General features: G+C 44.5%; 2 protein-coding genes across 10 annotated transcripts; one reads left to right on the top strand and one right to left on the bottom strand.

Annotated features, from left to right (window-relative positions):
* The first annotated feature begins 20,618 nt into the window (after nt 1-20,618).
* SLC41A3 (solute carrier family 41 member 3) lies at nt 20,619-60,855 on the top strand. 9 transcript variants are annotated; one of them, XM_053378012.1, is made up of 11 exons: nt 20,619-20,925; nt 26,579-26,893; nt 37,770-37,877; nt 40,748-40,819; nt 42,733-42,877; nt 45,175-45,321; nt 50,826-50,970; nt 53,553-53,632; nt 57,088-57,222; nt 57,480-57,628; nt 59,121-60,855. In XM_053378012.1, the coding sequence occupies exons 2-11, from the start codon at nt 26,603-26,605 to the stop codon at nt 59,304-59,306; spliced, it is 1,458 nt and encodes a 485-aa protein (XP_053233987.1). In that variant the 5' UTR covers nt 20,619-20,925; nt 26,579-26,602; the 3' UTR covers nt 59,307-60,855. The 9 variants fall into 9 exon arrangements, with proteins under 9 accessions (XP_053233987.1, XP_053233988.1, XP_053233986.1 ...); XM_053378013.1 differs by lacking the exon at nt 20,619-20,925 and adding an exon at nt 24,258-24,409; XM_053378011.1 differs by lacking the exon at nt 20,619-20,925 and adding an exon at nt 24,259-24,521.
* Nucleotides 60,856-75,368: 14,513 nt separating this feature from the next.
* Nucleotides 75,369-133,944, bottom strand: CHST13 (carbohydrate sulfotransferase 13). The gene is made up of 3 exons (XM_053378021.1): nt 133,359-133,944; nt 80,807-80,889; nt 75,369-76,535 (listed from the first exon to the last, which is right to left on the bottom strand). The coding sequence occupies exons 1-3, from the start codon at nt 133,450-133,452 to the stop codon at nt 75,690-75,692; spliced, it is 1,023 nt and encodes a 340-aa protein (XP_053233996.1). The 5' UTR covers nt 133,453-133,944; the 3' UTR covers nt 75,369-75,689.
* Between the last annotated feature and the right edge of the window lie 10,235 nt (nt 133,945-144,179).

Raw genomic sequence — 144,179 nt, 5'->3', positions numbered from 1 at the left:
GATCTACCCATTGTCATTGCTAGGAGTTGTTGAGCTTTTTTGTAGGGGAGAGTGGGCACCAAATGTCACCCCCCTCCCCGAGATGACACCTGGGGCGGTCCACACCCACCTTGCTACGCCCCTGATGAGAGTTACAGTTTGGCAACATTGGGAAGAGCTCCTGTTCGCCACCTCAGCGGAAGCTCTTGGCAAAGCTTAGAACTCTGCCTAATCAGGGTTCTAAATTGCACAATGAGCCTACGCAAGCTTGGCGGGTTCTCTGCTGCAAAAGTTCATTTTGCACAAAGCCAGGAAGGCCTCAGACCTGTGTAAGGAGATGCAGCAGAGGGGCTGGGATTAATGGGTTCATCCGCCGCCGCTCCCTCCACTCACGAAATCTCTTACTTGCCTTTAAATGCCTGAACAGGGTGAGGATTGCAAAAATACCAGAAGCTTATCAAAGATACACTCATATGAGAGTTCTGCTAAGATGCAAGTTTTTTGTCAGGTACAAAACTGGGAAGATTAGTGCTTGCTTCCTGTTCCATCAACTCAGCTTTTAGCGGAATATTTTGTAACCCGGTACAGGACGGGATTGGGGATTATCGGTTTGTGTTTGTTTCATATTTTTAATATGTATGTTGTGGTTTTTCATACTGTGTTTTTATGTTGTAACCCACCCTGAGATCTACAGATGAAGGGCGGTATACAAATTTAATAAATACAAATAAATAAAATAAATAAATTTGCATGAAGCACTGTTCCATTTTCCAGATGAAACCCAACATGTTGCCTCAAGTGGAACCAAATTTATGACATTTATTGCCCAGGATTGATTACCAGGCTGCATTTTTATCAGACGCAGCAAATTCCAAATGGCCTTGACAGCTGTTTCTTGTAGGGAAAAGCATCTGGGGGGGGGGTTATTTTTTTTTTAGCACAGTAGCAGCTGGTGTGAGGGGAGTGTTTAACTCAGCCTTCCCAACCTGGTGCCTTCCACCTGTTTTGGACTACAACTCCCATAATTCCTCACCATTGGCTACACCAGATGGGAACCGCAGTGCAAAACCATGTTGGGAAAGGCTAACTTCCCCCTTCCCCCTGCTTGCTACTTTTCTGTTGAAAATTAAATTTAACACCCCCTGGACCTCACCTGGCTGCTTTCCCCTTGCAAGGCTCCATAGAGAGCTTTACAATAGGTACTGAACTTCACAGGCAAAGGAACGGCAGGTAGGGGCCAAATCACTTCCTTCCAAAACATTTAGTGTCAAAATGCACAATCCTTGCCCTTTAGGCTCAGTATTTCACTCCTTTGCCCTTCGATTTCCTTCTATAGAAATCACTGGGGGGGGGGTTTCTGCACAGGATAATTCAGGTGACAGGGAGTGCTACTGTAATGTCAAGCAAGACCAAATATAGATTGAGAAGATGCAGAAAACAGTAAGGTAAATCACTTCCCTTGCTTTCCTGATGAGTGGTAATCGCAGCCCCCCTCTGGCGTCAAACGCTTAGGAACAGATCTCCAGGACTTTGGGGACTAGGGCACATGACAGATTATTTACAGATTGGCCCACCTTCCCGGGGCAGCTTGTTCCTGAATTTCCATTGCCAGCTTTGGAAATGTCGCTGGCCTCGTGCAACGCTTTCTGGTCCTGTTCTGCAAACAGAATGGTCATATATGTATGTGAAAACAGCAAGCGCAGAATTTTTAAGATGACAAAATCACAGGGCATATGGTTTTAAATCCAATTCTTCCCAGATAATCTAAAACTAAATAACATGTGAAAAGGCACACACACACACACACACACACACACACACACACACACATGGTGGTACAAATGCTGTAATAGATCCTCTGATGCTGTTTACACCAAGATGACATTTTGGTTCCCGGCCAGGAAAACATCGCTGCATTAGTGACAGCATGGAGATAGAGTTTCCTTACCTTTGTGTCACTATGCAGAACAAGCAAGGCATCTCCATGTGATGCTTCGCTTGGAGCAAACTGGCGTCATCTTGATATTTCTCCCACTGTAATTACAGATAAGGGCTAACAAAAACACATCCGGAGCCTAGTGTGGAGAAAGACATCTGGGAATATCCATCCCATAGGCTAGCAAAGCCATCCCCCCCACAGCATGAGCAGCCCATACAGAGGAGACAGAAGTGGAGAATGCAGCCTGAGTTCTGTCTCTCTTGAAGGGATCTGTCAGATCAGAACTTTGAATAGTGGTTCAGCAATCTGAGTAACTGCATTTGCCAAAATCTTACTTCAACAAGAACCATGCATGCCACAGACGTATTCCTTTTTCCAGCATTTCAATGTCATTTCCAGTGGTTAACTGGCAAAAGAAGAGCTCTTCTGGACCAAGACAATGATCCATCATGCTGTTCTCAAAGTGGCCAACTTTGCAAGATCACTTCCCCCACTTGTGATTCCTAGCAGCTGGAATTGAGATTTATGCATGTAAAGCAGAGAACAGATTAGCACTGGAAGTCTGGTTGTTATCTACAGTGCTAATAATTCCCCCCACTGTTTGTCTCAGTGAATTCATCTCAGAGTATTTGAGAAATGATGAGTCACCTTTGAGAACCAGCGCTTTCCCCCTAAAATGAAGATGCTCCGTAATCAGCTGCCCCCAGGGTCGGATTTAGGTTTGATGAGACCCTAAGCTACTGAAGGTAATGGGGCCCTTTATATGCCTAGCTGTTCTTTGTCAACAACAAATTGTCACTGGTTTTTTGTGTTGAATATATGCTATATTGTTAAGTTGTGGGCGAACATATCAGACAACACAGCGATTCTTCAAACAGCTCTTGTTTATTCAGAGGCCAGAACTGAACTGAACTGAAGAGCTCAGTCAGCCTGCTTATATAGAGCTCCAGAACAACGTAACTGTAGCAACTTTCTAAAACTATCCAATCACTGAACGTCACTTTCGATCCTTCATTTGCATACAAACTATCCAATCACTGAACGCCACTTTCGATCCTTCATTTGCATAACTATCTACAGTATCTCCCTGCTGGCCCAGGGTGAGAACTTCAGTACATAACATATATGGTAATTTATGGACCTAATAGGAGCCTACACAACACAAAACACTGTTGCCGTATGTAGGTTTTATTTTATTTCTTTTTTATCTTATACAGTGGTACCTTGGGTTACATACGCTTCAGGTTACATATGCTTCAGGTTACAGACTCCGCTAACCCAGAAATAGTGCTTCAGGTTAAGAACTTTACTTCAGGATGATTACAGAAATCGTGCTCCGGCGGCGTAGCAGCAGCAGGAGGCCCCATTAGCTAAAGTGGTGCTTCAGGTTAAGAACAGTTTCAGGTTAAGTTCGGACCTCCGGAACGAATTAAGTACTTAACCCGAGGTACCACTGTATTTTGGAAATGTACATCCAGATCCCCCCCCCCCAAACTACAGATTGTTTAGCTTATACATAAATCTGGAACTAGCTGCCCCTTACTACTTGTCCTGATTCTCAAGTGAAGTGTGGCGCTGTTTCCTTGCCACATGGTTTTGCAAAGGCCTCTGTCAGAGGATGCAGCACGGCAAGCACTGATTCCATTAGCAGAAGGAATAACTGTGTTATGTAACTTGCAGTATTAAACCATTTCACAGATTGAGTCTAAACATTGTTCCCAGGAGGAAAGTACCGGCTGGCATAGTTTACATTTTTTAGCTTGATGGAAAGTCAAAGCACACAAGATTTAGTGATTATTAGCTGAAAGCTTTTCAGCAAAGTGTGACGTCTCTGTTTTTCACTAAGGCCCTTTTCAGATTCAGGGCTCCCATGACCCTGTTAGAGATTTTCCAAGATGCCAAAATAAGGGATTTTATCTACTCAAGAATCTCAGGATTTGGCTGGACCGAGTTTGTTCTGAAGTCCTAGTGACTGAGGAGGAAAGTAGAGAATTATTACATCATATAACTTTGAGATGCTCAATAAGCCATTAGATGTAGGAATTCGCCCCTTCTGGATGATATGAGCCTAAGTGAGTGGAAATGCATAAAGCATAGTGGACTGGGACATAAGAGGAGCCCTGCTGGATCGGACAACTCCCATCATCCATTGGCCATTCTGGCAGGGGCTGATCAGAGTTGAAATCAATAGGTTTCTGTTCTAGATGCTCTTTGGTTAGGGCTGTACCTGAATGTGAGAATGCAGCTCCTATGATGCTACTGGGGTGATGGTAGCAGAATTCCTTTTTCAGCACAAGACAAAAGCTGCAACTTCTAGAAATGGAAAGTTCTCAGGTGTACAGAATAACATTTGAGTACCAATTTCCACATGACTATAATAAACAGCCTATTTATGATCAGCTAAGGGCTGTTTTGGGACTACAATTCCCATCATCCCTGACCACTGGTCCTGTTAGCTAGGGCTGATGGGAGTTGTAGTCCAAAAAAACAGCTGGAGGGCCAACTTTGGCGACCACTGAGCCAAACACTTGAAGGCTAGATCCACATGACCTTGGCTTATTCCGCCAATCATTCAATCTCACTGTGAGTTACTTCAGGACAAACTAAAGGAAACACTTCCTCATGCAATACACAATCAATTCATGGGAATTCACTACCACAAGATGTTGCAGTGGCCAAAAGGCTACATGCTTGCTTTTTGTCACATTTGTTAACTCCACTCAAAGGCCTTAGGCCTGTGCATGTGGTTCTCTCACCTCCTCATTTCATCCTCAAAACAACTTTCTCAGGTATATTAAGCTGAGAGGCCACCTAGCTGTGTGGAGATTTGAACCTGGGACTCTGGCTTTGTGGTGTCAATGGTTATCAGCCACATGCCTTTAGATACCAGTTGCTAGGGATCAACCACAAGAGAGAACTGCTGCCTTCATGTCCAGCTTGTGGGCTTCCCAAAAACATCTTGTTGGCCACTGTGGGAAATAGAATGTTGGATTAGAAAGGACATTTATTAGGTTCTTCCTTTCTTATAGTCATCTTTTGGCAGAACTCTTCACAGAACCTGTTCTTGCAAATCAGCCATCCACAATCTGGTGCCTTCCAGATGTTGTCAGACTACAAGTTCCATCTTCTCTGATCATCTGCTATGCTGGCTTGGGCTGATGAGAGTTGGAGTCCAGGAACATATGCAGGGCCATCCCATTGGGGAAGGTGGTTTTAAATGGCTCTACCTATCACACAGAGTGGACTATCATTTAGTGAAGCTGTTTACTAAATTCCATACACCCTCACAAGACACTTCATGGTGGAAGAATAAAGCCTGTGGATTGTCCTTCTAGTTTTTTTTCAGACAGCCTGGGATATTTTGTTGCGCCACTCTTCAATCCTAGAAAGACTGCACTGTGTTGTAGCTTGAGCTCTCCTGGCACTCCAGTTTTCACCGCAAATAGTCTGTAATTATCCAAGTAACAATGATTAATCATTCTTTTTTACTCTCCCCAAGGCTTTGCTTATGATCTCGGTCGTAAATGACATTCTAGCACCCCTGCCATGCTGAATTCACCAACTTAATGCGCATTCCGATTCCTGCTGGTGTTGCCAAGCACAGCATGTTCCTTTGAGTATCACAGTGCAAACCCAAACAGTAGCTCTGTTAACTGTTCAGTTATCAGCGTAATGATCTGAGAGCTTTATGAATCGGCTGAAAAGCAGCTGCTGCTGCAGCAGCAGCAGCCCAGAGGCACTTTCACACTCCAGCTGCAGAGCTGTACATCCTGTTGCTGTGCAGTGAGGTTTATGGTGACCACAGCTATGGACTCTGAATTCTAGCACTTCTCCCTTGAGTGGCTGCTGAACAGACACATACACCCCAGTTATACTGGTACAAGTCAACATCCTTTCTCCCGCCAGCTTCTTCACCCTGAATCATTCCATCTTTTTTTTTTACATTGGCATGTCCACACATTACTGAGCACAGGCAAAAGCTGTCTCTATGCATGAAGAAGTGTTTGTGTGAAAGAGTGCACACTTGTTGCTTTGTAATAGCTCGACTGTTGTACGCTCAGGTACACAGACTGTTCACTTGTTGAATGCCACAATGAATAACTGTATGAGTGTACTGCTCAACTATTGTTGTGCACAGGTACACAGACTTTACACTTGTTGAATGTAATGTGTGAACATATCTAGTATGTATATGGGGAGTAAACTTGCTATTCTGGGCAAGGGATGGAGCTCATCACTTAACACACAGTACCATGCAACAGCTTCCCCAACTTAAAGGTAAAGCAAAGGGACTCCTGACTGTTAGGTCCAGTCGCGGACAACTCTGGGATTGCGTGCTCATCTCGCTCTATAGGCCGAGGGAGCCAGCGTTTGTCCGCAGACAGCTTCCGGGTCATGTGACCAGCATGACTAAGCCACTTCTGGTGAATCAGAGCAGCGCACGGAAATGCCGTTTACCTTCCTTTCGGAGCAGTACCTATTTATCTACTTGCACTTTGACATGCTTTTGAACTGCTAGGTGGGCAGGAGCTGGGACTGAGCAACAGGAGCTCATCCTGTCGCAGGGTTTTGAACCACCAACCTTCTGATCGGCAAGCCCTAGGCTCTGTGGTTTAGACCACAGCGCCACCCGCATCCGCAACTTGGCAACCCCAAAATATTTTAAGCTGCAGGGCTTTTTTTCAGCTGGATCTCACCAGAACTCAGTTCCAGCACCTCTCAGGTAGGCACCATTGCCGTTGTAAGAGAACAAGGTTCATAGAGAGTTCTGGCACCTCTTTTTCTAGAGAAATAGCACTGATCCCTATTAAAGGAGCATGGTGGCTGGGGCTGATGAGAGGCAGTTCGAAACATCTGGAAGGCACCTGGTTACTAGATTGATTTAATTTAGGATATATATATATATATATATATATATATATATATATATATATACATACATACACACACAGAGAGAGAGAGAGACCTGTTCCAGAGTGGGCTGTGCCCGAAGTGGGTTACAACAAACATCCAAAATACAAAATGTTGTCCATTCATCCTTCCTGCCACTGAGTTCCACACAGGGCAACATAAACATTATCGGAGTAGGAGGGTGTTTGGTGCTGGGTTAGCATAATTGCAGTTGCCTGGGGTTCCTTCAAGCCCATATGTAGGAGCTTTTAAATAACTCACGCTGATTAAAGTGAAGAAATATTTACTCCCTCTCAGAAATAAAAGATGGGCACGAAGTCCTGTAAACAGAGAGTCACACCCAGCGTTTCTGAACAAGGCTCTTGACGGATTTCCTCCACGATTCCCCTTTCTGCAGGACGGCCTCCAAAAGAGTATTATTAGAGAGCTGATCACAAGATGTAACATGCTACTGCTAATCCAGATGCCTGAGGCTCCAAACAGCCAGGGCGAGCAACATGCCACAAATATGGGAAGCAGAAGAGCTGCATGCCTATTATGGTTCTTGTTACTCCCGAATGCCGGATGCCAGGGCAGCTCCCAGCAGGAAAAGTCGCTTCCATTCACAGACATTTCATTCATTTGGGGTCGAGCGTGGTGGCATTCCCTTTGCGCCTTGCATTATTCTCCCTGCTTCGGCTCATCCATCCAATGTCCAAATGTGGAAGTGTGACTCTGCTGTCATCTTGACTCAGCGCAGGAATGCGTGCACAGATTTTTCATTTGCAAAAGCTATCTTCCATTACATTTTTTCCAGCCGAAAGCTAACACCAAAGGAGAAATTCGCACAACTTCTGCAATGGTGTTTTAGACACCCTCTGAAAAGTTTTATTTCAGCAAGCCTACCCAGACATATAATTTCATTTTAAAAGTTTTTGCTGATTTCTTCCCGCTTGGTAACTATTTTATGCATATTGGATTTCTAATAGTTGTGCTTTGCCCACAATTTTATTTTGCACGCCACTTAGAGAGCTCTTAAGTTAGATGATTTACACAAACAAGTAAATGTGATATATACTAACTGATACATTACATCAGTGCTATTTTTCTACATTCCTGAAATGTTGCCCATGTCAGGGATTCTAGGTGCTTTATCTCTAATAGAAATTACTTCAGGAAAGCTGCCTGGTTTGTATGTTTGCTCCCTTTTAGAGGGAAACCGAAGAATGAGAATGGAAACAACCACCACCGGGTCTCTGTTTGCAATTGCATAGTGGGGGTAAGGAATCGATTGAGCAAGACCCAAAAGTCACTCTTAGAGCTGAATTAGAGTCACAGAGCTTTCTTTTCATTGGCTAGCATATTGGCAGGAAGGCGAACTGTGTGATGATGTCACAGTGTGCACTGTTTGTGTCAGAAGTATCAAAGATGAGTTAGAGAAAAGAGGGACAGAGAAGAAGATTGCTATATCTTATGATATAACAAAACATAATCATATTTGAAAAGAGTAGTAGCTGGCTGAGGATGACATTTGGTTCAATCTGCATTTTAATGTGAACCTGTCTAATTTGCTATTGCTGAAACAATAAGAAAACCAAAACACAGTTTTCTTTTACGATTTGTACCTCTGGAATGCACAGTGTAGCTCTCCAACTGAAGCAAAAAGTGTACAAAAATTAGGAGAAATGTATAGATGCATATTTTATTTTTTAGTGGCAATAAAACGCAAAAATGCACTACATTAGAGGAAGTGGCTTGCAAGAAGAATATGCAGATTAGGAAGAAATTTAATGCAAAATGTGTCTATTAGGAAAAAATGTGCACTGAAATGCTGGCACATAATTATGATGTCTTAAAAAAATCAGGAACTGATTATTCATCATTGATTTGAATTGTGTTTTCTTTGCATTGAAATTAATGGGGCGGAATATGTAATTTCACCATAGCAGGTAGCTTGAGACAAATAGCATAAATTTTGGCAGAAGATGAACTGCAGTGGAACAGAAACAGAGGTGCTTATGATATGTGACAAATACAGGGTGGGATGGAAAAATGATGCCTTCTTATATCCCAATCAGCATAAGAAAAATGGGGTGTTTGGGAGATTGGTGGAATCTGTTTTTTTGTGTTGATACTGACCTAAGCTAGAGAGGATTTGTGGAGGGGGAGTGCTTGCATCTCCTTTGAGGCGAACTTCTGAGAGTCCTGGTTTGGGTTTCATATCCAAATCAGGTTCACTCATACTCCCATGACACCCCTCTAACAGATATATTGGGTCCAAGTAAGGTTTAAACTAGAGGCCTAGTGAATAGACTAGATGGGTGACCACAAATTCAAAATTGTAGCCGTGTACAATGTCATGGAACTTCTGTGTTCCAGACTGCTTCTGTTCCCAAGGAAAGAGAGCATAGCAATCTGCACAACTGTGATAAATGTAGAATTTATCGCAGCCAGCAGATTCCCTTAAAACTCATTAAGAACTAACAAGAAATCCTCCACGAGTTTCAAGTTTCTACCCCTCAATGGCAAGTTAAGAAAACCTTTAAATCCCAGATATGGGCTTTTATGGCCAAACAACATACCTCTTTTAAAAAGTGACACAAATATTGTCCTCAGACAATACATTAGAGATTTTCTTTATTTCTGAAATTCTAAATTACCCAGTTGTTCTATACTGGACTCATCCCGCCATCACTTTTTCATTAACAAGCTCTATAGGCAAGCTGGTCTGTTTAAAACAAACGTAGTAGTACGGTAAGTCTTCTTTCACCCACCACAATGAAGCCTGAGAGAGACAAACCCACATTTGTTATGAAGTGCCTTTTGCTGGAGGGGGCAGGGAAGCAACCACCAAGCATTCGCAGCAAACAAACAAATATAACTGCAAATGAATTATAAGTGCAATGGCGCACAATTATATATACCAGCCAAATGGAGAAGAAAATAGTTGCCTGGGGGGGATGGGGAAGAAGAAGATTCTTTTGGAATTCTCACTTTGTGAGTCATTTAATGAAAACACTTTAATACTATTGCGCTCAAGGGAATAAACGGTCTAGATTTGATTCTTTTTAAGTAGGAGCCTTTTAATGTGTCAGGAAATGTTGGATGCCAACTTTATTCCTCTCGTTTGAAGGAAACAGATGCATTCCTAAATGTGTTTAGGTACTCAACATGTCAAAGTAAAATATACTATTAAAGACCAAACTAGAAACATATGAATAGTCTCCCAATCTTGTTTTATAACTGGGGAAAAAAGGGGATTGGACCCTGCCAGTTTAAGCAGGGTGGGGCTGTTTAACCCCTTCCTTTCCCACCAATTTTCCTGCATAAATTCACCCTCCCCAAGTTGCTTTTCTCTTACAGTTGGGACAGGGGGTTAACTTTCAGCAGACAAAGGCATCAATTGAAAGGCTGAAGCAGCCCCTTCCTGCCATCTGCTCCTGATCCAGCCTCTGAAGCTGCTTTTGGGGAACGATCAGAACTAACCATCAGGAGACTGGTTACATGTCATCCTGTTCACATGTCCACTTTGGCCCCAGTGAATCTGAAAAATAGTGGCAAAGGAACTTCCTGCAATAGGAGGAGCTGAGCCATTGCCTGGTTCATTCATGGTGGGTCAATCAAATAGGCATCTCCCTCTTCTTCCTACTCTCACACCTGATACCACGCCTTGTGGACTTGATACGTTTACTTCTCCTTATCCTCTTAACTCTCAAATTACTGGGAGAGGTCCCATTCCGCAAATTCATTTCTTTATTTTTATTTCATATACTTCGTAACTGATCAGAGCAGTTTACAAAAATAATAATAATAAATCATTTAAAAACGATTATATAAAACATTCAAAATATAATTAAAATAAGCATTGCAAATTGACATGTTTGGGTAGGCCTGCTTAAACAAAATTTGTTTTAAAGCGGGTGCTTGCCTGATGCCAATAGGCATAGACTTCCAAAGGGTGGGTGCAGCTTTCTTCATTAGGGGTGTGGAGAGATGCGAGCCTACCTAATCTGCACTTCCTGAAACAATAGGGGAATGGAAACACAGCTATTCTTTGAAATTTGCACTTTTTCAAGCAAAGAATGCGTATGAAAAAGTCTATATTAGGGGAAACGTGCATGAAAATCCATTTATTGGGGGAAATGATATACAAAAATGCACCCCTCCATCCCTGCTTTGCTCAAACTTCTTTTTTCCCCTTTCAGCATCACTCCTTTCTCACTGTACTCAAACTTATTCCATTCCTCAGCTGCCTTGTGTGAAAGAGATGGAGCCCTCAAACATTCCACAGTAACTTCACTCAGCTTATTTCACTCCTGGCTGTTTTCAACATGAAGTTCCAAATTCAACATTGTGATTTAGAAGATATACTTTATTAGTAAGCAAAAGCCCATATATGTACAACATCCATCAACATCAATGTGATTGCTGTGTACTGTATGCAATGGTTTGCAGCTGGGCAAATTTTAAAGAAATTGTCATGATTTTTGGTTAATACAATAAATTATTTGATCATCATCATCAAATGAACTTGAGTTTCTCTAACTGAATAGAGCTAACTACAAGCTCTGGACAATTCATTCAGACAGACAACAAGAAAGAGAATGTCCAGGTTTCTGAATATAAGCAGAGTTTGTTTGTGAAAAATAGGTCTATTACCTGCACTTAGTAAAACTGTGTATCCCCGTTCAGAAGTAGGAGGATCATGTCACTTTCCAAGCTTGTTTTGCAAGCTTGCCTGAAATACGTAGTAAACCATTGTTTAGATGGAGAATGCAGGAGCTGGTCTGCTCAGGCAAGGCTCTTCTTATGGTCTTCATTTTTTATATACATAGAGAAAAAAATCTAGGCCTGGCTGATACAGTGGTGTGTGTGTGTGTGTGTGTGTGTGTGTGTGAAAATGCTGGCACCATAAAATGTCAGCTCTCGAAATGAAAATGTTCTCATGTTCTTTGGGACAGTTTCCTGGAAGTTCCTGTCAAGATACAGGCACCCTTGCGCCTGTGCCCCTCCCTCGGCAAATACGAGCGGGCAAAGGCAGAGCATCTCAAACAGGGGTCATTGTTATGTGCGGAGAGCACCCTGTTCCTTAAGCACTTGGTTTCCAAGTAAACAAGCTGGGGAGGTAACTTTGCAAAAGAGGCTGATTCATTAGCAGCAAGGCAAACCAATGGGCTGGAGGGCTGCCCAAGCGCCTGGAGGGATTTGCGTAGCTCGTTGAGCTGCATGCTTTTCACTTCTTTGAACAGAGGGAGCTGTGTGACAAACACAATCTTGAACTGTACCAGAGTCATATGCTTTCTGGGCACATTGCTTATCTCATGGGTTCGCTGGGCTTCTTTTTTCTTTCTTTTCCCCTTCCCTTCCCCTTTCTGTTTATTTGTATTACTGTTGTTATTCTTGGCAGGCCGCCTTTGGTGTTCAGCGAGACATCTGCATTTCTTATGGCCTTCGTAGTAACAATAAACTGGGAATGTAAATCACCTCATTAGCAAGAGCCCTTTAAAAAACAGAAGAAGTTCTCAGAACAGTTAAACAAAAAACACAGGGGGGAGAAAATAGACCCAGACACATACCACACGATCCCAATGCAATTTTCACTTTGTTTTCTTATTTTCACACAGCACCGTCTATTTGCAGGACTTCCCATAAGATCAGAGTGTTTGGGGTTTTCCTGTTTTGCCTCTCTGAAAACTCTAGTGAGTGAGCATCAAGAATTAGCACCAGGGGCTTGTTCTAGAACCACCAGGCCCATCTGTGGGCTGGAGCCCCCCGTGAATGAGATGGAGAGACACCTGCAAAGAGGGGAGGATTATGGGTGGCAGGGCTCTGAAAGCAGTTCCACTGCTGCTGGAGGAAGACAACCAGTGGGTGAGGACCGGGGCTGGCCCACTCATGAGGCAGACTGAAGCAGCTGCCTCAGGTGGTGGAATTCCAATGGGGCGGTGCCCCCATAGATGCCCCATCTGCCCTCCCCCACCACTGGAGAAGCGAGGCAAAATGGCAGTGGGTTCCAGCAAGATTCTGCGAGAACTCTGCAAAATCTCCCAGAACTCTTGCGAGCTCTTGAGGGGCTCCGCCCAAGATCTCGCCGCCGCCGCCGCCGCTTCTCATTTTGCCATTTTGCCTCAGTCAGTGAAATTGGATGGGCCACCCCTGGTGAGGACCGTTCTTTCCCATGAGCACTCTGTCTTCCCTACTGAGTGGGCAATCTGCAGCTGGAGCAGCTGGAGGAAGTGGCTGCTCAGCTCTGTCCTTCTGGTCAATGCCTAGAACAATACATTTGAGACCCTCTTGTGCACACACTGTAAAGCAGAGGTGGAGAACCTGTGGTGCTTTCAGATGCTCTTGGAATTCAACTTCTATCAGCCCCAGCCAGCATAACCAGGGCTCAAGGATGATGGGGAGCTGTGGTCTGGCCATATCTGGAGGACTGCAGGTTCCCCATCCCTGCTTGTGAGTGTAAAAAAACAACGCACTTATATAATTTATAAGCATTATATAAGGTTGTGTTCAATTCATACAAATCACATTGACCGCCTTCATGCTTTACTGATCAAGATTACATTGTTCACCTTCATCATTGTTGTCTTGTTCATTTGTTTTTCTTCCTTTGTACTGTTTGGTGAGGAGAGTTGACCTGTGAAAGCAGCAGCAGCAGCAGAAAAGACTTCTGTAGACTTTCTTAGAAGCCACCATCTCTCTCTCTCTCTCTCTCTCTCTCGCTCGCTCGCTCGCTCGCTAACGCACACATGCACAATGTCAACTGTCCTGGTTGTTTTATCATTCCAGGGCACAATGGGTAAGGGGTAGAAGCTGCTGCTGAGAGGAGAAAAGGTAGAGAAAGGGGGGGATGAGGGAAGAGGTATGGACACAGGGATATGACATGCACCTGCTGAAGCAGGTAGGCCACTTCCACCATTCCTGCTCCCTTGAAGGCAGTGGGCGCAAGTCTCCTTGGCTTCAACAACTTTAGCCTTATCCAGTTGGGTGCACTTCGATTCTCATAACCTCCAACTATTGGCCATGCAGACTGGGATGGATGGGAGCTGGAGTCAATGGGGAAAGAACTGAAAAATAATAGATGCAGGCTGGGGGGGGGGGAGTGGGTGGGATCATGCAAGCCCGTCTGTAAGTAAATGATACAGCTGAACCATGGCTGAGTGCAACTCCTCTATGAGGAAAGCTTGCCGCATTTGGGGCTTTTTAGTTTAGAGAAGAAGAGAACAAGAGGAGGCATGATTGACATGTATAAAGGTATGCATGGCACAGAGCAGGCATGTCCAAAGTCTGTTTCGGGTGCCTAATCTGGCCCTCTGGTCGATTTAATCTGGCCCCCGCAGAAGTTTATTTCCTGGGGAAATGCATGTTTACTTCATCAAATCTGGCCCTTTTTGAAAAAAGTTTGGGCACCCCTGGCATAGAGGAAGTGAATAGAGAAAAGGTTCACCCCCTCCCTCATAGTACTAGAATGCATGGTTATCCAACAATGCTGGCTGTCAGGGGATTCAGGCACATAGCTAAACACACCAGGCAGTGATGGCCTGAAATTTGGATTGTTTTGAAGATTAGACAAATTCAAGGCTTCCCACAGGCATTCGGTTGTCCACCATAAGAACAGGATTCTGAACCAGACGAGCCATTGGCCTGACCTGACGGGCTCTTCTTGTGTCCTTGGTCATCCCAACCCAGCAGGGGTAAAGTCAGTATATGAAAGTATTGAACTCAGATATGTGAAGGAATGAAGTCAATACACACCAAGAATGTGGCAGAGGTTTCTTAGGTAAGCAATTCACCCAGCATGCCCCAGTAAATTGAAAGGGAACTGCACAGGAAATACTTCCTGGTGGGTTTTTAACTTCTTATGTGGGACTCAACTACACTGTTGCATGTGCAGAATGAGGGCTGCTGGTGCAACAGGACCTTCTCTCTCTTCCCTCATCTTCCATTGCAACCCCTAAATCTGCTCTGAAGGGTTGGGGGAAACCCCAGAACAGGTTTGGGATGTACAGAGGGGAAGAGAGAGGAGAAGTTCCATGGAGCAAGCAGCCTACATTTATAAAGCAGAGATGGGGAGGCAGGTGTTGCTAGATTACATCTCTCATCATCCCTGGCCATGGGCTATGCTGGCTGGGGCTGATGGGAGTTGGAGTCCAACAATATGTGAAGGCCCATAGGTTACCCATCCCTTCTAAGTCCAGACATTGCAGGCAGTTTGCTGGGCTTCCCTTCCCTTTACGACCGGCTTTCATGAGCTTATGCTGCCACCTACAGCTAGAATGGGGCTCTCTACATCTCTTACTGGTTGAACATCAGTGAATAAAATCATGGCATTCTAAAGCAAGAACATGTGGAGAAAATCTGGTGCTTTGGGGATACATTTGGTACGCATTGTGGCATTGGATGAAATTCGTGCTGCTCATTAAAATAAATTGCTCATTGATGTCACTGTTTCTCAAAACACCAGGTGCTGCCCTTTTGGGATTTAAAAAGAGTTTCTGGAGAAGCTGGTGTCACAGAGAAATGTTCCAGTCGAGGTGTGAGAGGAGTTACCAGCTTCTCTCTAGGGAGTTGGGAGCTTCTGCTAGAGCCCTCTCCACTGTCTGTCCCCATGGAGTCAGGAGAACATTCCAGCACCCCTCCTTCCAAAAAATAACAATATGCGGCTGGCCCACGTAACTCCCTGTCCTTGACAAAGGCACCCAGCAACCCATTACCACCTGAATTTCCTGAATCCAGACTTCAGGTTCCTCTTCCTCTTGCCATTCCCACCCCTTCCCAGCTTGTACCCTGAGGGGGGAGGGCATGACAGGGAGGGAACCTTAGGTACCCCCTCAGTAGGGACAGGTGCAGCCTTCCAGGCCTCTCTATCTGGCTCTTCCCAGGCTGTGGCTCTCTCCAGCCCTTTCCATACCCTCCTCAGGTGTTTTGCCTGCCTAGAATGTGTCCTCAAACTGTGATTTTGCTTTCTCCTTGCCTGGGCAGACAATGGAGGATGTTTGTTGGCGGGGGTAGTGAACCTCTGGCTTCTGCAGACAATGAGTCACACCCATTGTTCTGCCCACTTTTGCCTCTGGCCCTGCCCACTTCTCCTCTGGCCCTGCCCACCACTGACATGTGGCATCTGGACAGTTCTCCACAAGGGAATGCAGTCCTTGTGTTGGAAAAGGTTCCCCATCCCTGTTCAAGGACCTCTCGGAGGATGGACAAGTTCATTCTATAGGCTGGATGCTGCCTGCAAGTGGCTGAACTCATCTTTGTGTCCCACAGTGGAGTATCCCAGTTCTGGGGAGCTCATCCAGTCCCTGCAGATGAACAGTCCCCATTAAGAAGTGACAACAGGAGCTGCTCGTATTTTATTAGCTAAAAAGTGGAAAACCCAAGAATTACCAACGATAGAAGAATGGCAGATGAAGATGATGGATTTTTTGGAGCTAGCCGACTTAACAGGAAGACTCCGTGACCAGAAGGAGGAGGAGTACCAGGAAGAATGGAAAAAAATTAATGCTTATTTAATTAAATATGTTAAGTTAAATTAGTTGGAAATAACTTGCAGATAACTAATTGGCTTAGAATTTTATATAATTTAAGTGATGAATCAATTTGTATAATTTCAAACTGAAAAGACTGAAAGATGTTAAAGCTAAAGGTAAATTTTATAAGAACTGTGATTTGGAAAACCGTTAAATGGATTTGCATGGAAATTCAACCAAGGGGAAGCGAGGAAGTCACTTAACAATGTTAATAAGTATAATTTTTAAACTAAAGCACTGCCATTCTTTGAAATTTGTACTACTCTGGATTTTGCGATGTGGTTCTCCAGTCCACTGATGCGCACACGAATGCACATACCACATTATAGTGTGGATATAAATCTGTGTCTTAGGGAAACAGGTATACAAAAACACATTAAATCAGGGAACACTGTTTTGCAAGGATGTATATGTTAGGCAGAATGGCAAATAAAATATGTGCATATTTAGGAGAAATTTGCACAACAATGCTGATTAATTTTCACGAGGACTTAAAAAAGAATCACAATCTGATGCTGAAATGTGGAGAATGGGATTTAAGATTAGAAAGATGAGAAACCGAGAGAAACCAAAACAGACAGATTGCTTCAGCTGTAGGGCACACTTTTATTTTTTATTTTATTTTTAAAGGCCTGCAAAAAAACCAAGCAAGAGCTGGGACAGAGCAGGTTCACATTAATCAGAACTACATGCTACTTCATGCTGTTTGTTTATTTGTTTATTTGTTTACAGGTATCAGGTGCTGATCCAGTGTGCTGTAATTGTGCTGTTCTCTAATATGCTATTACTTGGAGATTGGGTGCTTTTGCTTGGCCAACCTTTTCCATGGTGATGAAGAGCACGCTGGACCCATCAGTCTCACTTTATCCTGCTTTCCTCTCCCCACGTAATGCAGTGTAAGGGATCCCCCTACATGAACAGGAAAGAATCCAAGAGGCAGCAGATTCCATTTTGTGCGGACAGGGCTTAACGTGCAATCGGGTATCTTACTGAAGAAAACGTATCTCTTTCAGAGGCATTTTCCCATCAGCTTTTTTTGAGACCAGGGAGGCCTTGCCCTGATTGAGCTCACCGTCATATGCCTTCTTGCATGAGCAGAAAATTTGTAAAACTATGTGAATCGCTGAGGAGTCAAGAGGCCTATAGAAGGAACCAGTGAGTGTCCTGAGAGGAGGGTTATACTTTTTAACTCCACCAAGCAAGTCGGACTCCATTTGGTTTGGGGTTTTCTTAACACCAACAATAACATGTAGACATTATAATACATGAAAGCTTCCACACATGGGATCAGTTTGTGATCCTAGGAGCTTGATTCTGGAAGCAAGTAATTGGGGAGCAGCAAATTAGGTAAGGTGACTTTTAAATGTGAACCAAATCAAATCTGTCCCTCCCCGCTGGTCCTTAGAGTGTCCGTATTGGCTGGCAGGTCTATGGGACTGAAGTCTCTGTGCACTAATGGGGCACCTCTACAGTTGTTTCACAGTGCTTACAATGAGCCACAGTACACACATCTTCACAGACACAGCACCCATCCTATTTATGAGCAGCTGTGCTTGCTCTTGGTAGGCAGATCCTTGACAGCTCAGAGATCAAAGAAACATGTGCCCCTCATTGTGGCAGTGATGTGACCAAGGGGCAACTGCAAGGGAACAGATGTGTCTCTAGCATGGGAGATAGCTCTGTGGGAGGGCTGCAGAGGAGCATATGCAAGCAAAAGCGTCACTCAGGGAGAAAGAACACAAGGGTCTAGATTCATGATGGCCAACATCTTTGGCCTTAACATGGAAGTTGGATGTAGTCCATACACCACCAACTAGCCACAGGATCATCAGATTTTATTGTGAAAGGTGAATTTGGAAGCCCCTGCTCAAGAAAAGTATAGTTACAGGTAGGTAGCCATGTTGGTCTGCCGTAGTCAAAACAAAATAAAAAAATTCCTTCCAGTAGCACCTTAGAGACCAACTAAGTTTGTTATTGGTATGAGCTTTCGTGTGCATGCACACAATAACAAACTTAGTTGGTCTCTAAGGTGCTACTGGAAGGAATTTTTCTATTTTGTTTCAAGAAAAGTATGTATGGTATCATAGACAGCTGGCTGTTCAGCCCCTGCTTGCTTAAATACATTAAAAGTAATTTCGTTGTCCCCGAGAGGGGGCAATGACAATAAAGATATTATTATTATTATTATTATTATTATTATTATTATTATTATTATTATTATTATTAAAAGAATGAGAGCTCATCACTTCTTGGGATGTTCCACTGTCAAAACAGCTCTGACTGTTAGGAAGTTTCTCCTAAAGTTAAGTAAAAAATTATATTTTTTTTTGCAATTTTCACCCTACGGTTCTAATCCTGCCTGCTGGAGCAACAGAGAGCAAATCTGCTCCATCTGCCAGGTGACAGCCCATCAGATATGTGAAGGCAGCTTGACCTCGTTTCCAGGGTAAACATTCGTAGTTCTTTCAACCGTTCCTCCGAGAACTTGACTTCCAAAGCCTCTTACCAACCTGGCCACCCTCCTCTGGACACATTTGATTGTCCACACTGTTCTTTACATGTGGTGCCAAGAGCTGGGCACATTACTCCAGATGTGGTCTAACCATCACTGGCATTAAACCACATCTGCACTGAAGCATCAAAACACACCTCCTCCAAACCATCCATCCATTTGGTGTGAGCCGAATATTTTTCCAACACTTGTCAACATTGAAAAGCATCCCTCTTTTTCGTGATTTTTCAGGATGCCCACTGTTTTTTAACCTGTTCTTCTGCCTTGGTCTCTCTCGTCACTCTCAATTGTTGTCTCACCTTCCTAACCTTGACTGGTTATGTAATGTTGCAATGTTATTCTGTTGACTACATGTTCCTTGATTAGCTGAGATCACCCACAGCCTTAATTTAATCAGAGCTGAGGCCTCTGATTAATCCAATCTGAGGCCAAAGTATTTCAGACAAAAGTATTATAAACAACCAAAAGCATCCGGCCAGCCAATGTGAGAATAGGATGCTTGACCAGATGAGTCACTGTTCTGATCCAGCAGGCTGCTATTTTGTTCTTATGTTCAATTTTGTCTCTTCATTCCTGTGCCTACATGCATATGGACTGCACATTTGGCACACTGTACACACCAGCTAATTTGTCATTGTGACAGTAACATAAATATCAAAACAGTACATAAATTGTTTCTATGAAGCCAGATTGTGAAAGAGCAACCTTATTCATCTGTGGTAGCATGTTTACAAAAACTGTTGTTGGCGCCTTGGAAATCAAGTAAATATTTTGTATGAGACTGGGATGGAACAGTTAAATAATTTTAGACGCTGGGCGTTAATTTGTCTTACTTTAAATGGTCTCGTGGAGGGACCCACTCTTTAAATGATCATATGGGGCCTTGGACTTCTGCCCCAAAATTTGACCTTGAATGCATCACTTAGCCTGAGCTAGGCCTCATCTGCTCCATACATTTAAAGCAGCATCATACCACTTTAAACACCCATGGCTTCCACCAAAGAATTATTGGATGTGTAGTTTGTTACAGGTGCGGAGAGTTGTAAAGAGAGACTCTCCCTCAATGGAAGTCTTCAAGAAGAGGCTGGGCAGCCATCTTTGGGGAATGTTCTAGCTCTGGAGTTCCTCTGCCACAGCAGGTTGAACTGGATGACAGGAGTGGCTGGTCCCTATTGAGCAGAAGGCTGGGAGGCCAACAGTAGGTGGCGGCAGAGCTAGAAAGAGCCAACAAATTCTAGTTTTGTTCCCATCCGCCTCCCTGCCAAATTCTACAGAGGTAAAATTGAGGCAAAGGAGGAGGTTGACAAGCAGTGCCACCCCCTGCATGGATCAGAAGGCAGCCACGTGGGCACTGGCTAAGAGCAGACTGGGGTCCTAACAGAATAGCCACCACTGCTACTCACCTGCGAGGCCATCTCCAACCCTTATGATTTTATGACTAATAACATATCATTGTTAAACTGAGGATGCATCAAATTAGTGATGTACTTGCACAGTCAGTTTCAAGTGTCCCCCCCCCCCGCATTTCTCAAGGCACTTCTCATTTGCTTTTTGAAGCTCAGTTGAAAACTGATAGCGTAAGTCATAACAAGTCTAAAAGCATCTTGGCGAGGCCACTATTTTTAACAAAGCCAACACGTTCCTCTCTTCCATCTAAGCTTGCTCTCATAATCACTCACGTAAGCAAGGTGGAGCAACACACCACCACTGTGGTCCAGTGATTCCTCTGATGGAAAACTAAAGCTTTCCTTGCCGCAGATCACGCAGTAGGGAGCACCACTTGTGAAGATGCGAAGACACACAATTTTGCAAAGCGAGCTGAAATTTAAGCCCGGCTGGTTTCAAAACGACACCCTGAAACGATGCACAGCTCTGGGACACAGCAGCTGCAGGGTTCAGTTACTGCCACTTGCAAAATCTTGCAACTCTTTTGTAGCTGTGGAGTTGAAGCCTTAGCCTTACAGGACCATGTGAAGCACCGTTTCTGGAATTAAGAAGCTTCTTGCCTAACCACCTTATTTCCTGAACTGAGCTTCTGTGGAACAGGCAGTTGTTCCAGCTGTGACCTGGAGGTAAGGGTTCTAAATCCTGAAAACTTTAAAGAACATGGTTCCAATCAATTTAACATGAGAATGGCTGACAGAATGTTCCTTTCTTAGCTGTTGTGATTACTAATTTTAATGCCAAACAGGCAATAATAAAAGGGGATAAGTATATGCACTTCCTTCTAATCAAAGGAGATACAAATGAGTTAGTATCAGATAGATCAATCATTTCCCTTTCTTGTGCAAACGATGCATGCGTTTACTGGTTTGAAATATAATTTCCCATTCACTCAGACTACTGCAAAAGGTTTTCCTTGTGTACAAATGCAACAGGGTTTAGAATTCGGGGTTTTGAAATAGCTATTACATAGTTCCTATTTAGACCATATTCTAGGGCCAAATAGATCAAAATGTTTCTTTGAGAATACTTTCTAGGTAGCACAATTGTAATTTATGAAATATTATCTCATCTTTTTAACATGCTTCCAATATATGCCATACTAGGAATACAGTAACAACCAACATTACTATTAAATACGATACTCTCACCAGAAGGGGGGAAATGCACAAAGCTGACAAAGTACAATTATAATAATTCCTGGTGTAGTTGGTCTGCCTTACTGAGGAGTTAGGCACAGAATTGCATCTCCTTCCAATACACCATAGCGTTCCATTTTCCTGTCAGTTCCTTGGCCACCTACGGCAATCTCTTCCTGATTCTTGCTATCCTGGGCAGGCAGCAAAAGTTTGTTAAAGTTCCTTTTATAATCTGCTATACATGAGTGGTGGACTGCATTTAGTCAGATGGGTCACAGGCTCATAGTCAGCATTCAGTATCCTTGGGCAGCTGCCAGAGCCTCAGAATCCCACAAGGGCCACACAACACTGATGCTGCTCTTGAGCAGTTTATGCCGGGTGGCAGACAGCTAGGCTATGAGCCGCCATTTTGAATTTCCCAGGGCACTGTGGGAAATAAAAATGGTGGCTTGTAGCCACTCATGACTGCTGGGCTCCAATGCAGAGTGGGGCACTTAGGGCTATTTCCCAAATGCCCCTTTGAACTTAGGAATTGGCCTGCTTTTTTGCTATGTCATCTTTAATAAGAGTTTGTGTGTGTGTTTTAAATCCTATGAAATAAAACAGCAGCAAAAAAGTTGATTCTGTGATGCTAGGGTGACAATGTTTGCTGACTCTCTGCCTTGGAAGGGAAGACCTAAAATTAATTAAAAGAGCCACAGAGGAAGCAGCACACACACAAACTGCTGTGGAAAATAAATGGGCCACCAGGCAAAACCCAGTATTTATAATGGTTCATTAAAAACAAAAGTTACAGGACAGCACACGTTATTAATGAAGTGGGAATTAAGTGTGTGTGGTCAAATACTTTTTCTTTTTTTAAAAAAAATCCACCTATCCTTTCAGACTTTCTTCTTAGTACATTTCCTTTTCTTTCTTTCTTTTTTAAAAAGAAGCCTTGAGTTTAAACCTTGTGCTAGCACATATGGAACACAATGTTAATGATGCAGAAGAGACCATTTTTCACTGTTTCAGACTTTTACATCCATTACTCTCCTGTTTATTAAGCCCATGAGGTTCACAGTACAGAATTTATTTGCAAATCCCACCCCCCTACAACTTTTAAGCCAAAGGCATTAGGAAATAAATGGACAAAAGAAAAGAAAAGAAAAACAGGAAAGGTTATTGTTTCAAAAATCTGTATATCATTTCAGCAAAGACAAACCACAAGCCAATGCTGCTGTCAGGATTTTAAAAAAATAATATTTATTTAATTTTCCTTTGCAGAACATACATTTGCTATGTGAGCAATAAATCTTGTATCTGGCAGATCGTTCTGTGTGGGCTACCAACCAGTATTTCAAAATCTCAATGTATTGTAAATGTAGCTCCCAACTGTGTGCTATTCAATTTAGCTGAAACACACAAATACCATGGATTTGCCCAGAAGTACCTGTAAACATCTGAGGTGGTGTTCCGCGAACAAAGGCAAATCATTTGGGGAAATTTCTACGCAAATCTAATTTATTTTTCTTTATAAAGATGCATTTGTAGAACACCACCTCAGATAAATGATTAAGGTGGTGTACAGGGGGAAAGCAGGTGCAATAAAGCACAATAAACCTTAAAACAATGCAAAATAATTATTAAAAATGACTATCTCTTCTTGAAAAGGCCTGTTGGCATTAAAATATATCCAAGAGAGACCTGGAAGTTAGCAGCAAGGATGCCTGAATCTCTGCTGGACAAGCGTTCCACAGCATGGTCTGGTAGGATAGCAAAGATGTCACTTGCTGTTGCTAATCTGCCCCTATTGGCAGTTTAGTGGCTGCATTCTGCACTAGCTAGTGCAAATAGACAGGCCCCAAGCGCAGCCCCGCACAGAGCGCATTCCAGTGATCCAGTCTTAAGGCTAGCAATGCATGGACTAGAGTGGTCAGGCTGTGCAGATACAGCTGTAGCGGTGGCACCAGATGAAGCTAGCAAAAGACGCTCCTTTCAATAGCTCTGAGGTGGGTGCAAGCGTCTTTGCTCACATTAAGAAGGCCATTGCAGGCACAAATAACCTATTTTCTCAGCATCAGTGCTGAAACACATAATCCGCCCCACTACATGTCACAATATGTGGTGCTGTGGTTGAAACCACTGAGCCTCTTGGGCTTGCCAATCAGGTCGGCGGTTCGAATCCCTGTGACGGGGCGAGCTCCTGTTGCTCTGTCCCAGCTCCTGCCAACCTAGCAGTTCGAAAGCACACCAGTGCAAGTAAATAAATAGGTACTGCTGCGGTGGGAAGGTAAATGGCATTTGCCTGCGCTCTGGCTTCCGTCATGGTGTTCTGTTGCGCCAGAAGCAGTTTAGTCATGCTGGCCACATAACTCCAGAAAGCTGTCTGTGGACAAACGCTGGCAAAGTAGAGATGAGCGCCGCACCCCACAGTCGCCTTTGATTGGACTTAACCGTCATGGGGCCCTTTACCGTTTTTACATGTCCATTGACTGGCAGCACCCACCATTTTTACTTGTCATTCTCCAGCTGGACACTGGCGTTCTCAGAGCCTCTCTGCACTGCAGTAACGTCCCCTTGAGCATGTGCAGAGTGCTCCAAGCAATTAACCGGGGGGGGGGCCGAAATAAGCCTCCACAGACAACCCTGGAAACCGACACCCCCTCTCTCTTTTAAAACACGCCAGCATATAAAACCCGCTGCGCTGCAAGCAGAGGTGCGTTGGCAACCACGGCTGGCGGCTTCAGGCCAGGGCGAGAGTCCAGAGGCGGTATGTGGTGAAGGGGCGGCACTCTCCGCCCGTGGCCGCGCGCCCCTCCGAGGAGGCCCGCCCCTCGCCTTCGCTGCGCGGGCTTTCCGCTTCCCCCTTCCGCGGGCCGCTTCCTTTTCCGCCGCGGAGCCGCCTGGCCAAAGCTCCGCTGCCAACTGCTGCCTCCCAGCGGAGCGAGCGATGCCCGGGGCCGCGCGCTAGGAAGCCCTGGGCCCACTCCAGGTGAGGGTGGAGCGGCGCGCCCTGCTTCGCATGCGCTCCCGATGCGCGCGATGCCCCTGTCGGGTCCCAGGGGGCGATAGACTCCGGCGGGGAAGGACAAAGGCGGCCGCCGGTAAGTTGCTGGCGAGGGGCGTGACTCTCCGCGCCTTATGTGGACGGGCGGCGGAGGGAGCGTTGCTTTATAGACCTTTGCATTCTCGCATCTTTTCAACACACACACCCTTAAATAAAAAATAAAATCGTAGTGAGTGAGTTGGCATCCGTTTGTCTCGGGGAAACAATTGTTTACCAAATCGTAGGATTTGGAATGATGTTCCCCCGCCCCCAATGTATTATAATCTAGTGTTTTCTGTGATCCAAGCTTTTTGTTGCTGGGGAAACTGAGGCTGGTCGCTAGCGACTTGCTCCAGAAGAGGAAAGTCCTGCTGCATTAACATGATAGATGTGGATCAGTCACGGTCTTGAGCCCAGGACAGAGTTCAGCATTGGCCTCTGGCTCACCTGGGGTCCACCACTGTCAGTTGAAGGTGCAGGAATGGCATTAATGTTACTTGGTTTTGGTCATGAAAGCACCCCCGTTGGTGTGTCCAGCAGCAGAAATAACACCAGAGCGCTTTATTTATTAGGGTTGTCAGAGATTCTGTAAGGTAAGGTACATCCTGTACTTCAGAACGCTTACGTTCCACAGGAATTTGTTTGCTTTGAAAATTTATTCCACACCTAGCTTTCAAAAAGAAACTCAATTTGGCTAACGGGTCACAGCAGCAGTTCCCGTTAAGATCAAAATGTTAACACCAGAAACTTAAACAATAATACAGATTCCAAATCAGCCCAGGGAAATTAAAATATTGGATATAAACCAACTGAAGGAGAAACCACCAGCCTTTTCAAACAGTTGTGCTTAATAGATCCCCCCATTTCTCAAGAGTCCCATTGAGAACTTAAGTGTAGAAATAATATTGCAAAAATGCCGTGTGTCCCCTCAAGTTTTCATGGGCATGGCAGCAAGCAAGCCAACAAAAAACTGTTGATGGCCCTTTAATTGGACTGAGTATGACATGTCACTGGGTAAGGGTTGCGCCCCTTCTGTGATGCCCCTATTTTGATTTCTCACTTCTGGCATTAATACCAGGAGAGTGTGGAGACCAGGAGCTGCCATAGCCAACAACTGGGTTTTCTCTAATGCTCTGGGCAGGAGGAAGTGAAGATAAGGTGGCTATATGGAAGAGAGGAAAAACAGCAGGAACTGTGACTGGACCAGAGTAGCCAACTACTGTACTGGGAAAAATGTTATCAAAGCTGTCTCCTTAAACCATAAACGAATGCCCTTAGATAAATAGAGGAGCTGTCCTAATGGAGAGAAGGCACATGGAGCAACGTGTTTTTGCATATACTTTGCTGTGCCAGCTCCATGGATTGGGCTCTTTTTTAGGAACTGGACCAGCTTTGGATCCAGTGGGCCCATCCCTGCCCTCCAGTCCTGAAATGCATCATTTGGGGGCCTTACACTAGCTGCTGCTGGTGAGACCACTACTGCTAGTAGCAGGCGCTGTGCTTTCAGCAGGTGCCTCCACAGCAGCAGAGCCCATTGGAGGGACATCTCTGCCAAATCCTAACCCACACTAGCACCACGGATTGCGGATTAGGATAGTTCTGTAAATGAATTGCGTCTGGTTGATAAGTAGGTGTTTTGCACCCAAGGGGCAGCACGTGGATTGATTCTCACAGACGTGCTCATATCTCTGGTGTTAGCCAGTTATGGAAATGGTTTAGAGATCAGCTTACAAACCAGGGTTCCTGGATATCTGCAGGCTATGCATTTTATTTAATTAGTACACTTATATGCTTCCTTTTGGGGGGGGGAGTTCTGTGCAGCTTCCAGGCTTCCCATTCAGGCAGTGTCCCATCCAGCCAATGAGCAGGCTGAGAGAGCTACAGCGTAACAGCATTATGTACCCTGAGTCCATTCTCTAAAGGCCACCTGTGCACAAAGTTGGGTGAATCTGGTGAAATGTGTTGCCACCCTTTGGATACACAGAGAAATGAAAGAGTGCCAATTGACTTTTCTTCTCAAAGGCATCGTGGAATGGCTCCCTCTTATTGCCTTTGACTCTTTCTCTCTCGTTTCTTTTTCTCTCGTCTGGTCTCCATCTCACCCTTGCTGGAAAGGACTCCTGAGCTGGAAAAGCCAACATGAAAGGTGAAGAAACTCGGCAGCGGAGAAAGGAAGGCAGAACTCGCAATGGAGAGCGGTCCAGGCACAAAGCAAAGGGCAAGGGTAAACACAAAGAGAGCAAACTTGGCAGCCAGGGGACAGAGGATGGCTCTTTGCTGCTGCCTCAGAAGCAGCCTGCTGAAGCAAAAGTGGCAATGGCAAAGCTTCAGGAGGAGTCTGCCATCGTGATTGGCCTGCAGGTGCTCCTGCCATACATGATGGCGGGCATGGGCATGGTTCTTGCAGGGATGGTCTTGGATTACGTTCAGGTAGGAAGAACAGAACGTTCTGTGCATTTGCTTCTTTGTGTTCTGTGACTAGAGGGCAGGATCTGTGATGATTCTTTGCTAGCTGTCAACAGCCCAGGGGAGTTAAAACGCAAGATCTCATATTGTTTGGGGTAGCTAATTCACACCCACCTCGTTGTCCATAGTTGCAAAATCCCTTTGCCTGTATTTACTTCAAGACTAAGGCTGAATTTCTGCAAACACTTTATATGGGATGTTATGTAAGTCCTGCAAGTCTGTTGAACTTAGTAAATATGCATGGAGTAGGGGTGTACTGGTATTTTTCTTGGGTGCCTAAGTTCCTTAGTTGATTCAAGAATTAGAACACTGTGTCACTGTGTCCCTTCCTGGCCTAGGGCTGTTTAGAGAGGGCTTCTATATATAACATCTACAGATTCTGCTGTTCTCTATTCCTATCTCTGCTAGCTGCTAATGTTACGTATTTATTGCTTTAATCTTGCTTTGTGTACTGTCTTAAGTGCAATAGCTGTAGATAATGTCTGAAATAAATAGTCTTAAACACAAACTCTTATTTATTTATTTCATAAATTTATGCACTGCTTGATTGTAAACAACAATAAAGCGTTTTGCAAAAGGATGAAACAATAAAACCAAGAAAAAAACTACAGTCCTAAACTCAGAGGTTTATCCTATTGCTATCAATTAGATGTGTCTACATTGGATTAAAGTCTTAAACAAACAAGGTTTTAAAAGTATTAAATCAAGTGTTGATTTTTTTTTTTACTAGAGACAGGTGACTCAACCCTCTGCTTTATTTTTATATTAACGTTTTCTGTATATTCTATAAGTTAAAACTAGAATTTGAATAAGTACTTCCTAATGGGTGCTTTTTAAAGGACTGCAATCCTTTTCTCTCACTACCTGATTTATTTAACTAGCAAGGCAACAGGTCATGCTGCCCCTTATCTATCAGATAGGAGGATTACACTGAAACAACAGGGGGCGGGGCGGAGAACCTTTCCTGCATGTCCTGACCATTTTAACAGAGCTGAAGTTAATATTTCTCCTGGATATTTAGCAAATCAGTTAGGTCCCATAAGGTTAGAGGTCCCACCTATTTCAAATTGACACTGTGTTCCATAACTCATTTTATTGTACTAGGTAATAAAGGACATACTGTACACGCTATTAAGAATCCCTGTATAAGCAGACACCATATTATTGTTTTTAATATGTACCCTTTTAAGATGGTTAAATCACTACAGTCAAACCTTGGCTGTCAAACGTAATCTGTTCCGGAAGCCCTTTTGGCGTCCGAAGTGTTCGACAACCGTAGCACGGATTGTGATTGGTTGCAGGAGCTTCCTGCACTGTTCAGCTTTTGAAAAACATTCAAAAACCTGAGCATTTACTTCCAGGTTTTCAGTGTCCGGGAGCCAAAACGTTCCAAAATGGAGGCGTTCGGTAGCCGAGGTTTGACTGTATTAATTATTTTTATTGGATTTTAATAGCAACAGTGCAAACAAATAAAAAAATCAAGATTCACTGTTCAAAGGAAGGACATGTTATCCTCATCCAATAAAGAGAATCGTGACACTGGGAATGGGGATCCTCTGGCCCTAATCCAGCTCACTAGGCCTCACAATCTGGCCCCCAGGCCATGTCCCTGAAGAGAAGAAAGGGTCTAGTTTTCATCCCCATTGTGGCATGGCTCTAAACCCAGGACACACAGCTTTCCACTGAGGTAATGCCTGAAAAAGGTTCTCTACGTCTGTTCTGTTGTATAGCCATTGCATCTATCAAGGTCCACTTGATTTAGCTGTGGGGAAGTTTTATTTAAGTTCAGTCAACTTTGCCTATCTCTCTCTCTCTTTATTTCCTAATTGACAATAACTGTGAAGTGCTTTGGAAGTCTAGAATCATAGAATCGTAGAGTTGGATCCTGTAGCCCAGCCCCCTGCAATGCAGGAATCTCAACTGAAGCATCCATGGCAGATGGCCATCCAACCTCTGCTTAAAAACCTCTAAGGAAAGAGAGTCCACAACCTCCCGAGGGAGACTGTTCCACAATGTGCAGCAGAAGTGCAGTAGAAATGCCACATGCTGGATTTTTACTGACGTTTATGCTCTTAAATATGTTGTTGAAGTCACTTGGGTGCCTTTCTGCATAACAAGCAACTAACAAGATCAATAGATAATTATTAATATAAAAAAATGAGTATCGGAGACCAAGAACTAGATCTGTTTGTCTAGTTAGCTAGCTATCTTTGTCTAGTTATGTTTGTCTAGTTAACTAGCTATCTTTGTTTGAAAGCACTTCATCCTTGACTGGCTGACTTGGATTGTTATTTTGGTTTCAATGGCATTTCTTATTTATTTGTGTTGTGTGTAGGTGTCTTGTTTATCTCTTTAGTGCTTCAAGGTGCTGGGCACCATACGCGAGTCTTATACAGTGGTGCCTCGGGTTACATACGCTTCAGGTTACATATGCTTCAGGTTACAGACTCCACTAACCCAGAAATATTATCTCAGGTTAAGAACTTTGCTTCAGGATGAGAACAGAAATCGTGCTCTGGTGGCGTGGCAGCAGCAGGAGGCCCCATTAGCTAAAGTGGTGCTTCAGGTTAAGAACAGTTTCAGGTTAAGAACGGACCTCCAGAACGAATTAAATTCTTAACCCGAGGTACCACTGTAATGAAAGAAAACTGTTCACAAGTGTGCATAGATACATAAGCTTATTTATTTCTGCATTCCTCTTGGCTGGAGACACCTTAACTGTGTAATAAAGGAAGAAAGAAATTGTACACTCTCAGGTCTCCTGAGTTAACTGGCGCTTTCTGAATATTGATTTGTTGCCTGTAGGCTTTTTTATGGTGCTTGCTTAATAATGGACGGAGATGGGGAGCAATAAACTCATTCACCCAAGACTGTTGAACCCTACTGAAGGCCATGCTTGCTACCGCATCCCAGTAGGAACTGGAACTGCTGTGTGTGAGAGGGAAAGCAGCAGAGAGAGCAGGTGGTGGGAAATGGCAGAGATGGAACTGAACGCCATTTTGGAGCCCCATCACCTCTGTGGGAAATGGGCTACAAGGAGGCCCTGCTCTTTTAACTCTCAGCACGGGAGCACGGGTTGTAAGATTAAGCATGAAGGATGGGGGAAATTGGTTGATAAAATAAATAAGTGGCAGCGAGGTTTGGGAGCTGGAGTCACCACCCTGCCATTTTGGAGATGTTTCTATAACATGGCCTGCCTTTAATATGTTTTCATGCATGTGTATTTTGTACATACAGCAAGGCAAGTGGCTACTAAGGAGAAGGGCTGGCTTTGGTGGCACCCTGGCTGTAGACTTGCCCTTTCACCTCACAAAAGGCTTGCCTGGTGTCCTTTTTATGGTGCCAAACAGCTATTTTCCCCCACCTTTTTTTTTTAAAAAAAGTTGTTTTAAATAAGCCTCTCACACCATTTCATAGAATTGTAGAGTTGGGATTTGAGAGAAAGAATCTCTCTCTCTCTCTCTCTCTCTCTCTCTCTCTCTGTGTGTGTGTGTGTGTGTGTGTGTTTTAATCTAATTGTTTTATTCTGTTTCCACTAGACAGATATTTTTCATTGTTTTCTAAGTACAGTTGTACCTCAGAAGTTGAACGGAATCCATTCTGGAAGTCCATTTGACTTCCAAAACATTTGGAAACCAAAGCGTGGCTTCCAATCGGAAGCCGCAGAAGCCCTGTCAGACGTTCGACTTCCAAAAATAGTTCGCAAACAAAAAATAGTCACTTCTGGGTTTGTGGCGTTCAGGAGCCAAAACTTTCGAGAACTAAGCTGTTTGTAAACCAAAGTATGCCTTTATTGCTTATTGTATTTGCTGTGTTTGCTGGTGGGCAGCCATACTTAATCAGGGAATCTCATTCTGACCCTGTCCGTTGGCCAGAGAGACCTAAGGACAGTGTGCACCTCCTGCCTCCCAGAAAGAAAACATTATTTCAAGGGGGAGACCAGCGTGAACCTCCCCCCCTCCCCAGCAGTCAGCTGGAGGAGAAGCAGCTCTGGGGAGCTTGCTTTCCACCCCCTCCCTTCCAGAGAGAATACTCGGCTCAAACTGCCAGTTGTTTTCAGACTCTGAAGGGAAACACCATGATTAAGGGGATCTGGGTGTGGGTAGTAGGTGTGAAGGGGAATCTGCAGTACCCCTCCATGCTGCCATTTCTGGAAGGGAACAAGGGACGTGAATATTGTTTTTCTGAAAGTGATGCTGTTCCATTGGAACAGGAAGCCTGAAGAGGTTTTATTTCCTCTTCCTGTGCAGCAAGGTAATGTCTAAGGACCATTCAGCTGATACTAGATGCAGATGCGCTAGGTTTAAGCCAGGCACGTGTCTAACTGAGTAGATGCCTATTCTCCGTGGTGAGGAAAGCATGTAAAAAGATTAGATTCAAGGCAGATATTATCACCGAAACCTTAAAAAAACCCAAAAACCATCCAGCTTGTGTCAGAAAGGCTTCCTTATTCGGTCCTCATGATCAACCCACTTTTAGTAATCAGAGTGAAATCTTGCTTGCAGAGATAAAGTGGGCGTTAGAGTTGTGTAGCAGCATTTGAAGGAAAGGCTGCTTTGCGAGGATCTGTGGTACCGAAAAGTGGCACAGAACAGAACAAAAAATAAATAACAGAACAGAACAAAAATCAGGTAAGTTTGTTACCTGAAACGTCTAGTCCTCCAAATGCCTGCAAAACGTCCATTAAAAGAAAACATGACCCTCCACATCTTTAATTTGGGGATGCTATCGCTTTTTAGAAAATTATTTAAACATTCAGATTTCTATCCATTTTTTATTATATCCCTTTTGATCCAAAACTAGACTCAAGGTGGCGCTGAATGGACAAAAACTACACCACAAACTATTTGCCATCCAATTAATGACAGCCCCCTCCTGGTCTCACTCATAACCAAGAATGTGTACTGAGATTTACTTCTTAAAGAATTGATCAAAGGGGATGACAACATATCTCAGACAGAAACTTCCCACATCTAAATTCCCACACAGTTGACAAAATTTGAACCACCTGGACCAGAACTTTCCCGCCCGGAGTCCACAAAGGGGTTGGGCTGATAGAGCCCCACAGATCATTTTTACACTAGTGTGTGCCAAATGCCCTTTCTCTCAAGCCACCACGGACTGTGTCACTTTTTTCCTTCTTCTTTCGTCTTTTTTAAGCTTTGCATAACAGTGCCTTGCAGACTTTTAGGACAGGAAGTAAAAACAAACAAACAAACTACATAGAACCAACCCCCCTGGAAACTTTTCCACTGACTAACAAGACTAAAGAACTACCTTAAATAAAACTTGTGCACAGACTCTTATCACAGGCCTTTGCATAGTAGCTGAAGGCTGAAGTGATGACAGCAGATAAGGGTGTTAGCCTTTGAAGCTCATTGGTTTTTGCTGTGGAATTTTTTTTCTTCTTCTGAAAGTCAGTCTTTTAGAGACAAGCAACCACATATTTCCTGAACTTTTACACCCTTAGCAAAGCTTGGGGAAACAGAGAGAAGAAAAGGGAGCAGAGGGACAAGAGCGCCTTTCCACTCGGTACATCTCCTAAGCTATTCCTCTTGACCTCTTCAGTGGGACCAGCCTCCTATCCTTGATGACCTTTCTTCACCTTGAGGAAACAAGAGGGAAAACAAGAGAAAACCGAGGAGTTCATTACCCTCCGCCTCCTTGACTCGGGACAGCAAGCAAGTATAGTTCAGTGTCAACACATGATGAGCTGGAAGCAGTTGTGACCGTTTCAACAGCACAGGATTACATTTTCAACCATCGTATTTGTAACTTGAGGAGAAAGGACACCAGTGACTGAAATATTCAAGAGGGATCTGTGCACAGTCTGTTACGCTTCATGCTGGTGGAACTTGGTGCCATAGCTTAAGCCGGTCTTTCTGGTTTCCATCCAGGTTGCTGAAGTCACAGAAGAAGTGGTTTTGTATGTATTTATCCGTAAACATCTTAACAATCAAATTCCTTCCTCTGGATTCTGTTTCCTTTCTGAAGTATAATGTAAAGAAGGAGCTGCCTTGAAGCGTTAATGACAGCTGCATTTATCTAAGACAAATGGAATTTAGAAAGTAGCCTTGTGGCTCTTTGGTGGAAGAGAGAAGCCTGCAAACAGAAGACACGTGGTGGCAGAACCCTGACTTAAAAAGTGCCTTAGGCTCTGGAATGTACAACTGAAAGTGAGGACCACCTCCATATCCTGGATTTCCTCCAGCCCACCTGCTTCTTGAGTATGCGTTAATGGCGCTCAGTCATGGTGGTCACGCAGCTGAAATTGGAGCTGTGTTTCCATGGGAAAAAACTCAGAGGTTTCACCTGCAGGTACATCAGATCAGTCAGTGGATTCCTTCCAGAAACATCGTTCACCATAGCATCACAGATTTTTGTGCCATTCATCCTTTCAGGTTTCGGCCTGTTATTTGCTGGATTGTTGATCGATACTGTTCAAGTATGTATGTGCTTTCAAGTATGTTAGTAATACCATTGGTAAATGTTGCCTGGGTGACTTTGAGCATCACTTTTTAAATTGTGGGTACCTAGGAGCTATGAGCGACACGGGTGGCGCTGTGGGTAAAAGCCTCAGCGCCTAGGGCTTGCCGATCGAAAGGTCGGCGGTTTGAATCCCCGCGGCGGGGTGTGCTCCCGTTGCTCGGTCCCAGCGCCTGCCAACCTAGCAGTTCGAAAGCACCCCAGGGTGCAAGTAGATAAATAGGGACCACTTTCTAGCGGGAAGGTAAACGGCGTTTCCGTGTGCGGCTCTGGCTCGCCAGAGCAGCGATGTCACGCTGGCCACGTGACCCGGAAGTGTCTTCGGACAGCGCTGGCCCCCGGCCTCTTGAGTGAGATGGGCGCACAACCCCAGAGTCTGGCAAGACTGGCCCGTACGGGCAGGGGTACCTTTACCTTTAGGAGCTATGAGCAGTGTTGTGTGCTTCCTTGTCTGTGGGGAAAGTGTCTTCCATGGGCATGCTAGAGTCACAAAGAAGTATTTCAGAGGAAAGCTCTCGTTCATTTTCAAGGCACATGACTTTATCTAACTGTCCGGGAGCACAGCTACTGTATAATACTAACGAATGAGGGGCCAACAGGGAATCCTGGGGAGCATATAAATGTTTGGGAAATCCCTCTCTAGGCAAGCTTCAGACTACTGAGCTCTGATGTTCAGTGCTAGGTGAACAGGATGCTGCTCATTTTGCTCTGAACCTGAGTGGTACAGCATAGGGGAGGGGATCATTTTCACTTCTCCTTTCCACATAGTGAAGTTTGACTGGGGGTGCAACCCTTGACCCTTATTTCATTCCTACTGTGAATGGCTCAGACAGGCCAATTCCATCTCTCTTCCCCTCCCTTTCCCTCTCTCCTTCAACTGACACTCGTTTGAACTCAACATTCCATGATACCTGTCCTCCTTGGTCTGTTTTTGTGGGATGATGTGGTGTTTTTGTGGGATGACGTGGTGACGTGGTTCTTTTTTCTGCTTGTAATTTCCAAATTAATGTTTTTCTTCAATATCTTGGAAGTCCGCTGAGTATGCAACAACTCTTGCCTTGTCTGTGGGTGGTTCATTTCACTGTTCCATCGAGTCCCATGGCCGTCCCTCATGCGTGTGACTTTGCTTACACCAGGAGAGAGTCATTTTCAGCTTAACCCTGTGCACAAGTCTTTGGGGATAAGCCCCACATGCTGTTGATAGAATCATGCTGTTGATCTTTGTAACATGTGTCACTATTATATTAGGCCAAATTCATTCATTCATCCTCTCTCTCCTCTCCTTTCCTCTCCGTGTCATTTTTGATCCTGGTAGAAATGTCGCCAGTGCTCTTGCTGCCTCCCCTGAGCATCAGCTGATATACGGGGGGCAGAGGGGGGGGGGGAAAGGAAACAGCCAGTTCATTCACGACATATAAGGAATGGAAATCAAACATGCACCATTAGATCTCTAGCAGCACTGACCTTGCCACTTTTCCTGCCATGTTTTTCTTTGTCACCCTCAGGGACAAATTGCACACGATGCTTAATGAGTAGCATGATTGATTACAGGTGGAGTGAGGGAAATTCCTATCATAAATGCAGTTTATGGTATGGAGAGACTTATTTCTTCATTCTCCAGCCACAAGTGGTACAGACGTTCTGCCCTCCCCATTTGGCCAGAAGCCTGGGAGGGAGGGCATTCCCACCAGTGCCAGTTGAACCCCCCCCCCACACCTATCCCTTCAGTTATTGTTCTGATTGTGATTTGGGAGAGAAGGGGTCATAATGCCGATAACTTAATTAACGAAACTCCAGGATATAGCTGTATGCTACACATTAGGTGTCATTTTGAACACTTAGAATCAGATGCCACAAAGACAATATTGCACTGTTGAGCTCCATGTTAATTGATAGCCGTGTCATGTAGGAAATCCAGCCATGTGGACCACATAATGTAAGAGCTCAGCTGACTGTACTGGATACAGGCGATAAGGACAGAGCCCAACCTCGTCATAACTGAGCAGAAAGTAATAAAAACATTAACTGACACTACTCACTCTGTGTACACTGTCTACTTTGCAAAAGAGCAGCCTCTGTGCATCACCGCTTTATGAACTCAGCAGTGTCATGAGGAAAGCAAAATTAAGAGGTGCAGACAAGGGAGGAATGAGTAACTCTTGGCTCCAGTTTGAGATGAATGCAGAGGTCACCGAGCCAGCCTATACCCTTGATGGTGCTATTGTAATTTCAGAATACTTGTATTCATTTTTGAGGGTTTTTAAAATTTGTGCTGAAGGTTGGATTTGATGTAATAAAAACAAAAACAAAAAAACCCTTAAGGCTGTGAGTCACACATAATGATTCACGGAAGAATAACCGTATTCTAAAGGGGAAGGAATTAGAAATTGGGGGTTATTTGATTTCTCTGTTACTGCCTGTAATTGAACTGCAGGTGTTGTCTTTTTAACATTCACAGAAGATGGTTAGGATATCATGCCTCCATGTTTAGGCTGCTTTTGTTGTCACCAAAGCGTTTGCTGTTGGGTCTACACACCCCTTTCCAATCAAGTCTGGAAGATTAGCAAGCTAATTTCCAGAGTTACTTTTCTCATCTAATCCATTTTTTTGATACCATATACCATGATCCAAGATGTTAAAGCTACTAATCACTACTAATGCAACTTACACTGTGTTTTTTCCTCCTATGCATCTTTCTTTCATATTGCACAGCTTTGTAATGACACTTTGTTCCTCAGTCTCTTCCCCCCGCCCCATTCGGTTCCTTTCAGCATTTCTGGTGCAGTGGTACCTCTGGTTAAGAACTTACGGTAATTAGTTCTGGAGGTGCGTTCTTAACCTGAAACTGTAATTAAACTGTAATTAAAACTTAACCTGAAACTTAATTAGTTCTGGAGGTGCGTTCTTAACCTGAGGTACCACTTTAGCTAATGGGGCCTCCTGCTGCCACCGCACAATTTCTGTTCTCATCCTGAAGCAAAGTTCTTAACCCAAGGTACTATTTCTGAAGCGTCTGTAACCTGAAGCGTCTGTAACCCAAGGTACCACTGTACTCATGTAAATGCATAGCTTAGTAGTTGGAACCCATAGTAATCAATCCATATCTAATGATGCTTGGCAAGTTTTGGACTGCCTGTCCTTGCAGAAGAATAGTGGGGAGAGTCATTCCACCATCTGCTGTCTCAAAGTCCTGAAGATTAGGGTTGTTTATTACTAGCTCAGAGGAGTATCTTCAGCAGCAGAACATCATACAAATGCACTGGCCTTGCCACATCCCCCCCCCCATCTGGAACTCTTATGAAGCTACTGGCCTAGATGACTCAGGGAGGCTTTTGCTGCACTCTTGGCGGGCATCCTTCAATAGGCTGAGGAGAAGAGTGAGGGCTTGTTCTGTTGGAGAGGAGTGAAAGAGGAGGAAGATCTTTGAGCAGGGGCTGGGGAGAATCGAGGCAGAAAGGTGGGTTACAGGAAGGGAAATTTGGTGGGGAGGTAAGTAGGCAGGTGGTAGATTGAGGGGAGGAATGTAGGCAATTTGGGAGGAGATAGATAAATTTGCATGGAGAAGGTGGCAACTGAGGAAAGGAAGGAATGGAGTAGCTGCAAAGAGGAAGAGATAAGCAAAAGACTGGAAGGGTAGAAAATACCCTTCTTCTTTTGCTGCTGCTCCAGCCTCCTGCAATTCCTTGCAGGCAGGTTCCTACTTGTTAATCTATAATTCAAGCTCTCCTTTGTTCAAACTTATCTTTTCATCTAACAGTACCTTCTTTGGGTCACATTCCTCCAAGGGCCATTTTCTAGCTCCTTATATACAACTGCTGTTAGCAATGAACTGGTTCTTTTTCTTCTTCTTCACCTCATTCCTTTTCCAGGGCCCACTGAGCCTCTGTGGTAATTTCCAGCTGATTTTGCAGACCTTCACTGGTCTTTGTCATTAGGTTTATCAGCTGGTATTAAATACTGACTTGTGGCTCTGTTCTCACTTGAACTGTCTCCTGCCATGGCCCACCATGTTGTCTCTCCTGTTCCCACACCCTGGAATGAAGGCATATGGACACACATGTCATGTCCCCCTCTAGAAGTTGGACTACAACAGTCAGGGATAGTCAAGGAGAGTAATATATACAATCAGACCTTTGGTTCATTTCACTACTTTTTTGGGCGGGGAGAACAGAATCATTTAGTCCTTGGCGAGCAATTTCAAAGATTTCATTGCCTCGGGATCTCTCTTAGCTAGTGTTGCATCACCATGTTGCCAAGTACAATGTGTGGAAATTGTGCATCCATGTTTGTGACTAAAGAAGACTGTGGTTGGTATAGCGGTGGATTAACATCCTCTCCTCTCCCTTTCTCTCAGCACTGGACTGTGTTCAAGACTATCACAGAAATATTTATCCTGATTCCAGCCCTTGTCGGATTGAAGGGCAACCTTGAAATGACCTTGGCATCTAGACTTTCTACTGCTGTAAGTGTCAACCTTGGTGTTGTTTTACTTTTTAATATGCAGAGATGTGTTCATGACTTTTATTTCACAAGGACAGTTTGGAGGTGTAATCAAAGAAGTCTCCTTAGCTGCCCATCCATGAAAATCGATTGCCAGTGGTGTTGCTACAGGGTATCCCAGGGACCTGAGCTCCAGATCTTTAACATTCCAGATCTTTAGATCTCCTGCCTGTTCCTCTCCTTTTTTAGTTTTTAAACTTTGCTTACAGGGTACTTCTAACTGGCTGATTAAATCTGATTAAAAGGAAGCGTCGATTTGCTGCAGCTAACACCAACATGCTGCGTGCCTCTTATACCAGAAATAATTAAAAGAAGCCACCCTATACTTATTCATTGCATTTGTCCGTTTAGCTCAGTATTGTCTGCACGAGGGGTAGGGAACCGCTTTTTCAGCCTGAGGTCCACATTTTTGTGGCCAGTCTTCTGGAGACAGATGGTCAACGGTGGACATGACTAAGAGAAAATTGGCCTCCTCCGCACATGCACACAGACACACATATCACCACATAACAAAGCAGGGGCATGGATATTGTCAGGAGAAAAATATGCTGTAGTCTCCCTGCCCCACCTCCTTGCTCAGCAGTGTCAAAGCATGGGTTGCGCCTTTGCGAAATTGCTGCTTTGAGGTACTTCAGCAGTGTTGAGGCAGCAGCCCATAGTGAAGATAGATTCCCTTGCCTGCTGGGAAAGGCAAGAGATGATGGAGGTGGAGGCTTCTGACAGAACAACCTCCCCTTCTCCTTTCAAGGTGCTGCAGCCACTTTTCTCTCTGTTCATGATGGAACCGCTGCTTCCAGGTCACTGGTGCGACCAAGAAACCAGGCAGGAGCAGACTTAATTCTCAATGTAAACCAATCAGCTGAGCAATGAGGAAAAGGCAGCCAGGCTTTCTAGGGCTTAGTGGGCCCTGTTTCACATGTGAAACAGCTAATCCCAAAAAATTGTGTTGGATAGGGAGATTGGCCATGATAAAAATGAATACTATTGCCTAGTCAGCGGCAACCTGTTGTTCCACACACACACAAACCAATTACAGTGGTACCTCGGGTTACATACACTTCAGGTTAAGAACTTTGCTTCAGGATGAGAACAGAAATCGTGCTCTGGTGGCATGGTGGCAGCGGGAGGCCCCATCAGCTAAAGTGGCGCTTCAGGTTAAGAACAGTTTGAGGTTAAGAACAGACCTCCGGAACGAATTAAGTACTTAACCCGAGGTACCACTGTATTAAATATACAGTGAATTAAAATTTGCTTTTTGCTGAGTAACAAAGCATTAAGTGCTAATGGCAAACCATCCCACAATCTAATATAGTGGAACCTCGGTTTTCGAACATAATCCGTTCCGGAAGTCTGTTTGATTTCCGAAACTTTCAAAAACCAAAAATCAAAGGGTTGTCGGCAAAGCGAATGGTGAAAATGGAAAAATGCACCGCGGAAGCCTTTCGACTTCTGAGGTGCATTCAAAAACGGAAACATTCACTTCTGGGTTTTTGGCGTTAGGCTTTTGAAACGTTCGGCAGCCGAGACATTTGAAAACCGAGGTTCCACTGTAATACATTCCAATCTGCCTTCTAGTTTCGGTTTTAACTAAGCATACTGCTGCAGCTGTATTTCACACCCAGGGTTTTGGTTTGCAGAGTGGATTGAGGAATTAACTCCTAGGAACCAGTGATCATTTTTTGTGATAGAGCCCAGGCTGTGATAGAAAAATGCCCACATTAAAATATTAGGTACCATAGGAAGCCAGGTTTGATATCATTGTAGACCTGGTCATGCCTGATCCTAGGCATATTTTTTATGAATGAAAAATAAAATGTACTGTATATATACATTTGTCAGTACAGTCATACCTCATGTTACGTTTGCTTCAGGTTGTGCGTTTTCAGGTTGCGTGCCACGTCGACCCGGAAGTAACGGAATGGATTACTTCTGGGTTTGGCCGCTCGCACATGCGCAGACGCGCAAAATGACGTCACATGCATGCACAGAAGTGGTGAATCGTGACCCGCGCGTGCAGAGACATGCAGACGCGGGTTGTGTTCTTTTCAGGTTGCGAATGGGCCTCTGGAACAGATCCCGTTTGCAACCAGAAGTACCACTGTACATGAACAAGTACTTAGTTACGTGTTAAGTTTTATTTACTTATTTAGTCATGACTGGCATCCACATACATTCATTTTGACAGGATTTTATTATTGTGGGAGTTTTTGTTGCTGCAAGATGGAGTTACATAGATTGCCTGTAAAGATAAATTCATTGGAGGATATGGACTGCATAAGTCTTCGGTCTTGCCTAGAAGAGTTCTTTCCCAACTTTCCAACTTTTGTATGTAAATTCTCTCTCTCTCTCTCTCTCTCTCTCTCTCTCTCTCTGCCTCTTTCTGACTCTCTTTTTCCTCTTTCTCTCATTCAAAACACACATGGTTTTAAAAGTTTTTAATTCCTGGACAGAACAGTGTTTTTTTTAAAAAAGCTTTTTCCTTCTTTCATGCCTTGGTCACCAGTGTGGAATCTGCACAACCTGCAGCTGTCCCTGCACACTGGGTGCACCCAGTCTGAGCCACCGTCCTTGACAATCTGGTGCCACATTGTATGCTCAGATCCTGTTTGCACGGCTAACGGGAAGAAAAGAAAACCCATGCCCCGCAGGGGCCGATGTGGAATGCCCTGATACATATGGAAGGGGCGGAAACAGAAATGACTGCATCCACAGTGCTCCCCAAGTCTGGGTGTAGCCTCCTACACCCAGACTTTGTGTGAGCCCAGGCTGGTATTCTCTCCCACCTTGTCTGCCAGCAAGTAACATTTAAGTTTTCCCTCTTCTGCCTTCCAGGCTAATACTGGAAGAATGGATGATACTCAGGCACAGTGGAAAATGGCTACTTGCAATTTGGCTCTGATTCAGGTAAGTAGATCTAAACTTTTGCTTGAGACCTCTGTATAGTATTAGTCAAACTACACATCCCGTGGACATTCTCACAGGTGCATGGAGTGGTGTGAGCAGCAAGGCAGGGCTTAGGGTATCTGCTCATTGTGTGCTTTCAAAACTGTGCTTTACAATCGGTGGAGGAGGCCTCGTTTTTCTGTCTTGTTGGCTGCACGCTTTTAAAGCCTAGCAATTGCAACCAGAGACCAAAATACCTAAGGCTTGAGCCTCACATCCGCAGCAGTTTTTCTTCATTTGTGTGCTCACGGTGTGACCTATGTTTCATAAAGGTCAGGTTTATGAAGTCCCAGGTTTAGTGTACTGAATAGCTCATGTGGAATCATTTTGTGTACATGTGCATACTTTGGAACTTGCTGGATGTCTACATATAGTCTGGGATTTTTCCAGTGTCACCATCTTTAGAGGAATGTGATCCTGCATATCTGTGCCCCTCTAGGAATTAATTGGAATCCCTATGCCGAATGCTGTGATCACTCAACATTTATCTGCGAGTTGAGGTAGAACCTCAGATTTTCTTTTTTTGAAAAGTTAATGCCTGTTCAGTTGAATATATGTTCTGAAATATAATAACTATGAAAGCCAGCTATTCAGACTAGAGATATTAATAGTTTTCTAAATATTGATTAGATTATTAATTGTACTTATCTCATTACCTCTTCCTATCTTCCTGGGCCTGGTTATAAACCCATATTAAGATTCCAGTCCTGAACATATTATATGAAAATACGTCCTGTTGAATTCTGGAAGTTTACTTTACACAACATGCTTTGACTTAAATTCCTACTATTTTCATTGCTTTAAGGAAATGCCCTGAAGGTGATTGTTTAAATTCGTTTTTTCAACCTGGTGTCCCATCAGCTGTGCCAGGTTGATTAAGGCTGGTTTAAGGATACCTTGTTCAGTACATCTTCATTTAGATGCCCTAATAATAGCAATTGAACCGAGCTATTATTTGGTCACTATATTGGTCAGCTTAAAGAAGTTAATTTTCTCAACTGCCTTTTAAAGATACAAGATAATGCATTACATTTTATTGGGCCAATGTCTGTTGGTAAAGGAATTATCAATATATTAATAATATACACAATATACACAACACTGCTTACCAGGGTTGAAATGTAACTGTGTCACTCAAATGTTTTCATACTTCTTTATCAACAGGAACATCTGCTAACGGTCCTAATGAATTGGCCATATCCTCATTACAGATTTAAACTCTCTTCTCAGGAAACCCTAAGGTTGTAGTACTGTGAAGTGAGAATAGGAATATCTAACAGGGAATTCACAGCACCTCACAAAACTGCAATTCCCAGAATTCTGTGGGAGTGGGATCCATGGCAATTAATACGATATGAAATTGATATGTTTGTAGTCCAGAGATGCCCTGTCTGTTCAGTGCATGTAGAAATATTAGGTAGAATGTTTGTTTTCATCCAGGAGGGGGCAGCAGTAAGCTTTTGTGAACAACCTAAAGATGCCTGAATTTTAATACAGTATGCCACTCTGAGCGCCACATCACACATTCCCGTCTTGGAGATTTCAGACCCGCATCTTCCCTCACAAGTGTGTCTGAAACCCTGCAAAAGGGAAAACATTTGTGAGCACATGCAAACGGAAAGATAGCTGGCAGGGAAAAGGTTTTGTGAGCACGTGCACACACACTGCTGCTTCATTGCTCAATGCCTCGCTACCTCGAAACTGCTTTTCCTTTTTTGAAAAAAAGAAATTTTGAGTCTTTCTGGTGCTTTTGCATGTAACCTGCCATTTGTTCCTGTGCTACCTTAGACCAGACGTCTGCAGGAATGCTTGCACGTTGATACCAGACAAATAACTCCTGAGAGTCTCTGTCCTCCATTCTTGTTGCTCCACAGTTGCAGGCCACGGTGGTGGGGCTCCTGGCTGCAGTGGCAGCAGTCCTTCTTGGTGCCTTGACCAAAGGCTACTTGAATCTGAACGAAGCAGCCATCCTGTGTGCCAGCAGTTTGACAACAGCGTTCATAGCCGCCCTCTCACTTGGTGAGTCTTTGTAAACTACTCAACTTTAGAGTAGGATCCAGTGTCTCTGGAAGCCTCTCCCTGTACCTTGCCATAAACAGTCTCAGGTCCACTTTCTCTCTTAGAATGACTACAGTGTTCAGGTATGCTTCCCAGTAGGTTCGTCATGACTGCCTATTCACCTTGAGCCAGAGCTGTTAGAAAATTGATTGATGCACCCTCAGCTTTCTGGCCTTTCACCCAAACCTAATGTCCCACTTTCTGCCTTTCATGGGATCCAGTTGTCCGCTTAGAGCAGGGGTTGGCAAGGTTTATCAGGCATGGGCTGCATCAGTCCCGTGGAGATCCTCCGTGACCCGGACCAGCATAGCACGCCAGAAATCACGTCTGCGCATGTCCGTGGTGCTGGAAATCACTTATGCGCATGCCCAGATGCCAAAAATTGCGCCTGTGCAGAAGCAAATTTTGGCGTCTGGGCATGCAACATAAGTGATTTCTGATGCCGTGGACATGTGCAGGTGCGATTTCCAGCATCTGCGCATGCGCAGAAGCAATTTCTGGAGCCACAGAAGAGAGTCCCTGTGCTACACTGCACCGGTTTAGCGCAGCGCTCGGGGACTCGCCAAGTGGGTAGTTCGGTTCGGGGGCAGCTCATGGGCCGGTTAAATGGCCTCCGTGGGCCGCAGGTTGGGGACCCTTGACTTAGAGAAAACTCTCGAAATCTAGATGAGCAGTCTTAGGTACTAAGTGCGTTCCTCTCTCATTTCTGATCTAACCTCAGCCATCGTAATATGATGGCATTCTCTGTGCCATGGGGATTTTATGTCACTCCAGAAAGACTGTTTCACGGTGCTTTTTGGCAAATGGAGCATGGCTGCTGCTAAAAGGAGAAGCTTGCAAGTTTTCCACAAGAGTGCAGCACAAGACCTTTAAAAAAGAAGGAAGTAGATGGCGGCATCAGAAATGCTGGCACCCTAAAACACAAAGAAATGAGGGCAACATCTTAGGATGATGGACTGCTCCTTCCTGTTTGAACAAGGCAAGATGGTTTTGGATGCCAGATTGCTACTCCTTTGTTTTCCTCAGTGATCTGAGTGGGTATGAAAAAGAAATATGATACTATTGACACATTCCATGGAGGAATTTATTTTGGCTCTGATAGCGAAGTGTATCTGCCATGCATTCAGGCGCCTTATTCCTCCGAACATCACTCGCTAGGGATAAGGAACAGTGTATGGCCCCCTGCCTTGGGAACTCAGGAAGCTGCCTTGTATCGAGTGATATCATTGGTCCATCTTAACTCAGTATTGTCTACATTGAATGGCTGCAGCTCTCCACGGTTTCAAGCAGGACGTTTCTCCAGCTGTACCTGGAGATTTGGACTTGGGACCTTCTGCCGGCAAAGCAGACTCTCTGCTACTGAGCCATAGCCCTTCCCTGCCTTCATTAGGTCTGAAAGCATCGCCAGTAGGAAATGCCCAGCCCATTGTGGTTTGCCAGGGCTTTCAAGCCTTTATGAAGGTCCAATCATTCTTGCAGTTCTCAGGGATCTTAATGTTAGGACCCTCTTGTTTGGAAAGCTTTCAGGCACAGTGAAAGGGAGTCCATTTGGACTGCATATGGAATGGATATTTACCTGGCCTCAGCTGATGTATTCCCCTCTCCCCCTTATGCAGAAGCCATTTTCTCCCTAGCTTATCTCCTCACCCCAACTTACTCCTGTAGTTAATGTAACTCCTTTGGCTTGTTGATTATGGTTTGGAAAATGTACCTTAATACAGTGGTACCTCAGGTTACATACGCTTCAGGTTACAGGCGCTTCAGGTTACAGACTCCGCTAACCCAGAAATAGTACCTCGGGTTAAGAACTTTGCTTCAGGATGAGAACAGAAATCGTGCTCCAGTGTTGCGGCAGCAACAGGAGGCCCCATTAGCTAAAGTGATGCTTCAGGTTAAGAACAGTTTCAGGTTAAGAACGGACCTCTGGAACGAATTAAGTGCTTAACCTGAGGTACCACTGTAGAGGTTGGGAGGGACTAACTCCCCACCCTCCCCAAAAAGAGAGCCACAGGCCCTGCCGGCTTCTTTTTCAGTTGCCAAAATAGCCTCCTTTGCTACTCTCTTTTCATCTTCTCCCTTCAGCGGCTCTTGCTTCTCTTCCAGATCCAGGCCTTTCCATGCCATCCTGGGCACAAGCCCTGGGCGAATTTCAGGGCTACTGCTCCCTCTACTGGCTTTAGGAGACCTTGGCAGACAGGGAGTCTCCCTCACCTTGAACTGAACTTTCTCCAAACCACTTGTTTTCTTTTCTTTTTCAGGTCTGGTGATGATTGGTGTGATCCTCGGTGCAAGAAAGGTGGGGATAAACCCAGACAACATTGCTACGCCCTTGGCAGCGAGCCTCGGAGACCTGATAACGCTTTCCCTGCTAGCTGCCATCAGCAGCACCCTCTACAAATACATAGGTACGTTAGCAAAAGAAGCCTGGGAGCTCTGAAACCGCAGAACAGCCTCTCCCTAGACAGCCGCCCATGTTGGAAGGAAAGCAGATTCCCAGTCTGACTAGGGTCTGCAGGGCTGGACAGCTTTGTTCTGCCTGTTGAGAGAGCACCTTCAGACTCTCTGGATCTCCTAGTTCATTTAAACTGGCATGGTGGGATCCACTTTGGTAACCAACAAGGGAAAATCAGAATTTGTGTAACAGATCCATCAAAACTCCTGCACTTGAAGCACCCTGTAAATTACCCAGTGCATTTGCTTGCTCTTAGTAAGCTGACCAGATAGAAATAGAGGATCCTGTGCCTTGTTAGTTGTGTGAAAAATGAAATTTTGTAGGTTTTGGGGAGAGAAAACAACCTGCGAAGATCCCCTCTTCTACAAAGGTGTTCCTAAAAGTATGGCACCCCTGTTCTCTTTGGCCTTGATGGTCCTCTCTCTACAATAGGATACCCTCAATCTCAGTTACCCCTTGTCTGTGCTCCCTCTTCATGAAGAACCCCCCAGATAGGAAAAGATACCCCATCACGATGCAGCCTGCATATTAAGAGCTGATACCAAAGTTTCCTAATACAAGGAGGCAATTCCAATCTGCTGTACACTTTCACTAAAATTTTAAAATTGCCAAGGCAGTTATTGCATGACTGTCTGAGAGGAGTTTGTGGAAGGATGAGATTTTGGCTTATGTTTTATTTTCAGTTGATTAAGGATTTTTTTTTTCTTGGAAGTTTGTAGCGACAGCAGTCCAAGCTAACTGGAAATTGAGAGCAGATAATGTGGGTTACTTAGTGCTTTCCTTTATGTCATTTTAGTAAAGGTAAAAGGACCCCAGACCATTAAGTCCAGTCATGACCGACTCTGGGGTTGCGGCACTCATCTCGCTTTATGGCCGAGGGAGCAGGTGTACAGCTTCCGGGTCATGTGGCCAGCATGACTAAGCCGCTTCTGGCGAACCAAAGCAGCACACGGAAACGCCATTTACCTTCCCACCGGAGCGTTACCTATTTATCTACTTCCACTTTGATGTGCTTTCAAACTGCCGGGTTGGCAGGAGCAGGGACCGAGCAACGGGAGCTCACCCCGTCAACGGGGATTTGAACCGCCGACCTTCTGATCGGGAAGTCCTAGGCTCTGTGGTTTAACCTACAGTGCCACCTGCATCCCTTTTATGTCATTTAACATGACGCAAGTATGCTACACACCAGCAGAGAAAGGTGGCCTAATAATTTCTTCCCATTTCAGCCCTCCTCCCCTTCAGGAAAAACAGGGAACCAATGTAGCATAATAGTGCATTAGATTGGGACCACGGAAACATAGTCATGAAGCCCACTGGTAGGGATTGGGGATGGATTCAGTTCAATTCAAAATGCAACCATCCTTCGAAATTTGCAGTACAGTTCTTCAGCCAAGAAAGGTGTACAAAAATGCATATACTGAGGTAAAGTTTGCATTAAAATGCATATATACTAGAGGGACTATGCTTTGCAAAAATAGTTTGGCAAAATGTCATACAAAATGTGTATATTAAGAGAAATCAACACCAGGGGGAACTGATGTGGGAATGTGGAGACCTGAATTTAGAATTGGAAAATGAGAAACAGAGAAACCAAAGTGGGCAGATTCACCCATCTCTGGCTGCTGTGTAACACTGGGCCAGTCACTGCTCTTGACCTTGCTTACCTCAAAGGGCTGTTGTGAAGCTCCTGAGCGCCTACATTGTAAGAGAGAACAAATGCAAAGGGCTACAGGGCTTCTTGTGTTTCTGATAATTGTGCAGATGAAGGAATATTGACAGAGCTAGCTTTTCTGTAGCAGTCCTATGATGTAAAAAGAAGCATCTGTAATCCCGATTGGACCCCATTCCCTGCTAAAGGTCTCCCACTTGATAGCTATATAATTGTCTTTGAAAGCAGAGTTGCTTAGGCTCAGACACTCCCTACCTCCAGGTATAAAATCAATCAGAGAAGCCCCCACCCCTTTGCTGTTGCTGCTGCTGCACGTGCTTCCTGCCCTGTATCACCTGGGGTGATGCTAAGGGCTGTGAAAATCCCATGCTCCACCCCCCAGAGAAAGGTGTGTTCCCTTTTTGGGTGACATCCTTTGTGATTTAAGACAACTTTTGTGATTAAAGGCTTTGATAACTGCATACTTGTAGCCTCAGGCTTTAACAGAATCTTGTTTTGAGAGAGGGAGAAAAAATATAAAGCACATTTCCAGAATGCTCCAACTGCTCCATTACCTGCAAAATGTGTTGCGACTGGCCCAGCTTTGCACCAGTTATGAAGAGCAGATGGAGAGAGCCCTCTAAGAACGATCATTAGCATATCAAAAGGCCTGGCACAATCCCCATGGCTTGAAGGTGTTTCTGACGCTTCCTTCCTTCTGCTTCTGAGTCATTCTTGTTTTGTCAGAGCAGCAGCATTCTCTCTCCCTCTTTCCTGACGTTCCCTGCACTTCTAAAGGTCACCCCAAGGTTGACTTATTCAGAAGACAGAAATAAAACAACAGGAGCTAAAGCATGGGTAGGCAAACTAAGGCCCAGGGGGCCGGATCTGGCCCAATCTCCTCCTAAATCTGGCCCGCGGAAGGTTCGGGAATCAGAGTGTTTTTACATGAGTAGAATGTGTCCTTTTATTTAAAATGCATCTCTGGGTTATTTGTGGGGCATAGGAATTTGTTCATTCCCCCCCCCAAAAAATATAGTCTGGCCCCCCACATGGTCTGAGGGGCAGTGGACCGGCCCCCTGCTGAAAATGTTTGCTGACCCCTGAGCTAAAGGGACAGAGGTGGGTGGGGATGAATAGGGAAGTAACTGCTCTAGTTCCGAGTAGCTGGCATTCTAGTCCCCTTTTTTATTATCCCCCTTTTTGACAAGACAGTCTGGTAGCCTCACAAACAGTCCTGGGTGCTTTGTAGAGAAGCATATAAAAGCTAGATCCAGCCTGCCTGGCACAAAACAAAGTCACCTCACAGCTAGAGATATACAGCTGGATTATACCACAATCAGTATTTTAGGTAAAAGGAAAAACCCACATAAAGAGGATAGCCATCAAAATAATTCAGCAGCTCTGTGCCGTACATTTGTTAGACTTCAAGGTTCCATGGGGTTTTTTGTTGCCTTTGCTCACGATGAGCCTCGTGGTCCCTTTCCAACGCTACAATTCTACGAGTCAACAGACCAAGACAGCTGCTCCTTTTGAAACAACATGAACGATAGCAGCATACGGTATTAGGTCTGTGTCCGCTATAAATTCTAGAGTTCTTCAGGCCAAGTCTGGAACTTTTTACACATGGTCTAACTCTTTGAAGCCGCGTCTAAATCTATTGCGAGGTCTCGGTAATTGTCAAAGGGGTGGAAGCCAGTTTTCATTACTTCATTCAGCACTTGAACTGAAATTCCTATTCCGGAGCTCTTTTTCTCAAATCGCAGCTGATCAAAATTTGGTAACAAAAGTTGACTTGTGTCGAACTGTCCTTATAAGTGTCAGAAATGCTTGGTTGTCAGGTCTTCTCCCTTGATTAAGTCTGAGCTGCATCCTTCCCTTGACTGAACTCAGAAATGCTCAGGTTTTTTCACTGGTTCAGTTAGAAGCTCCGGGGTCTGTTTTATTTTTTTCAACAGTGTTGCTTAGTGAGCAGTGAGCAGTGACTGTTATGCAATGGAAAAGGGGCTCTAGTTCCGTTCTGGTCAGCCTGTTTACTGTTAACACATAGTGTTCTTCACTTATTTTTACCTTTACCATTTCTTTTACCTTTACCTTTCTTCACTTATTGCTTAGTTTACTGTTCTCCTGCACCCTGCTTAAAAGCCTTAAAAAAAAAACCAACAACAGCTGCGTGCTTTTTCCTTTTATGAAAGCTCCTTGGCTTCTTTTAGGAGGTATCCTGTTTCCTCTGTATGGATTAACAAGCTTCTTTTAAATGCTGTGTCTTGTAGTATGACAAAATCACTTCTTGGAGATGTGGTAATGAGCTTGTCAGTTAGGGTTTCTTAATTTTCTACCTTTGGGTAATTCTGCTTCCACCAACTCCATCTTGCCAACGTGATGAAGGGGCTTCTGTTTGAAGATTAGTAGCAAATCCAATTTGTATACACTGGTGTGATGCTTACATGGAAAACACACTGACCCTGAAGTTAGTTGTGCTTAATTAAATTCCACTTAAAGCATCGGATCCTAAGGATCACCTTCTCCCATGTGAACCTGGGCACTTGGAAGAGACGATAGCTCCTTATGTCCTTATCCAGCTTTGTTGCTTTGTTGCTGCTGGTCCTGTAATTGTGTTACTTCATTTAGGCTACTATATATGCTTTGGTTTTATATTGATGTAAAACCCATTTGGCACATCCTTTTGGATGGAAAGTTGAGATAACAGATTAATTACAAAGAAGGTCTGCTCATGCAACAAAACGTGTCCCTTCCTCCTCGCATGCTCCCTAAATCTATTCCAGGGGGTTGGAGGGAGCCCCAGAACAGATTTAGGGGGTGCACAAGGAAAAGAGGGGAGAAAAGCCCAATTTCACAAGCAGGCCCCCTTCTCTGCATGTACCCCACTTGGCACTACATTGAACAGAGCTGTCTTTCCCATAGGGCTTAGTGGTTCGTTGTGCCAGGGCACCGGCCTCTCAGGGGCGCCCAGTGAGTGGGGGAGCTGCGTGGCTTTGCTAGTGGCCTCCCCTTTCCCTGCACGCTCACCAGCTGTGCCCCATCAACCATATGGCTGGCCGGCATGCAGCTTCCCTCCCAAGCCTCTGTGGGGATTGCTCTCCCACAGCGGCATGGGGGAGAGTTGCGACCCCCCCATGGCTGGCAGTGCACAGCTTCGCACCCCCCCAACTATCCGTGGTAATTAGGCGGCGCTGGGAGGATATTTGCACCCCAGTGCTGTATCTGCTAACGACAGCCCTGACATTGAATTCCAGCCATATAAATCAATTACCGGTACATTTAAAAATAAGTGTAACTTGGTCCATTGGTTTTGAGACTTTACACCTCTAATGTTCTCTGGAATACACCCTGCTCTCCTGCCTGCTAGAGCATACTTACTAGTTTTGCTTTATGTTTTCTATTGCGGCAACCAATGCATTCCCCCCACATCAGCTAATTCTGCTGGCTGCTTATAGATGGCGATGGAAGCAGGCAGTGATGGAGGATTGCTACATAAAAATCCTAGAGCAAACAGGCTTGGACACTCATCACCACATCTGTTCTTTCGCTTAAGAAAGCGGAATGGTCTTCCCCACAAAGTTGTATCCTTTCAGATTTGGAGATTCACACATATACCTTTTAAGATGTGTTGTGGAAAGGGGGATTATTGAGTTGTCAACGTCATTGTTTTTATTATGTATTTTTTGTTTGTTTCTTAGATTGCGATTTTACGTTGTGAACCACCCCGAGATCTATGCCTATAGGGCAGTATACAAATTTAATAAATAAAAATAAAATAATAATAAACCTTTCCTTTTCTTCGACAGAGGTGAGATACCTGTCGCCCCTGATCTGTGCCGTCTTCATTGTTATGATTCCTCTTTGGATCGCCATTGCCAGGCAGAGTCCTCCCGTTGCTGAAGTCCTCAAGACTGGGTGGCAGCCAGTCATTGTTGCCATGGCCATCAGCAGGTAAGCATCATGGGCTAGAGATGGACTGGTATTTGAGAGGTCTTGTCCCTGATGCTAACTGTGCGAATACGACGCTTCCAGGGACAATTTCTTTCTGTGTATTTGGTTTGTAGCTAACATGTTCTTGGAGTGTGGAGCCTTAGGTAGCCCAAACAGTGCCATACATGCACAGGACGTGTCAGCAAGCTGGGGGAATGTACAGTGTTTATAGAGGTACAATAAGGAAGAAAACTTCTTCTTTCTTTCTTTCTTTCTTTCTTTCTTTCTTTAAACCTTGCCCATCTGGCTGGGTTTCCCCAGCCACTCTGGGCGGCTTCCAACAAAATATTAAAATACAGTGGTCTGTTAAACATTAAAAGCTTCCCTAAACAGGGCTGCCTTCAGATGTCTTCTAAAAGTCTGGTAGTTGTTCTTCTCTTTGACATCTGGTGGGAGGGTGTTCCACAGGGCGGGTGGGAGTCCCAACAGCGTGCAATGAGGACAATATTCAGTAACCACAAGATGCTGATGGACTCTTGGTATAAGCATGAACCAGCCCCCAAACTGCTTATGTGTATGTGTTAAAAGAGGCAAATGAGGCCTGAAACAAAATGTTGCAGTGTGCAGGCTTCCAGCCATGTCCTTTTGCAATATAACTCTATTTCCATTGGCCCCCACTTCTTAAAAGGAATCAGCTTGGATAACTGCATAATGAGCTGATTTGAACTGTAAACAGCATATCTCTACTTATTTTAGAATTCAGTGACCAAACAACTGCTATCTAATAAGACACAGGCTGGACACACACACATATTTATGATTATCTTGGAAGGTCAGGGCATGTGGAAATGCAGCCATGTTAAAAAAAAAAAAGGCAGGACCCAGCATCAGATGATGCACAGGAAGAACATACTTTGAGTATTGACCTTGGCAGGGTGCCCTCTTGGTAGTTCCTCTGCCCTCGGGGGGGGGGGTCCAAGAGAGCGCAGTCCCTATGTTGTGGGACTCCTTTCCCACAGATGTGCGTCTGGCACCTTCACTATACAGCTCCCTTCCAGTGCTGAAGATGTACCTCTTCACCCTGGCTTGAGATGCATATTGTTGCGTGTCACTCCAATATTCAAGCAGTGCAAGACTCCAGGGGTTCCAGGCACTGACCCGAGGTCCGTGTTTCCTTTAAGAAATGAGGCACAGTGGAGACTATGGTGTCTTTATGATATATGGTTTATTTACACATATATACAACCTGAGTATGCAAGGGAGAGGTTCACAACACTGACCCCCCCCCCCCACGAGGGTCTTGCTTCTTCCATAGCTGCAGCTTTCGATTCAAACGCAGAAATCAACCATCATGCTCTGACCCTTTTTCCAGCTTGCTGACTTTAACAGACTGCAACCTTTTTTCTTAGGTCCTGTCATAGCCAACTCTAAAGGCTCTTCTTCAAACTCTGCTTTGTTTTCAAAAACTAACCCTGAATAGAGCAAAAGGTCGCTTCCATTTGCCATCTGGCACAGAGCCCCCTCTAATTTTGCTTTTCTAATGGCTCCTTACCTTCCTTACCGTCCTCCTAATGGCCCATCACCCCAGGTGATTTCTTGGTCAGGAAACTGATCTGGCTTATATTTTAACATTTGCCTTGATTAAATGCTAACCCTTACTGGACCTAGGAATTTAGGGGAGTCTAGTAATCATAAACTCAAAACAATATTTTTACACCCCACCTTATTTTTGTATTTTTTTAATATTAGTAATGTTTTTTAATTGTTGTAACCTGCCATGGGACCTTAGGGTGAAGGGCAGGTAATGAATTATAAGAATAATGCTGATGGTGTGCATATTGCTATGTGGAGATACCTTCCAGAGTTATAGTTCTTATCTTGAAATTTGTTCCAATCACATATGTTTATTCTTTTCAACTTTTCTTTTGCTTTTTATGCCACCTTAGTTCAGATCAGATTTCTAACAGTCATGACATGGCTATATTCTCAAGAAAATACTCTGAAGCCGTAAATGATGATGGTCCTCATAATAAATGAAATTTATGGCCTTGTACTTGTCATATTATTTAAAATGATATGCTATAAAGTGCTACAAGTTTTGTTTTTCAATCTATTGTGCTTGGTCTGTTAGGTTCATTAAAACATTTTCCTTATTGCTTTGGTGTTGAAGACATTTCCTGAGTGTACCGGGGGGGGGGGGGATAGAATGTTAAATAAATTTTATTATTATCATTATTGTTGTTGTTGTTTTGTTGTTGTTGTTGTTGTTGTTGTTGTTGTTGTTGTTGTTGTTATTGTTATTACTAAAATTTGTATACCTCCCTTCATCCCAAAATCTTTCCTGTTGTGGGATTTCAAATACGTACTATTTTCCTTCAAGTCTTCCTAGTCTGGGAACTGGGGTGAAATCTTTGTTATCTTAGTAAAGCTGTCCGCCTGAATGGCAACAGCAAAAGTAAGGATTTCCACAGAATATTGCTGAAAAAGATCAGGATTAGAAGCAAATGTAATCAAAGAAGATACTGATTATTTATACAGTCACTGAGTAGTGGGATACTAACAGATGAAGGATATACTCATGTTCTCTCATTTTTTAAAAACAGCATCGGGGGACTTATCTTGGACAAAACCATAACCAATCCAAACTTTGAAGGCATAGCTATTTTCACTCCTGTGATCAATGGTAGGTTGATTCTTTTCTTCTTTTTCTTTTTAAGCATGTCAGGCTGCAAGTGAAATATACGTCCCTGTTTTCAGCCTCATCGTTGTAGGACTTAGAGAATCCTCGTTTTCAGATCCGTAAGCGAGACAAATCCTGCTTGCCGCAGAAAGGCATTGTCTACCTGCAGCATTTAATTTATTAGCTTTAAGTCTGGGTTGGATAGACCAGAAACTTAAGATCAATTGTGGAGCACATGTATTGGCTGTGCAAAAGGTCCTGATTCAGGACCTGGTATTTCCAGATAGGGCTGGAAAAGACACCCATGACAATGCCATTTAGTGAAGACAACACTGAGATAAACAATCCATTGGTTTGACTCAGTAAAGCATCTTCATGTGCGCTTAAATGTTAAATTTCCAGCAGAAGATTAAATGCTTCAAAAGCTGTGTATAGTACTTAACACTTTTGTGCTGGCCCTGGAAATAGGCACAAGTGACTGGAGTATTGGATTTCTAGGGTGAGATCCAGTGTCAGTCATACTCAGGGTAGACCCATTGAAATGAATTGAATAGTCCTGGAATTTCCCTTTCCGCATAGCACTAGCTGTGCTGCACTGCATCATGAGATAAGGAAATTGGTTTGGAACAAATGTGGTTTTGAGCTTTCTTTAAATATATGGATATAAATAAGGCAAATATAAAAACGTTTTAAAGAAATAAAACACAAGAATGAAGTAGAGGATTGCTCCACTCTGAACTCAGGAACAGCATTCATGTGAACAGGATTTTACCAAGAACTGTTGTCTCTATCAATGCGCCAAAACGGGCAGCATCAGGGAGCATTACAAGGAGTGACATATAAGACATTGTCAGGTTTCCACAGAACTAACCTCTATATGCTGATCATGAAAGGTAACTTCTCCTTCCACTTCAGAAAGTTAACATTTGTCTTGCAATTTTACCAGGCCTTGCATTGAGCTGATTCACTCTCGGCTGAGTCCAGTGCCTCCAGAAGAACATTGTGACAATGCTCTGCCATGCTTTGCTTTTAGACTTAAGAGTCTTCTGGTTCTGTTTGTTTCTGAGAAAGGGGATTGAAAGCAGCTGTTGGATTTCCAGCGCTGCAGTTGCTGTGCCAGATACATCCTTGAGACTCAATATTGCCAAAGGTTTATAGGACAATTGTTTCATATAATCTGAGGTGGTTGAAGACATAACGTTGCTGTAAAATAGCCCCCCAAAGGGAGACGTTCACTGGGGGCTTTCTCCTTTCAGTTATTTTATGGGTCCTTTCTTATGGACTCAGCTGTACAGCTGCAAATAAAATGCTGTAAGTGTGTTTTAAGTGCAATATACAATGTGACACTAAATGGCGATGGTGAGTCTTATGGAAAATTCAATGTATTTTTATAAATGCTTTTAAAAAAAGAATTTTCAGAACGGTTTTTCACATGTGTGTAGATTCCACCTGAGGGACAACCAGAAATTAGTAGTATTATACAGTGTGCCCCAAGAGCTGGTGCAGTAGAGAAGGAAATGGAGTCAGGCCCTAGAGCAGGAATCTGTGTCCTTCAAGATGTTGTTGAGCTACGACTCGAGTCCCTGGCAATGGGCCTGGGGGAAGTCTTAGTCCAACTACAATTGAAGGCTTCCAGCTTCACCGTCTTTCCCCCTAGAGGCTGTTTTTAATCCAGCCTCTCTCAGTTTTAGCTTTGTTATGCTGTTCAAACACTCCGCACTGTTTGCATTTTAATTGATTGTAGTACGTTTTTCGCTCTGTTTTTCTTTTCTGCTTTGAACACCTCTTCCAGGTGTTGCAGGAAGTTGCAGGATAGAAATTTTGTCGCAAGTAATAAATAAGCAAGTGTGCTGAGAGCCTGTCAGAATGCAAGGTGGCCCATATCCAGAGGAGACTAATTAGACTGATGGTGCTGAACTTTTAATTTGTCCTCTCATTCCATGCTTCCTTTCGTCAGAATAGAAATTGCTGGTACCATAATTACCACAGTTGCAGATATACTGCAGGTGGTTTCACAGCCAGGCACTGCAGCACCTGTTAGCTGTTTGTTATAAAAGAACCTGTCTATGCACAAGAGTCAAACAAGTTGTATTACAGAGCACCTGTGTTGGGTATCTTAACTCATGAATATCCAGTATGTGCTAAGGAAGGAGGGAAATATTTCTCTCTCAGAACGGGAAGGATTTGGTTATGTATCTGGAGCAAGAGAAACAAAAGGAGAAGCCCTCTGACAGTTCATGCAGTGTGACCTTGCAGCAGTTTTGCAATTCATTTTCTGGTAGTTAGAAATTTGAGGAGGCCTCTGTCCCCTGAAAGATTTGCAGTGCCTGCCAAGGCCTCAATGCAGTAAGAGCAGTTGCTGCAGCCCCTGTAGCTTCTTTCCATTTCTCTGTGTAAAACCACAGTAGAGATTGTCATTGGAAGTCTACTCAGTATCAATCCAGAGTAGATTCCAATGCATAATTAGCAGAGTAAAAACTTAAACATGTCACAGGATTTCCAAAAAATAGACCAGAGGCAATCCTATTTCATCCAGCAGAGCTTTACTGCTACTGAAGGCAAAGGAGCATAATGGTCACATATCCAATACATTCAGGATTGGCCCTGTCCATAAGAAATACAGTTGCAGCAGACGTAACCTAAACTTACAAACTTATAGTAAGACTATAACCTTAACACTATATACTGTACACCACACCAGAAAGGAAAAGAGAGAGTGAGACCTAGGCTCCTTCTGGCTTCACTATTATAGAGCATGACCTTGACTGAAAGAGAAAGAGAACCAGTTTAAACCAGCTGTACTCAGCTTCTCAGAAGGAATAACCCAAACATCAGTAACCTTCTGCTTGCTTCTTTCACACAGAGAAGCTTCCAGAACCCTCTTGAATTAAGTAGAATAGGATCGCTACACCAGAACAATACTTTCTGTACTAAGATATGCCAACTGACAGAAGATCTTGGGAACTATGATTTTCCCACCCTGGCTCCTCTCTCACTTCCCCACCTCTAGCAGCTGAGCGTTGGCATTGCTGGCCGTGCTTAAAGCTCACACAGGGCATTGTGATCTGTACAGGTGTGCTTGTGCAGCTGCCGGGCAGGTGGTAGAATTCTGGGGCAACACCAGTAGCAACAGAAACAGTTCTTCTTGTACGAAGCATCCATAGCACCAATCCAGTTGTTGCTCTGTCAATATTCTAATGCTTTGCTGCTGATCAGGTGACAGCAGCGTTTCCTGCCTCACCATCTGCTTGTGAGCAATGCTCTAAAGGATACTGAGGTAGAGAAGGCAATGTAAGCCAGTGGCAGTAAGGCCGTTTGGTAGCTTATAGAACAGACGTCTGCTTAGCTTTCAGACCTGTGGGAGTGCATGAATGGGTATTGACTGATTGCCATCCTCCCAGTGTCTCCCAGCTATTGAGGCTTAAAGGGTGTGTTCTGCTATTTTTTTTGCTTTGCAGGCGTCGGCGGCAATCTGGTAGCTATCCAGGCCAGCCGGATCTCCACATTTCTGCACTTCTGGAGCATGCCTGGAGTCCTGCCACACAAGATGAGGCAGCATTGGCCAAATCCATGTACCACCTTCTTCAGTTCAGGTAATCTGCTTTCTAGATACTGGTGCCTAGCTACTTTCGCATCTAAACCTCCAGGGAAAACTCTACACTAGCCCAAATTATTGTTGTTGATAATAATATTAGTTGTATTTATTTGTTGCTTACTATAAAAGAAGTCCCAATGCAAACCGCATATATAGAGGATCTCCCATTTGGGACCAGCTCCTTACTAGCAGACCATTTCGTATTCGCTCAGTGTAACCAGAGTTATGATGTCATTTGCCTTTTCTCCCCTGCAGGAATAAATTCAAAGTCTGCTCGTGTCTTGATCCTGCTAGTGATCCCAGGGCACCTGCTGTTCATCTACACCATTCATTTCTTGCAGGCAGGCCATACGGCTCCCACCTTCACTTTTGTCTCCTTCTACCTGATGGCTGCTGTTCTACAGGTAACCAGAAACTTGACTTCTGTTTTTAGTATACGTTTGGGTTCTGCCATGTGTTCCAGAGTGAATTAGCCACTGTAGCTATATGAATGCACCAGGGACAGACCCTGATTTCTACAAACCGCAGGCCACCATCCTCATCCCAGTCCCTTTTAGATTTCTAAATTTACAGCACCCACTTGGAAGCCACAGTATCTTTTTAGTAGAGATTTCTAGGAGAAACTGATTGAGATATCAGTGTAAAATGCTGCAGGGTGGCAGATTAGATCCCCCCATTTCCAGCTAGAACACATTACCCTCTTTTCACACCTTCCCCATGTCGCTAAGAAAAATTAGCAGTCATGCACCTTCCTTTTCCCATGATATTTGAATTGTTGAGTCAAAATCTCTATAATAGCTTGAAGGGGAGTTTGGGCATTTATGCCCTGCCTTTCTTCCATCCTGGAACTGATCAAGGTGGCATAGATATGTTTCACACCTGATCACCTGTCCAGGCACTGCTCAGACTGACAGCTGCCTAGTTAGCTTTAGGAAGGTGCTGGTTTCATACCCAGGGGCTGCCATAGGCTTCATCCAGCAGTACTTGCATTTAGAGCATTTATGCGCTGACTGAAGAGCAGTGCTGTGATTTTAGCCCCATCCGCAACCCGGCAACAGTTTCCTGCAGCATATTGCCCACCATCATCTACAGAGAAATCGCTCTGCGAGCGCCTCCTTGTGTGTAGGAGTTGTGTGAGAGTGGACACCCAGTTGCACCGGTGTCTTGGTTGTGCAGGACCTCCTTTGCCACTGTTCTTCAGTTGGTGGGTCGCGGCCTGATTCAAAGCGGGTCACATCAGAAGTGCTGCCCCCATGCAGACAGATGGGAAAGGTTTGAGAAATGGGTCCCCCAAGGCATGCGTGGGCTAAAAGTGGGTCTTGGGTCTGAAAAAGTTGTAGATACCTGCTCTACACACAAGTATATCGGGACTGCTCTTCAGACAACCCCATGCAACCTGTGGCCTGCTCTGTGTGCCACACAGAAATGCTATCCCTTGTGAGTGGGACATCATTATGGCTCCTGTGTCTTCCCTGTTACAGCTGCCATCCCTCCCCCCACCCACCCACTCCACCCACAAACCAGTAGCAGGTTGGAAGGGCATGGCAGGATGCAATGACTTCTGTCTTCCTGCTAGTCTGCTTGCAGAGGGAGAGGGGTGGACAAAGCACACTTCCTTTGGCCCACTTTCATTCACTCCCCCCCCTTTGTGACCTCACCCTTCCACTTTAGCACGTGTGAATGTGGTGGCAAAACTGGGTGGAGGGGGGAATTTGACCCAGCCCTAAATATTCCTGCCCTCTAGGCTCCCGTGGTCCATGGAATCAAAGTTCCTCTGTGCCCCACTGTTGTTGCCAAGTCCGGTGCCTGAGTAACAGACGCCGTTCCCAGCAAAATGGAACTGTGGCTGATCTGCATGCTGATGGCCATGTGGTTTCCCACCCCCTCTGCTTACAGGTGGCAATCCTGCTTTACCTGGCTGACATTCTCGTGCGGCTGTTCTGGAGAAAGGGCATGGATCCTGACAACTATTCCATCCCCTACCTCACCGCTCTGGGAGACGTCCTGGGCACTGGCTTCCTGGCCCTTTGCTTTCACTTGGTTTGGATCTGCAATGGGTTGAAGCCCATACCAAAGCACTAAAGAGGACTTCGGCTGCAGCATTGACCTGCCTACTGTTTCAGCAAGTAAAAAATATATATATATCGCAATGGTGTTTTTGACACGGTCCAAACAGGGTATGAAGAAGAGGATGTCCAGCTCCTGAAACAGGAATGGCTTGGATATCCCTCCCCTTCCATCTCAATACCACGTAGATGTGAAGTTTGAAAGATACCTACCAATGAAACGGCATCAACGTGGACACAGCTTCCGAAGTATCAGTAATGAATGGGTTGTGAAACGCTGCTCCTGTCTACCTTCCTCTTGGTTAAGAAGTGTTATTGAAATGGCCGAGTCCGAAAAGCCCATTCATGCTAATGGGAGGCTATCCACTGATCTCAGTGGGGTTTAGATTATGTCCTAGATGAGGATGTTTCACTGTCTTTGCCAGGCATCAGCTGGCCATCAAAGATGACATTTTCCTGTCTGTATTTCTTCTATATGTTCCCACACAGAGCGGGGTGGGGGAGAGAGAATTATGTCCAGGGCTAGTCACACTCTGCACCAAAAATAATAAGTAAAAATACTGTCTATCCTACACAAAGGAAACCAAAAAAACTTTGCACCGCAATAGCTCAGATTCTGCCTCACAATACTTCATTGCAGCATTGTATATAGCAATTTAGGTACTTTACGTTTCTCAGTTTGCATGCTGATGCTTAATTTGAGTGTTTTGCAGAAGTTTTAGACACTGCAGTAGCAGGAGTGGAGTATAAGTTAAGAAGCGGGAGAAGGTGGCCGAGGATGGGGGAAATGTAGCTGGAAGGCGTAAAATAGCCAAAACTGAATAGTAAAGCTTCATATGGGCTGTTTGAATGGTTTCAAACAACTGTACCCACCCATAAAATCTTGAGAGGCTGAGCAGCTTCTCATCCCATTCTCCCTGCCAGTTGTCCCGTCCAAAACTGCTTTCAGGGTTTGTGCAAGGATACTCATAGATTAAATGGCCAGCTCTGCTGATGGACTTCATAAATACTTCTTCAGTAACTGAGATAGTTCCCTACAGTGTGTTCTGAAGGCTCATCTGGGGGTAGAGTTGAGCTTTCTGTATTCTGCATGGAAGTCACTGTCCTGGGGAGCAATGTGCTGATAGTACTCAGCACCTTTTAAGAGTTCTGTGCCCATGGATTTCGTCAAATCACTTGTCCTTCCCAAGGCTGGAAAAACAGCCGTGTTTATCCCTGGCACTGTGCTCTTAAAAACCCAGTGAATGATTTCTTAAGGCTTGCAGCAGAGGCGGAGCATGTTTGGCCTTCCAGGTGTTGTTGGGCTCCCAACTCCCATCAGCCCCAGCCAGCATGTCAGGGATGATCGTCTTTTGTAGCCCAGAAGCATCTGGAGGACCACAGGTTACCCACACCTGTCGGGAAGACCCAAGGGTGGATTTTCACCATGTCATCAGCATCAGTGCCAAGCATGATAGAATTGTCATTCTCTCTCCCTCGTTTTTTTGTTTTGCAGTTTCAAATCTCATGAGTTTTTATGGTTTGTAGAAACACCCACCCACATGTAAAATAAAAGTGTAAAAATGGTTCACGTTTTGAGAGTTTCCTTGTGGGTCCTGGTCCAGGACTGGACAGTATATATGGGATATACCTGCTTCAGGTATAGATGAGGAAGTCTTCCCTTCCAAATGAAGGATATAAGTTTGGTTTCCACATTTTAGCCATGGAAAATGACGCAAGTAAAACCTCAAAGTATATGTTTGAAGACCAAGACATCCAATTCATTGTGACTTCTGGTCAGTTCACAAATTGAAAATGAAAATAAAACAAGCAAGCAAAAGCAATAAACAGAAAAAGCTAATATCTCAACAATAATGGTTAGCACAAAACATAAAATCAGTGAAAACAATAATGAAAAGCTAAAACTCAGTGGAGGGGTTGGGGTGGGGACCAAAGTGTTCAAAGGAAACAGTAAATTTCAATTATTAGCCTGGAAGAGGTTAAAAAAAATATATCCTGGCACCAAAAATATCTTTATGACAAGAGTCTATGGGAAAGCATTCCACAACAGGTGCCACCAGCAAAAAAGGCCCTCTCCCTAATATTCACATGCCTCACCTGACTTGGCAGGACTGGGAAAGTATATATGGGATATCCTTCAGGTATCCTGACCCTGAACTACTTGGATCTCTCCTCTTGCAAGTCATCTTCATAACAAAATATAATGAATGAGCTCTTTCAGCATGTGAACAAAACATCTGCATCCCTTTGTGCACGAAGGCAAAATTACTTGGTTCCAGCTGTATTCAGCCACAAACCCAGATGTGCCGCAACTCTTGTGGTCCACCGAGGAAGAATGGGTTCCTTGCTCTAAAGCTGGAGTAAAGCTCCCAGTAATTGAAAGAAGGTGGTGAGAAGGCATAATAAGTTGCACAATGCTTTATATAATCTTAAAACTGGCTTATTCCTTTTTGAAAGAATTGAGGCATGGTGCAAAGAAAAAAAGGCATTCCTAAAGCAGGCCTGGAGGGAAAAGACCCCCCCCCCCGTAGGGGGTGTGTGGTGGCAGTTCAAGACCTCTGCCTGCTTGGTTAGCCAGTGTGACCCAACAGTTTCGCTACTTTAGGACTTCTGTGTTTTTGACAGTGCTGTGTATCGCTGCTGCTGCTCCTACTACAGGATCTGCTCTTAATTTCACCGACCCCACTTTGTCACTGAAACTAGGGCTCGAACTGTTCATTCCCCTGGAGTCGTAACAAGAAATTGTCCCCTTTTTAGTGGAAGGAGAAAAAAGAGAGTTTTCTCATCCAGACCTACTGCAGGGCTTGTTTCCGCCTTGGACCCGGCTCAGGGAGAATATCCATCCAAGTCTCAGCTCAGCTGGGCTCTTGTACAATTCATATTCACTTGAATGGGGCTCTTGGACAGGAGAGGTGAAAAACAAATAAAAAGACTCAACCCAGTGGATGATCTAGGCCAAGGATGGGGAATCTGTGGCCCTCCAGATGCTGTTAAGACTCCAAATCCCATCAGCCCAGTCAGTGGTAAGGAATGGTGTGAGTTGTGGTCGCACAACCTCTGGAGGGTCACAGGTTTTCCATCCCTAATGTAGGCCCATCTAGAGCCGGCATAGGCAAACTTGGCCCTCCAGATGTTTTGAGACTACAGTTCCCATCATCCCTGACCACTGGTCCTGTTAGCTAGGGATGATGGGAGTTGTAGTCCCAAAACATCTGGAGGGCCGAGTTTGCCTATGCCTGATCTAGAGCATATGCTTTTAAGTAGTGGATCCTATTTCCTACTGAGAAAAAGGACCTTAAACCCCTTTTCTCCAGTACTGTTGGGCATTGCACCTGATGCTATAACCCACCAACTCCTATTACCATGCTTCCTCCACCCAGATATTTTTTGGGCAGGGAATGGTTTGTGATTTTTGATATGGTAGATGATAACAGTCTCCATTAAAACAATGACAGCTTTTTAAAGAATAGGGCCCTCTGAAAAATTCAGTGAATAAAGCAGGGTGAATGCACAACAAGAGCTTCATCTGTCCATGCTCCACATCCCCAGACTGCTTATCCAGGACTTTCCCTGGCTGTGGGTGGATTTTTCATTATCAGAGTCACCCTATAATTACTTAAATGATCGGGGAGGGGGGATGGGACCAGGCTGTATAGTAGCATGATCCTTGAAGAGTTCAATATTAGAACTTTGCATTATGGGCTGGAGTGAAACTTCACCCCTTGGACTTTCCTTTGCCCTGCTTTTCAGTTTCAGTTGTGTTTTCTACCTAACTAGCCATAAAGAAACCTGTTTATCTGCCTGCTGCAAGAAGTAAGGGTTTTTTTTATTCTGATGATGAATAGAGCATGATAGGGTGCTTATTGCTATTTTTTCCTTCCTTTTCTTGAGTACTTTATGGCATCCTAGAGGAACAGAAACACTGCAGAGCACATGATAGCTAGCACCTAGGCTGCAACTCAGGAGAAATGGAGATCAGTGTCGCCCCCAACACTGTAGCATTAGCTGCCTTGAATTTCTTCTGAAAAGTAGGCAGATTTTAAAAATTAAAAAATAGTGCCTCATGCCGGTAAGCCAAGCATGGCACAAAATTTTGTAAAATAATACAAAATCACTCACTGACAGACAAACAAACAAACAAACACATACTGCTCTAATTATTTAGGGCTTGCCTACACCTCTATTTGCCCAGCTATTTTCTCTGGGGGAAACACTGTTCACCACTGAATCGGACCAAATGATTGTTTTCCGTGGATTGCAGTTTGGTCCAATTCAGCAGCAAAGAATGTGTTTTCTCAGGGAAAGCTGCAGGGCAAACGCAAAACCTCTCAGACCCATGGCTAGAAAGCATGGGGCAAGCAGAAAACCTCTCAGACCTGTGCTTTCTAGGCATGGGTGGACAAGCCCTCAGTTTGCAAAACACAGTATTTTAGGGCAAAGGTTAATGGTTTTACCCAACTCACTTTGGTGGATGGTATTAGCTGTGGGCAAGGCCTCATCAATACCTTGTGTGCACCTATTTGTGAAAAGTAAACAAGACCCATCTGTTTCAGCTAACGTTTTTCCTTTTGAATTATGTGGATGTTTTGCAGGGAGGGAGCCACACCAAAATATGCCTCTGAATACCCATTTCTGAAAGGAAAGAAATGGCGCTAGCCTTAGGTGGCAATCTCTGTGAAACACAAGTCTGAAACACCTGCTATAGTGCTAAGCTGTACGCCATCTTCACTTCTGTGCAACAAGGACAAACATCTAGGGCATACACTAATGCCCACCTCCTCATTCCATCCTCAAGAGATATGATGCAACAGGAGGAAATAAGTTTCAATAAAAGGGGATTTCAAAGGCACATATTTAAGGTTGTTTGTCTAGTAAACCTTTTTTTAAAAAAAATATTGCCAGGAGGCCCACACATCCCAATCTTTGCGTTCTCTAGTAGAGAGATGGGAACCATCTCATCACGAGGCAGATACACAAAAGTCCCACAGAGAATTTCAGGGCCAAATCTCAGTGCCTTTTCTGTACACGGCAGGTTTCTGCAGATAAAATCCACCTGGCCCACTTGTAACATATTTTCAGGATTTTACTAGCTTTCATGTTCCTGCGGATCTCAGATGATCTCACATGTTCATGCTTCACTGATAAGCTGCATGGCAGCATACGGCTAGCAGGACTGTGATCAAAGCATGATAGTGATTTTTAAGAAAGGATTTCCCTCTGTGCCCTATCTGTCTTCAGTCCATGATATTATCACTGTTGTCTCACATCCATCTTGAGAAACAAAGGACAGCAGGAGTCCCATTATTCTTCATTTGCAATGTCTTATATACAAAGAACAGCACAAAACCTCTCACTACCTCTGGCAAGAAAGGAACGACCAAGCAACACAATAGGCTCTTTGCCTGTAAGTATCAAACACCCAGTTTATTTAAGAAAGCAATTCTTTCCTCAATGACAGTAGGATGTAAAGAAAAATAACAGGGAAATCAATAGCTGGAACACCAAAATCATACAGTATAAATAACAACATGCAGCACTTAAAGAATGTGTTAACTCTGCCTTATATCACCCATGAACAATCTTTCTGTCCATCCCAGAACAAGTAGGCTCTGCCTCCCATTAACTACCCTTCAAACGTGGAAATGAAGTGAAGTGAGTAAAGACTATCACTTTTTTTAAGTGTGTGTGGGGGGGGGGAAGGGTAGAATTGAAAGTTGCCACCCCAAGCTGCTAACTAAGACTCTGTTCTGCCTCGCTTCCTGGAATTTGGAGTGGAGTCAGTACAAGGTGGTAGGTAGTACTGGGTCTTCCATGACACTGTATTTTTTTTCCTTAAAAAATTTAAAATGTTTAGGAGTACTTTCATTTTGACTCAAGAAAATCACCATTTTATAGTTCAAATTAGGAAAAATAAATACAGTAAATGGACAAAAGTACAAAGAACATGCATTACACCGGGAAAGGAAATGAAGCTGCCATCGGAGGTGGTAACAACAAAATTGACCATTCACCGTGCTAGATTCCAACTCCTACTTCACACATTAAACGCTCGTCTGAGACTCAGGAAACACCATGATAGGAAATGAGGCTGCCATCAGGGGTATCAGCAGAACTGATGATTCACCGTGCTAGAGAAGAAACTATTTTTTAAAAAAATATATTAGTTTCTTCTCCTGTTAGATTCATAAAATGTTCAGGGGTATGTGTACCCCTGCTTCCCCCCAGAAAAAAGCACTGGATGGAGCCATTAATAGGAGCCACAACTGGAAGTAGCCAGAAATGTTTCTCCTTATAAAGCTTGGAGTGGTGCAAAAATCTGGGCTACCTGTCAGGGAACTGCCATCGGAGCCAGAGGAGGAGGCAAGGCTCCAGAGCGATGCTGGAGAGGGGCCCAGCAGGGAGAGGCAGCCCATCTGCTGGAGAAGGAAATCAGCGTAACACCAGGGGTGAAGGGGGGCAGATGGGGGAATCGGCGAGGGGGCTCCAGGACTCCTCGCCGGAGACCAGCGGGGAGAGCACGGGTCCTCCGCTGCCCACACCCACCCTGCGCAGAAGACTTCCGCGCAGGGAGAGTAGGCGGAGACTTGGCGTCAAAGAACTTCTTTGCTGGAAGAAGTTCAAGAAACGCCCACTGACGGATTCTGCCAGCGACTGAAACAGCCACGAAGTGAAGGGCTGTCCAGACAGAAAGGGTTTAACCAGGTAACCTAGCCAGGAGTTGCAGCAACTTACGCACGAACAACCCCTATAACCATTACACTACCCAAATGACAAAAGATGCACTTCTTATTCCCCACCACAGAGAGCCACTCTGTAGGCATCAGCCAGTAGTTTTCCAGCAGCAACAGTTTGACCGAGATGCAAACCTGGTTCTCTAACGCGGAGCAAGCAAAATGCCAACAGGTCAACACTGTCAGATTTGAATAACCTCCTTTAAAAATCCCTCGGGTGCCCCAGCACAGTATTTGCCTCATCCCTCTACCTGGTAAACAGTCAAAGCTGTGTTATTTAACACCAAACTCTGAAAGGAGACTTCGGTATTTGGGCATTTCACACACACACTCTCAAACAAACATACTCCTGGTCTGGCACAAAACACAATGTTTTTTAAGCAAACAGGCAGGGGTGCTGTTTATGAAAATTCTAAGTGATTTAAGAAATGCATTCAACAGTCAAGAGAAAGAATTCAGCTGTTGCTTATTTTGCATGAAAGGAAGCTCCATTTCCCCCCTATGTAACACTAGGAGCCAATCAGATAGAGTCAACAGAGTTGCATTCTTGTTGATGAGGGTGCATTTTTTAAAAAAAAAAATACCTCAGACGCACAAATCCAGCATTAGGTAACCTATTTCAGCCCATGGATCACAGTAGCACATTGAAACCTGTCCAGGGTCAACAAACACACACATGCACAGTAGATGCACCTTTTTAGCAAATTATGCCCAACAAACTCACAACAGTGGCTATTCACTGGATATGCTGCTATAGGTCTTCTTTCCACACAGCTCAGAAGCACCAAGCTAAATCCAGTTAAAGCACCAAGCTAAATCCAGTTAAAGGTTCTGTCAACAGTTTATGCCTACCCACAAATTCCTGAGTGGCTTCTACCGCTCGAAAGTGTGATGGGAAACCCCAGCCGTGTGGTAAAAGGTAAAGGTACCCCTGCCCGTACGGGCCAGTCTTGCCAGACATTAGGGTTGTGCGCCCATCTCACTCTATAGGCCGGGGGGGCCAGCGCTGTCCGGAGACACTTCCGTGGCCAGCGTGACAAGCTGCATCTGGCAAGCCAGCGCAGCACACGGAAACGCCGTTTACCTTCCCGCTGGTAAGCGGTCCCTATTTATCTACTTGCACCCGGGGGTGCTTTCGAACTGCTAGGTTGGCAGGCGCTGGGACCGAGTGACAGGAGCGCACCCCGCAGCCGTGTGGTACCTTGACTCAATCAAGGGTCTCTGCTGCTAGAATGGGAAATAATTGCACTACCTTTTGCCACTAGGGCTGCCCTTATGTATCCTGAACACCAGCCTTTCCTTTCCAAATGCAGGCGGAGAAAGGGCAGCAGAGGCTCCTTCAATCTGTTCCTGCTGCATTCCTATTACCCAGCCCTCATTCACCTGTGGCGGCAAGTGGAACTCCAGCTGCATCCCACAGCAGGTGAGAGAAGGAAGAAGACAACAGAACCAGGGAGGGAATGGGGAAGATTTAAGATTTAAAGGGCAACATCCAGTGACTGTCGTCATAGGCAACAGCCTTGGAGGTGACCCAAGGAACGTGGCCTTGCATCGTTCAGCCCAGACACTGAGGTCCAGCCCTGAGGGCCTTCTGGCGGTTCCCAAAATACGAGAAGCCAAGTTACAGGGAACCAGGCAGAGAGCCTTCTCAGTGGTGGCGCCCACCCTGTGGAACACCGTCCCATCAGATGTCAAGGAAATAAAAATCTATCAGACTTTTAGAAAACATCTGAAGGCAGCCCTGTTTAGGAAAGTTTTTAAAGTTTGATGTTTTATCATGTTTTTAATATTCTGTTGGGAGCCGCCCAGAGTGGCTGGGGAGGTCTTGCCAGATGGGCGGGGTATAAGTAATACAGTGGTACCTCGGGTTACGAATTTAATTCATTCCAGAGGTGCGTTCTTAACCTGAAACTGTTCTTAACCTGAGGTACCACTTTAGCTAATGGGGTGTCCTGCTGCCGCCACGCCTTCGGCATGCGATTTCTTAACCCGAGGTACTACTTCCGGGTTAGCAGAGTTTGTAACCCAAAGTGTCTGTAACCCGAGGTGTTTGTAAACTGAGGTACCACTGTAAATTATTTATTATTATTATTATTATTATTATTATTATTATTATTATTATTCATTGCAGTGTGGACTCTGATGAGGAAGCAGCAATTCCACAATGGCACGAGCACTGTAGCAGACATGTTTAAGTAGGGTTAAAGCTTCCTCCTAGTAAACGTTCCACTAAGTTGACCATCAGTTGGCTCACACTTTGCTCTTTTCGATTGGAGATTCCTCCCCACACAAGCATTGATCAGTTGGCTGGGCAGGGGGTGTGGGTTGGGCCCATGTCTTTAAGGGCTGCTGTGCAGACACTGGCCAATGGTGCCTTCTGCGATTCTCGCCAAAGTGTGAACATAGGGAGCTGCCTAAGTCAGATCATTGGTCCATCTACCTCAGTACTGTCTACACTGACTGCCAGCGGTTTTCTAGGGGCTGAGGCAAGGAACCCTCCTAGCCCCACCTGGGGATTGAACCCGGGACCTTCTGCACTTGAAGCAGATGCTCTAACACTGAGATATGGGCCTTTGCAGGGAAGAGTTGTGGTTTGCGTGGGAAGTAGTGCTAACCGGAGCCGGCCTGCTCTCCTTGGAAATGACAGCCAGACATTTTCTTTCTACATAGACTATTCCGAAAAGGGGGGTTAGCTTGGACCTGCAGACTTTTCTCCATCTTGCAGCAATTGGGTCAAGGTTGGGTTGTTGTTTTTTAAATAAAAATCTTTGTGGGGGATAACAAAGATTTATTACCAAGTCAAAACCTTTGGCGTTATGTTGCAAAGAAATGATTAAGGCCCCTTTCCGCAGAGCAAGCGAGAGAAAAGTGTGGCCGTTTGGTGGCAGCTTATTGATTAATGCAGCCGGGGAAGAGAGCAGATTTAAATACGTTTTACGCAATGTTCTCTAATCTAATTGACAAAGATTGAATCCACATAAGATTATTCAGACTTTTCAGCAGAAGAGGGGTGATAAATGGCCTCGCTGGTTCTGCACCAAATGCGAGAGACAAAGAGGACAAGTGCCATCATTCAGCCCATGACGCACAGCAAGGCGGGTGGGCAGAGAGGGTGGGGGATGAATTCTGCAATCTGCTCTGATGCACCAGGAGGGCAGCCATACCCAGGAAGAGCCAACGTGTAGAAGCAGATCCCTTAATTAACTTCAAAGACTCACATGAGGCTTCAGGTCACAGCAGCTGTGGAACTTCTGACAAAACCAAGTTTTTCTTCTTGGTAGACTGCAGGCTTTCGTAGGACAGCCAGGAGACTCCCCCGCCCCCCACCTGAAACAAATCATTTATTTTTTCATCCAACAGATCCACACATGCTTCTCTTTAGAACCACAGCTGCAAGGCTCATCCATCAGCTCCTGTCACCACATCTTCATGCTGGGAAGGAAAGCTGCATCTGTTGGATTGCTGCCTGCCGCTCGCCTGTTAAAGGCACATGGATCCTTCCAGCAGTGGTGGCTAGCGCCCATTGGATCAGGGATGGGATGGGAGATCAACGGTAGGAAGAGCCAGTGACAGGCAGAGTCAACTCATTGTTCATACTGAAACATTGGTCCAAAGTTCATACTGAAATATTTGCTAGCCAGTTCTCTCCTGCCCCTTCTGTCACCAAAAAACATACTGTGGAATATTTAAGTGGGGAGGGATATCCTACAGTAAATTGCTTCAACTGAAAATTTGTTTTGCTCTGTGAACACAAAAGTTGCTAAAAGGAAATGCAATTTCTGCCTGCTATTCCAGAATTCAGGGGGTAGCAGAACAATGAAGGTGTTAGGTCGTGAACCCTAATTGGCTTGCCCTGTTATATAATAGTGCCTAGACCTGCTGTGTTGAAAGTAAAACTATGTCATGGAGGGGAAACCAGTACCTCCTCCCCCAAGATGTTGTTTGGAGTACAGTGGTACCTCAGGTTAAGTACTTAATTCGTTCCGGAGGTCGGGGGCCACCAGGTGGCGCGTTGGAAGATGGCCGACAATAACATCTCTCTGACCCATACGAGGTAATTAAGGGGCTGCTATGGGAAGTATGCAGCCTTCCCACCCCCCCAGGAGGTGGGGGGGGCTGTCTTGCCAGCGGCGTTCACAATGCACCCCCTGATCCGAGAGATGGGGGTGCCGAACACTTGGCACGAGCCCTCGATGAAGTCAGATCTTCCTGACATCAATTCCAATTAGCGCGTGCTGGTTGCTTCAGCTCGGAATTATAATTGGAAACATACGATTGGAAATGAAGCTGAAGCACATACATCAAGTAAAGCTCGACAGATAAGACTGCTGATTAATGGATCTCTGTGACCGGGAGTGATGGATGGGTAAGTAAATCTTCTGATGAATCACCACTAGGAGACTGTATGTTTGGAACGAAGGGGGGGTGGAGGAAAAAACTCTTTGCACAATGTGATATTAATAACCCTTCACCCCAGAAAGAAATAAGATCGTTGCATTTCTACTAATCATAAGCAGGATTTTAAGAACTGTGTGGGATGGATTACAACAGGAGAGAAGACTGGTGAACGGTGAGAAAGAGGAAAATTTTTATGATGCAGTAAAAAAACGGTGTCTTGCCAAGACAGGCTTGCCAGAGAAAGAAGGACAGGGGGAGGAGAATCAGGATCGTTCGAAAGAGAAGGAGTGTTGGAATGCAAGTTTGACCTGACAGAGCCCCCTGATTTATTTGATTTATTTGGCTAGCCTGAGAAAAAATAAAGGACAGACCGAAGATTAACTTTGTTTATGGAAGCGTTGAACAGAGGCTGTCCCTGAGCGATATGGTCTTTGAAGAGTACAAAACCCACACAGAGACGCCAGTTTTCAATCTGCTTGTGAGAATCATCAGAGATCGCAAATAAAGGAATATATGATAACAACAAGATGAGAAAGAAAGTAATAAAGGACTATCCGGATCGAACTGGATAGAACTGTCTAATTAAAGCAGTAAAATAAGTGATGCCTGGAGTTATCCGGAATTTTGGACTCGTGCGGAGCTTGATGTATGGGTACCCTCAACAAAAATTAAAATTTGGCTGTATAATTTGGAACTAATGTGATTTGAATAATGTGATGTGATTGGCCTGTTAATAAAAATTATTTTTTTAAAAAATATAATTCGTTCCGGAGGTCTGTTCTTAACCTGAAACTGTTCTTAACCTGAAGCACCACTTTAGCTAATGGGGCCTCCTGCTGCTGCCACGCCACCGGAGCACAATTTCTGTTCTCATCCTGAAGCAAAGTTCTTAACCTGAAGCACTATTTATGGGTTAGCAGAGTCTGTAACCTGAAGCGTATGTAACCCGAGGTACCACTGTACAACTATCCCATCGCCTGGCCATCAGCCAGCCTGCTAGGAGCTTGTGAGAGTTGGAAGTCCAATAACAGATTCCCTATCCATTGTCTATGCCATAAGGCCCAATGCTGCCGAGACAGCATCTTTCTAAATTCTTCATTTTTTAAAGAAAATATAGCAAGCACCCTATAAAGTTCCCTTCCTGAAGTTGGTTACTATGCAATCTCTCAATAACCACCTCTGAGTCAATTTCCTAAGCAGAAAGAACACAAGAAGGGGCTGCAGGATGAGGTCAGAGGTCCATCTAGTCTAGCATCCTATTCTCACAGTGGCCAACCAAGTTCCTACAGAATCATGGAAGAAGGACATGAGCACAACAGCACTCTCCCCTCCTGCTGTTTTGGGACTTCTTAACTTGGAATGGCATCAGAATTACCCATTTAAAAAAGCAGGAGAATGCAGAAGATAACAGACCTGCAATTGCTCCACAGAAACAACGGCATGCATGTCAAGGTGCAAGAAGAGTATCGCACTCAGTTTAAATGGTTGTAGTTCACCCAATCGGCCTCGAGGTGTCCCCACAGCTCTATGTTGATTCTAGGTGCAACCAGTCTCAAGAGGCTTGCACTCTTGTATGGAAAGTTTGCATATAAACAGAGATGTCACAGGGGCATATATGACCAGGTTTTAATAATATGAAGCACACTTTTAGGCTATTGCATAACCCAATTCAGTTTGTGGGGAGCAATTCCAAATGGCTACACAAGTCTCTTTACCTCAAGACCACTCAGAACAGTAAAGATAGCCCAGATGTTGGCAAATGGCAGCTCCCAGCTCTCCTGACCATTTGGCCATGCTGGCTGTGGCAGGCTGAAGCTGTCCACGTCATCTTGAGAGCCCCAGATGGACCATCTCTTTGCCCAAGTCACCAGATCCAGGCCTGCAGCACAGGCATCCTCTTTATCAGCACAGTTAGTTAACAGAGATGATGCATTATGTACAAAGACAAAGACAAGGGCAACATGGTAGAGACAAAAATGCTGCTTTAATTGAAGCAAAACTGTCCATTTGGACTGAACTGATTGTCTCTTCAAGTACAAATACTCCAAAGCTAGGCAGACTGACCATGGCTTACAAGTGAAATTCTCTCTCTCTCTCTCTCTCTCTCTCTCTCTCTCTCTCTCTCTCTCTCTCTCTCATGTCCATATCTAGGCAATATCTCTACCACTCCAAACATGTTCTTCCCCTCCAAAACCCATGTCATCACTGAATAAGGTTTCCTACCTTCCCACTTCTAGAGTGCATTCAAGTTCTTTGGGATTTCAAAGTGCTTTGCAGCAAAATAAAAATGGATATGCTGGAGGATTGACTCGGCCCATGAAACGAAGGCAGCTTTTTGGGGAGGGATGGGAAGCAATGATCAATATGCAAACCAGTCTATGGCAGGTGGTGCATTCAGTCTTAATATAATCCAATCTTAATGTAAGGCAAGTCTTCCTGGGTGTAGGATTTGTAGAGAGCAGGGCACCCCTAAACAATGAACACTGCTCTCTGTTCCAAACTCTTCCTGAACCAAATCCAGCTGATAAGGAGAATTTTAAGGGTGCCAACTCTTTCCAAATCCACCATCCCTTCACTCAGAACGGCACCTTGGCCCAGCTGAGGCACAACTTGCAAAAACACAAATGAGGGAGCCTCATATCCCCCAAAGCAGGGGAGGCTCCAAGTTTCAGCATTCAGCCCTTTCATTTTCTCTGTACAAGAGTTGGGAGGTTTAAAAATGCTTTTGAATGTGTGGAGTATGAATCAGAGGTAGGAGAATAAAGGAAGGAGCTGAGGAAAAGTGCCAAGCAGAGATGGACCACTTGGGAGGAGAAATCCCATCTTACAATTAAAGGATACAGACATGAGGGGACACACACACACACACACACACACACACACACACACACACTGTTACACTCTTGTCCTAGGCCATGCATGAAAACCTGTGATCCTCCAGATATCATTGGACTACAGTTCCCATTATTCATGACTATTAGCTGATGGGAGTCCAACATCTGGAGGGACACAGGCTGCCCATGCCTATTCTATGGGGGAAAACAGTCAAGACATTACCCTAATAAGGCATTAATAAATATATGTAGTGAGGTTGGCATGAAGTGCCTTTTGTAAAAGTGTTTCCCTTAGGGAAAGTACTCCTCTTCTGTTTGAATTTCCCGGGAGGACTGGAAACAAAGGAGAAAGCAGTTGCCCTCCCTCAGGGTCAGCAAAAGAAGCACAGCTCCCACTCCAAGTATGTTACATGATGTCACTGTTTAGTAAAATCCAATTGGCTATATGGCATTGTGACCTCATAGGGGTCAATACGTGATCCCCATATTGGGGCTGGGAAAGCAGGAAAACAATGGCACTGAAGGAGCAAGAGAGGGTGGAACAAAAGGGTTGTGAAGAACTATAAGCAACATTTTTAAAAGCATGGTTGGGGGTTTGGAAGGGAAGGGGCATTTTTATTTCCCACTTCCAGTCCAGCTTTTGCTCTGAACATTCCAGACACCTCTAATTTACAGGGCACAAGGATTGCATTTATTCTGGAGCTGCAATTAGCAGCCCACAGCTCAGCAGCTAAATACAGAATGCTGCCTGCCCCACCTCAGAGTTACAGCCCTACATCCTCTCCTTTGTTTCAGGCCTAGAGAGTGGCTAGCTCTGAGGTGAAGGCCACTGCTAAAAATATACACTTCTTTCCCTCCTAAGAATAATGCTTGGTAAAGAGGATGCAGGCTTTCCTAGAGAGAAGATGGCAACCATCTTCCCAGGGACATTATCTCCCTCCTCTGGAAATCGCATGAGAGAAAGATGGATACCTGCAAGGGCAGGAAACTGACTAGTCCTACAAGGCATGTTCTACATGCTCCACTTGCCAAGAGAGGTCCATGGGGTGGGCAGGATCCCTTTTATGGAGCCAGACCTGGTGGGACAGTAAATGGTGTGGGGCACAAAGGCCTGGTTCACACAACATGAGAAACCAAAGGCTCGCTCTTGGTTACAACTCATAGTGAGTGAGACATCACTTAGGTACAAGCTCTGGTCCAGACAGCACCTTGGCTTAGCACAATGCAGGAGCAAAAATGACCGAGGGTGGGAGAACAAAGCAGTGGCAAGCTCCTCTCTGGGAACCCAGATCCCCATGTGGTCCCCCATAAGCCATAGTTTGGCTTACTGGGTTGTGTGAACCAGATCAAAAAGCTCAATTCTAATTCAAGGTACATTTTCCCTCAGACTGGTAAAACGAAACATTGCTAGCCTTCTAATCCCAAGGGTGTTCCCAACTCTGTCTCCATCTCCACCCATTTTTCACAGATTAAAGAACCTGTTTCTGGAGCTTAAATTGGTTAGGCCCATGGTGAGCTAGACCAAGGGTAGCCTATCTGGTGCCTGTCAGATGTTTTGGACTGCAACTCCCATCATCCTTGGCTGTTGGCCATGCTGGTTGGGGCTGATGGGAGTTGTCGTCCACAATATATAGAAGGTATCACGTTGGCTATTCCTGAGTTATGCACATAAAGAGAGAAAGCCACAGCAATTCCTTCATGCAATGACTGCATGTTGACATTTTTTATTTTTTTTAAGGATTGAAGAAAGGCATTCATTTCTGCTTTGGTTCAGGCCATTCATATATGTAAATATGTGTGCACACCCCGCCCTACTCCAATGGACAATCTATTAAGCGGCACTGCCCCAGTGCAATGTCTATTCATATAAATGGAATTTGCTTGGGAGTATAACTTGGTGGGCTTTGTGTGCAGTAAGTGCTCAGTCATATCCAACACTGGTTGAGAGAGAAAGAGCGAGGAGGGGACATGAAATAAGGCTTTGTCTCACAGAAAAATTCTAGTTCACACTAAGACATTGTTCACAATAAGACACTTTTGGCTCACATCCCCTGCTTCTTCAATCTACGAGGAGAGAGAGAGAGGCTTTGGGGGAATATTAAACAACACATAAAATGCATATCATGTTTTATTGCTTCTCTGATTGCTCCAGGTTGATTTTCCAATCTCCTTACCAAAAAAAAAAGGCCACAATTCCTGTGTTCTCCTGGAAAAATTCTCTTTGGCTGAGGAAGGATAATCAAACAACAGTAGATTTCTTTAACTGAAATAAGGGAAAGGACGAGACAGGAACAGTGGCTGCAGTTTTGACAAACTGGAATCCCAATGGATTGACCATCACAACAAGAGGGGAAAGGTTATCTCCTATCTTATGTTCACTGGCTGACAGCAGAAACCAGGAAAGGCAAAGGGAGGCCCGGCTGCTTGGTCACCACCTCATCGGGTGCGCAAGTAAGTCGGGATGGAGTAGTTGAAGAGCAAGTAATCCATTTTGTATAAATTAAATAACCTCCTTTGGTAAAAGGGGCTGATGTTCTGGAAGAACTTAGCCGTCATGTCGTCATTGGTCCTGGTGGTCTTGGAGGAGGAGGGGAACTTGACGCCTGCGTCAGCCCCAACCAGTCGCAGGATGTAATTGGAGTCCTTGGCCAATGTCTCGTACTTGCCTACCACGTCGTAGTGGATGATACAGGGGTGGCAGAGGGAGTGAACTCGCTCCCAGTGCTCATTGAAAGGCTCTTCGCGCTGAGTCTGCGGATCCAGCAAGTAGTACACAAACTCCTCGAAGCGCACGTCATGGCCGTGCTCCAGGGCCTCGTCGCTGGGGTCCTGCCGATGCCGCCGGATTATCTTGGTCCCGTAGCGCTTGTGGAAAGCTGTGTTGTAGCTGCGGGTGAACTTGTTGCGGTAGGCAGAGACCAGCCGCTCCAGAGGCTCCCGCACAAAGATGAACTTGAGGTAGTTGCGCAGGCGGTAGTTGATTTCGGGGATGCTGTACTCGGAGAGAGTGTGCAGGTTGGAAGCCACGTGCGCCTCGTTGGCTGGGATTTCCAATGGGTCCTGGTACTTGCCCTGCCCGGTCAAGACCATCATGACCCGTTTCCAGTTAGTGCAAGCCACCTTGGGGACGTAGCAGTACAGCAGCCCGTGAACATCGTCAACCACCAGGTGGCGCAAGTCGTCAGGAGTGAGGAGGCGCCGCTTGCGCGTGTAACGGTTGCACACCTTGTTCAGCAGGTCCCGCCTGCGCTGGTGCGTCGCCTGCAGGGAGGACTGCTCAAACTGAGGAGACAGAAGGGGGGAGGTGGAAAGAGTCACTGTACACTTGGCTGGTAAAGTGCATTTGGTCAGATCCCAACCTTTTCTCTGCTCAGGGCCACAAACACCTACGTGTCAAGAAGATAAAGAATCTGGAGGCCTTTCTAAGGCAGTTGTCAGGAGATCACCTGCTACTGGGACAACTTCCCTTCAAAAAAACACTGCACCTACCTCTTCACTGGCTGGCAACAGAGTTGGCAAAACAATAAGAGGAGGAAGGAGGGACAGTTTATTCCTGCACTGCAGGGCATTGGACTAGATGATCCTCAGGGTTTCTGACAACTCTACAATTCTAGGGGTGGGGTTCAACTATGGTGGCGCTGTGGTCTATACCACTGAGCCTCTTGGGCTTGCTGATTGGAAGGTCAGTGGTTCAAATCCTTGTGACAGGGTGAGCTCCTGTTGCTCTATCCCAGCTTCTACCCACCTAGCAGTTTGAAAGCACACCAGTGCAAGTAGATAAATAGGTGAAGCTGCGGTGGGAAGGTAAACGACATTTCCATGTGCTCTGGCTTGTGTCACAGTGTTCCGCTGCACCAGAAGCAGTTTAGTCATGCTGGCCACATGACCTGGAAAGCTGTCTGTGGACAAATGCCAGCTCCTTCGGCCTGAAAGCGAGATGAGCACCGCAACCCCATAGTCACCTTTGACTGGACTTAACCGTCCGGGGGTCCTTTACCTTTACCTCAACTATGTTGCTGCAATGAAAAAAGGCATTCACATAAAGAATATTTATACCCTAGAGAAATCTGTAGCCACCAAGAATGTGCAGCACCCTCACCTAACTGCAATTCCCAGAATTATTTGGGAGGTCAACTGGTATAGCCTATATTTTTAAAAGTCTGCATATTCTAACTCATTTTTATAAATCCTCACAGTTGTACTGTTTTATCTATATGCACTGTAATGTTTTTATTGTTGTAGATATTTTTACTGTGTGTTTGTCTAATTACGTTTATAGAAACACACACACATGCTTTTTAACAGGTGGGGGATACATCCATTTTTTAAAAAAACAACAACCCTGATATGGCTTTGTAATGTAGATGTGCCCACATGATACAAGGCTCCTTACGACCCCTTCAGAGCTTTTAGCAACCTGAATCACAAGGAGGGGGGTCATTTGTTTGTATTCTCTCCCTGTACATCTGCTAATTTGTTTGGGTGATAACTAAATGCCACAAGATTTAAAATGCCAGCTGGCGCGTTTGGAAAGGGGGGGGGGATCTAACCTGGCTGTGTGTACAAGAGAGTTGCAGGAGGAGGAGGAGGAAGGTGCTGTTAAAGTGTGTCAAGTCATCACTGTCTGAAGGCAAAGGAAAAGGGAGCATCAAAGCTTCCTTCATGAAAGGCCTGGCCAAGTGCTCTTGGCAGGGCAAAGTTAACTCTGGGACAGGATGACGTGAGCAGAGACTGCCTTGGGCTATTCAAACATCCCAGCCTCCCTGCTCCTTATTGCGGTTCTTTCCTGTGCAAGCCATCTGTTAGGAAGGGGTCAGGTCAGGCCACTCCAAGGTCATGGTGATGCCCCAGGGCTTGCTACTCTGAACAAGTTCAAGAACTGGATTCATGACTTGGAAGGTATGCATGTGTGTTCCTCTTGCTTTCTTCTACACTTATGCCCACCGTTGTCTCCCCCCCTCTTTTTTTTAAAGAAACACAAGGCAACATCAATTTATTGAAGGAGTCTGCCCTGATTCTCTCCCTCCTATTTCATTAAAGACAGAAAGCTCTCGTTTCAGCACGTGAACTGCAGCTGTGGGTTCAGTTGCATTTATTCCTTCGGTTGCTCCTTCCACCGTCACACAAGTTCTGATGTCGTGCCAAAGGCCTGCTTTTGAAGATCCCCGTTCGCAAAATATTCTCTGGGGGAGGGGGGAATCAGCTACGCCATCCCACAGAGGGCTTAAAGCTCTGTTCATGAGATAAATCTTGGACATTTGCGCAGGGCGCATTCTGCATTTTGTTACACAATTAAGCAGATTCTTTGTCTTGCGCCCAGAAAAGCATTCCTAGCTTTAAGCAAGGAGCTTCTACTAAAAAGCATACAGCTCTGAAACCACAATCTGGCCTACACAACACAAAACCTTTTCAAGTAAGGCAACAGCATTTTCTTCCTAGGAGGGGCTGTGCAACGCGTAGGTAGACCTTTTGCTTCCTTCACATTTGTCTTCTGAGGGTTCCTGACAGCTGTCAGGCACCGTTAGATCACAGCCCAGGAGCCTGCTTACTCAACCTACCATGCCTGCCTCAATTTCTCACTCACCCGTTGGCATCTGCCAGGCCAAATAAGACTTGTTCACGCTCTTCAAAAGGAAGAGGGATAACATTAAAAAAAACAACCCAACCCACTCTCTTAATGCCAGACAGAGAGATGGGTGGAGCAGGCACATCACACCTTATTGTTTTGGTCATCCAGCAAAATTAGATCTGATTGTGGTCACTTCCAAGGTGGGGAGTAAGACCAATGCTCAGACACAGTGACTTGAAAAGAAAGACAGCAGACTCACAGGGAATAAGACTACCAGTGGCTACTCCAGGAACAGAGGCAGCATTATTCCCAATACCAGTTTCTGGGAGAGGACTATTTCTAGTGCTGCTCCTGGTCCTGCTAGAGGGCTTCCCAAGAGACCTCGCTGGCCAGCCTCTGCAGGAATCAGGATGCTGAACTAGAGAGAGGCCTTTGGCCTGGTTCAGCAGGGCTCTTATGTTCATAAGCTGACCCAGGATTTGAACTCACATCTCCCAGAGCTGGGGCACATCTTAGATAGGAAGCTATGGTTATTGACTACGTCAGGAGCCATTTACTCACCCCGTTTCACAAGGGCCAGACGGCTTTTGTGTAACACAAGGGTTAAAAGTTATAGAATGTTGTGCGCTTGCAATGGCTCCTCTTTAAAAACACAGTTGAGACATTAAGGCAGAAATGTTATAACACTGAAAAGCAGCCGTTCTGTTTCCTATATGGGTTCACTGGGGAGTCATCGTCGCTGCCGTGGGAGCAGTTATCTGGCTTTCATTTTCTCCTGTTTCCATTAAATTAATTGTCAAAAGGAAGGCAAGAGTAGGTGGTTACGAGGAGAAAATAAAATGTATTCTGGCAAGCTCCAACAGCCACACACAGGGAGTATCCTGTGGTATCTGAACTGTGGAGAGTTTCCTACCTTCCTTATTCCTAGGCTGCCCTTGCCAGGCATCGGTCCCCTAGCATAAATCACACTGCTAAATGGAGTCTGTGGCCAAGCAGTCAGGGGCATCGGATAAGGTGGCAAAACCTTTACCTGGACTGCACCATGTCAAACTGCTGGTGGGGGTCGATGTCCATTAATGATCCTCCAAACATACCAAAAAAATCACCACAAATAGGTAACTGCCTCATCAGTGGGAAAGGTTACCAGCAATTAGGTCTTTAAAAAAAAAAGTGTAGGGGATTGTTAAATCATGCATGCCTCCCCCTGCAACCTAAAGTGGTACAATCCAGGCCTAGGATTGCTTAAGTCATCCACTGTTTGTAGGGTATAAACCTATGGGGATAAATCTCTTGCCAGACCAAATCTCTGAGCAACAGCAGGGACAGCTGTGGACCTTTGGGGAAAGTCATTGTGCAGCAGTAGAGCACATGCTTTTAACATGCAAAAGATGGCAGGTTAGATTCCCCAGGAGGGACAATTGAGTCTAACCTCTAAGAGAGAAATAACTCCACCCAATTTTCTAGATCTAGATATATTTGCCAGAAGCCTCCCAGAATACTTGCAGCCCAAGAGTCTGAGCTATGCAGCAGAAGCATCTGATGCCACTGATTCTAACTTCTGCAAACTATTTGGAGAGGGGAAAAGGCCAACATGCTCACAGTGGAGCTATCCTTTGGGAGGACTTGCTCCTGATTCGCTTGCTGGATGCTTTGAAAGCAGGGTGGCCAGGGCATGAGAGCAACTCAATCCCCTTTCCAGAGACACAAAACCACCAAACTGGCAATTTACCTCCTCTGCCCACCACCTTTCTGTAATTATCAACGAGGCAGAATAAAATGGGTCAAAAAAATTGTGGCCTGGGTGCAAAGTTGTCCTAACAAAAAAAAGAAGAAAAAATGCACATCTTCCTCTGCAGATAGTAACACCGAAGTTGCATCACAGCAGGCGTTGTGTGTTGCCTGGACTTTGACACACAATGAGCACTCCCCAACTCTTGCCGGTTCCCTCCACGCCCTTCCACCTTCCCTTTTCGCATTCACTCACCTGATCACCGTGGTAAAGAGCCTGAAGTGGACTTCGACCGGACTTTCCATGCCAACTGGACTTCAGAATCCTGTCCTCTGCAGCTGGAAAGGAAAGGGGGAAGTTTTAAAAAGTGCCACTAGCAGCTCTGTTTCATGAATGAATGAATATAAACACACACACACACAGTGTCAGCCTTTGCCAACCTGGTGGCCTCCAGCATGTGCTGGCAGGGGCTGTAGACCAAACAGCTGGAAGGCACCCGATTGGTTGTAGTATATGACTGAGATGCTTGGGTGGTAGGCATCTAAGAGAAGATTCTGCCTGGGAAATGGTTTTCACATGTGCTCTGTTATGCCTGGATCAAGATGAACACCTAAGCCTGACAAAAAAAACCTCCCCAATGGAGTTGGAAAGCACAACAGGTCTGATAAACAGGTTGTCTCGCTTGCTCCACTTCTCACTTTTTCCTCCCACTAAAAATTATTAGAGAAAATAAGATTAGGCTCTCACTTACTAGTTTAATCCCACTCTTCTGTTAGAGCACCTTCAAAGTATCCCCGTGGAACGCCCTCCCATCAGATGTCAGGGAGATAAAGAATTACACAACTTTTAGAAAACATCTGAAGGCAGCCCTGTTCAGGGAAGTTTTTAATGTCCGACATTTTATTATTTTTTATATTTTGCTGGGAGCCGCCCAGAGTGGCTGGGGAAACCCAGTCAGATGGGCAGGATATAAACAATAAAATTGTTGTTGTTGTTGTTGTTGTTGTTGTTGTTGTTGTTAACAAGGATTGAAGCTATCAACACAATGAAACATTAAATGGTAAATAAAACAAGAAAGCAGTAGTAGCAAAAATACTAGCAGTAGAAAGCAAAATAAAACATGACAAATGGGCACATGCTGTTTGTGCTGTGGCACCAGTTCTCTGAAATTCTCTTCCCTTAGAAGCGAAGGAAGCCCCAACATTGTGATGTTCTCAGCCTTTATTACAAACTTTTCTTTTCTTCCGGTCCTTCCCAAATTAGCCTATTTTTATCTTTGCTGTTTTTAATTCTTGTTGGCTTTTATGTCTTAATTCCGCTTTTATGATTTGCATTTTACGTTCTGGGTGATATCCCATTAGCACAAAGATATCCACTTGTGCAACAGGACTTTGCCCCCTCTGTCCCCTCCCCAGCTCCCTTGCCCCCTCCAAAAACCTGCTCCAGAGGGTTGGGAGAACCCCTAGAACAGTCCAGGGGAGGGGGAAAGAGAATGTTCCATTTTGCAAGCAGAAATCCTTGCACTGATGACTGAATGTTCACACAGCGCTATTCCACATTTGTTGTTGTTGTTTAGTCATATCCGACTCTTCGTGACCCCATGGACCAGAGCCATAGCTGTCAAGTGTCCCTTATTTGAAGGGACAGTCCCTTATTCCAGCGCCATGCCCCGCTGCTGTCCCTTATTGATGGATGTCCCTTAAATGATGTCCCTTAAATTTCAAAGGAAGCAGCTCCTCTCCCTCCCTGCCAGCCAGGGAGGAGGGAGGTTCCAACTGTGTTGCTTGGCTGTGTTGCTCACCCAATAAGAAGTCTAAGAACGACTGGTGGGTGGAGCTTGCATGCCTTGTGTGTGGCTAGTTAATGCAAGCTGAGGGGGTTTTTGAATGCTGGACGCCATTTTGTTGCACGTGCTGCTGCAAACTTTGCAGTGCAAAGCCAGGCCGGGGAGCCATCTTAAGTTGAGGCTGCATAGGCCTTGTGGTGCATGTGATTCAGATTCTATTCAGTTGAACCTCTGGTTACAAAGTTGGTTGGACAGTGTTCTCGAAGCTACCCAGCATGAGTTTGACCAGATGCAGGAGGACAGGAAGACTGGAGTGCCTGGAACAGGTGAGGCTGCAGGCCCCTTATTTTGGCTGCTGGTCCCTTATTTTCAAGGCTGCTGGTCCCTTATTTTCAAATCTGTAAGTTGACAGCTATGACCAGAGCACATCACATACCACATACGACCCTATCTTTCTGTGCTGCGCTTTTTATCCTGGTTTGTTGTTTAATTCTACTGCATTTCTTTTTGCTTTTTGCTTTTCATTGTCCAGACAGTGCGTAAGACAGGGAAACCAAAATTCTGTGGTTTGCCTTATTTAGTACTTCCCATTTACAGTACCTAAACCCTTCACTCGTCACTTGCAAAATAATTAGACCCCTGTGGGCACAAGGATAGACCACTTCCCGCTGGGCCAGACTCTCCAGGCAATTACCCAAGAAGCGGTGGCTGTCAGTAACAGTCGCTGGCTTGCTCAACCCAGTGAACCCTCGGCCTGAAGCAAGGGGAAGCCATTGTGGCGCTGGGATGAGGCCTGATCAAACGCATGCCAAGCTGCCACACTCTGCTGAGCTGCTCATGTGTGAGGTTCTGAGCCTGCACCACTGCCAGTGGCTTACCAATTAAAAAGGAGAAACCTGTCAAGGCAGATTTTAAACATTCATTCATGGCAATGACTAAGAACCCTATTGAGGCAGGGGGGCAGGATTCTGGAAAAAAGTAAGAAGGGCATGCTCATTAGTTTTGCTCCCCATAATAAGAACTTGAAGATATTTGTTATTGTAGTAGGCTCAATGTAAGAACACAGGAAGAACTTGCCAGATCAGCCCAGTGGCCTATCTAATCCAGCGTCCTGTTCTCACAGTGGCCAACCTTTCGGAAGTTTGCAAGCAGCACCTGAGTGCAATAGCAGTCTCCCCACTTGTGATTTTCAGCAGCTGCTACTCAGAAGCATTACTGCCTCTGTCTGTGGAATCAAAGCATGCCCTTCATTGGAGATTTAAAAATCCCACTACAAAACAGTATACGTTTTTCTCAAACCCTAATCAGAGCTGGGGGAGAATAGATAGTATTTGGATATCGAAGGAATTGACGCAGAATTTAAGCAAATGTGAAATTCTAGCACAAACTATTTCTGATCATAATTCGGTATTTATGGAGATAAAAGGTAAAGACACTAGAGTAGGTAGATGGAGAATGAATGAATCTCTATTTAATGACCAAAGAATAGTAACTAAAGCTAAGGAAACAATTGAAGAGTACTTTAAATGGAATTTAAATGGGGAAACAGCTTTAGAGGTAGTGTGGGATGCAGGAAAGGCAGTCATGAGGGGCTTCCTGATCCAGAAAAACAGTCAAGAAAAGAAAAAGAGAAAAAGAAAGAGCAGATTCTAAGTCAGATTATGGAAAATGAAAGAAAATTAACTATAAATCCCGGTGATGAGAATGTAAAACAAAACATAAAGATATTACAAGCCAAATTTTTAGCAATAACCAACCAGGAAATTGAATGGAAAATAAAAATGATGAAACAGAAGAATTTTGAATCAGCCAATAGGATAGGGAAATATTTGGCATGGCAAATAAGAGAAAGAAGGAAACAAAACATGATTAGTAAGATAAAGGATGGAGAAAGGATTGTAGAAGAACCAAAAGAAATAAAAAGGATTTTCCAGAAGTATTATAAAGATTTATATAAAAGAGGCAAAGAAACAGATTACGAAATAGACTGCTTTATGCAAGAACATCAGATGCTACAGATCTCAAAAGAAGAAAAAGAGTCATTAGATCAGACTATTACACAAGAAGAGATAAAGAGGGCTATAAAAAGGATGAAAATTGGAAAAGCGCCGGGGCCGGATGGCTTATCGGCTAAGTATTACAAGACACTAAGCGATCAAATATCCCCAATTCTATGTGAAGTGATGAATGGTATCTTAAAAGAGGGGAGGGTCCCGAACACCTGGAAGGAAGCATATATTACTTTGATCCTTAAAAAAGAGGTCGATATGTTAGAGCTGAAGAATTATAGACCAATTTCGTTATTAAACAACGATTACAAGCTGTTCGCAGATGTAATGGCAGAAAGATTAAAAAAGGTATTAAATAATAGAATCCATAAAGACCAAACGGGCTTTCTTCCAGGGAGACAATTGAGGGACAATGTAAGAAATGTGATAAATATTATTGAATATCTGGATACGAGAATAGATAAACAGGCCGCCCTGGTATTTATAGATGCCGAAAAGGCATTTGATAATGTTTCATGGGGGTTTATGAGGAAAAGTTTGAAAATGATGGGGATGGGAGAAAAATTTAGAAAAGGTATTGAAGCAATCTACCATGAACAAAAGGCAAAACTCATAATAAATAATACTACGTCAGAATCATTTGATATACTTAAAGGGACTAGGCAAGGCTGTCCTCTGTCTCCTTTATTATTTATAATAGTATTGGAAATATTTAATAAGAGATTAAGGGAAACAACAGAGATTAAAGGAGTCAGAGTAGGAAAGAAGGAACATAAAATAAAAGCTTTTGCCGATGATATCGTATTAACACTGGAAGATCCAAAACAATAGTGTAAAAGAAGCTTTAAAAAAATTTGAAGAGTTTGGTGCAGTGTCAGGACTTAAGATTAATAAGAACAAAACTAAAATGCTGGTTAAAAATTTGACAAAGGAAGAAATGCTAGATCTAGAGCAAAGGACGGGACTTATGACAGCTAAGAAAGTGAAATACCTTGGAGTATGGATTACGGCAAAGAATATTAATCTATATAAAGATAATTATGAGGTCACTTGGAGAAATATTAAGAAAGATCTTGAAATCTGGGGGAGAATGAGGCTATCCTTCTTGGGGAGGATAGCAGTGGTGAAAATGAATGTTCTGCCCAGAATGCTGTTTTTATTTCAAACTATACCCGTACTCAAAGGTTTAAGGCAATGCAAAGAATGGCAGAGAGCCCTGGGGAAATACATTTGGCAGGGAAAAAGACCGCGAATAAAAATGAAAATTTTGGTTGATAGAAAGGAAAGAGGGGGCTTTGCTCTACCGGAGTTGAGCATATATTATGAAGCGGCTTGTCTACTGTGGCTAAGAGATTGGATTAGATTGGAAAATAGAGATATATTGGATCTGGAGGGTTTCGATAATAGGTACGGGTGGCACTCGTACCTATGGTACGAAAAGGTGAAGGTGCACAAGGGCTTTCTAAATCACATTTTCAGGGGACCAATATTTCAAGTATGGGAGAGAAATAAAAATTTACTGGAAAGGAAGACTCCCTGGTGGATCTCACCAATAGAGGTGTTAACTATCAAGAAATCTAATATGGAAGAAAAAAATGCCACCTATGAAGATCTCATAAGTAAAACAGAACAAGGTATTAAACTTAGACCGTATGAAGAAATAAAAGACTCACTTACTGGTTGGCTGCAATACCACCAGGTGAATGATTTGTTAAAAGAAGATAAAAAGAAGGCAGGTTTTGAGGATAAAAAATCTAAGTTTAATGTGGAGGTTGTTGAAGGCAAGAGTAAAATATTGTCTAGAATATATGATATATTACTTGAGTGGTATACAAAAGACGAGGAGGTGAAGGAGGCAATGACCAAATGGGCGATAGATTTCGGGTATAATATTGAATTTGAAAGATGGCTGGAATTATGGAATAAAAATATAAAGTTTACAGCGTGTACGGCACTGAGGGAAAACGTATGGAAAATGATATATAGGTGGTACCATACACCGGTGAAATTGCCCAAAATGTATAGATTAAAGAACAAAAGTTGCTGGAAATGTGGTGAGGCGGAGGGCGATCTCTATCATCTATGGTGGTCATGTAATAAAGTGAAAGGCTTTTGGGAACAAATTTATAATGAGCTTTAAAAAAATTTCAAATATACTTTTCCCAAAAGACCCGAAGCCTTTTTGTTAGGAATTTTGGGTAAAGAAATTAAAAAAGAAGATAAGATAATATTCCTCTATGCCACTACAGCCGCAAGAATTATGTTGGCTCAAAACTGGAAAACGGAAGTTATACCTAATATAAATGAATGGCAGCTTAAAATGGTAAATTATGCAGAGCTTGCCAGGATAACAGGAAGAATACGAGATCAAGATGAACAGGAATTTCATAAAAATTGGAATAAATATTGGAAATATATTGGAAATAATTTGTAGATGATATTAGCGGGGATGGAGTAACACTAAACAGCAGTTAATATATAAGATTAAAAACAAAGTACGTGATTATAGAATTTTTATTTGATACTTACCAAAAGGGTAGAGGGGAGTCCAAAGGTTTTTGTTTGTTTGTTTAGGGAAGGGATATAATAAACTATGTAAATGAAAGATATGTACATTTATATATATATTGTAATATTTATTGGCATGTTTATTTGTGTACATTACATTTATAAGAAACTGTTTATTTACAAAATTTGAATAAAAATGTATTAAAAAAAAAAAAGCATGCCCTTCATTATTTGTAGCAGCCAATGATAGCCTTATCCTTCATGAATTTGCCCCAAAGCCATCCACAGCTTATAGGACAATGCCCAACCCTAGGCCTATGCTCTGTGTTCTCATTACTGCTGGGATAACAACAAGTCAGCACAGAACAGAACTGACTGGCCCAAACATCTCTTTGTAGCACTGCTGCTCCTGCTGTAGGTGCCACAGTAGGTGGGTTTCAAGGCGCCATGTTCGAAAGAGCAAATCTAGATCTTTTGTGGTAGAAGCATGAATATGAAGAATCAGGATGAACATGCTAGAGGAAGGGGAACAAGCTTTTGAACTCCAGGTTGTAAGTCATAAGTAACAGACCACTAATCTAAATGTCATTGTCCCTGGCTTGAGAAAGCAAGTACATGCATGTTCCTATACCGTTTTGTACTTCGGAAATCAACTCAGCATGCTAAGGGAAGTTGGAGGTGGGGGAGAGAAAGTAAGGCTGGTCACATTCTTACACAGTGAATAACCTGATAGCTTGCAGTGGTTGTGGAAATCAGCAGGGGAGGGGGAGAATTTAATCATCCAGAAAAATATCACCAGCCCTACCACATGCTTGTCATGTGACAGAAGGGGAAGTTACTCAGTTTGGGCAAATGCAGTGCCTATATGCAAGGTTGGCGGTTGCTAAAGGGCAAGTGCTCTGTGAGCTGATGCAAAAAGTCGGGAGAAAGCGGCAGGTTACTGAAGAAGTGCGATGTTGCAAGTAACCACAACCCATGCCCACAAAGGTACCGTTATGGGGGTGACAGGAAGAGCTTGTCACATGAGCTTTGCTAGATATGGGGAACCAAGTGTTAGTCTGCATTTCAGTCTTCTCTCTGCCCTGTCCTAGATTGTAAATGTTCACACCTAATCCAAACTGACAGGATTTTGGTACTGTTAGACCAAGTTCTCTTGCCTCGGAAGAGACAGAACTCAAAGCACAAAGGGAATTTCCAATGTGGGTCTCAGCGACTGCAGCCTTTGCTACAAGACAATGCATGGAAGACACCCAGCCACAAAACATGCACCAAACCACATACAAAAAAAGAAAAAAGGAAGAACTGGCATTGAACTGGACTCAGCCCTGGCTTGACAACACCTAACATGTTAGAAACTTGCTAACTAACCAGCTTTCATACAGATAAAGGTAAAGGGACCCCTGACCATTAGGTCCAGTTGTGACCGACTCTGGGGTTGTGGTACTCATCTCGCTTTACTGGCCGAGGGAGCCGGCGTACAGCTTCCGGGTCATGTGGCCAGCATGACTAAGCCGCTTCTGGCAAACCAGAGCAGCACACGGAAACGCCATTTACCTCCCTGCCGGTGCGGTACCTATTTATCTACTTGCACTTTGACGTGCTTTCGAACTGCTAGGTTGGCAGGAGCTGGGACCGAGCAACAGGAGTTCACCCCGTCACGGGGATTCGAACCGCCGACCTTCTGATCGGCAAGTCCTAGGCTCTGTGGTTTAACCCACAGTGCCACCCTTGTCCCTTTCATACAGATACCTCGTGGCAAATGAGAACTGTAGATATGCGTAACTCAAAAACTAGTTTTAAAACTGCCTATACACCTCCCGTGGTGTTAAGACAACTTTGTGTTTTAGGCTTTCCTTCACTAAGTACTGGTAGCAATCTGCTCTGTGCGGTCAAGGGAATATGCCCCCTTCCTGCTGTGTGGGCTTGATCAAGGGATTTCTCAATAGAAGGCAACAGGAGGCTAGCAGTGCTGATCTCCTCAAGCCAAGATGATATTTACAACATGTACAAGAGCATTTGTGTTGGGAAGAGAGGAGGGGAGCACTGGAGCATATACAACAGATCCATGGAACTGTATTATAAAACCAGCCCAGGAGGCTCACTGCTTAATTTGTTCCCCATGTAGCCTGATGAAGAGTTCTTAAGAACTCAAGAGTTTGCACACTATTTCAGCTGGCCTAATTGAAGACATGGTTCTAATATGGTTTTTGGAACCTCATTTTGGCATCTTTGCAACACCTGAAAACTAAAAAGCAACTGGGCGCAGTTAAGACTTCTTTCCTTCCTAAAACAACAGAGAGTATTGCGATGCCTTAAACACTAACAGTTTTTCATTACGGCATAAGCTTTTGTGGACTTGGGGTCATTTTGTCAGATGCAAGGTTGTGCGATCCTCGGTTGTCAGATACACATTGCACATGGATGTATAAATGACCCTTTGGCGCAGTTATTTATCGAGTTGTCAGAAGTCTCTAAATCTCTCTGCCAGGTGGCTAACCTTTGGCCCTGCAGAGGTTGTTGGGAGACCAGCTCCCATCAGCCAAAACCAGCACAGGCAATGCTGAGGGCATGGAAACTGTCACTCAGCAGCATCCATAGGGCCACAGGTTAGCTGTGCCTGCTCTGCACTGATCATAAAGCAGAGATGAAAGCTTGCCTTATGAAAACACACTTAAAGAAAGGGGCAAGTAGCCTGAGGGCAGTTACATAATTCTTCATGCAGAGTGCAGCAGGGTGGTATGTGGTGCAGGGCTTCCACTATAAAGAGAATCTCAACAGCCAGTTTTGGGGAAACTAAACATGAAGGGTGGGGATGGGATAAATGTCCGTAGCCCGCCAAGTACAGGAAAAGTTGGGATTTGAGATATCTTGTTTCAGAGAGTGTGCGTATGAGCTGTCAAGGGAACCATCAGAGCAGGATATTTACTGATTCTGCTAGTAGCCATGGCAGGCCCCACTCAAGCATTGTAGTTATGGACAATACAGTGACCTGAATAGGAAATTGCTTGGCTCTGTGACCCAGTTATTAAGCCACTCTATCATCTATCTATCTTCAAGTAAGTGCAGAATGCACCCATACATATGGCAGATAAGAGAAATGGAAGCAGCACTGGGGGGCAGTACATGAGGCACATTTGCTGTTCCTCACCACCACCTCCAGCGGAATAGCCGATAGCTATGATGCCCCTCTCCTCCCTCTGCACGCTGTTCTCTAGATGTATTTTAAAGGCTGTTTGGTGTGGGTTTTAATGCCAAGAGCTCTACTGCAGAATTCTGAGAAGTGTGAAATCTAATGAATAACTGCATCCTAATCTTCACATCAGTCTGGGAGGTGTGGATCAGGTCAGTTTACCTGGAAAGTCAAAAAAAGGGAGGGGATTTGTTGAGTAATGGAATAGCTGTGCTCCAGGGGTGGGGCACCTCAGTTCCAGGGTCAAATGCAGCTCTCCAAGCCTCTCTGTCTGACTCTTGAGACCCTACCCTGGCCACATAACCCAACCATGCTCCTTACCACCCCTACTTTGCACCCAACCTAGAGTGCTTTTGGCTGGCTGCAATATGTCCCTCAAATCTGATCATGGCTTTTGCTTGTGTGGGAGGAGAATAAAAAGGAGTACATGATGTTCCAGACCCCTCTTGGCACCACTAAGCTAGGCTTCAACCAAGGACCAAAACGTTGCCTTTCAGGAGACAGCAACCATATATATGCAGGACCCATTCATGCACATCTGCAGTACTCAGCAGAACATTTGGTCTGCTTGGCAAAAGGGGAAGAGAAGGCTATGTAATCTTTATTCTTTTAGAAAAAAAGTAGCTAACTTATTGGTGAAAGAACGTTGAAGCTCTTGCCTGGAAATGGGCAGCAGCCAAGCGTCTTCATTTCACAGGACCTGGCGGTTGTGGTGTTAAAATAAAAGATTACGCCATCTCTTTTGACTGTATGCTTTTCAAATTTCATGGCTTGGGTCAGAAGTGATGGCAGATTTCACAAACACTTGTACATCAGTAAGTGCCTTACTGATTTCCAGTATTAAACTACTGCAGCTTATCTCAGAACTAGGGATGGGGGGACCTGTTAATTTTGGTTTCTCAGTTTTCCAACCTTAAGCTCAGTTTCCTGCATTTCCACATCAGCTTGCGATTAGCATTATTTTTAAAAGCCCTCATGAAAATTCATCAGCATTTGAGTGCTAATTTCTTTTAATAGACACCTTTCTGCAAAGTGTTTTTTCCCTAGTAAAATGCATTTTTATGTTATTTTCACTAATATATGCATCTTATGCACACTTTACCCCGGTGCCTGCATTCTGGTGCATGTTACTTGGCTGGAGAACTGAAATGCAAAATTCAAGGGAGCGCAAAATTTGAAGAATGGCTGCTTCAGTTCGTGCATTGTTTCAGAAACTGCCAAATAGGTAGGTTCACCTTTAAATGTGAACTGAATCATATTTTCTATTCATAACAGGGAACAGTTTTAGCTGGAACTGAAGAACACCTTACAGTCAGAAATATTATTTTCTGAATGTTAGTGTGGTAGAGAAAACAGGAGGCAGCTGTTGTAAAAATCGAATGTCCACTCTGCTCAGTGTAGTCTTTTCAATTTGCAGAATGTGGAAAAACCTAAAAACATGATTTAAGCATCACTTATAAAAATGGCCCCAAGGGAGCTGCAAATGGCTCAGCTACATCAGGGCAGCAGTCCAACTGTGAAGGAAGAATTCTCCCTTTGCCAATGCCACTGCAAGTAGCAGCAAAAGGAGGAGGGGAAGAGAAGATCCGCTACAGCCCTGCTTCTAAAGAGAAGCCACCACCTCCGAATGGTGGCCGATTCTGATGCACACCACCACACACACACAAATAGGAGAAATGGCACACTGAGTTTCAAGGCTGGGAAATTCAGCACAATTTCATTTCACTCTTAAAGTGAGAAGGTTGAAGTGGGAACTTCTGCATGCAGAGCATGTGATCTACCACTGACCTATAGTTGCTCCTGAAGGGCAAGATCTGATTCTTAGTCACCATTACAGCCATCAGCACAGCAGGATTCCCCATCACAAAAGCCTTTCCGATATTGCAATGTCTTGGAACGAAATCACCTGACTTTATGATGCATCAGGTGCTGTATGTGACATCCTTCGTATGCAAAGGCCCTTGAAAGGTTTAGCAGAGACATAGCTGAGTAGCTCCAGGAGTGAGTGTGATATAGCCAAACATAGCCAGCCCCTGAAAGCCCCTCAATCCTGTTCTGTTTAAGTCATCTTCTTCCAGATGTCAAACTCTGATCTAATAAAGGAGCTCTATGTAACAGAATATACTGGTGTGTATTTTTGGAAGAGTCTCCAAACCAGTTCAAAATTCAAACACTTAGGGCAGAGGTGGACTTCCAGGTTTTGTTCAGGTCCTAATTCCAGACAAAGGTCATCTATAGTTCTGTCAGAGCAGGAAATCCACTGCTACAACATTCCTGATTAATTCTTTAAATTTCTAGGAGTATGCTAACATGAGCATTACAAAATGAATCTAATGTGTGAAATGCCCCCGCCATCATCTCTGCAATCTGCAAAGTGGCCCTGGACAGAATCTCCTCTGTTCCCAATACCCAACATGCATTAGGAAGTGCAGCAACATAATTAACTGATACTTAATAACGCTGATTGATCCAACTGCATTAAGGCCTTTCCATGTATGAAGAATGACTTCGTGGAGTTCACCACCACTGCCATCAATCTTGCCTGTAGGGCTGAGGAAAAGGAAAATACCACTCCAAATTGGAAGTAATATTCTACTAAACAGTGATGCTATTATTCTCCAGCACTTTGATGGCAATAATAGCTTTAAAGCCAGGGCCCTGTAATGACTTGCCAGCTGGTTCCCATCACTCTTTTTCAGAAACAGAAAGGAAATCAATCTGAAGCTAAGCCTGTTTGGTTTATTATACTAATTGAGTGGGCAGAGGATAACGAGTGAATGTTCCTCGGAACCTTTTGAGAACATACAGCTTAGAGAACAGCCCTGCTGCTTTTGACGATCAGAAATCAGATATTTATCCAATGCTGACCTGGAAACGATCCCAATGGTGCCCTTTGGCATTTCCATTGGAAATTATGGCAAGTGCAACCCTGCAGTTTCAAAAGTTGGCTGTCAAACTCTTTGCTTTTCCTGGATCAATCTGTACCCCCTAGAACCTAAAATCATTTCTGAAATTTGGTGCCAAAAGGGCAAGATTTTGACACTCATGTATTTGTTCATTGTTTACCTTGTCTTTTTCTAACTCTAATAGCCCCATGAAGAAGAAAAGTGTCTACAAATCAAAGAATGGACCTTTTTTGAGGGCCGCACTATTTAGTATTTAGTATTTTAGTATTTAGTACCCAATTTAGTTTGTATTGACTTTCCCTCCATGTATATCTCTTAAAATTAGTCTCCAACTTTGTTGGCCACGTGACCCGGAAGTGTCTTCGGACAGTGCCGGCTCCCGGCCTCTTGAGCGAGATGAGCGCGCAACCCTAGAGTCGGTCATGACTGGCCCGAACGGGCAGGGGTACCTTTACCTTTAATAAAGATATTACTTCACCATGGATTGACTGTACTCTGTGTGTGTGTGTTATGCAGAACCCACAGTACAGTGGTACCTCTGGTTACGTACTTAATTCGTTCCGGAGGTCCATTTTTAACCTGAAACTGTTCTTAACCTGAAGCACCACTTTAGCTAATGGGGCCTCCAGCTGCTGCTGCGCGGCCGCACGACTTCTGTTCTCATCCTGAAGCAAAGTTCTTAACCCGAGGTACTATTTCTGGGTTAGTGGAGTCTGTAACCTGAAGCGTATGTAACCCGAGGTACCACTGTAAGGCAATGCATATATCTTATTATTTATACCCCGCCCATCTGGCTGGGCTTCCCCAGCCACTCTGGGCGGCTTCCAAAAGAATATTAAAATACTATAATACATCAAACATTAAAAGCTTCCCAAAACAGTGCTGCCTTCAGATGTCTTCTAAAAGTCTGGTAGTTGTTGTTCTCTTTGACATCTGGTGGGAGGGTGTTCCACAGGGAATCACCACTACCGAGAAGGCCCTCTGCCTGGTTCCCTGTAACTTGGCTTCTCGCAGTGAGGAAACCGCCAGAAGGCCCTCGGTGCTGGACCTCAGTGTCCGGGTAGAATGATGGGGGTGGAAATGCTCCTTCAGATATACTGGACCAAGGCCGTTTAGGGCTTTAAAGGTCAGCACCAACACTTTGAATTGTGCTCGGAAACGTACTGGGAGCCAATGTAGGTCTTTCAAGACCGGTGTTATGTGGTCTCTGCGGCCGCTCCCAGTCACCAGTCTAGCTGCCACGTTCTGGATTAGTTGTAGTTTCCGGGTCACCTTCAAAGGTAGCCCCACGTAGAGCGCATTGCAGTAATCCAAGCGGGAGATAACCAGAGCATGCACCACTCTGGCGAGGCAGTCCGCAGGCAGATAGGGTCTCAGCCTGCGTACCAGATGGAGCTGGTAAACAGCTGCCCTGGACACAGATTTGACCTGCGCCTCCATGGACAGCTGTGAGTCCAAAATGACTCCCAGGCTGCGCACCTGGTCCTTCAGGGGCACAGTTACCCCATTCAGGACCAGGGAATCCTCCACACCTGCCCGCCTCCTGTCCCCCAAAAACAGTACTTCTGTCTTGTCAGGATTCAACCTCAATCTGTTAGCCGCCATCCAACCTCCAACCGCCTCCAGGCACTCACACAGGACCTTCACTGCCTTCACTGGTTCTGATTTGAAAGAGAGGTAGAGCTGGGTATCATTCGCATACTGATGAACACCCAGCCCAAATCCCCTGATGATCTCTCCCAGCGGCTTCATGTAGATGTTGAAAAGCATGGGGGAGAGGACAGAACCCTGAGGCACCCCACAAGTGAGGGCCCAGGGGTCTGAACACTCATCCCCCACCACCACTTTCTGAACACGGCCCAGGAGGAAGGAGCGGTGTTGAATGGTTTATTTAAATGTAAAGGTTCATCATTGTTGCACCCGATGTGTATGTCTTTAAGGGGCCAGAGCAAGGGCCAGAGTAAGATAACGAGACCCAGCTTTACAGCTGTGAAGCATAGCAGGTGCTGCTGAGTTGTATTTGATTAAGGTGTGTCAGCATTTGGGTGTAGTATATAAGGAGCAGCACCTAGCTCTCCCATTACCCTGGGGGTTGGGTTGGTGGTTGGGTCTGGTTTGGTTGTTAATGTACTTAGTGTAAAAGGAGTTTTTGTTTTTCTTATTAAAACCTTGCTTAAGTTATTTTGAGTCCTTTACTTTTTAATGCATGGTCTCCCCAGCAAGCTCTCTGCAGCGTTACCATACTGCAAACAGCCAACATCTTTGGTTATGGGCCCAGCTGCTGAGTGGATGACTGCATATTTTTGGACTCTGAGAAAGGTTTGAAAACTCCTTCTCCTGTTAGCGTAGTTCTGTGGGTCTGGAAGAGTTCCAGAATGGTTGACCGGGTTCCTGAAGCTGAGAAGGCTCTGGTCTTCCCACAGCTAACAGATGAGAACTATAGTTTATGGTCTTTTTGGGTGGAGGCGCTTTTGACCTCTAGAGAAGTATGGACCTATGTAACTGATGACCCTCCTGACCCTGTGACTAATGCTTGGTCGAAAGGAGATGCAAAAGCCAGGGCGATAATTAATTTGGCAGTCAGCGACCAGCAAGTAGTCTATATAAGGAATAAGAAAACTGCCAAAGAAATGTGGGACAGTCTTGCAGCAGTGCATGTTAGAAAAGAGTCAGCATCTGCATTGACGTTTTTCAAGCAGTTGTACCAGACGAAGTTGCAGCCTGGTGGTGATTTGGCAGCACACTTGAGACGTCTGGAGGCAATACGCTGCGAATTAATTCGAAGGGACATGGAGATACCTGATATTCAGTATGTTTTTATCATTCTATGTTCCCTTAATGAGGACTTCGATGGTATAGCTAGCCAGATATCTGCTGTTCCACCAGCACAATTAACTGTGGAAGGGGTAACGGCAAGATTAATGGGCGAGTTGGATAGAAGGGAGGCTTGTGCCATAAGCACTCCTATTTCCAGAAGTAATGAGGAACGCCATATGCAAACCTGTGGTGATACAACTGCATTTAAAGCTGCAAAGCGTTGTTGGTTCTGCAATAAACAAGGACATTTTGCAAAGGACTGCAGATCCAAAAGAAAGCAGAGTACTCCCAAGCCTGTTTCTGTTCGTCAGTCACGGTTGTCAGCCCAGCAGCCAACATCGCACCGTAAAGACAGAAACGAGCCACGAGTTTTCCATGCTAGGACAACAGATCGTAAAAGACGTAAACGTGCCAAGTGGAAGTCTTTTGTTGTGGACTCAGGAGCATCTCAGCATATTTGCAATGATCGAAGCTTGTTTATTTCTTTCGAAGAGGAAATTGGTAATGTACATTTAGCCAATTCACAAGTCTTGCAGTCGCTTGGCAGGGGTACTGTTAAACTTGACTCTTTAAACATTACGATAGCGAACTGCATTTACTGCCCGTCAGTGGACAATTTATTATCAGTAAGGTGTTTTGCTCGTCAAGGCATAACTGTGCGTTTCTTAAAGTCAATGTGTGAGTTTTTCGATGGGAACAAACGTCTATTATATGCCCGGGAATCTGATGGTTTATATAGACTGTATTTTTGCACCTACTCCCAATCGCCTATAAATTGCAGAGCAGCACAGTCAAGCCAGGGGTTGAGGAATGTAAGGCCACATTCCGGGTGTGTCCATGAGGCGCACAGAATTCTGGGACACCTGAATTTTGCTGATGTAATTAAGACAAAGAATATTGTTGATGGCCTCAACTTAAAACCATGTAAATTCTTTATGCAATGTCTATCCTGTTGCAAGAATAAGATTAAGGTTGCACGCAAGGGTAGGTGCTCAGATAGGAAAGTAACTGAGCCATTTGAGCGTGTACATTGTGATTTAGTTGGGCCACTCCCACCATCATTAGGAGGTTCTAGGTACTGGCTTACTCTAATAGACCAGTATAGTAGATATTGTTGGACTTATGCAATAGCTGAGAAGTCCCAAGCATTTGAGAAGTACAAAGTTTTTTGCAACTGGGTAAAAACACACTTTAACAAACCAATTAAGAACCTGTTTTCTGACCGGGGTGGGGAATTTGTTTCTGAGGATTTTGAGAAATTCCTGGAAGCGCAGGGGACTACTCATGAGTTATCTTGCCCCCGAAGTCCCTGGCAAAATGGGCTTGTTGAAGTTGTGCAGCGTGACCTACAGGCAGGGGTTAAAACGTATCTGCACGATGCTAATCTGCCCAAAGACTTTTGGGCTGAAGCGCTTAATGCGTTTTGTTATGTTAGAAATCGCAGTTATCATTCTGGTTTAGATGTCACCCCCTATGAGAAGCTGTTTAAAAAACGCCCTAATCTGAAATACCTACGCATTTGGGGTTCAGATGTAATTATGCATTATCCCACTACGCAGAAATTGGGTGAACGTAGTGTCCAGGGAAAATTAATGGGCTACCAGCAGGGGGCGTACAGAATTTACATACCAGCAACTGGCAAATTTCATATTACCAGAAGTATGATACAAACTGTAAATTGGAATGGCGTTGCTGTCTTCCAAGATACTGATGGTATAGATAATACTGAGGAAGAAGAGGAAGAAGCAGCAGCAGCAGCAGCAGGAAATGGTGCTTCTGAATTAATGGAAAAAGACAAAAAGTCTGTTGAATCTGATTTGTTTGGTGATTTAAAGTCAAAGGCACCCGAGGGGAGGTTAGATTCTCTTGAGTTTTCTGACCGTGAGCTTAGCCTACAGGCATCTCTTCAATCTGACAATGATTTACAACCTGAAACTAGTGGTTCACTTAGTCCCATTAAGTCTGAGGAGTCTGACTCTCCTTCCGGACTGAGACGTTCAGATAGAAAGAGACAGAAGCCACAACGTTTTGCAGATGAACATTTTAATACTGTGTATGCCAATAAGGCAGTTTTTGAGCCAAAAAGCTACAATGATGTTCAGAAATTACCTTAAACACACCAAACATTATAGGTTGCAGTTTACAACATGTATTGACAAAGGTTTTGAAATTTTCTGCGATGCATCTCATGCAGTGGAACAAAATAATTGCAGGGGTGTGTCTGGTATGGTGTTTTGTTATAACGGTTGTCCATTTGAATGGAAGTCCCAGACACAAACCATTATTTGTCTCTCCACAACAGAGAGTGAATTATGTGCATGCGTTCAGGCCACTCGTGATGTAGAATGGTATCTGCAAGTATTTGCAGACCTACAGATGCAAGTAACACTACCAGTAAAAGTTTACCTTGATTCCCAGAGCGGACTTGCTATCCTGTGCTCAGAGACCAATACGCAGCGCACAAGAGTCTTAAGGTTACGTTTACAGTTTGTAAAGAAACTAATTGCTGACGAAATGATTGTATTTGAATATGTTCCAGGTGACAATCAAATTGCGGACATTTTTACTAAAGCACTTCCAAAGGTTACACATGAAAGACATGTACAAAATATGCTTTATGTTTTTGTTCCACAATGATGAACCGCAGGGGAAATGTTGAATGGTTTATTTAAATGTAAAGGTTCATCATTGTTGCACCCGATGTGTATGTCTTTAAGGGGCCAGAGCAAGGGCCAGAGTAAGATAACGAGACCCAGCTTTACAGCTGTGAAGCATAGCAGGTGCTGCTGAGTTGTATTTGATTAAGGTGTGTCAGCATTTGGGTGTAGTATATAAGGAGCAGCACCTAGCTCTCCCATTACCCTGGGGGTTGGGTTGGTGGTTGGGTCTGGTTTGGTTGTTAATGTACTTAGTGTAAAAGGAGTTTTTGTTTTTCTTATTAAAACCTTGCTTAAGTTATTTTGAGTCCTTTACTTTTTAATGCATGGTCTCCCCAGCAAGCTCTCTGCAGCGTTACCATACTGCAAACATCCAACAAGCGGAACCACTGTATAACAGTGCCCCCAGCTCCCAGCCCCTCAAGATGGTCCAGAAGGATGTTATGGTCGATGGTATCAAACGCCTCTGAGAGATCCAGCAGAACTAGGAAACAGCTCTCACCTTTGTCCCTAGCCCGCTGGAGATCATCAACCAGTGCGACCAAGGCAGTTTCAGTCCCATGATGAGGCCTGAATCCTGACTGGAAGGGATCCAAATGGTCCGCTTCTTCCAGGCGTGCCTGGAGTGTGTGTGTGTGTGTGTGTGTGTGTGTGTGTATATATATATATATATATATATATATATATATATATATATGACACACACATGTGTACACCCCAATACAATCATAATAAAAACCATTAACAATCCCTAAGACATCAACAAAATTAGCACATGGAAATTACACAAAACCCCGGTTCACAAGCTTCTAGGAATCAAAATGTTCCTGTTCCTCTCTGGAAGCTATGAACTGACTGAGCTGCGCAGGCCACGTGTGTGTGAGAGAGTCCCACAAAGGTGCCTCTAGTCTACTTAACATTTACTGGATTTTAAACTGAATTGAAGGGAGATGAGTGTCTGTCTGTCTGGAACATACCAAGTTTCCACTGCATAAAGGCAAGAGTCAGTTTCTAACAGTGTCTTCACAGAGAAAGCAGAAGCAATTATAGGAACAGTATGAGACATGAGCTGTATTTTTAACCTGTTGTGTGTAAAGTACTTTTTCCATTCAAAGGCTTCCATTTTGTCCTACTTCCAGTTTACTACACAAGCACCAAACAGATAGAAGCTATCAGCTGGATGAGCCTCAGCTCTTTATACGAAAAAGTACCCCTGTCCATTGGGCTACTTGTCATCTTTGATAAAACAAGCAATTCAAAAAATTTTACTAAGGCAACCCAAGATTCAAGGGGCAGGGGGAAGAGACTGTATACCAAGGCCTCTATTCATCCATTTAATTGCAAATTGCTTTACTTAACCTTTCCCTACTTGTGGTCAGAAAGGATGACAAGTTATGTATAGCACTGAGGCTCCCAACATCTGGAATTCCTATTCAAACCCCTGACCTCTTCCTACACTCCCAAGATTTTGCCAGGCATCACCCAAATCTGTATTCACAGCCTCAAGAGCAAAAACCTAATTTACTTAAAACAACAACAACAACAACAACAACAACAACAACAACAACCACATTTCCCAGAACGCTGCATTTTGCCCCAAAACCAATTTAGCATGTCAAGAACTGGAAAAGCACACACACAGCCTTGCACATCTGGAACCTGATGCCAAAATGTGTCAGGTTACCTCACAGCTTCAGAGTAGGGCATTGGCTGGACTCCCATTTCTGCCCACTAACCCCCAATTTGTGAGGTGGAAACTGCTGCCGTTCATCTTCCTTCTAAAGTAGGCATGTAGGAGGAGACAAAGGGAAAAGGGCCAAGGGCACTGAACAATGTGGCTCTAACATGCCTGAACCTGTGGTTTGGCAAAAGGACGTGAACATGCCATAAAGAACTACTGTCTGGAACACAGCCACAAACACTCAAAGAGGGAAATGCTCATTTAAGCATCTAATCACGAGTGCTGAGTAATCCCAAAAACCGTCCATTGCTGTAGACACCACAAAGACCTACTTGAACACAGACTCTGTAATGAGAGAAATATTCACTACCTACAACCTTACTATTACTCAAAATGAGGCTGCGCTCCTGAAGGGTGCCATTAATTGACTGGGAGAAATTTAGAATGATATCCTCCAGAAGAGGATTCAGAAACACATTACATGTTTGCTGCAGTTCCCTCTTGGCGTTGGATCTGTGTACTGATCAGACACGCACCAAATGACGAATCCAACTGGCTGGGAACCGAAGGGACAGCGCTCCAGATTTAAAGGCAGCCGACGGTGACATCATGCAGGCTGCAGCCAACAGGGTTTCCCTGTACAGCAATGATTAAGAACAGATCCCAAAATGCAAAGCTCACAACTTTGGATGCAAACCACTGGCTGGGTTGTATGACAAACTGGGAATCCAGGGCACAACGCAAGACGGCAGGAACGTTTGCTCTCCCATTGAAATCAGTTGTGAGATTTAAAGGTCCTTAGCCACGACTGGATCATGTCCTTGGAAAAGACACAGAAGGGGAGTGTACTTGCATCTGTAGTCTGTAGAGTATGCTACTGCCCCGTCAATTACTGAATTCTGCCACCCCCTTCCTGTTGCATCTGCCCAAGATATAAAAAGAGGGGGAAATGAAAGAGCTGTCTTAAAGCCAGAAATTATAGCTTTGGGCAACAATTACAGCCACTGGCCTTCCTGGAAGTAGAAATTCTAAAAAGTGATCCAGAAGATCTTTTTTTTAAAAAAGTCAGTCTCTGTTGCTTTTTGGAAGAGTATTGATTTGAAGGAGGTAACTGCATTGAGATCATGTTTACCTTTCCTCCTTGGTTAAAGCTAACATTTTAAATGTTCGGCAATGACCACAAATGGGAAAAATGGGAAACGCACAAGAGCAGCATGTCTTTCTCTGCTAGATTCCTGCAGATCTAAGAGACATCTGTCAAAACTGAACCTGGTGGTTGTTGTCCTTTTTCCAGGCCATAATAAACATATATCGCCCACAGCTCTCCAGGGCAGTCCAAAATTAAGAGTATTTTCATCTGTAATGCTAACATGCATACAACTTTTATCCCACTCTCAGTAATAGGGCCATATGTAATACTGTTAACAAAGAGCAGAAAAGGACCTAAAGTCTAGACCTCTTTTCCACATGGGGCATTTTCTTGTCACACTGGTTGAAGAGTTACTTCCTCAAACTATGGTGCTCCCAAGCATCGTCTTTTTTACCACAATAAAAGTAAGGAAGCTCAGAAAACCAATATTTTGGTCAACAGACCCATCTCCTTGCCCCCACCTCACCCAACTGTTGCCTCTGTAGGAGCTATACTAGACCAACATGCCCTATGTGATGCACGCCACAGAGAGTATGGGAAATGAAGTAGAAAGACAAAGCTTTAAAAAGAGAGAGTATTAGCTTGAACATCTCTCTTTGTCTTAAAGGCTCTCTCAGGAGATGCTCCTTCTGAGGAGCCAGGCTTCACGACACTTTCTCACTGTCACCATTCCTTAGTCCACATATTATGCTATAAACTGACTTCATGGTTTTCTCATTTAAAGATAAACTTCTCCAAAAATAAATATTGTTTGGTGGCAGGGAAGCAATTTAGGCTACAATCCTAATGTTGTTTACTACTGAATTCGACAGGACTTACTTCTGAGCAGACATGACTAGATTGTGCTGTTAGACAGAAAATGAAGGTGGGTGCATGCAAAATTCAGGAAACAATTCTGTAAAACTGTCACACTCAAGTTGCCTATCCCTTTCCTAAAAGCAGTAGTGGGGAACTTCAGCCAAGGGCCTAAATAGACCCAGCAAGGGTTATAATTTAGCCCCACAAGGCTGTTTTTACACAAGCCACGGCCTCCATGCCTGATGTCACATATATGCAGAAAAGGCCCACTTCAGTGTTGTCCCTAAGTGGCAATCCACTAGCCATGGAGGGCCTCCTCCAATGATCATAAAGATCAACTGGGTCCGTACAGCCGAAGTCTGTCCACCAACTTTGGCCAACACACTCTTCATGCCTTTGGTTGTGCGCTACACTGCCCAGATGTGGAATGCAATGTGACAAGCTTTTTACTCTCAAATCTACAATTGATGCACCCCTGTAAAACTGATGACTGGATCAGTTCTGTTCTACACCCTTCGACCCCCTTCCCCAAACCAAGCTGTTCCAAGCAATCTTTTTTTCTGAATGGAGGAAATCCAGCCACTCCTGCGCCAGCCAGGCCCTGACCTACATTGCCCTTGAATAGCACCTTTATTCCTAAGACTAGGGTTCCCTTCCTCTAGATGCATCTCCGTCTCCTGACTAAGGTGGTTTCTTTTGCCAAGTGAGACCTGCATGCTTGTGGTCTGACAAAGCAGCACACAACAGGCAGGAGTCTGTTCTGAGCAGCTTGGACAACCTACCAAGCACGCCTACAGACACAACACATTGCCTGTGCAACGTAACAGGAGGCTGTTGACTGGCAAAGTCCTGTGTCTGGCGCAGCTGCCTCAGGAGGTTTCTTGAGGGGAGCTGGCAAAGGGTGGCAGTGGAGTAATAGGCCAGAATGACATTTTCTAGTGTCACTGAGGGGGAAAGCAGAGTCTTAAAACTAGGGTAAAGAAAACAAACCACCTGAAACATCCCCAAGAGATTTGGGGATTCCAAGTTTCTGGCTGAATGGACATGGAGCCAGCTCACACACACACCCCAAGCTGATGTTCACTGGGCCTGGAAGCAGCACTGTGTGGCTCAAGCCCCCAGGAAACCATTTCCCACGGAACCAGGAACCTGGGATACTGCTCCTGAAGCGTTATAGGGCCTAATCAGACCTTCTTGCTGCCAGGGAAGTTTGGGAAGAAATGAAAGTGGGCAAGTAGGAGTGGCGATGAGGGGGTAGAAGAAAGGAAAGACCCAAGATCTAGTAATGTCCCCTAGCTGGATGAGGAACTGTGGCAGGGAAATCTCGGAGCCAGTGTGGTGTAGTGGTTAAGAGCGGTAGTCACGTAATCTGGGGAACCGGGTTTGCGTCTCCGCTCCTCCACATGCAGCTGCTGGGTGACCTTGGGCCAGTCACACTTCTTTGAAGTCTCTCAGCCCCACTCACCTCACAGAGTGTTTGTTGTGGGAGAGGAAGGGAAAGGAGATTGTTAGCCGCTTTGAGACTCCTGAAGGGGAGTGAAAGGCGGGATATCAAATCCAAACTCTTCTTCTTCTTCCCTAGGGTGTGACATGTTTGTGATCAGGGCAGTCATGTGACCTACACTACATGTGACAGTCCTATGTTTGATTGGCTGTCCAGTCCAAGTCTGGTTAAAGCTAAAGAACCATAAAAAGCGAGAGCAGGAGCTCCAAAGCTGCCTGTCAACTGTTAGCAGCACCTGGTCAGCAGACTAAGCAAGCACACAGGTTCCCTGGTGACTGCCCCACCATACTGAGATGTGTTGTATTTCTACTTGACTTACAGAAATCATTTCTAAATTCGCATATATATATATCAGGGTCGGACTTTGCTAATATGGTGCCCTGAGCGATGACTAAATTTGGCACCTGCTCCTAAACATTTCTTATTTCCATAATAATTCCTTTTGGTACAGCTGCTGCTGCTGCTGCTTCTTCATTGTGCCCCCTCGGCTCAGTACCCTGTGCAGGGGAATTGTCCACATTGCCCTAAATCCGGTACTGTGTATCTCTCTCTCTCTCTCTCTCTCTCTATATATATATATCACACACACAGAATCCCATTGTTATGAAATTGAAAGTTTATATGCTGTGAGCTGCCCCAAAACATGAATTTACACTGAGGGGCGAGAAATAAATTCTCAAATAAATACGTGCGTAAATATAAAATAAAAATAAAAATGTCTAAACGGCTGCCCCTCCACGTCAACCTGATGCTGTCTCGCCATTCTGTCAAGATTTAATGTTTGGCCTTGAGGAATGCCAATGTTTGTGAAGCTGAGCTTGGCATTCACAGTAGAGCAGCTCCATTAGTCATTCCACTGTTTGTCCTCAGCATCAGAAGAAAAAGAAACCCTAGGAAGAATCACTCACTTCTCTCTTCCACTCCTCTATTCTTCCTTCCCCCTCAAATATGTTTCCTTAAGTATGTTTTCCATGCACTCAGCGCTTTCAAATCAATTCCCCTTACCTTCCCTCAAACCCTTATCTATCTACCCACTATAAAGGAGGGTTTTTACCAGAAGTTCTAGAAAGTTCCTCCCCACTCTCCATCTGCCCCCCACCCTCCCTCCACCTGTGAAGTGACTGCCGCAACCAGAGTTCTATTGGAAGTTCATATAAGGTAGGAATGAGCCAATGTTTCTAAGTGAGTAAATATGTTAATTTTAACGAACTAGTGTGCCATCTTAAATGGGAAACAGCCCAATCAAGCAATGGAATATGATCTTTAGAGCTGTACAGGAAAGTGAAATGAGGACAGACTTTTAACAGGAGCTGGGAGAAACTGAAGATTCCACCGGAGACTTATCGTGGACAAGCTCAAAAGCCACAAACGGCATTCTTATTTTAGTAATGCAAGTGGAAAATGTGATTAGCGGAAATGTGGCAAGCCCTTCAGCTGGTTCTTCAAAGTAGCTGGGATGGCAAAGACTCTATTTTCCAGTATTCCTAGCTCAAATTGTTGAGAAACCATTATATTAGCACCGAAAAGGGGACATGTATAAACTATTTGAAAAGCTGAGCTCTTCTTATTTGCCTTATGACAAGCAGGGAGAACCTATGGATGATCAAGGGTCTGGAAACCAAGCCTTATGAGGAATGGTTGAGGGAGTTAGGTATGTTTAGCCAGGAAAAGAGGAGACTGAGAGGAGATAGGATAGCCATGGCTTCAAGTTACAAAAAAGGAGATTCCAACTAAATCTCACAAAGAACTTTCTGATGGAAAGAGCCATTTGACAGTGGAATGGACACCCTCAGAAGTTGCTGAACTCTCCTTCCATGGAGGTTTTTAAGCTGAAGTTGGATGGCCATCTGTCATGGATGCTTTAGCTGAAATTGCTTTAATACAGAGAGTTGGGCCTTGGTCTCCCTTCCAACTCTACAATTCTATGATTCTATGAAGGGCCATAGGTTCCAAATTTCCCCCTGGCAGTTTCTCTCAGTGCCAGGGATACAGCAAAATCTTTCGTTGTGAAAGAAGTGTATTTTATTGTATTTTTCTCATGCAGCACTGTTTCCATTCCACTGCAGTTCATCTTCCACCCAAAACTACATTATGTGTCTCACTGTCCAATGTGGCAAAATTTCGTAACTGATGTCATTATGTTGTCCTTACATTATTCCAACCTGTTCATTTCAAAGCAAGGGAAACATCGTGCAAATTTTTTGGCGGGGGGGGGTGAGCACACAATGTAATCCAGTACATGTTGTTTTGTGGACTGGAAGCAACAGTGGCAGCAAACACCAATTTTATTTGCTGGGTTGATTTCTGTTACAGAAACACAATGAGTAAGCGAACACTGGCAATTTATGCTCCCCTCACAGCTCTCCAGCATCCCTAGATAAGAGCCCGAAATGGGCAGAGCAGCCAGGTTTCAGCTGAGTGAACTATGGAGATTGTGGCAGTCTGCATATTGGCTCAGGAGTAAAAATGGGGAGAACACTGACTGACGGTGTTGCAATTTGGAACAGGGACAGGCATGTTAAAGGACTGCTTTCCTGACTCAGAAGAAAAGTGTTGCAGGGGGATGTGCTGCTGTTAAATTTCACTTACTAGAGAAACCAGATATCTCCAGGATATAATGAAGTGAAACAACTGTGGTTCTCTTTCTGCATCTCCCTGCATGCTTTCCCTAATACCCCTCAGTTGTTAGGGCTCCCAAGAGCTGCAAACTTCCCTTTTTTATTACTTTTTAAAAACAAAAGATAGATACTTCCATGATGTAATATCAATTATAAGCACCCTTTCATTCCTGTCTCCCCAGGCTCACCCACACAATACTGCCCAATCCTCGTCTCAGAGTGGCTGTTTCAAACAGGTCCTTCACAAATAAGCCCAGCACAGGTTGAATGAAATTATGCAGCAGCCAGCCGGTTTTCCTGTCTCAGAAACAATTCAGTAAGTTGTGGGTGAATAGTTCACAAATAAAACTGTCCACTATCTAGAATGTTAGGTGAAAATCTGGTCGTCTGAATGGGCCACCAGAGATCTAGCACAATATTACACCATATCATCTCATACTTGGGTTAATTTCAGTCTGAGCTAAGGCCTGATTTTGACACTGTAAGTGCCTGAAAAGCTAAGTGAAGGACCATCAATGCTATTCATCATCACTGGGCATGAAATCCTTCTGGACAGGCAGCTGGGACTGATGGCACACTGAGTTGCCATGACTCTTTTCCTGCTCTAAGGGCAAATTCCAGAAGATGGCTATGGGGAACTGGTGTTCAACCTCTCTTCACAGGATCCTATCTACTCCCCATTCTATTTCATATCTGCATGGAAACTGCTGGATGAAGTCACCTAGAGAGCTGGGCTGCAATCAACAATGTTTCTTCTTATTATTTATATTAAACATTTATATTGAGGTCTTCTCCTCCAAAAAGGGGTTGCTCAAAGCAACTAATAAAATATAAAAACACCAGGAATCCATCATTTGGAAGGGAAGGGAGAGAAAAAACAAGCATCAGACTAAAAAGCAGCAACACAGAACAAGAAAACAAAAAGCCAAAACAGAAACACACGCACACCAATTGACCAAGAAGTCAAATTAAGTAACAAGCAAATCAAAAGCTTTTTAAAAAAGAAATGCCTTCAACCATTGAAGAGGAAGATACCCTTGCAGCCTAACCTCTTGGAGTAGGGAGTTCCAGGGACAAACAAGGTGCCACCACACAGAAAGCCCTTTCTCACGAATGACCACCAATGGCACCTCAGAACCTCTGGTTATACAGTGGTACCTCGGGTTACATATGCTTCAGGTTACAGACTCTGCTAACCCAGAAATATTACCTCGGGTTAAGAACTTTGCTTCAGGATGAGAACAGAAATCGTGCTCCGGCAGCGTGGCGGCAGCGGGACGCCCCATTAGCTAAAGTGGTGCTTCAGGTTAAGAACAGTTTCAGGTTAAGAACGGAGCTCCGGAATGAATTAAGTACTTAACCCGAGGTACCACTGTACTTCATGGGAGGAAAAGTGTTGAGTTAGTGTCTGGCATCCATGGTGGACTTGAGGAAGGTTGATAAACTGAGGCTGTATCCTGACAAGATGGAGGTGCCGCTGGTGAGAGTGGAGGAGGGGTTGCAGTCCACCTCAAGAACCAGCATCACATTTTGTTTGGTGAGGATGCTGACGGACCCAGTGTTGTTACAGGAGGCGTCAGGCCTCCAGGTTACAGAGCAGCCTCCACCATTTGAGGTTGGTGCGCCAGCCCAAGGGTGTAGCTTGGCCATAGTTATCCATGTGCTGGTAACCTCCGCCAGACAAGAGACCTTTCCTTGAGTGTCTTCAGCTTCTGGTGGCAGGCGAGTAGCAACTGTGGAGAGGGTGGCCCATAAATGGAGTGCTCTTCCAACGGACCCCCACAGGGCACCTACCCTTTCATCTTTCCAGCAGATTTTTAAACCCAGCTAAGCAGTTTTAATTAGCACATTGTAACGATGTGGTGTCTCGTTCCGCTGCTCTTTTTACCAGTGTTGCCATACGATTAATTTATTCCTTTGTTTTAATTTATCTGAGTGGGCTTTAATGGGAGTGTTTCTCCCCTGAAGATGCAGATTACTACTAATAAAACAAACTGGCAGAATTAATTCACCACAGAGCCCATTTACACATTCAGCTGTCAGTCATCCAGCCCTCAGTAATCAGGCAATACCCCTGAACGTGCAAGCGATGAGAAATCACAGGGGGGATTCAGCTAAATTTTACTCAGAACAGACTCATTGAAATTGAAAAACCTAGCTTTTAACTTCAATAGGTCTACTCTGTGTAAAACTTAGTTGACTATTACCCCATATTAAGAAGCCCTGAGGGAAGAGACTCAAATGCCAACCAGGGTTTCTGAAGTGAAAGATGCCACTATATCAGATCCTGGTTTCATCTGCCAACTGTAAACTAGGCTGTGCCAGGAAACTCCCAGCATTCAAACTGTTCTCGAGTCTTCTTCCGCCAGAAGAGCTTCTTGACCTGAAACCTTCCAAGATCTTCCCACCTTTGCACAACTGCCTTTCCAGAAGCAGAATGCAAAAACGACAAGGTGACCTCCAGCACAGCTTCAGACAAAACTCCTGCCAGGCCTGGCTTGGAAATCACACCGACACTCTTCTGCTTTTGAGACAAATGGCTTTTTGTAAAACAGAAAACCCAGAATCGTGACAAATTGTCCCCCTTGCAAATTGTTTGCTGTTCGGGGGGGCATCACTTTCTGTTGCTTATTTGGGGTACCTGTAACTAATGCCTGTCTTGCATCAGCTGCACAAAAAAACCTCTGGGGATCCTGTTATGTGTGGTGCTAGCTTGAAGAGGGGCAAAATTCCCCAGCTCCAGCTGAGCCCTCTATAAAAAAGGTAGGTGAATGGAATCCTGCATCATGCCCTTTATGGGTAATGCCATTCCACACCCTTCCCTTTCAGCCTGGCATTTACATTTTTCAGCTTTTAGCACACTCTAGGTGGTTCCAGCTCTCAGCAACGGCACTGCCAGATGTGAAATGAGGGAAGAAATGGTGCAAAGGGTTTTGTCAGGGAACTGCCATCGGAGCCAAGAGTGGAGGTAAGGCTCCCCAACGATGCAAGAGAAGGGACCAGCAGGGAGAGAGATAACACTTCCTTTGGGGAAGGAAATCGGCGTGACACCAGGAAGAAAGGGGAGCAGGGAAGGACTTCGGAGAGATGGCTCCAAGACTCTTCCACAGAGACCAGCGGGGAGAGCCCAGGACCTCCGCTGGCCACGCCCACTCTGCGCAGAAGACTTCCGTGCAGGGAGGCTAGGCGGAGACTTGGCGTCAAAGAGCTTTTATGTTGGAAGAAGTTCAGGAAACGCCCACTGGCGGATTCTGCCAGTGACTGACACAGCCACGGAGAAAGGGCTGTCCAGCCAGGGAAAGGTTTAGCCAGACAACGTTGCCTAGAGCAGCAGCCCCCTTACGCACGAGCAACCCCCAATTCCCTTTACAGGTTTGCAGTAGAGTTCCAGGAAAGAGATTCTGCAGAGCTGCTGCCAGTCTGTGTAGAGACTGTGTTGAGCTAAACAGACCAATGGTCCAACTTGGTGTTAAGGTAACTTCCTATCTACCTTTTTTATAAAAAAAATCTAATTTCTATACTACCCTTCATCAAAGGATCACAGGGTGGTTTACAACATAAAAACACATGCCACATGCCATAGTAACAAACAAAAACAATACCCCCTGGCAGTTTAAGAGGCCATTGATTGTTTTATTAGCCAAAGGCCTAGGAAAAAGAGGAATGTTTTCACCTGGTGCCTAAAAATATGCAATGAAGGCCCAGGCAAGCTTCCCTGGAGAGAGCATTCCACAAGCAGGGAGCCATGTCAGAAAAGGACACCCTCCGGACTTCTCATAGAGGAGGCACATGAAGGAGGTCCCTCTGTCAATAACCATCCATGTCAGACCAGACAGTGCCACCTACTCCTAATTCGAACAGTCACTCTAAAAGGATCCATGTCTCTCCCCCTCCACCAATCATGCCTTTGCCCACTGTAAAGATTAATCTCAAGCCCACTGGATACTAGTTTCCAAACAGTTCTGTAGTTTGGCTGTCCATGGCACAAGCCGTCCATATTGGTTTGTGCCAACTCTACAGATTCAGTACAGCGGGAAGATAGAACTGCCTATTTTTTGGAAGACAAAACAGAGCACAATCCTTCCCTCTACACACACACACACACACACACAATGAACTGTAGGAAGACAAAAGATAACAAAAGATAATGAAATCTTCCTTTGTGCCTGTAGACAGAGGATTTTTTGTTTCGCTGTTTTTGTTGGCATGTGATAACCCTCTGTTGTGTAAATACAAAATTCACTTCCAATTCAGGATTCACTACTGAAAGCGTAAACTGACTGATAAAGGGGCTATGGCAGTCTTCTGAACAAACAACACGGAATTTTGAGCTGCAGTAAAATTTAGTGTATATAAGGTCTTTCTCAAAATCCATGTAAACAGGTTTTTCTCTCTCTCTCCTCCCTCTTTCACACATGCACTCCCTCAACTGAAGAAACAGCAAAACTGCATTTGGGGACAACTGGGAGTTCCTCCAGAATCCTGTCCGCTGAGCATTCAGTCTTGATTTGCTAGCCCAAAGCTTGCGTGGAGGCTATACTGTGCTTGCTCTTTATCAAGCATTTGTTCCAATTTGATTGCACAGAGGTGATAAGATTTCACGTCAATTGACTGCCGTCCCACATTTTTTAGCGCAGCCCCTCGTCACTTTCCTTACCACAAAAGAAGTTCAGAAGTTTTCGTTTTTCTCAAAGCAGATTTGTATTGACAGAGCACTTTAACATACTCTAACTTACTGCCAGAACGCCACTGAATCTCTCTTGGAAAATGGTGGCACAGTCTGGAGGTGACCATGGCACATGGGGCGATGGGCTATATAGTTTGCATGGAATAGCAAATTCCCCTTTCCCTGTACAGACATTTCCAAGAGGGAAACAGTTCCATACACACTCCATTAAAGGCAGAGTTTGCATGGATCCTTCCTTTCCCTCTCTTCACCCCACACCCCAAAATAAAACAGGCTGCAGCTCCTCCATGAGAGAGCATGTGGACTGCTAGAAAGTAATGAGAGCTGCTTGCTTACCCACCTCATCCCCTGCCGATAAGGAAAGCAAGTTTCTGGCCAACACACACACATACTTTGAAAGGTTTGATGAGTCACTGGTTCATATGCAGCCATCCAGCAAACAGCAGTAAAAAGTTAGAACTCTCTTCCCTCAATTCATTTAAAATTATTTCTTTTGTGGGGGGGGGGGAGGAAAGCAGCAAGTCCAGTTGAAAGAGAGCAGAAAGAGAGGTGGGGAAGTAGTACCTAAAGGAAATTATTATAACCACAGTGGGTGCCAATGTGGTGCAGCCTCTGATGGAGGGGGAACAAAGCCATTGTGACTAGTAGCCATTGATAAATAGCCTTATCTTCCTTTTTTCCCCTTCTAAATTCGCTTTTAAACCACCCAAATTGGTGGCCATCACTACTACCTTTGGTGGGAGTAAATTCCATAGTTTTGTGAAACTAACTTCTTGTAAACTATGGAGATGTAGTAAAGGTAAAGGGACCCCTGACCATTAGGTCCAGTCGTGACCGACTCTGGGGTTGGGGCGCTCATCTCGCTTTACTGGCCGAGGGAGCCGGCGTACAGCTTCCGGGTCATGTGGCCAGCATGACTTAAGCCACTTCTGGCGAACCAGAGCAGCGCACAGAAACACTGTTTACCTTCCCGCCAGAGTGGTAGCTATTTATCTACTTGCACTTTGATGTGCTTTTGAACTGCTAGGTTGGCAGGAGCAGGGACCAAGCAATGTGAGCTCACCCCGTCACGGGGATTCGAACCGCTGACCTTCTGATCAGCAAGTCCTAGGCTCTGTGGTTTAACCCACAGTGCCACCCACATATGGAGATGTAGGGCACAATAATTAGACATCTCTCTCTTTTCTTTTACTCTGTGGAGCAATGCCTAAGGTCAATATAGGCACCCTCCCTACTCCAAAGAATAATATATGTACTTAAGAAAAAGCCATTTAAAGCGGGGGTAGAGAACACTGTCAGAATTCAAAATCCATATGGTTTTTGTATGAAAGATCCAGAAGCAGGAGACTGGATTCCTGAAAATGAATTCTGCACTCCTAATTCTTTTTTTTATATATATGGATCCCTCCAGAGAACTCCTTTCATAAAGCAAAAAACATTTTCTGTCCCAGGGCCAATTCTGACGTACTGTTAGTTATTCCTGGCAGCATAATTTTTGGAGACTGTAGTCAGCTATATGATGTGCTCCTACCAGGAGACGCATTCACTGTTAACAAATTTAACAGGCATCGAGACAGAAGAAAAATAAATGCCAGCAACCACAGCTAAGTCATCTCAAAGAGCTGGGTTCCAATTATTTTTTTAAATGTGACTGCTAAGTTGAAAACTCTTCTTTTCCACTGCTCTCAGGGACAGGAAACAGACTGGATGAAGCTCATTAGAGCATCAAATAACTATCCTTAGCTTTTAATTTCTTTGCCTCTGAATTTCAGTCTTGGCCACTTTCTAAAACTCACACTTTATTCTATTTTGAAATAACATACAGCTATATGCAAATATTTGTGATTGAAGAAAAGCAATTAAACCAGTTCCAGATGTGTTAAAAGTAACATTTAGAAGGAAATAAAATAAGTCTGCCATTTCCAAATTTGTTTGCTTTGGGCAAGATGCTATAGCCCATGTCATCAGATAAAACTCCCATTATGTGCAATGAATTTAGTGCTTTTCTTTTATACTTTTGATAGTAATCAATGCATATGCCATTTCACCTTTTCCTCTAATAGAGAGTCCATTTCCTGCTAAGCAAAAGGTAAATGAAAATTTTGCAGAAGAAAATTCAAAGTACCTGGAGTGCCAGTTTAGCTTGTGCCTGGCAAAGACTCAGCACTGCCCACTTTTTGCTCTTTGTGGTATCTGCACCTGTGCAAAGGTTCAAATTGAATTTTTTTTTTTTGGGGGGGGGGGAGTGTGTGACCCTGTGGCCATTAGCAACTTTGCACCTAAGCTTGACTGCAGCTGAAACAGCAAGAAAACATCCAGCTTTTTCTTCTTTTTTTTCAGTGTCCAGATGCCAGTAAGGAAATCCTCCACATTTTGAGAATCATAAATGCATTTGTTTGGGGATTTGTGTTAGAGATTCAGGGTATTCGCAGACAGACATTTATTGTGCAATTTGAGCTGCTTATACACACACTTTTTTTGCAGCATCCACAATTTTCTTGTCAACCCAATAGCCCATACTTTTTTAAAAAAATCATTTGGATTTCTCCTTACCTTAGAAAACCCAATGAATAAAAGTAACCTGTTGTACATCTGCATTCACTGATGGCATTTAGATTTGTTACAGCATGTAATTATTTGCTGACAACGATGATGATGGTGGTGTCACTTCTATTTGCTCCAGCCTTCTCCCATGATCTTCTGATATTCCCTCAACTTCAGGTAGCTGATTATCCATGAGTGGTTTCTGTGCAACTGAGAAAAGAGTTCAATGCCCAGCTAGGTGAGCAAAACCTGATGTGTGCATCTCTTTCCCATGAAATCACCTCCTTGCCCCTTTTAGGAGTCCTGTTCGTGGGATCTACACAAGCATGCCAGACTCCTAAGTGGGAGTCACTTAAATGTTCTCCCAGCTGTATCAAAACTGATCATGAATATGTGGTGCTTAATGTTGGCTGGGAGAATAAAAGACCCCTCCGAGACTGAGTGGGACCCTGAGCAGGTGAACTGCCATCGCTAGTCTCAGGAAGGCTGCTTTGACAGAACACATCATCTTATCTTTTATAGAAAGAAACTGGAGCAACCATGGAAAACAGAAAATTTGAGTCCAGACTTGAAAATGTAAACCATATCACAAAAAGCTTTGCAATAATTAAATGATAAACCCATTCTGTATTTTAAAAGTTTTGGTGTGCAAGCACACAAAATGGGTGAGCTTTCTGGCCAGAAATTATGCAGTGTTCACAGCTATTCATTTATACACCAACTTGAACACAGCACACCCGAGAGATTCTTTGAAGTTTTGAACATTTGCAATATCTAATTTCCGAACTATTTCAGAGTTCAGCAAAACAAACACACAGGAAAAGGGCAAAAATAAGAGTTCACTGTGATTGGTTTGCATGCCTCAGATCAGACAGTCTCTTTTCAGTTAAGAGAATTTGTTTGGGGGTGGGACGCCTGCCTTTTCCGCTGAATACTGTTGTCACTGTTTTGCATCCTGTTCCAACCATGGCAGGCCAACATATGCCATATATTGTGACCTGCTCTGGACTGGACCTATTTTATTTTGCGAAACCAAAAAATGCGAAACCAAAAGCTTAATTGAGCTATTGCTGGCTGGTGGTTGATGGGCTAATTCTTACCAGAGACCTGCTAGTAGAGCACAGCTGGGGAACCTGTGGCCATCCAGATGCCATCAGACTCCAACTCCCATCAGCCCCACACAGTCTTGGCTAATGGTCAGTGCTGACTGGGGTAGTAGTTCAGTAGAGGTTAGGCAGCCACCTGCTGGGACTGCTCCAGCTCTGGGGATATTCTGTTTGAAGTTGAGTGTTGGACTAGATAAGTCTACAAGACCCCCTTCCATCTAGCTCTATGATTTGACCCTTAAATGGCACCAACAACATGCTAGGTCAGCAAAGACCCTTGGTTGGCCTAATACTGACATTGTCCAAATATGGATTCTGGAACATCCTATTATCAATACTAAGGAAAATATGGCTTCCATTTGCACTCCTCTAGTGTGGTTTTGCTGGAAAAGGATACCTGAAAGATGGAATTAAGGGTTGGAAGCATAAAATAACTGGCGATGATTGTCACTGTGAAGAGTGAAAAAAATGTGTATATATCAGGATTAGTTGGGCTTTGATCACTTGCTCTGAACTTGACCTCTGGTAAATCCTAATTAAGCCAGACAGTTTCCTTACCTTAATCCGATTCAATTGGGTTAAGGAACAATGACATTAAAATCAGCTGGTATTATTCACTACAAAAAGTGTCTGTGACCTGAGGAAACCCAGCTGCCAGAATGTATTTTCTAATGGCTTGGAAATTCAGTGGAGGTAGACATCTCAGTAGGGGAGCTTTCCCTATTTTAATATAGAGGGGGAAAGGGAGGCGAAGGAGGAGAACTGCAGCTGTGCAATGCCTTTTCACCAATTCTGCCGGCTTTGAATAAAGGCTTGCTGTGGCTGGCTACATATATACTGGTGACGACCCAACAGAATCAGGCTTCCTTAATGAGCTTAAGTGCAGCTAAGGCTGAGTTAGATAGTAAACTACAGAATGCATCCCCACATTTAAAAGAAAAGGTTCTAGACTTCATGGGCATTGAGATCAGTCAGAAGTAGTGATGGCAAAAGCGCCAAGATCGGGAATATGCAGGGTTGCCCCTCAAATTATAGTGTTTTCCCATCCATTTTGTCTAACTAGCTGATTCAACTTCCGTTTGAGCCAGAGTCTTGCCCCTGCTGCATTCAAGGAGTCCTCCATCTCCCACTCTTTAACCCATTCTGGTGGCTACTAACATAAGCAATGAAGCAACATGGGTCAAACTCGCGGGAGGATCCCTCAAGCAACACTCAAAACATTTCATAAGGCAATACAAGACATTGTGAGGTGTTTTCTCCCTCCACATCTGGATTTGGACTAAGACAAAGGGAAAGTGTTGGCTTATGGAGAGCCAAGTTGTAAGCAAGCACAACCTATGACACTGCACAACATCATTAATCATGTCTGTTAAGGCATCAGTTTTAGCTTCCCATTTCCTGGCTCTATAGAGCTTGAACCAATGTGAGATAGCCTTAAGTCTAATCATATATCACTGAATAATAGCACATGCAGGATATTATTATTATTACTTTATGGAGAGCACTCAAATGCGTACAAGTCCCCACCTGCAAACCTGAAAACAGGTTTACTACCTCACTGAGAATGAAGCACGTGTTGCTGTTGGTTAAAGGAGACTCCAGTTTCCAAGCCATCAGTACTAGTTACCTGGATGCCTGCACACCTGGCCTCCAAAAGGAAGTCCCAAAGACGTGTACAGAGCCAAGTCAGCACTTTTGCCAGTGCGCCTGCAAACCACTTCATTATGGGATACAAACATATCGTTCTAGCCAAATGGCCTGAAAGTAAGGGGAGATATATCAGAGTTGAAGGTTTAAACCTGCTATAAATCTTGAACTGAAAAATCCAGAGACCTGTCACAAAAGCCTGCCAGAATTCCAGAACAGAAGATGCAAGAGCAGAACACCTGGAATCCACTCAACCAAATCAAGACAAAGTCCACCTTTGTCCCCAGAGCAGCAAGGTGCCCTATCACCAGGTGTGGATGCAGAAGGACTTCATTATTGTTTATGTTTTGCTTTCCTCATCCAGCACTTGACAGAGGACTTGGTGCATTGAACCAGCCCACAATAAGAAGCTATTTTGCATCTCTGGGGTTTTTTTTAATGGTTGTATCAACATCTGTGATATTGAAAGAGTCCCCCCTGCTTACCAAGCTACAGGGTGATCTTCTGCATTATATCCCCGAATAGCTGCTTGGCCATGGATGGAATCAGCAGCATATGGAAGAGAGCGGCACAGCATGTTCAACCCACAAATGCTTAAATAAGTATGCTTCCTTTGTGACATGGTTTTTGGATGTGTTGGTGCCAAAAATACCAAGGCTGCCAGTGAAGGTGGAGGTATGGAGAGAAAGCAACAAACTTTGGTCTGGATACAACAGAGCAGAAGGTTTTCCACAAAGGCAATGCCAGAGACCCGCATGCAATTGTGCAGCAAGCTGTTTTTCCACAGACTCAGCACAAAAAGCTGGCCTCTGTCCAGAGGATCTAGTCTTGGACTATCTTGGATCTGAGAGCTTTCCACAATAATTCAAATTCTGTTCCATGTTTGTTCACTCTCTTATCCCAGCCTCAAATGCAGGTTGTGTTCAGGCATTCAATCCTTCAATTCCTCCAGAGTAAAATGTGACCCACCTGTCTCTCCTCTAACAACTGTACAATTCATTCATGTTATTGCTTTCATACATCACCAAATTAATTCAAGGAACTCCCAAGGTCACACGCACAAGTGGGAGAAACACATTTCCCCTGATGATGTATTGCTCACAGCCTGGTGTTCCTCAGAGGGCTGAGAAAGCCTGGTTGGCTTGTTTCTAGAGAGGCTGCAGTTCCACATCTGGAACTGATAAATTCCAGCCCACGGTACAGCAACCAGATTATGGGAGAATGAAGATAGAGGCCTATCTTTTCCACATCTTCCCAGCGTATCTTCATTCCCTTTGGCTTGAGTGAATCACAAAGACTTCGCTGCATTTGAAGCGGAGATGAGACGGCTTGTTAAAATGACTAAGTAGTATCATGGTTCCTTCTTAGAATCATAGAATCATAGAATCATAGAGTTGGAAGAGACCACAAGGGCCATCGAGTCCAACCCCCTGCCAAGCAGGAAACACCATCAGAGCCCTCCTGACATATGGTTGTCAAGCCTCTGCTTAAAGACCTCCAAAGAAGGAGACTCCACCACACTCCTTGGCAGCAAATTCCACTGTCGAACAGCTCTTACTGTCAGGAAGTTCTTCCTAATGTTTAGGTGGAATCCTCTTTCTTGTAGTTTGTATCCATTGCTCCGTGTCCGCTTCTCTGGAGCAGCAGAAAACAACCTTTCTCCCTCCTCTATGTGACATCCTTTTATATATTTGAACATGGCTATCATATCACCCCTTAACCTCCTCTTCTCCAGGCTAAACATGCCCAGCTCCCTTAGCCGTTCCTCATAAGGCATCGTTTCCAGGCCTTTGACCATTTTGGTTGCCCTCCTCTGGACACGTTCCAGTTTGTCAATGTCCTTCTTGAACTGTGGTGCCCAGAACTGGACACAGTACTCCAGGTGAGGTCTGACCAGAGCAGAATACAGTGGCACTATTACTTCCCTTGATCTAGATGCTATACTCCTATTGATGCAGCCCAGAATTGCATTGGCTTTTTTAGCTGCCGCGTCACACTGTTGGCTCATGTCAAGTTTGTGGTCAACCAAGACTCCTAGATCCTTTTCACATGTAGTGCTCTCAAGCCAGGTGTCACCCATCTTGTATTTGTGCCTCTCATTTTTTTTGCCCAAGTGCAATACTTTACATTTCTCCCTGTTAAAATTCATCTTGTTTGTTTTGGCCCAGTTCTCTAATCTGTCAAGGTCGTTTTGAAGTGTGTTCCTGTCCTCTGGGGTGTTAGCCACCCCTCCCAGTTTGGTGTCATCTGCAAATTTGATCAGGATGCCCTTGAGTCCATCATCCAAGTCGTTGATAAAGATGTTGAATAAGACCGGGCCCAAGACAGAACCCTGTGGCACCCCACTAGTCACTCTTCTCCAGGATGAAGAGGAACCATTGATGAGCACCCTTTGGGTTCGGTCAGTCAGCCAGTTACAAATCCACTGAGTGGTAGCATAGTCAAGACCGCATTTTACCAGCTTCTTTACAAGAATATCATGGGGCACCTTGTCAAATGCCTTGCTGAAATCAAGGTAGGCTACATCCACTGCGTTCCCTTCATCTACCAGGCTTGTAATTCTGTCAAAAAACGAGATCAGGTTAGTCTGACATGACTTATTTTTCAGAAATCCATGCTGACTATTGGTGATCACAGCATTCCTTTCCAGGTGCTCACAGACTGTTTGCTTAATGATCTGCTCCAGAATCTTCCCTGGTATTGATGTCAGACTGACTGGGCGGTAATTATTTGGGTCCTCTCTTTTCCCCTTTTTGAAAATAGGGACAACATTTGCCCTCCTCCAGTCTGCCGGGACTTCGCCTGTTCTCCAGGAATTCTCAAAGATGACTGCCAGTGGTTCTGAAATCACATCTGCCAGTTCTTTTAATACTCTTGGATGCAGTTCATCTGGCCCTGGAGACTTGAATACATCTAGACTAGCCAAGTATTCTTGTACTATCTCCTTAGTTATTCTGGGCTGTGTTTCCTCTGCTGAATCATTTGCTCCAAATTCTTCAGGTCGGGCATTGTTTTCTTTATCGGAGAAGACTGAGGCAAAGAAGGCATTGAGGAGTTCAGCCCTTTCTGTGTCCCCTGTTTGCATTTCACCATCTTCTCCTCTGAGTGACCCTACTGTTTCCTTGTTCTTCCTTTTGCTACGAACATACCCATAAAAGCCTTTTTTGTTGCTTTTAACCTCTCTAGCAAGCCTGAGTTCATTCTGTGCTTTAGCTTTTCTGACTTTGTGTCTACACGTGCTGGCTATTTGTTTGAATTCCTCTTTGGTGGTTTCCCCCCTTTTCCATTTTTTGTACACATCCTTTTTTAATCTTAACTCAGTTAAAAGTTCTTTAGATAGCCACCCTGGCTTCTTTAGGCACCTTCCATGTTTCCGTCTCATTGGTATTGCCTGAAGTTGTGCTTTTACTATCTCCCTCTTAACAAACTCCCAGCCATCATGAACTCCCTTTCCTTTTAGTATTACTGTCCATGGGATCTCACCCAGCACTTCCCTAAGTTTTATGAAGTCGGCTTTCTTAAAGTCGAGAAATTGAGTCCTAGTATGCTTGGCTGCTCCTTTCCGCTGTATAGTAAACTTCAGAAGAGCATGATCACTCGCGCCTAATGATCCTTCCACTTCTACCCCACTAACCAGGTCATCAACATTGGTTAGGACCAGATCTAAAATGGCTGTTCCTCTTGTAGCTTCTCCCACTTTCTGGACAATGAAGTTGTCTGCAAGGCCAGTGAGGAATCTGTTTGACCTTATGCTCTTGGCTGAGTTTGACATCCAACAAATATCCGGGTAATTGAAGTCCCCCATTACTACTATCTCCCTTCCTTTTGCATGCTTGGCCATCTGTTCCAGGAAGGCATCATCTATGTCCTCCGTTTGGCTTGGGGATCTATAGTAAACTCCCACAATGAGGTCACTGTTATTCTTCTCTCCCTTAATTTTGACCCAAATGCTCTCACTTTGGCTTTGAGGTTCTAAATCTTGGATCTCTTCACAGGTATACACATCCCTGACATATAACGCCACTCCTCCTCCTTTCTTGTCTGGTCTGTTTCTCTGAAATAGATTGTATCCCTCCATTATTACATTCCAATCGTGGGACTTATCCCACCAGGTTTCAGTGATGCCTATTATGTCATATTTTCTTCTGCACAGGGAATCCCGGGAATTTGAATTGTTTGGAGAAGGAGTATGAGAGGGATTGCTAACAAACTGCATTGCTGTTTGCTGTGCTTGCTAGTCTCTAGAACGGAATTTTATTTATGCTCTTTGTAGGTTTCTGTGAATAATACCAATAATTAAAAATTAAATAAGGGGAAATAACAGCTTTACATGTCTTTGAGGGCTTGCCTAAACACACACACACACACACACACACACACACACACACACACAGAGAGAGAGAGAGAGAGAGAGAGAGAGAGAGAGAGAGAGTTTTTAGCAGGTGCCTAAAACTGGCTCCTGTCAGGGAGTCCCTGAGTATAAGTGCAATCATGGTGAAATGTAGATTCCTTACAAATGCTCCTTTTTTCAGAGTCAAATAGCATGGGCCAGAGAGTCAAAACAAGGGTCTAGTGAATGTGCAAAGCAAATTCATGGACCTCTCCAAGTGTTTTCCAAAGTCCGGCTGGCTGAGCAGCTTTCCAGGCTTTGCGAGGTGCAAAGAAGTCTTGCAAGAGGGAAGGATGTGAGGTTTAGAGAAGCTTCAATCCCACCCCAAACACTGCAACAAGACAGCACAGTTCTAGCTGCCACTGCAAACGGAACATGTGGAGAGAGAAATGCACACGGAAAAACAAACCCGCTTGCTTGCTTCAATATTTGCAATGCTAAAATAGAAAGGGCGACAGACAGCTAGGACGTCCATGCCAAGCAATCCTCCAGCTATAGCAGCTCCAAATACAAAGTCATTTCCAATAAAGGCTGCTGATCAGCAACATTTTTTTAAAAAAATGTAATAAAATACAAGGGGCCATATTTGGGACTGAGCAAAAGTTGGAAGGCCAGCACTTTTAGCTCTGTCCACTGACCGGCTTCACCCCAGATAAGCCAAGACACTAAGAAATCTGTAACCCTCTCCTCCCCAACGTGAGCAGAGGCTTTAGCAGAACTTTTCCCCTCAGCTATTCTCTCTCTTACAGAAGCCAAGACAAGAACCAATAGGAAGCAGCCAGCTGTGATGAATAAAGGGAGAAAAGTTCTGTCACTGCTGGGAGAGAAGGACATCTCAAGAAACCCGTTGCTCAAGTTGTACCTAAGGAAACACTGGAAGCAAAAAATGGAAGAGAGAAGTTCTTTGGATTGCAGGCTATGTATGGGCACATTTGGAACTTGGAGGTGGGAAAGGGAGGTGCTGTAGACTGGACAGGAAGCACCAGCATCAAGCTGTTCTAATCTGCCAGAGCTGAAAATTCGGAATCAAGCAAAAACTAATGATTAAAAAAAGAAAGATACGCATGGGATTTTAATTTTTTTTTTAAAAAAAAATTGGATCCCTACCTGCATTTCTTATTCATAACCCCTTCTTCAGACATGGAAGGTAATTTGGGGGGTGGGCAGGAGAATGCCCTTGTGAATGACTGAATCTGGGAACTTGCACATGCAACGGATGTGCTCTGCCACTAAGCCGGGGGTCAGCAAACTTTTTCAGCAGGGGGCCAGTCCACTGTCCATCAGACCTTGTGAGGGGCTGGACTATATTTTGAAAAAAATAAACAAATTCCTATGCCCCATAAATAACCCAGAGATGCATTTTAAATAAAAGGACACATTCTACTCATGTAAAAACACACTGATTCCCTGACCATCTGCGGGCCAGATTTAGAAGGCGATTGGGCCAGATCCGGCCCCTGGGCCTTAGTTTGCCTACCCATGCACTAAGCTATGGCCCTTTCCTCATGCTGCAAGCAAAGTAGTCATAGTCCAGGCCACATGCATACAGGAATGGGATCGATCGCTAAGCCTCTACTGCACCCCTATTGTTCAATGCTGAAGGAAGCTGTGGTCTCTGCAGAAATGAAATTCCAACATGTGTTATCCAGCGTTGCAGTTTCTGCTGACACGAGGACCTTCATTCAGCACAGCCCTTCTCTCTTCCCCCTCTCTCTAGCAACAGCCTCTCACATTACACGCATATGGGAAGCTAAGCTGACAAAAGGTCTGCAGCTGACACAATTGAGTTTGAATAAGTAAAGAAAAAGAGGGCCTCTTAGAGTTTTGCACTTCTGCCTACTAGTCACAGGCAAAGTTGTTGAACCAGATATGCTTATATATCCGCCAGTTGCCCAAAGACCCAAGTCATCCCAGCTGCCTGCAATCATTCATTCCTTCATTCTCTCCTTGTGTTTCTACCCCATCCTTCCTCCCAATGAGAGCACAGAGCAGCAAGCTATATATCCACTGGTGGAGGAACAGAGGGTGGGGAAGCACACTGCCCCCGGCACCATTGGGGAGGGGGGTACTACTGCGGCTGCCCCCCCAGACACGCACTGCGCACACCCCCCCACGTGGGCGACGTGCCACGCCCCAGGACACACGCCACACCCCCAGGACAAATGCCACACCCCCGTAGGCAGCATGTCACACCCCCGGGATGCACACCCTGCCCCTGTGGGTGACGTGCCACACCCCCAGGATGCACGCCAGCCACACACCCACCTGCTCTCCACCCCCGGTGCCGGAGCATGCAGCTTTGCCACTATATATAACACAGCAATATTTTTTAAAAACAAAGCATTGACAACAACATTAAAGACTATCACAATCTTTAATCTCTTAATGGCAAACTTGGCTCGCCCAATTCTAGTTGATTAAGAGATCTTGCCCAAGAAACCCACTTCCCCCAAAGATCAGACTTCTTGCAATAGGGGAAGTGAAAGGAAAAGACAGAGGAACATGTGGGATGACACTTGCTTTGACTCACCGTCATCTAACCTCCATGCAAAGCAAATAGCAATTAACGCTCATTAAACAGTCAACTTCATCTAATCTCCCTGCAAACGAGTCAGGATAAATGCTCAACAAACCGGTAATCCAGAAGTGCCCGTATACAAAACAGCAGCATTGGCAAAAAGGTGGGTTACATTCCAAAGACCTAAGTAAACAGGAAAAAACTTTACCTGGTACCTAAATGAGAACAACCAAAACTCATATGGGAGGCAGTTTTATAACTTGTGGGGAACGACCCACTGAGAATTCCCTGCTGTGTGGAAACTAAGATCAGAATAATAACCAAAATTAATATGTGGGCTGCATTTCTGCAAGGAGATCTTGTTAGTTTGAGTATTTGTATAGAACATCTGCAGGAGGAAAGGTTAGTGGTGGGCTTACCTTCCAGTAAGAAGCACTGGAATGTGTGCAGCCGCTGGAGAAGGGTTAAGAAATCCTTTGCCCACCATTGCATCTCAGAATCAGGTATGCGGCAGTCAGTGCAATGGCTTCCTGGGAAGCTCCCTCTCTCTCTCATATCTGTGTGTGTGCGCGTGCGCATGCACGTGAGCATGTTTGCACATGTCATAAGAAGTTAGGCTGCTCATTTGACTCTCAACAATCAGAAGTTGAGGATATCATAAGCAGAGAACTAATATGGCTAATTTACATAGAATATTTTCTACATTCTTGCAATGGCCTTGATCAATGAAAACTTTAACATGTGTGTGTGTGTGTGTGTGTGTGTGTATAAAAAACCTCACACTATAACAAAGGGTTAGTTGCTACTGGTGGATAAGTAATTATCCCACAATAACCTCTCTTTGTTTAGCCTCTTACTCCTTATCTTAATAGGAAATTACATATTTAAAAGATGGGCATGATAATAAAATCACACAGCTGAGTACAAACAACAATGAATTTAGACAGAGGTCATTCTTTCGCCATGGGGCTGTACTTCCAATCATGTTCTTGAGGAAAACAGAGGTTAGCTGAGCAGATAAACAGTTGTCCAGAGGTACAGAAACACCTGCAGAATCAGGGCCAGAGCCAATGTGGCATGGTATTGCTCCCTCCTTCTCCACACAGTTGTTCTAGGTGCAGAGAGCAAGTGACTAGGGTGAATGGGTTTGACTGGCAAAACCCTTAAGCCAGGTTTGGGCACAAGGTACATTGGCGCCTGCATGCAGAATGCTGGATGAATTGCAGTAGATCAGAAAGTGTTGCTGACTTCCAATCATTTATGAACAGCAACAGAAAAAGGGCTCAAGTTGTGAGATTAGAATTTTATATTCAGTTTATCCCCATGTCTGGTCCATGTGCTGTTATAGGTAACTGGCTCCACCCCATGAGCCACCATTTTGTATCTGGTTTCTTTCCCAAACTACTATTCTCCCACTGTGAACCTGCTCCAGTAGGTATGCCTCTCTAACAAAACTAGCAAAAAAAACCAAAGTAGATCTTGCAAGCTTGAAATCCATGCACTCACAACCTAAGTAGCCCATGCGCAACAGAATCCTATATACAAATATCCTGATTTTGAAGAAGTTCAGGGGCTGACCTCTGGAGGTTGCTGGACTACTGTGGTCACACTTGCTGCGGCTGACAGGAATCTGAACTCTCAACATCTGCTAGCATTATCAGCCATGCACACCATGAAACAGATGCACAAACGGCACATTTAGAAATGGCGCCCAACCTCTGGGGCTGGTGGGATATCATTCTGCAGCCTATTGAATTTATCTAGCTTTGCAAACATTTTAACCACTTTTTAATCTTATCCGTTTTGTATCAGAATTGAAAGGCAACAGTCAAAACTGCCCTCAATCACTCAATGGCACCTCACTGATGCTGTCAGCCTCTGTAGTGATACCGCAGGAGACAGCAACATCCTTCCTACAAATTATCAGAAGGGTGAAACTCTGTGTAAACAGTGTGGAAAAACTGCTGTAGACATAATTAACTGATAAAGAGAGGGAGAGAGCCCTGCCTCTCAGTTAAGTTTTCATGTTTTGCATTTTAAAACAGGCACAGCTGGGATTGAGCTCAGAGAGAGAGGAGACTCAAGTGCACTGTTTCCTCAGAGCATCTCACACCAGAAGGGCTTCCCTACCTCTTGGTTGTGACCCTCACATGCCTCAGTTGTTGCCCCACTGCAAAATAACAAAAGCCAGGACTGCAGAATTTCATTACCAGACTCACTCCATAGGATTGCGCACTCTTCAGATCAAAGAGTCAGGTTGCTAGTCAGGAGATTCTGGGCTGAAAGCCATCTGCACCAAGGCAGGGCAGAGCCCTAAACAGATCAGTGGGTGGAGCAGTTTCCTGCAACATTCCCAGAAAAGCTGCATCTGTCCAATGCACAGAAATTGCTACTTAGCTTCTTCTCTACACATTAATAGCCCTGGCTGGTGGCTAATGGTTTGTCTACAACTTGGAATTGGTGTATTGTTTATTAACTGATCAAAGGGATGTGGGTGGCGCTGTGGTCTAAACCACTGAGCCTCTTGGTCTTGCCGATCAGAAGGTCTGCAGTTAAAATCCCCGTGACAGGGTGCGCTCCCGCTGCTCGGTCCCAGCTCCTGCACGCCAAAAAAAGTACAAGTAGATAAATAGGTACAGCTCCAGCGGGAAGGTAAATGGTGTTTCCGTGCACTGCTCTGGTTTCGGTGTTCCGTTGCACCAGAAGCGGCTTAGTCATGCTGGCCACATAACCCAGAAAAACTGTCTGTGGACAAACACCCTCGGCCTGTAAAGCGAGATGAGCGCCACAATCCCAGAGTTGTCTGCGACTGGACTTAACTGTCAGGGGTCCTTTACCTTTTTTTACCTTTTATTAACTGATCAAGGGAATGGGACAACTCCCCCATGAGGAAAAGTTACAGCATTTGGGGCATTTTAATTTAGAGGAGAGGTGAGTAAGATGTGACATGATAGAAGCACAAAAAGTGTATGCGTGGCGTTGGGAAAATGGATACAGAATAGTTTTTCTCGCTCTCTCATGACACTAGGACTGGTGGGGGACATCTAATGAAGCTGAGCATTGGTAGAATCAGGACAGACAAAATAAAGTACTTCACACTGTTAAATTATGAAATTTGCTTCCATAGGAGATAATGGCATGGCCTTAAAAGGGGCTTAGACAAATCCGTGAAGGTTGAGGCTACCAATGGCTGCTAGCCATGATGGCTATGTTCTACCTTCACTGCCACAAGCTGCGCTTTTGAATATCAGCTGCTAGAAACAGCAGGAAGGGAGAGTGCATCTGGTGTGCCACTATAATAACAGGATGCTGGCCTGGATGGGCTACTGGTCTGATCCTGCAAGGTCTTCTTAGGTTCTTAATATACAGTAATATATAGTAAATGACACACACACACACACTCACACACACGGCTTACTCAGTGGACAATTCTCTGCTGCACACGGCTGAGTGAGTTTTATTTAATAGTTACTGGCCTACTAAAACATTGCTGGCCTGCCGCCCCCCCCCCAAATAGCAATGGCCCATGAATTATGTTCACGCTTAATGGGAAATTCTACATTCAGCCTTTCTATCCAAATCAGGTTTACCTAAATAAACTTAACAATATTTTTTAAAACAAATGAGACAACTTTAAAAGGAAGTGAAAGCAAGAATCTTGACAGGAAATGTGTGACAGGTTCACTTTGTTCTTTAATTCCCACCCTCCCTTTGTGGTATTAAAGAAAACAAAAGCAGACAAGAATTTCCTCAGCTCGAAAGTAAGCCACTTCTGCTATCTGAAATGACAAAGAGTGTGTCGTTTTAAAAACTAGCTGAAATAAAAGCACCAAACTTTTTTTCCCCAGGTGAAGACTTCCTGATATTTTAACTGAAAATGTGTCAAGTGGCAAACCACCGACTTTCAAAATGTGTGGACATTTCAGATAACTAGTTAGGTACAACAACAACAGCATGGATCAGAGAAAGCAAGGTCAGAGGCAAGAGAACATACATAGGAGGAAAACTTAGAGGGACTCCAGAGTCTGCCTCTCCAGAAATGCTGCAAGGCTCAGTTTCAGGTTAGAAATGCACACGAAAGTTCTGCAAGACATGAACACGAAAATCAGGAGCAGGTGAAGGTTAGCGTAGCTGGCAAGATGCCTCTCCCAGAAAGCTCTTATACAGATCAGTTAGCCTACGCTGCCACACCTAGACTGTCAGGATCCAAAGTGTAGTTCTCCCAGTGTTGTCACATCCCTGCAGCCTGGTTTTGGAGCAAGCAAGGGCCTTGATGGCACTAATATAATACAGCTGATCTACACCTGTGTCTGGGATCGGGACACGTCTTCTGTCCTCCAAAAGACTCAGAAGCAAACATGAACCAACTTAGTCATTCACCACTATCCATTCACCACGGCTGGGTGATATCTGGTTTTCAACATTGTGATATACCAATATCCCATGATGTCTCAGATAAGGATGGAGCTATGTAGAGGCTTCACAGTTTTTCCTGCATCGTGAATTTTGCCGGCACCTGCTCTTGCGATTCGCTGCCCTCTGCATGAGACAGGGGACAGCTGAGCTGGCAGAGTTAATAGAGGCTGCAGCAAACAAGAGAAGCATTGGCTGGCTTCTAGTTTCCCCCCACATTGCGATTTCTGCATAGCATACACGCACACACATAATGATTCACGATATATTGCTGAGTCAAAAATTATAAAACCGATATCACAATATGGACTTCAAACCAGTTTTGGATGATATATTGATATATCGCTCACCCCTACCATTCATTCACCTTCCTCCACACACTCTGCACATCAACTGCACCATTTTATTTCATCGCAGTAGCTTTCCCTTCCCTCAAATGGGTACTTCTGTTTATTTTTAAACCTACTGGGAAGTGGCTTGCAGAATTCTTTCTCTTTTCATTAAAAAACAAAGTCATGTCATGAATTGGAGCTCGCTTTCCTTCAACAACATTATTTATCACCTTCCAAAAACTTCTTAAGTAACTGTTAAAGATAAATGCAAACAAATAAATTGAAAAAACAATACCAGGTAGCTACGCCCTTGGCTGACATGCATTCAGCCAGCTGAGGAAGTTTGTTGAAATACACATGACTTTTGTTTTTGTAAAGTACAGAGAGCGGGCAGCTGTCCTATCTCAACAGATATCCCAGTACAGTTTTCTCAAAACTGTAGCCCTTATCCAGTAGGCCTTATATGATGCTTTCATAGTAAGTTTAAAGCACAGAGTGACCTATTCAAATTCTAGGATACTCATCCAGCTAATTTCTATACTTTCAACTAACACAATAAAATGGAAATGGCACCTTTCAATCCATCATGGTAAAAAACAAATCTGTGAACATTTAGGTCAACTTAACGTTGGCTGAGAGTGCCATGCAGGACCCTGGCATATTGTTGAATCATAAGCATTATGCACGCATGTTTCTCTGAAAATAATAAGCAACATACTTTCTAGTAAAGGTGCAGGAAACATGCAAGAAAGTTATAACTCTTCTTGGCTTTGCATTGTTTGGCTGTTCAACTGAAAACATTAATTTGGAGATTAATCTATCAATTCACTGGCTACAGAATTTGACTCAGTTTTTAATTCAAGTGGGCCCTCTGTGAGAGTTTATTCACTGCTGACAGCCTCATCATCCATCATCTGAATTCTTGGGCCATGACTTTCCAGAAAAGAAAAGATCTATGCTTTCATTACACAAGAGAAATTGCTGCCTTCATAAAACAGCCAGAGAACATCTTGAAATAGCTCATTAAATATAGCAGGAGTCAAAGAAGTTAAACCCTAATTCACTGAAACGTCTGCTTCTAGTCATGTAGCCTTTAGCCCTCCTTAAAAAAATAAAAAAATAGGGGTGCAATCATACACACGCTTATCTGGGTACAAGCTCCATTGAACTCAATGGGACTTACCCCTGAGTGCACACACAGAAGATGCACTTGTGCTTAAGCCTCATTGAAAGCAATGTAACAGACAGAGTAGAGTAGGTTAGTGCTTCTGAACGTGTGCTTAAAGTTACCTGGACTGCACCCATCTCAAGGACGACTTCTGTCCCAGGCCTCAAAACATAAATACAGGGTGTGAATTTACACTGGTTCCAAATTGTTCTGCTGAAGTCAGATGCAGCTAAGGTCAAACATGTGTGAAATACATTTCTGTGTGCAGACTCCCAGCTTCAGAAGTGTGCTGTGTACATGTTCCTGAAGGGGTAAAACCTCCTCCGATAGGATGGATTGCAGTCAATGGCCAATGAGCTGTTGTGGGATGGAGAAGATTCATTCTCAGTGGGGAAAGGAATGGCTACCGCTCTCCACATTGAAAGGACTTCCCATGCATTTTCTCTCCCTTTAGCCCTGCTGGAAGCTTCAGGATTCAATCTATCCACACTGCCCAGAGGTGGCTGATGCTATGGCTAATAATCTGCTAGATATAGCATTATCAGGTCACTATAAAATAAGGCTACCAGATTTTTTCCAGCAAATCCAGGGGCACTTTTCAACTCCCTACTAAATGGATGGATTTTGTCAGGGGACTGATTTGTAAATCCAGGGACTGTCCCCGGGAAATGGGGACGTCTGGTAACCGTTCTATAAAAACATGTTTTAGCCCACTGATGTATATATGCACAGAGTTCAGAAACTACCTCTATTTTAGAACCATTCAACTTGAATACATATGTGTGCTTTCTCACTTGCACCATTTTGTTACTGTGTGCTGCTCCCCACCACCAGAAGTAGTTCAGTAATAAAGGGAAGCAAGTTGGCTAAAATAGCTATACAGTACATACTACTCTTTGTGATGAGGAGCAACATACTGCTAGGATAGAAGCTCAAAAGCAGCAGGCACAAAGCCACTCTGATATCCTTTACCTGCTACCTGTGAGTAAGCACCACTGACTTCTGTGGGATACCTGAGGAAACACACAGTCAGTTCCATCACTGTTACAGATGCACTGCATCACACTGGTACCTATGCCAAGACCAGCTTCAAAACACAGTTTTGTTTGCAGTAAGCATAGTTTGTGTGTCACAACCCACTGCAAAAATGTGCATTGATGAAGAACATGATCTTAGCTAGAAAATATGTAATATCTCAGAGTGAGTTGCCGTGGGCTGTTTCTTTGATTCCACTTAAGAAGGATTTTCCAGCAAGTTGGTATTTGCTTACTAAAGTTTTTTTACGTACCTGGCATTAAGATGCACCCATTCTGCGGTTCAGAAAATTCAGCACATATCTGACTGAATGTTTCCACAAACAGAAGGCACGGCTAATCTCACAGATCTAGAGTTGCTTCGTATTCATCTTTTTTCAGTGAAATCTGGACTTAGGACTCTGATCCTCCAAGGCTATGATCCTCATAAATTTACAGTGGTATCTCGGGTTAAGTACTTAATTCGTTCCGGAGGTCTGTTCTTAACCTGAAGCACCACTTTAGGTAATGGGGCCTGCTGCTGCTTCTGCGCCGCCGAAGGAGCACGATTTCTGTTCTCATCCTGAAGCAAAGTTCTTAACCTGAAGCACTATTTCTGGGTTAGTGGAGTCTGTAACCTGAAGTGTATGTAACCTGAAGCGTATGTAACCTGAGGTACCACTGTTCTTGGAAGTATGTTCCAACAAAAAACATTGCGACTTGCTTAAAGAAATATGTTGAAGGCCTACTTAAATTAAGAGGAGTCAGCACATTTGCATTCCTCTGTGACCCTCTGTTTATCCAGGGAAGTTAAGTAGGACCTGGAATGAAGACTTTCCCCACAGCAACCTCTACACTCTAAAACTCACTGCCCAGGAAGGCCTACCTAGAAACCACTTGAGGAAAGGCTGTGGCTCAGGGGTAGAGCATTTACCTTGTAAGCAGAAGGTCACAGATTCAATCCTCAGCATCTCCAGGTAGGGCTCAGAGAAATTCCTGTCTGAAACCCTTGAGAGCTGCTGCCCGTCAGTGTAGACAATACTGAACTAGATAGACCAATTGACTGACTCAGTGTAAGGAAGTTTCTTTTCTATCTTCACACCATAAAAAGGCCTTCTCCGGGTATTGACTTCCTGTCAGTGGCGTAGCGTGGGGGGTGCAGGGGGGGCCGGCCGCACCGGGCGCAAAATCTGGGGGGGCGCGCTCGCCGCCTCCGGAGTCTCCGAAGAGCCTCGGGCGCAGGCTGTAGCACCAGGCCAAGAAGCCGAAGCTGAAGAGCCCGCTGAGCGCCGCGCCCAGGCAGAGCGCGCCGGGAGGCACCAATGCCAGGGCCTGGCGGCAGCCGCAGCTCCTCACCACCATTCCGCCGCCAGACTTGCTCGCACAGGCACGGCCACCCCCCGCCGCCGCTGCTGCCTCTGGCGGCGGACACGTGGAGAGAAACAGCGACAGCCGAGCGGGAGACTCTCCCTTTCTCACTGCAACGCTCCGGGGAGGGGGCGAGGGAGAGAGTCAGGTGGAAACGTGCGCATCTTCGCGGGGGTTGGGGGCGAAGCCGCCGGGTATTTGCGCCCCAAATTGGGGCGACCGCAAAAAGCCACCCTGCCAGCAGCAAGCTTCAAGGTCAAAGGCTCCCTTCGAGGAAGCTGCGATCCTCTTTCCAATTAAGTCCCCCCCAGCTCAGTTCAGTGGGAGGTGGATTTCCCGGGTCTCTTGTCCCTTAGAGGGCGCCTCTCATCATCCCGCCATTCTGAGAGCAGGGAGGGCGCCTCTCAGGAGACTTTCTCCCGCATTTGCTTTCCTGCTGGATCTGCAACTCTTCTGGTGAGCGAGGTTTAAACCAGAGGCAGGCGCTCCTTCTTGGACGGATGCCTGGAAGAAAAAGACCCCGCGGTCTCTTCCTTTCCTTCCTCTGCAGAGACCAGCCACGTCCCTCAGCTGAGGCCGCCTTGCTTCTCAAAAGAGCCGGTCTACTACAGTTCGTGGCTGCATGGGAGAGAGCTGCTTTCCTTGCAAAAGGACCCCAGGTTGAGCCGCCGGCACCTCCAGCTATGAGAGGATGGGAGCAGTGGCATAGCGTGGGGGGTGCAGGGGGGGTCGGCCGCACCTGGCGCAACATCTGGGGGTTAGGGTTAGGGGGCGCAAATCCAGGGGTTAGGGGGTGCAAATTACTTGCCTTGCCCCGGGTGCTGACAACCCACGCTACGCCACTGCTTCCTGTTGACTATTGACTCAGGATGAAAGTGAATCCCACACTTAAGTATTTTCCACTAAAATCAATGGGCTTAAATGTACTAAAGTTACTGGAAATGTTTGGGGCATTGTTCAGCTACTCTATTTTTCAAAGCTACTGTGTAAAGCCAATCCTATGTTTTCTCATTGAGTTCAATGGGACTTAACACCCAACTAGGCATGCATAGGAATAAAGTCTGAATTGCACCATTTTTTATTGACCTGAGGCTGTTTTAAACCTACCTTTAAGAGTATTGTTTTAAAAACAAACCAGCAGCTGATTGACAGACTCATTAATAAAAAAAAACACCTGACATTACATTCAGTCATCTCTCTTTTTAATGGGCAGCTTGCTTCTCTCAGACAACTATAGGACAACAATTTCCAGAAAGGAAGCTGTGTTAGGAGACAACCCTACACATTTAACCTAAATAAAGCCCTTAAAATGTTAATTATCATGGCCTTTGGAAGCCAATTAATATTAAATTACAACTTGGATCTTGTTTTCAAGCTAGCTGGGTTATTTTTCTTTTATTTCATGGCATGCTGGTGTGAGCACCTTGGATGGAAATGGATTTTAAATGTTAATGATTTCATTCCGGAGTTGGGTTTCCTTCTGTCAACCGCTTGGAGAAGCGGTCGAGAAAGTGGTCTCAAAAGTTAAACAAAATAAGCATGGCTACTATCCTACTTCCACATATGCTCGGGATACAGAAAGGTAGCTGAAGAAGTGTGCATGCACATGAAAGCTCATACCAAGAACTAACTTAGTTGGTCTTTAAGGTGCTACTGGAAGGAAAAAAATTTTTTGTTTTGAATATGCTCGGGAGTAAGCCCCATTGCCTTCACTGAGACTTACTTCCGAGTAGACCCCGTTACAGCGGCGCTGCCAGGTTTGCACTCTTGGATTTGCTGCTGCCAAGATGACTTTTAGAAAGTCACCTTAAAAGAGGAGCAGCTACCGAAGTTTGCTGGGAAGACCAAACACCCAGCAAAGCCCCAACTTGATAGAGAGAGGAGAAGAAAAGACGCCTTGAGAAGGGAAGCGACGAGGCGCGTCGGCGGAGGGCGGGCGGGCGAGCGAGCGGGGCCGGGTCGAGGACCTTTGCCTGCGGGGTGAATGTTTAACTCACCTGGGTTGGAGCTGCTCTGGAAGTAGAAGACGACGAGGAGCAGAGAGCCCAGGCAAGTGGCCAGGACCATCCGCTGCCCCCTGCTCTGCCTCATCCTCGCGCCTAGAGGGCATCCCCCGGGGCCGCGGCGGCGAGGGAGTCGCGCGGAGTCGCCAGAGAGTCACGGCGGCTCCTCATGGCCCGGGCTTCGCGCTGCCGCTGGCGGCGTCGCTGCGGGCGCCTCCCGACGCCCAGCTCCTCCGGCCGCCGGCTCTGCCTCTCCGGCGCGAAGCAAGAGCAGCACAGCGCAGTCCCTCAGGGCAAAGGGAAACCTCGGCGCGGGGCAGGGCCGGACTAAGGCGGCGCGGTGGCGCGGGGGGGGGGGGCGAGACAGCGGGAGAGGGCGTCGAAGGGAGGCGCGCCGCCCTCCCACACCTTTCCTTTCCCTCCCCGCCCGGCTACTGACGCTTCTCGCCGAAGGGATCAGGCGGAGTAAAGCGAGCGGAAGCTCGTTGCGCGGCTCGTTCGGGACGTGCGGAAGGCGGCTCCCCCCCCTTTCCTGCCCCGTGGATGCGTCCGGCTGAAAGGGGAGTCACCAGGCGCGCGCCCAGCTGCGGCTTTCCTTTCCCAAGCCGCGTACCTGTGTCAGGTCCCGCTTGAGTTGGGGGCGGTTCTTTTATACTCGTCAAGAAAGGCGGGGCCGCCTCTGAGCATGGGAAGAGTTCTTCTTGGCGCGATTTAGTAGGCACAGCCGTTCGTCCCTACGCGTCGAGGTTTAGCCTTCAGGGCAAGGGTCAGAAGAGTAGGACGTGGGGGTGGATTAGGGGCGGGTGTGGGGAACTTGCGGCCCTCCGGATGTTGCTGAACTACGACTCCCATCAGCCCCAGGCAGCGCAGACCGTGGCCGTGGAGGATGGGAGTTTTTAGTTAAACAGCACCTGCATTCGTGGCTGGAACCCTGGAGACCCACAGACAATGATGAGGTAGATGGGTCTTTGGTCCAGCATAGTATAAAGTAGCTTCTTGGTGGATGGCTCTTCAGATTCTGCTTGAGGACGTCTGGTGAAGATGCTCTATTTGGACTTCCCACAGGGAATTGATCTAGAACAGTTCCTCAGGAGGTGGTGGACTTTCTTGGAGGTTTTAAGCAGAGCTTGGATGGCCACCTGTCATGGATGCTTTAGCTGAGATTCCTGCATTGCAGTGAGTTGGACTAAATCAGGCATGTCCAAAGTCTGTTTCGGGGGCCTAATCTGACCTACCGGTCAGTTTAATCAGGCCCCTGTGGCAGTTTATTTCCTGGGGTAAAATCCTAAAAAAAAAAAAACCCTCAACAATTTGAACCCTAAAAAAACTCAATAACTTGAACAACTTTGGTCGGCCCTTTGGTCATCCCTCATGGCCCTTCACTTCATCAAATCTGGCCCTCTTTGAAAAAAAGTTTGGACACCACTGGACTAGATGAACCTCAGGCTCCCCTCCAACTCTACAATTCTACCTCCAAATCTATGGCTTTTGATTGTGCAGTCAAACCTTGGTTTTCGAATGTCTTGGCTGCCAAATGTTTTGGAAGCCGAACACCGAAAACCCGGAAGTGAATGCAGTGGTGCCCCGCAAGACGAATGCCTCGCAAGACGGAAAACTCGCTAGACGAAAGTTTTCCGTTTTGGAGGTGCTTCGCAAAACGAATTTCCTATGGGCTTGCTTCGCAAGACGAAAATGTCTTCCGAGTTCCTTCGGGTTTTTTTCCCTTCCCCCCTCCTTTTTCTAAGCCGCTTATCCGCTTATCCGATAAGCCGCTAATAGCGCTAATCCGCTAATCCATCAATGGGCTTGCTTCGGAAGACAAAAAAACCGCTAGACGAAGAGACTCGCAGAACGGATGCTTTTCGTCTTGCGAGGCACCACTGTGCTTCCATTTACTTTTCTTTTTTTAAGTAATATTTATTAAGAGTTTAAAGATTACAAAGAGAAGGGGGAAAAAGTTAAACAAAGCAAAACAATACATGAAAAACAAAAAAACAAAACACTGCTTATCTTTACAAAACAAAAACAAAAGCAAAAACAGAAACAATTAACAACACATCCAGTATTTCCATATCTTATCTTTCATTTACTTGTTTCGACGACCTCTTCACACCTCCCTTCTTTGTATTCTAGTTCAGTTAGCTATTTCAGCAAATCCTTTCCATCTTTCTCAGTTTTTGTCCTATAATTTATCTTAACACAATCTAACCTTATTTTTTCCCCTTTGGCCCATTAACAGTCTATTTTTACTTAATTCTTTATAACATTTCTGCTAAAGCCATATAACTTCATTCCAGCATCCTTCTAACATTCATTAATTTTACAGTGTTTCTGTAAATAGTCTTTGAATTTTTTCCAATCTTCTTCCACCGACTCTTCTCCCTGGTCTCGGATTCTGCCTGTCATTTCCGCCAGTTCCATGTAGTCCATCAACTTCATCTGCCATTCTTCCAGGGTGGGTAAATCTTGTGTCTTCCAATACTTTGCGATAAGTATTCTTGCTGCTGTTGTGGCGTACATAAAGAAAGTTCTATCCTTCTTTGGCACCAATTGGCCGACCATGCCCAGGAGAAAGGCCTCTGGTTTCTTCAGGAAGGTATATTTAAATACCTTTTTCATTTCATTATAGATCATCTCCCAGAATGACTTAATCCTTGGGCACGTCCACCAAAGGTGAAAGAATGTACCTTCAGTCTCATTATATTTCCAACATTTATTATCGGGCAGATGGTAAATTTTTGCAAGCTTGACTGGGAACGCTTCCATTTTCAAGCACACCTTGGAAGTAAAAAACTGAGGCTCCACTGTACTCCTATTCAGTGAGATGGGGAACCTGTGACCCTCCAGACATTGCTGGACTACAGCTCCCACCCTCCATGACCCTGGTCTGTGTTGCCTGGGGCTGATGGGAGTTGGAGTTCAAGAGCCCTTGGAGGGCCACAGGTTTCCCACACATGGTCTGCAGAGCAACAACTTGCTGGGAAGTGGAATCCGACTAGTCTCAAAGCCTTTGCCCTTAAACCCTTTGTCCCTTAGTCAAATACTTGGTCAAACCTTTTGTCCCTTAGTCTCTTAAACCTTTGCCGTTGCTTCATCTGAGAGGTGATTCCTGCTTAATTCTATAGGCCTATTTTCAGACTTGGCATTGCAGCTCCTCCAGACAATATGGCAGGCCTTTGACTAAACCATCTATGCAGGGTTTCCCAAACTTTTTTGGACTACAGCTCCCACCATCCCTAGCTAGCAGGACCAGTGGTCAGGGATGATGGGGATCTTCCCAAACAGCTGGATATCTAAGTTTGGGAAACACTGATCTATGGCATTTTAAACTATGAGGGTATGGTGTGTAATTTTGTGTTTTTATATTGTAAACCACCCTGTGATCTTCAGATGAAGGGCAGTATAGAAATTTAATAAATAAGAAGAATAACTTTGTTACTGAGCATTTTCTCTGATTTGCTTGTTATATGACAATTAAATTCATCCTGGTCTCATCCTGTTTTGCTTGTGTGGTGTTTACACATTGATCATTCATCTATCCCACTTTTCACCACGCTATTTATTGGCAGACAGATCACCATGGTAACCAACTTACCTCCACCTGTAGGGTAGAAGGGGAAATCCATGCTGCTTAGGTGCACGAAGAGCTTAAGAGTTTTTGGGAGGAAAATGTTTTGCTTTGCGCTTTCCAATCCTTTGCTGTTTACCCAGATGTAACTCCCACTGAGTCTAATGGGACTTTCAATGTGCACTGAAGCCTTAGAGTTGCTGCTCTTCCTTTGTGGCTCTATCTAAGTCATACTCCCAAGCAGACTCACTGAAAGAATGGGCTTGTTCATCATGACGACAAACTTAAACCCACTGATTTCAAAGTGCTTGTTTGATTATGACTTCATTACTGTGAATCTGGCACTGCCTGCCTATGTGCTCTCGCTTCTGTGTTCAACTCACAGTATCTTTATAACAGTGAGAAAAGAGATTTCAACAGAGCCATAAGCCTCCAGTGTGTTTTCTCCTCTGAAATAAAGTCTGCCCCAATTTTTCCACCGCTTGTGGAAGAGAGTGGGTGAAGCAATATCCTTTCTGATATCCTTGGCCAGGTCTAAAGCATCTGTGGCATTGTATGGGGACAGAGGAATTCTGCAAGAGCAAAAACAATGATTCAGCTGGCTGTTTGTGATGAGAAAAATCAAAGCAGGTTATGTAAACCTGACAGAAGAACCAGACTGTTTGCCTTCAGTCTTTGTACTATGACCTTGGTAGCCTCAGGAAAGTCCCCCCCCCAAACATTTCTAAAAGAAATGAATGTGAAAGCCATGAAATGCCCTCTCCATAATGCTGCAAACACAGATCTCTCTATTTTTGGGTAAAGGTGGCTTTCGTGGGGTCTGTGTGTAAGGGCTTCATTGGTTTTGTATATATTATATTTACACCCCACTTTTCTTTCAGTGACCTCAGTAGATTGTATAGTAGTTGTTTAATCACTTGTGTTCATTTGTGGATTTGAATATTCATACCCTGATTCCCCACCTTTCCCAGCCAAAAGGATGTACACATGGCCTGATGTCATTAAAATCAAATTCACTTTAAAAAAAAAAATGGATAAATTTTTAAAAAGCAACCTATCAAAACAAACAAGCAGATGATAAAAACTTTTTTTAATTGCAGTAAAAAGAACAACCAACAAATATGAGCGTAGCCAGGATTTATGGTGGGGGATGGGGAGGCAGAACCTCAGTTAAGTATTTTTATTGATTTACTTGATTTAGGGGGGCTACGCCCATGACAACAAAACAGCAGAAAGACAGAAACCAGTACAACAGACAGGGAAGGTGCTACCTTCTTATTCAAAGAACCTCATTCCTTCCTGTAGCATTAAAAAATGAGCAGAGTGGGTAGAATTGCATTTTCCTCAGGAGGAAGTTCCAAAGTTTTGTGCCCACTGTTAAAAAGGCCCTGCGTAGCACTACTGCCTCACTCCCCAGAGCTGCTTTTCTGAAGATCTTAAAGCATGGAGTACTCCTGTCACAGAAAGCATAATGTTATATATTTGTCCAGTATATAATTTCCTTTCATCCTCATTGCCATCCAGTGAAGTAGGCTAAATGATGACTTCTGAAGACTCTCAAATGAGCCTGATATCTGTATTAGAAACTGAAGCTAGCTCTTTTCAGTCCATCAAGAGCAGGTGTAAGTGCTGTAAGCATTCCTTAAAAATCCACATTGCATATGAGACTGATTGCTCTCCCTGCTCAGATCCTGTTTACTGTGGCTGAGCCTCTCCAACACTGAACACACACTTCTTAAACATAACCGCACTTCCTTAGATGCCGGGGACGGATCCCATCATTCCATCCACTGTGAACAGAGAGCTGGAAAGAGCTTCTATCTGTGATCAGATGTGGCCATGGCTAATTTACGTGCTTTATTTGCATGGAGGAGGGAGGGCATGCCCAGACCATGTTGTGCCCCCCCCCCCGCTGCCATTCTGTGCTATGCTGTACCCCAACAGCAGCGACAGCACTTGCTTGAAATTCAACATGTTCTTACATGACATCTGGCACACTGCTAATTAAGAAGGTCCATCAGTAGCCTCCTCTAAAATGGTAAAGGTAAAGGATTCCTGACAGTTAAGTCCAGTCAGAGACGACTCTGGGGTTGCAGCGCTCATCTCACTTTACAGGCCAAGGGAGCCGACGTTTGTCCACAGACAGTATTTCCGGGTCATGTGGTCAGCATGACTGAGCCACTTCTGGCGCAACGGAGCACCAAAACCAGAGCAGTGCATGGAAACACTGTTTACCTTCCCGCCACAGCGGTACCTATTTATCTACTTGCACTTTTGGACGTACTTTCGAACTGCTAGGTTGGCAGGAGCTGGGACCAAGCAACGGGAGCTCACCGTGTCACGGGATTCGAACCACCGACCTTCTGATCGGCAAGCCCAAGAGGCTCAGTGGTTTAGACCACAGCGCCACCCGTGGCGCTCATTCTAGTACTCTAGTACTCATTCTAACAAAATATTTTGCTTTTCCTGCTCATGATCACAGTGGCCTGGTTCACACATCACAGTCAGCCAAACTATGGCTTATGCAGACCACATGAATGTGTGGACTGCTCTGAGGACCTTGAAGCTACTTTGTTTCTCCCTAGCTTAGCTTAGCATTGGGGGGGGGGGGAGAGAGAGAGTGAGCAGTAAGCTCCTCTCTTAGAGCCCACACATTCATGTCTTAGCAACCCAGAGGCTGGCTTAGCGATGTGTGAATGCAGTAGAATACCAGAGCTGTTTCAGAGGTGAGCAGGCTGCATGCATTTATTTCCCCCCCTTTTAGTGCTGCCAGAAAGAACTTTTTTTCTGACAGTATTTTGATTTCACACCTAGATGTCAGACCTTTTCGCCTGACTAAACAAATTGCCTTTCAAAAAATTTGCATTTTTATAAGAGTGCCATCTGCTGAAATCCAAGCAACAATGCAGTTTACAGGAATGTTGTCTGTGGTTACCCCCGGGAGAATCGTATTGATACAGTTAAAAGTTTTATTATCTGTGCAATGCCCGGTAAGTGCTTATGGGAATGAAGGAATGACACTTCATCTTTCAAAGCAATGCTTGGCATTTCAATCAGTAATTTGAACTGGATTGATTGAGCCCTATCACAATAGGCCTGGGCATAATTCCCCCCCTGCCCATTTGAAGGGGTCTGTTATGCAGTACTTTCAAGTGGAAAATACATGTGCTTTCACATCCAGTTCAATGGGGAGAGCAAGTCTATGTGTCTTGTGTTTACAGGAGCATCACCTTACAATCCTCTTGGGTGTTCAAAGCTTAGAAACCTATAAAACAGGACTCCACATGTGCATTATTGAGTCCATAAAGGGTCATGAGATGGAGACAACAGTATCTACCATAAAAAGATTCAGAATCCAAACAATCCCAGGTAGCCATGAGCATAAATCTCAGCAGCTTTAGGAATACAGTGGGATTTGCCATAAATGCAAGCAATATTGGTTTCTGCAGTATGTTCAGTGTTGCCAACTTTCCTCTTGTTCTGCCAGTTTCAGATCTTTACAGAACTATATGATTTGTTTCATACAGAGAAATAGTTCTATTTGCTGTTATGGATTTTCTTTTTTAAGAAAAAGATCCTAAGCACATTCAAGTTAGACCTACTGAAATCATTGCTCTTGGCTGAATGACTTTTTTGAGGCAATGTTAGTGCCTTTTAAGTATCCTTTCCTGCTTGGATAATGGAGATTGTACATTTTTAAAAGTGGGCAGGGAGGGGAGAAACCTAAAGGCAAGCAAGAATGCCTTTCACTTGCAAGATGAAGCACGTTCTGTTCTGTGTGAAAAGAGTCTGAGGTCACAATGCTTCTGAGTACATATATGGTGCAGTTGATATCTGTAATGTAAGCAAAGATTGCCACTGAGGGCTTATCTACACATAGCTTTCCTCTGCACTTTCCAGGCACAATCAACGCTTGAAAGCTCCATGTCCATGAGTGGTTTCCCCCCCTTCCTCCGAAAACCCGTTCTTTAAAGCTCAGTCGAAGCAAATGGCAATCTGCAAAAAACCTGAATTGACATTTGCTCTGATTCAGCTGTAAAGAGCAGGTTTTTATGAGGAAATCTCAGGGCAAAAAACCCCACACACAAACCACCACTTGGACACAGAGTGTTAAAGCACAGACCTCTGCTGGGAAAGATCTGGGCAAAAGGTAAATGTGGATAAGCCCTGTGAATGGTCAAGAAACTATCTTAACAAAACATACCTTATTCTAGGGGTATAACAGAAATAACGTATACCTATAAAGTTGTTTTGGTTGTATATGTTTCTCTTTTGGTAAATGACCAGGAGGAGGATGAAACTGGCAACCACTTGCCAACTTTAAACTTTTTTTTTTCTTTTGAAGGGGGAAGGAACAGTAAGTTTAGATTCAGCATGCTGATTCAAGGCCAGCGATATTGTAGAACTGCTGACACATCTGTTTAGGAATAGAAATTTAAAGCTACACGCTGTTTAGCAAAAAGCCTTCTGAATCATGCTTTGGAAAATATCCCTGGAAAGTGTTTGACACAGGCAGGATGCTTAGGGTTATTCAATGACAGGTTGGTCATTTCCAAAATAGATTTTGGGAAATCAATCATTTCTACCTCTTTTAGCTTTTTTGGTAGTGCAATTAAAAATAAAAACCAGATGCTTTATTTTTCAAAGCAAAGCTAGGGTGGGATGAAGCCAAATTACAGGCTGTTGAATTCCTCCCTGCATGAGGTGCTCACATCTGCTTGAAACATATTCTATTTTATAGCACAGAAACTATCTTAATAGAGCTGCTGGCAAGTGCCATTTACATTTTAAAATGTAACACTGCAGATTTTAAAAATCAAGATGTCCACATCATGGAGAATTTAATCATGTTAAAAAGCCATTCCTGCTCAAGAATTTTTTATTAGTTTCTGGATAGCATCAGACAATTATATTGTTGCATGCCATCCCAATTCTCTGAGCGGTGTGAGATTACCGGGCTTCCAGGCGCTTATTCAGGGTTCGGCTTCATCAGAATTAGGGTCAGCAGAGAAGGTGGTGCTCACAGCAATAAAGGGGCTCACAGCATTAACACCCCAAGAAGGTCTTGCTTCTCCCATAGCCTTGGATCCCAGCAGAAATTAACAATGGCTCTGTCTCTTAGCTGCCCAGCATGCTTCTAGCTGCTAGCTCACACACCTCTGGTCTTTGTCTTTCTCATTAACGGACAGTTGAGGGAAGCCCCGCCCCCATCCCTTTTACTTCTGGCACAGAGCCACTTCCTTTGTTACCTTAATGACCCATACTTCAGCCATTACCTCACCAGGAAATGGCCTGGCTATTCCAGCAATTGAATCCTTGTTGGAGCCAGGAATTACGTGGAACACAGGCAAGCAGCATACAGGCTGCCCGACCCCCACAGAAAACCTCACAGCAATATAAAAATGCCTATGATTTCTATGAAGCCTGAGAGAGTTCAAAGTTTGTAGGAAATCACCCCAAACTTCAGCTAAATTAAATGAAAGCATGACAAAATGTTTAAATTTCTACAATGGTGCTTATAACTTATTAGTATCTTGACTTAATAGCAAGAATATGTTTTTAGAGTAATGGAAATTGAGACCGAGCTGTCTTTTATTATACCAATAAATAGTGTTAGGGTATGAGTGCTGGCTGTGCTTTCCCCAGATCTGCAACTGAGTAAAACAGATGTACTTTCTTCCAATTCAAACACTGCCAGTTTTGCTGAAACCCCCCAACTTTAAGCTGTCTTTGAACAAGAAAACCAGTGACTTGTATTGGAAGTTGCACATCTGTTTGAGTTTGCGGCAATATGTACTCAGCAACTTTCTGGAGGGATCAAATAATCAAATTGCAATACTGCCCTGCCACCAGGAAGTTGCAGTCCATGGGAGGTAAAAATCAGTCCTTGGATTCTAGATTTAGCAAGTGAAACCGGGCCCGAGGGGGGGGGAATCATTGGTGTTTATATTGTGTGAGAGATAGGAATCATCTCAGAAGAAGTTCCCTCCAATGCAAAATTCTGTCTTCTCAGCTCTTTGAATAGAGAAGGGACAGGCCCCATCACAATTCGAAGGACTCAGTGTGTGAGTGTGCATCATTCTTAGGGAAAAATATATACATGAGATAGTTTAGTTTATAATACATAGGAGAAGTTTGGTTTATAATGAAGCTATCTGCTCATAATCCAGTGGACAAGGGGCAAGAGCAGTGCTGTCCTTTGAGACAGTGTTCGAAATTCCCATTGTTTTAGCTGCATTTTGTGAAAGGGAATTTCATTAGCGTGAGCAGTTTCTGAGCTCCGGGCGCAGTACTGCACCTAAGATTTCAGATTAAAACTGCAGAGTGGAAGGAGAGGAGGACCTTTTTCTGCCTCCCTACTTCCAGCTATAGAGACGCAGGTGGCGCTGTGGGTTAAACCACAGAGCCTAGGACTTGCCAATCAGAAGGTCGGTGGTTCAAATCCCCGTGACAGGGTGCCCACCTGGCAGTTTGAAAGCACGTCAAAGTACAAGTAGATAAATAGGCACTGCTCTGGCGGGAAGGTAAACGGTGTTTCCGTGTGCTACTCTGGTTCGCCAGAAGTGGCTTAGACATGCTGGCCAAATGACCCGAAAGCTGTACACCGGCTCCCTCGGCCAATAAAGCGAGATGAGCGCCGCAACCCCGAAGTTGGCCATGACTGGACCTAACGGTCAGAGGTCCCTTTACCTTTACCTTACTTCCAGCTACTCTCTGAAGACTGGAGAAGAGACCCTCTTAAGAATATTAGAGGGGTGGGCAGGGGAAGGACTAGACCATGTGAAAACTGAACATAATATTTTAGCTGCAGTTCATTCTTTTTCAGCTTTGTATTCTTGCTATTAAAAAAGCACTCCTAGACGTTCCATTGTTGCACCAGTAACCTAAGTTTAAGGTGACATTTAGCTCCTAGCTTTCATATCTCTGTTTCTAACACTGCTTTGAGAATGTCGATCTGAGAGTGCCCATGCTAGAACCTTTATCTGCTGAAGGGAGCCTCACACACACTTTACTTAGAAACCATTTGGAGGACATGCATTTGAAGAGGCACATTTCCCAATTCGTCCCTCCCCTTTAGACTCCAGACTCTTCCTGCATCCCTTTTCTTCAACTTTCAACCCGATCAGCATCTGTGTGCTGTTCTTGGCAATGACCAAGAGCAGCATAAATATCAATATGCAGCTCTTTGGCCCAGCTGGCTCTTGGGACAGAGTGTGTCAGACTCACACTCCTTTACATAGGCCTTC

This window comes from Podarcis raffonei, chromosome 2, assembly GCF_027172205.1.
Source record: "Podarcis raffonei isolate rPodRaf1 chromosome 2, rPodRaf1.pri, whole genome shotgun sequence".
Taxonomy (NCBI): Eukaryota; Metazoa; Chordata; class Lepidosauria; order Squamata; family Lacertidae; genus Podarcis; species Podarcis raffonei.
This window is presented reverse-complemented; position numbering and strand designations above follow the sequence as displayed.

Bases quoted from the DNA above. Each gene is read 5' to 3' on its own strand.
- SLC41A3 (XM_053378012.1), top strand. From the start codon at position 26,603: ATGAAAGGTGAAGAAACTCGGCAGCGGAGAAAGGAAGGCAGAACTCGC. The intron at 42,878-45,174 runs GTGAGTCTTTGT...TTTCTTTTTCAG, and splicing joins CATAGCCGCCCTCTCACTTG to GTCTGGTGATGATTGGTGTG. The intron at 45,322-50,825 runs GTACGTTAGCAA...TTTCTTCGACAG, and splicing joins CACCCTCTACAAATACATAG to AGGTGAGATACCTGTCGCCC.
- CHST13 (XM_053378021.1), bottom strand. From the start codon at position 133,452: ATGAGGCAGAGCAGGGGGCAGCGGATGGTCCTGGCCACTTGCCTGGGC. The intron at 80,890-133,358 runs GTGAGTTAAACA...TTTCCTTTCCAG, and splicing joins CCAGAGCAGCTCCAACCCAG to CTGCAGAGGACAGGATTCTG. The intron at 76,536-80,806 runs GTGAGTGAATGC...CTGTCTCCTCAG, and splicing joins CTCTTTACCACGGTGATCAG to TTTGAGCAGTCCTCCCTGCA.